Source organism: Pseudopipra pipra, chromosome 29 (genome assembly GCF_036250125.1).
Source record: "Pseudopipra pipra isolate bDixPip1 chromosome 29, bDixPip1.hap1, whole genome shotgun sequence".
Classification (NCBI taxonomy): domain Eukaryota; kingdom Metazoa; phylum Chordata; class Aves; order Passeriformes; family Pipridae; genus Pseudopipra; species Pseudopipra pipra.
In genome coordinates, this window is record NC_087577.1 from 1,648,009 (window position 1) to 1,754,315 (window position 106,307).

The 106,307-nt window shown below is 64.6% G+C and overlaps 12 protein-coding genes across 22 annotated transcripts; 5 read left to right on the forward strand and 7 right to left on the reverse strand.

Annotated features, from left to right (window-relative positions):
* Nucleotides 1–923: 923 nt before the first annotated feature.
* PEAR1 (platelet endothelial aggregation receptor 1) lies at nt 924–13,649 on the reverse strand. Of its 5 annotated transcripts, XM_064638295.1 has the most exons (23): nt 13,519–13,649; nt 11,792–11,884; nt 11,596–11,700; nt 9,834–9,934; nt 9,662–9,754; nt 7,834–8,080; nt 7,636–7,750; nt 7,414–7,550; nt 6,256–6,468; nt 5,061–5,235; nt 4,507–4,627; nt 4,269–4,432; nt 4,075–4,177; nt 3,843–3,989; nt 3,615–3,743; nt 3,381–3,509; nt 2,951–3,079; nt 2,659–2,874; nt 2,475–2,584; nt 2,263–2,374; nt 2,002–2,073; nt 1,417–1,605; nt 925–1,188 (listed from the first exon to the last, which is right to left on the reverse strand). In XM_064638295.1, exons 2-23 carry the CDS (start codon nt 11,881–11,883, stop codon nt 1,055–1,057), a joined length of 3,033 nt encoding a protein of 1,010 aa, XP_064494365.1. In that variant the 5' UTR covers nt 11,884; nt 13,519–13,649; the 3' UTR covers nt 925–1,054. The 5 variants fall into 5 exon arrangements, with proteins under 5 accessions (XP_064494369.1, XP_064494366.1, XP_064494367.1 ...); XM_064638294.1 differs by lacking the exon at nt 13,519–13,649 and having other exon boundaries at nt 11,792–11,977; XM_064638299.1 differs by lacking the exons at nt 2,951–3,079; nt 13,519–13,649 and having other exon boundaries at nt 924–1,188; nt 11,792–11,982.
* Nucleotides 13,650–17,385: 3,736 nt separating this feature from the next.
* Nucleotides 17,386–26,674, reverse strand: NTRK1 (neurotrophic receptor tyrosine kinase 1). The gene is made up of 17 exons (XM_064638445.1): nt 26,440–26,674; nt 24,668–24,742; nt 24,438–24,509; nt 23,871–23,939; nt 23,414–23,568; nt 23,145–23,293; nt 22,862–22,988; nt 22,453–22,782; nt 22,231–22,248; nt 22,003–22,061; nt 21,661–21,763; nt 21,156–21,302; nt 20,932–21,062; nt 20,688–20,860; nt 18,631–18,871; nt 18,082–18,240; nt 17,386–17,993 (listed from the first exon to the last, which is right to left on the reverse strand). The coding sequence occupies exons 1-17, from the start codon at nt 26,619–26,621 to the stop codon at nt 17,808–17,810; spliced, it is 2,376 nt and encodes a 791-aa protein (XP_064494515.1). The 5' UTR covers nt 26,622–26,674; the 3' UTR covers nt 17,386–17,807.
* Nucleotides 26,675–27,823: 1,149 nt separating this feature from the next.
* Nucleotides 27,824–40,947, reverse strand: INSRR (insulin receptor related receptor). The gene is made up of 22 exons (XM_064638423.1): nt 40,729–40,947; nt 38,482–39,033; nt 37,053–37,365; nt 36,806–36,948; nt 36,520–36,664; nt 36,222–36,436; nt 36,021–36,147; nt 35,257–35,495; nt 35,012–35,179; nt 34,675–34,864; nt 34,504–34,545; nt 34,153–34,418; nt 33,892–34,028; nt 33,448–33,613; nt 31,290–31,398; nt 31,086–31,156; nt 29,901–30,130; nt 29,712–29,822; nt 29,448–29,607; nt 29,234–29,363; nt 28,796–28,930; nt 27,824–28,663 (listed from the first exon to the last, which is right to left on the reverse strand). Exons 1-22 carry the CDS (start codon nt 40,820–40,822, stop codon nt 28,399–28,401), a joined length of 4,008 nt encoding a protein of 1,335 aa, XP_064494493.1. The 5' UTR covers nt 40,823–40,947; the 3' UTR covers nt 27,824–28,398.
* Nucleotides 40,948–41,405: 458 nt separating this feature from the next.
* On the reverse strand, nt 41,406–48,657 carry LOC135403968 (death-associated protein kinase 2-like). Of its 3 annotated transcripts, none has more exons than XM_064638415.1 (13): nt 48,032–48,657; nt 45,599–45,669; nt 45,004–45,107; nt 44,033–44,254; nt 43,805–43,943; nt 43,519–43,648; nt 43,353–43,401; nt 43,203–43,229; nt 42,932–43,084; nt 42,381–42,426; nt 42,211–42,300; nt 41,930–42,013; nt 41,406–41,718 (listed from the first exon to the last, which is right to left on the reverse strand). In XM_064638415.1, exons 2-13 carry the CDS (start codon nt 45,665–45,667, stop codon nt 41,641–41,643), a joined length of 1,191 nt encoding a protein of 396 aa, XP_064494485.1. In that variant the 5' UTR covers nt 45,668–45,669; nt 48,032–48,657; the 3' UTR covers nt 41,406–41,640. The 3 variants fall into 3 exon arrangements, with proteins under 3 accessions (XP_064494485.1, XP_064494484.1, XP_064494486.1); XM_064638414.1 differs by lacking the exon at nt 48,032–48,657 and adding an exon at nt 47,409–47,595; XM_064638416.1 differs by lacking the exon at nt 48,032–48,657 and adding an exon at nt 47,409–47,658 and having other exon boundaries at nt 41,518–41,718; nt 45,004–45,101.
* A 28-nt stretch (nt 48,658–48,685) lies between these two features.
* Nucleotides 48,686–54,098, forward strand: SH2D2A (SH2 domain containing 2A). Its single transcript, XM_064638412.1, has 8 exons — nt 48,686–49,213; nt 50,463–50,605; nt 50,767–50,927; nt 51,072–51,161; nt 51,247–51,418; nt 51,634–51,822; nt 51,972–52,481; nt 52,997–54,098. Exons 2-8 carry the CDS (start codon nt 50,471–50,473, stop codon nt 53,117–53,119), a joined length of 1,380 nt encoding a protein of 459 aa, XP_064494482.1. The 5' UTR covers nt 48,686–49,213; nt 50,463–50,470; the 3' UTR covers nt 53,120–54,098.
* On the reverse strand, nt 54,081–62,937 carry PRCC (proline rich mitotic checkpoint control factor). Its single transcript, XM_064638411.1, has 7 exons — nt 62,217–62,937; nt 60,062–60,109; nt 59,100–59,678; nt 57,749–57,844; nt 56,495–56,638; nt 56,110–56,175; nt 54,081–55,562 (listed from the first exon to the last, which is right to left on the reverse strand). The coding sequence occupies exons 1-7, from the start codon at nt 62,667–62,669 to the stop codon at nt 55,476–55,478; spliced, it is 1,473 nt and encodes a 490-aa protein (XP_064494481.1). The 5' UTR covers nt 62,670–62,937; the 3' UTR covers nt 54,081–55,475.
* Nucleotides 62,938–67,308: 4,371 nt separating this feature from the next.
* HDGF (heparin binding growth factor) lies at nt 67,309–74,227 on the forward strand. The gene is made up of 6 exons (XM_064638421.1): nt 67,309–67,529; nt 72,933–73,009; nt 73,106–73,244; nt 73,334–73,510; nt 73,589–73,779; nt 73,901–74,227. The coding sequence occupies exons 1-6, from the start codon at nt 67,443–67,445 to the stop codon at nt 73,905–73,907; spliced, it is 678 nt and encodes a 225-aa protein (XP_064494491.1). The 5' UTR covers nt 67,309–67,442; the 3' UTR covers nt 73,908–74,227.
* Nucleotides 74,228–75,253: 1,026 nt separating this feature from the next.
* On the forward strand, nt 75,254–77,431 carry MRPL24 (mitochondrial ribosomal protein L24). Of its 3 annotated transcripts, none has more exons than XM_064638419.1 (6): nt 75,254–75,349; nt 76,393–76,576; nt 76,661–76,756; nt 76,839–76,942; nt 77,026–77,156; nt 77,237–77,431. In XM_064638419.1, the coding sequence occupies exons 1-6, from the start codon at nt 75,300–75,302 to the stop codon at nt 77,371–77,373; spliced, it is 702 nt and encodes a 233-aa protein (XP_064494489.1). In that variant the 5' UTR covers nt 75,254–75,299; the 3' UTR covers nt 77,374–77,431. The 3 variants fall into 3 exon arrangements, with proteins under 3 accessions (XP_064494489.1, XP_064494488.1, XP_064494490.1); XM_064638418.1 differs by having other exon boundaries at nt 75,273–75,349; nt 76,312–76,576; XM_064638420.1 differs by having other exon boundaries at nt 75,332–75,349; nt 76,396–76,576.
* Nucleotides 77,432–77,487: 56 nt separating this feature from the next.
* Nucleotides 77,488–81,365, reverse strand: METTL25B (methyltransferase like 25B). Of its 3 annotated transcripts, none has more exons than XM_064638410.1 (7): nt 81,345–81,365; nt 80,634–80,926; nt 80,275–80,553; nt 80,140–80,202; nt 79,328–80,052; nt 78,606–78,793; nt 77,488–77,709 (listed from the first exon to the last, which is right to left on the reverse strand). In XM_064638410.1, exons 2-7 carry the CDS (start codon nt 80,916–80,918, stop codon nt 77,561–77,563), a joined length of 1,689 nt encoding a protein of 562 aa, XP_064494480.1. In that variant the 5' UTR covers nt 80,919–80,926; nt 81,345–81,365; the 3' UTR covers nt 77,488–77,560. The 3 variants fall into 3 exon arrangements, with proteins under 3 accessions (XP_064494480.1, XP_064494478.1, XP_064494479.1); XM_064638408.1 differs by having other exon boundaries at nt 81,249–81,359; XM_064638409.1 differs by lacking the exon at nt 81,345–81,365 and adding an exon at nt 81,222–81,242.
* On the forward strand, nt 81,359–85,554 carry ISG20L2 (interferon stimulated exonuclease gene 20 like 2). Its single transcript, XM_064638417.1, has 4 exons — nt 81,359–81,506; nt 81,844–82,474; nt 83,442–83,642; nt 84,482–85,554. Exons 2-4 carry the CDS (start codon nt 81,887–81,889, stop codon nt 84,593–84,595), a joined length of 903 nt encoding a protein of 300 aa, XP_064494487.1. The 5' UTR covers nt 81,359–81,506; nt 81,844–81,886; the 3' UTR covers nt 84,596–85,554.
* Nucleotides 85,555–89,379: 3,825 nt separating this feature from the next.
* On the forward strand, nt 89,380–93,408 carry CRABP2 (cellular retinoic acid binding protein 2). The gene is made up of 4 exons (XM_064638422.1): nt 89,380–89,589; nt 91,539–91,717; nt 92,613–92,729; nt 92,864–93,408. The coding sequence occupies exons 1-4, from the start codon at nt 89,520–89,522 to the stop codon at nt 92,912–92,914; spliced, it is 417 nt and encodes a 138-aa protein (XP_064494492.1). The 5' UTR covers nt 89,380–89,519; the 3' UTR covers nt 92,915–93,408.
* Nucleotides 93,409–97,282: 3,874 nt separating this feature from the next.
* On the reverse strand, nt 97,283–102,357 carry LOC135403967 (dnaJ homolog subfamily A member 1-like). Its single transcript, XM_064638413.1, has 8 exons — nt 102,272–102,357; nt 100,854–101,003; nt 100,588–100,786; nt 99,195–99,299; nt 98,836–99,063; nt 98,528–98,758; nt 98,348–98,448; nt 97,283–98,260 (listed from the first exon to the last, which is right to left on the reverse strand). Exons 2-8 carry the CDS (start codon nt 100,983–100,985, stop codon nt 98,033–98,035), a joined length of 1,224 nt encoding a protein of 407 aa, XP_064494483.1. The 5' UTR covers nt 100,986–101,003; nt 102,272–102,357; the 3' UTR covers nt 97,283–98,032.
* Nucleotides 102,358–106,307: the final 3,950 nt, after the last annotated feature.

A 106,307-nucleotide genomic window follows, 5' to 3' on the forward strand; every position in this document is an offset into this window, starting at 1 on the left:
ATAATGACAATGAACTAAAATGGAGACGTAGGGACTGTCCTCCTTCCCAGGGCACAGGACAGGTTTTACCCAGCTTTCTGGGATCCCTTCTCCCTCTCAGGGTGCCCCGGGGGGCTCAGCAGAACTTTGCATGGGATGGTGCAGAGCCTTGATCCTTCCCTGGGGGCACAGAGGGATCTGAGGGGCTTCACATGGGACAAGTCAGACCCCTGCTCCTCTCCAGGGGCACAGAGGGATCTGAGGGGCTTCACATGGGACAAGTCAGACCCCCTGCTCCTCTCCAGGGGGCACAGAGGGATCTGAGGGGCTTCACATGGGATGGCACAGCCCCCCTTCTCCTTCCCTGGTGTGCACAGCAGGATCTGAGGGGCTTCACATGGGACAACACAGACCTCTGCTCCTTCCTTGGGGTCACAGCGGGATCTGAGGGGCTTTGACCATGTCCACAGAGGGCCCTGCTCTATCCCAGGGTCAGCTGTGGATCTCTCTGTGCTCTGCCTGAGCCCACAGGAGCCCCCCCCCAGCACTCCCCCCGAGGTGCTCAGTGGGCTCCACGAGCCTCTGGCAGATCTCCACGAGGCTCTGCTCCCTCCCACGGCTCTACCAGTCCTTCTGCAGGCTGGACGGCCCCTTCTCCCTCCCGGGGCACACAGTGGTCCTCCCTGGGCTGTGTGGAAGGCCCACAGATGCCCCCACTCCCACTCCCAGCACACCACGGGCTCCCCCAACCTTTGCCCGTTCCTCTCACGGAGCGTGACGGGCTTGGATGTGCTTTGGGCTCCCACCTCGTGCACACCCTGGGAGGGAGCAGGGGCCCCAGCACAGAGCCTGGGGAGCCCCGCAGTGTGCCCAGGACCCCACCAGCCCCCCCTTTCCTCCCCCCGCAGTGCCCTCGGGCCCTGTGGCTCCTTGGCACAGACCCACAGGCAGCCCCGGTACCAAACACCCTTTATTCGCCGCCTGCCCCGCGGGCTCAGGGACAGCCCCAGAGCACCCCAGTCCCCGCAGGGATGCTCTGTCCCCTCCTGGTCAGTCCTGTGCCCCCCCCGGTCCCTCAGCGGTCCTTCCTGCGCAGCGGGGGGGACGGGGGGTAGTGGCGGGCGGGGGGCACGTCGTAGTGACTGGGGATGTGGCTGTTCTTGGGGGAGTCGTAGTGGCTGGGGGGGTCTGTGCGTGTGGGGCCGCTCTCTGTGGGGACAAGAGAAGGCTGCAAGGGGACATGTCCCCCCCAGGGGTCACGAAGCCCGTGTCACCGAGGCCACGTCCCCCCGGGGCCACGTAGTCACCGGGGTCATGTCACCTCCCAGGGCTGTGCAGCCCCTGCCATCGAGGCTGTTTCCCTGCCGGGGCCAGGCAGCCCCCCATCAGCAGGGTCCTGTGCCCACTGCACGGGGCCAGGGGACCCCCCAGCCGTACCCTCCTGGGGCGGCTCCTCGGGGACCCCGATCTCGGCGTAGGACATCTCCCGCCGGACAGGGGACTTCATCTCCATGTAACTGCCCTCGGGGGCCTTGGCAGTGGGGGTGGGCAGCTCCTTGATGGTGGCATAGGGGTTCTCGCTGGCCAGGGAGCTGGCGCTGGCCCCCAGCCCCTCCCGGGGGTGCTCTGGGGGAGAAGGAGTTGGGGTTTTCCCCATGACGGGGAGCGGGAGCGTCCGGCTGTGTCCCAGGGAAGTCCCGGCCCCATCCCTTCCCTATCCCAGCCCCGCCTCTTCCCCATCACAGCCCCACCCCTGGCCCTTTCCCTTCCCCATCCCCACCCCATTCCAGTCCTGTCCCAACCCATCCCCACCCCATCCCTGCCTCTTGCCCATCCCAGCCCATCCCTGTCACGTCCCAAACCCGCCAAGTCTCCATCCCAGCCCCAGCCCCATCCTTTTCCCATCCCAGCCCCAGGCTCAGTGTTATCCCTTCCCCATCCCATCCTTTTCCTCTCCCCATCCACATCCATTTCCCATCCTCCCCCTCTCTCTCCCTCACTCCCCTTCATCCCACTCCGTACCTTTGCTGTCACCCTTCCCCAGCCCAGGGCTGTAGCTGTAGCTGTAGCTGTAGCTCCGGTCCAGCTGCCCCCCTGTGTTAAGGGGGCAGGTTTGGGGTCCCCTCTGCTTCATCTTCCTCCAAGCATTAAAGTTCTCTGTCCACTCCACCCCACCCCAGCCCCTTCCCTGTGGATCCCGAGCAGGGAGGGGACCCAGGTGCCCACCCCATCCTGGCCAAGGTCCCCGCTGGCTCCCTCGGAGCTGCCCCCCATCCTCCTTACCCCTGGGGCCCAGGGCTGATGCCCCGAGGTGCTTCCAGTCAGGGGGCAGCGTGGCATTGCCTTCGGGGCCGTAGGGTCTCTCCAGGCCAGGGAAGAGCTGTGGGCCGGGCACCTGGAGCCCAAACAGGGGACGGGGTGGCCTCGAGGGTCGTGGCAGTGGCCTGTGCCACGCTGTGCTGGCCCGTGCCACACCATCCTGCCCCGTGCCGTACCTTGAGGGAGCTGGCTCTGTCCTGGGGGCCGGGGGGTGGCAGCGGGCACTGGGACAGCGTGTGGTAGCTGGGGTTGGAGTAGTAGTGTGCGTGGTGGCTCGGTGGCACGTCTGGAGGGACAGGAGTCAGCAGGAGGGCCACCAGGGCTGGGGCCACGTCTGCAGCACCGCTGCCCCGGGCTCACCTGGCACCATGTAGTCGGAGGTGTCCGTCTGTCCCGCCGTGTAGGCCACGGCCAGGTGCCGGCTCTCCTTGCCCTTCTGCCGGTGGCGGTAGCACAGGGCCATGACCACCACGGCCACCAGCAGTGCCACCAGGGCCACCAGGCTCAGCACCAGCCCCAGGGAGCTGTAGGCTGCAGGGGGGGCTGGCACAATGGTGTAGGGCTGCTCAGGGGTGCCTGTGGGGTGGGGAGGAATATCAGCCCCCAGGGTGGGGTAGGGACCCCAGGGACCCCCCGCTCTGCCCCCACTCACCAGCCTCACAGTGGGGCCCGGTCGTGCCTGGGGGGCAGGGACACGTCCCGGTGGCGGGGTGGCAGGTGGCATTGTGGGGGCAGCGGCAGAGTTGGTCACACTGGAGCCCGAAGGTCCCGGGGGCACAGGCTGGGGACACAGGGGGTGGGGGAGCCAGAGCCATACTGGGACCACAGCACCATACTGGGACCATATAGCTCCATACTGGGACCATACAGCTCCATACCGGGACCATACAGCTCCACACTGGGGCTGTTCCTGGTGCCCAGGATCATGGAGGTCCAAGGGGCCCATACAGTTCCATACTGCCCAGTCCAGAGCTGGGTAGGGGTTACCCAGATGGTGACCCCTCTCTCTTGCCCCCCCGACACCCCTGGCTGGATGGGAGGGTGCAGACCCACAGTGAGGGGGTGTCTGTGCCAGGCTCTACCTTCCTCGCAGAGCGTCCCGCTCCAGCCAGCCGGGCAGTGGCAGGTCCCCTCAGCAGGGTGACACGTCCCCCCGTGGTGGCACAGGCAGGGCTGGGCACAGGCATCCCCCCAGGAGCCGGGGGCGCAGGCTGGAGGAGCGGGCGAGGGGTGGGGTCAGCCTTGTGGGGTCAGCCTTGTGGGGTCAGCCTTTTCCGCACTCCCCCTCTCCCCCTCTCCCCCGGCCCCCCACTCACGCTGGGAGCAGCGGGGGCCCCGCCAGCCCGGGGCACAGAGGCAGGAGCCGTTGGTGGGGTGACAAGAGGAGCCGTTGGCGCAGGAGCAGCTCAGGGAGCAGCGCTTGCCGTAGCGCCCGGGGGGACAGGCTGGGGTGACACGAGTCGCACCCGGTCTCAGCGCAGGGCTCAAGGACCGGGCTGGGAGCAAGCCGCGGTTTCAGGGGCGGGAGGGGGGTGTTCACTCACGGCGCTGGCAGGTGGGGCCGCGGAACCCCGGGGGGCAGGCGCAGGATCCGTCCTGGGGGGAGCAGGAGGCCCCGTTGCGGCAGGAGCAGGACATGCGGCACCCCCGGCCCCAGGAGCCCTGGGGACAGCTCTGCTTGCACTGCGGCCCTGCGGGGACGAGGAGGGATGGGAGGGGTGAAGGGCAACGTCTGAGGGCACGGCAGGGCCCCACCGCCCCCGGGATTCCCCTCACCCGTCCAGCCGGGCAGGCAGTGGCACTCCCCCGTCACGGTGTCGCAGCCGTCGGCGTGGGCACAGTCACAGTGCCCCCCACAGCCCGCCCCGAACGTCCCGTTCTGCAGCGCGGGGACAGGTCGGGGAGTCACCGCCGGGGTGGTGGCACCAAGCCCCGGTGCCAGCAGCACCAGCACAGCCAGCAGGACTCACCGGGCAGGGCTGCAGGCAGCGGGGGCCCTGCCAGCCCCGTGGGCACCGGCAGGTCCCGCTCTGGGGGTCGCAGGACGCCCCGTGGGCGCAGTCACAGCTCTGGTTGCAGCCGGGACCCCAAATACCAGCGGGACACGGCGTCGAGCAGTCCGGTCCGTGCCAGCCTGCGGGGTGAGGGGACAGCGGGGTGGGCACGGGGACGGGCACAGGGACCCCCCACCCTCCGGTGTGCACCCACCTTCTTTGCAGAAGCAGGACCCATCGAGTGGGGAGCAGGCCAGGGCGTGCTGGCAGGAGCAGCGCCCCGAGCAGTTCACCCCAAAGGTGTCAGGGGGGCACAGGGAGGAGCAGTGCTCATCCTGGGTGAAGGTGGGGGGGAGAATTCAGAACAGATGGGACCCCCACCCAGGGCTGGGGAAAGGACCCAGGTGTCTCGGGACCACCCCGTCATCCCTCTTTTTGGCATCCTGGTGCTGCAGGGAGACTCGACAACCCCAAAAACCCCATTCTCCCATAGCAACCCCAAGCTGTCCCCAGGGTTGCCACTGACCTCCCAAGGGATGCCCAGACCCTCAGAGATAACAACCCCAACCCACCCCCAAGGACAGACCCCCATGTTTCCCTCAGGGATGCCCAGACCCCCATGCTTGCCCCACCTCCGAACAATCCAGACACCCACCTAGAACCATCCAGAGCCCCCACGATCCCCCAGCACCACCCCGACCCTCACTCTCCCACTCAGGGATGCCCCACGACGCTGGCCCAGCACACCAGCCCCCCCGTGCCCCTCACCGTGTAGCCGGGGGGGCAGCGGCAGAGCCCGGTGGTCCCGTCACAGACCCCCCCGTGGAGGCAGAGGCAGCTCTGGAGGCAGCCAGGCCCGAAGGAGCCGGGGGGGCAGCTCTCATTGCAGAAGAGCCCGGCCCAGCCAGGGTGGCAGACACACTCCCCCAGCATGGGGTGACAGCTGGGGGCACACGCTCAGCACCCCAGTGCTCCCAGTATGGGGTGCTGGCTGTGCTGGGAAGGGGCTTTGCAAACCGAGGGGCACAAAGGCCCCGCCCCGGGGGGGAATTTAACTCTTCCTGGCCGTGCAGCCAACACGTCAGCTGGCTCAGTGAGGGTGCTGGGGGCAGACGGGGGTGTGGGGGAGGCAAGGCTTGGAGGGGAGATGGGGATGGGGTGGGGAGGCGAGGCTGGGGGCGTGAGGCAAGGGGGGGGAGATGAAGATGGTGGGGGGAGGTGAGGAGCTATGGGGGATGAGGATGGGGGAGGTGAGAATGGTGGGGGTGATGAGGAGCTGAGAGAGGAAAGGATGGGGAGGGAGTCAGGGTGGGATGGTGCAGCCGGGGTGGGATAGGGGGGCTGGGGCAGGATGGCATAGCCAGGGTGGGATGGGGGTGCTGGGACGGGATGGGGGTGATGGGGTGGGATGAGATGGGATGATTGGATTGGGTTTCGGGGGCTGGGACGGGGGTGCAGGATGAGGATGCTGGGATGGGATGGGGGAGCCCAGGTAGGATGGGGGAGCTGGGATGGGTCTGAGGAGCTGGGATGGGGGTGCTGGTGTGGGATGGGGATGCTGGGATGGGATGGGGGAGCTCAGGTAGGATGGGGGACCTGGGATGGGATGGAGGTGCTGAATTGGGATGGGGCTGCTGGGATGGGATGGGATGGGATGGGATGGGATGGGATGGGATGGGATGGGATGGGATGGGATGGGATGGGATGGCCAGGTTGGATTGCGTTTGGGAGGCTGGGTGGGCTGGGGGAGCTGGGGTAGAATGGGGGTACTGGAATGGGATGGGGGTGCTGGAATGGGATAGGGGTGCTGGGAGAGGATGGGATTGGATAGGATGGGTTTGGGAGGCTGGGTTGGAATGGGGGAGCTGGGGTGGGATGGGGGTGCTGGGGTGGGGGAGCTGGGGTGGGGTGGGGGAGCCAGGGTGGGGTGTGGGTGCCAGGGTGGGAAGGGAGGGGGCCGTACCTCTGGCTGTGCTGGGGGTGGCAGAGGCAGCGGCTCTGGCAGTGCAGCCCGTAGAGGCCGGGCAGGCAGCGGCGCTCCTCGCAGCGGCTGCCCTGGAAGCCGGGCTCGCACAGGCAGCCCCCGTCCACGTGGAAGCACTGGCCCCCGTTGGCACAGTCGCAGCTCTCCTGGCAGTCCTGCCCGTACCGCCCCACCGGGCACCTCTCCCGGCACCTGCGTGGGGAGCAAGGTGAGGGCACAGCCCCACCCAGAGCTGAGGTGGCTCCTGGAGTCCCCCCCGGCCCCAAGCCGAGGCCATCCAGCTCACTGCATGCCAGGCTGGGGCGCTGGGGTGGCCCTGCCTGCACAGAGACCTGGCACCGACAGCAGAGGAGCTCGGTGGCCCTGTCCCCATGTGCCACATCCCCGTGTGCCCCCCACCACCCGTGGTACCCCTTTGCCCTGTCCCTGTGTGGCCCCTCCTGGTGCACCTCCACCTCCATCTGCCGCCAGCCCCATGTGCCCTTGTTCCCTATGCTCCTGTCCTGGTGTGTCACATCCTCCTGTCCCCGTCCCCTTCTCCTCCCATTCCCCTGTATCCCCATTCCCCTGTGCCCCCAATCCCTGTCCCCTCCATCCCCCTCCCTTCCATCCCCCTGTACTCCCACCTCAAGGCCTCCCAATACCCTGTGCCCCCAATCCCCCAGTCCCCCAATCCCAAATGTCCCAGCCCCTCATCCCTTTCTCCTCCACCCCCTTGCACCCCCAGTTCCCAGCCCCTTCAGCCCCCTGTACCCTCACTCCCCTGTCCCCCCATCCCCCTCTCCTCCATCCCCTTGTACCCCCATCCCCTGGCCTCCCATGCCCATATTCCCCCTCATCCCCCCAATCCCTGTCACCCCTCATCCCCCTGCCCTCCATCCCACTGTACCCCCATCCCCTGGTCCTCCAACACTCCAGTCCCACAACGGCCCAGCCCCTCAGCCCTCTCCCCCTTGCATTCCCAGTTCCCAGCCCTCCAGCCCCCTGTACCCTCACTCCCCTTGTCCCCCCAATCCCTGTCCCCACCCATCCCCCTGCCCTCCATCCCCTTGTACCCCATCCCCTGGCCCCCCCATGCCCACACTCCCCCCTGTACCCTCAATCCCTGTGCCCCCACAAGCCCCGTCCCCCCCTCACTGCTCTCCAGTGAATCCCGGGGCGCACTGGCAGTGCCCCCAGCGGGGGTCACAGTGGCCCCCGTTGTGGCAGCGACACTCGCCCTGGCAGCCGGGGCCAAAGCGCCCGGGGGGGCACGGCACGGAGCAGATCTCCCCCTGCAAAGGAGCACCAGGGTCAGCCGGGGAACAGGAGGCACAGAGGAGGGTTTTTGGGGGGCGAGGGGGGGCACAGCCCACCTACCATCCATCCGTGGGGGCAGACACAGGTGCTGGTGCTCGAGGGGTGGCAGATGCCCCCGTTCTGGCAGGGACAGGGGGTGTCACAGGGTGTCCCCTCGGGGCAGGGCACCTCACAGCTGTGGGGGGTGAGGGGTGAGCAGGACCCTGCCTGGGGAGCGGCGGGGGGGTTGTGGGTGTAGAGTGAGGGGTCCCTACTCACAGGGGGCCCGACAGCCCCGGGGGGCAGAGGCAGGCGCCGGTGGAGGCGTTGCAGGGGGCCTGGTGGTGGCAGGGGCAGGGCAGGTGACAGCCCTGCCCGTAGGTGCCAGCTGGGCACGGCTGGTGGCACAGAGGGTCGGCGAAGCCGGGGGGGCAGGAGCAGACCCCGGTCAGGGGGTCACAGGGGGCCCCGTGGTGGCAGTTGCAGCGCTTCCCACAGCCCGGCCCCCACGACTGCTCGTCACACTCTGCAAGGGGGAGACCAGTGGTACCTCCCCTTCCCACCCCATCCCATCCCATCCCCTCCATCCCATCCCATCCCATCCCCTCCATCCCATCCCATCCCATCCCACCCCATCCCATCCCATCCCATCAATCCCATCCCATCCCATCCCATCCCCTCCATCCCATCCCATCCCATCCCCTCCATCCCATCCCATCCCATCCCATCCCATCCCATCCCATCCCATCCCATCCCATCCCATCCCATCCCATCCCATCCCATCCCATCCCATCCCCTCCATCCCATCCCATCCCATCAATCCCATCCCATCCCATCCCCTCCATCCCACGCCATCTCATCCCCTCCATCCCATCCCATCCCATCCCATCCCATCCCATCCCATCCCATCCCATCCCATCCCATCCCATCCCCTCCATCCCATCCCATCCCATCCCATCCCATCCCATCCCATCCCATCCCATCCCATCCCATCCCACCCCATCCCATCCCATCTCATCCCCTCCATCCCATCCCATCCCATCCCATCCCATCCCATCCCATCCCATCCCATCCCATCCCATCCCATCCCATCCCATCCCATCCCCTCCATCCCATCCCATCTCATCCCCTCCATCCCCACCCCATCCCCTGATCCATCCCCCCTCTGTTCCCATCCTGTCCCCTTCCTCATTCCCACCCCATCCCTTCCTCATCCATCCATCCCCAGCCCATCCTCATCCTGTGCCCATCCCCATCTTCTCCCCATCCTGCATTCCAATTCCATTCTCATCCCATCCATCCATCTCCATCCCACTCTCATCCTGTCCCCATCCCATCTTCATTCCCATATTATGTCTGTCTGAATTTCCATCCCCACCTCAACACATCCCATTCTCCATCCCATCCCATCCTCATCCTATCTCCATCCCCATACCATACGTATCCCATCCCACTCTCCCCACCCAATGCCATTCTCAGCCCACCCCCACTTTCATCCCATCTTCGTTCCCACTCCCCGCTCACCCCATCCCAATCCTCCCATTCAGATTCCATCCCCATCTCATTCTCCATCCTCTCCCATTTTCCATCCACATCCCATCCCAAACGCATTTTCCATTCACATCCCATCCCAAACCCATTCTTCATTCCCACCCTATCCCAATCCCCTTCTCTATCCCCATCCCATCCCAATCCCATTTCCATTTCCATTCTCATTCTCCATCCCCATCCCATTCTCCATCCCCATCCCATTCTCCATCCCCATCCCATTCTCCATTCCCATCCCATCCCCAACCCATCCCAATCCCATTCTCCATCCCCATCCCATTCTCCATCCCCATCCCATTCTCCACCCCCATCCCATTCTCCATCCCCATCCCATTCTCCACCCCCATCCCATTCCCTGTCCCCATTGTATTTTCCACCCCTGCCATACTCTCCATCCCAATCCCGCCCCCATCCCACCCCAGACTCCATCCATGTCCCCCTCCCCGTTACCCTCTGGGGTGTCCCCCTGCCCCTGCCCAGCCCTCCAGCCGAACCCGCTGCCCCCCGTGCCGTCCCCAGCCGGGGGTGCCCCCTCGGTGCCCCCCCACCGGTCCCTCACCGCTGGAGCAGTCAGGGCCGCGCCAGCCCGGCTCGCACTGGCACAGCTCGGGAGCCACACACCGGCCGTGGACACACTCCTGGCTGCAGCGAGCTGGGGAACGGGCAGGGAGTGTCCCCAGGCGGCTCTGGGGACACCCTGCCCTGGGACACGGCCCCCCGGCCCCACTCACGGACACAGGAGTCCCGGCTCTCGTAGTAGCCCAGGCAGCACTGGTAGCGCCGCCGGTAGTCGGTGCGGACGGCCTGGCGGTACTCGGTGCGGTGCACGACCCTGCGCCGGCACGGCACCGTGGGACCACGGCCCTGCATCCCCCCATAGCCCTGGGGACACCCTGCACCGGGACAGATCCCCTGCAGCCCCCCATGGCCCTGGGGACACCCTGCACTGGGACACACACCCCCTTAACCCCCCCATGGCCCTGGGGACACCCTGCACTGGGACAGATCCCCTACAGCCCCCCATGGCCCTGGGGACACCCTGCACTGGGACACACACCCCCTTAACCCCCCCCATGGCCCTGGGGACACCCTGCACTGGGACACACACCCCCTTAACCCCCCCCATGGCCCTGGGGACACCCTGCACTGGGACAGACCCCCTCCAGCCCCCCATGGCCCTGGGGACACCCTGCACTGGGACAGACCCCCCCTTCACCCCCCCATGGCCATGGGGACACCCTGCACTGGGACAGACCCCCTCCAGCCCCCCATGGCCATAAGGGACACCTTGCACTGGGACAGACCCCCCTTCACCCCCCCATGGCCATAGGGACACCCTGCATTGGGACAGACCCCCCTTTACCCCCCCATGGCCTTGGGGACACCCTGCACTGGGACAGACCCCCCTTCACCCCCGCATGGCCATAGGGACAGGCCCCTTTCAGTCCCCCATGGCCCTGGGGACACCCTGCACTGGGACATCCCCCATCCAGCCCCCAAAGGCCTTGGGCTCACTCTGGACTGGGTCAGCCCCCCTCCAATCCCCCACAGCCCTGGGGACACCCTGCACAGGGACAGACCCCCTCAAACTCTTCTCCATGCCCTTGGGGACACCCTGCAGGGTGACAGCCACCTCAGTGTCATTGAGAACACCCTGCACTGGGACAGCCCCATCCACACCCCCCCTGCATGGCCTCAGGGACCCTCTGTGGTGGGACAGCCCCCCTTCAGCCTCCCATGGTCTTGGGGACAACCTGCATTGCAACATCCCCCATCCAGCCCCCACCATAAGCTTGGGGACACCCTGTGGTGGGACAACACCCCTCCAGCCCCCGAAGACCTTGGGGACACCATGCACAGGGACAGACCCCTTCGAACTCCCCCCCATGCCCTTGGGAACACCCTCTCATAGGACAGCCCCCCTCCATCTCCCCAGTGTCATTGGGAACACCCTGCACTAGGACACCCCCATCCATCCCCCCCACAGCCTCAGGGACACTCTGTGCTGGGACAGCCCCCCTCCAGCCCACCCATGACCACGGGGACAGGGCCCCTCCAGCCCCCTGTGGCTCTGGGGACACACTGCACTGGGACATCCCCCCTCCGGTCCCCCATGGCCTTGGGGACAATCTGCACAGGGACAGACCACCCTTGAATCCCCCCCCCATATCCTTGGGGACACTCTGCAGTGGGACAGCCCCCCTCCAGCCCCCATCATGGCCTTGGGGACACCCCCTCATGGGACAGCCCCCCTCCAGCCCTCCCAATGTCCTTGGGGACAACCCACAGTGGGACAGGCCCCCTCTCCAATGTCCTTGGGGACAACCCACAGTGGGACAGGCCCCCTCTCCAATGTCCTCAGGGACATCCTCTCATGGGACAGCCTTCCTCCAGCCCCCCATAGCCTGGGGGACAGCCCCCCTCCAGCCCCTCACGCCCTCGGGGACACCGTGTGGTCCCCAAGGGGCTCTGGGGAGCCGGGGCTGCTCCCACCTCTGCTGCGGGCAGGGCAGGGGGGAGCCCAGCCCGCCGGGACAAGGCTCGCTGGAGGACACGACGTGGGGCTTGGTGTAGGATTCCTTCACTGCCGCCGTGAAGCTGCGGGGTGGGGGGGTGTGCGAGGTGAACAGCAGGTCCTGCGAGGCCCCACCGCTGTCACCCTGCCCCCTCCCAGTGCCCCCAGCCCTACCTCTCCCAGTAGCTGCACACGTTGGGGTCGCTGGGGCGGAGGGCAGCCAGGAGGGCGGCGTGCACCGCCAGCACCGCGGCCCGCAGCAGCATCCTGCCCGGAGAGAGACCACGGCTGCACCCTGTGCCTCCACACATTCCCGCTCCACACCCACCGCCCCCGGCCCCGGCTCTGGATCCGAGATCCGACCTCCCCGCGGGGCTGGCTTCGCATTCCTCCACCCCGAGAAACGGCCCCGGCCCCGCTGCTCCCCCCGTGCCAGGGGGACGGCATCTTGGGTGGCCCCACGCAGCCTCATCCCCGCATCCCCAGGCACCCCGTGGCGCATCCTGGCATCACCCCAAGCTCTCCAGCAGGACCCCATCCCGGGATGCTGCCGGAGGTGGGAGCCCGGGGTGCCGGGGCGGGGTTTGGCACGGCGGCTCCAGCCCCTGGCGCGGCGCCGCACGGCCCCACTTCAACCCGTGCTGTGTTTATTCCCAGTTGTGCTTCCTGGATCCAACGGCTTCTTGCTCAACCCAGAGAGGGTCTGGCTTTGCCGGGGCGGCTCCGGGATCGTTGCCAGCCCGGGGGGCCCGGCTGGGAGGGCCGGCGAGCCCCTGAGCCCCCCGCGCTGGGGGTGCTGTTTACCGGGACGCGTGTTACGGGGCTGGGGCTGCCGAGTGCCAGGGAGGAAACAGAGGTTTCCTGGTCAGCACAGCTGGATTCACGGTGGTTTCCTTACTGCTCCGGCCGTAGGACACCCCAAAGGTGCTGCCCCGGCAGCCCCCTGAGTTCATCCTCCCCCTCACCGGAGCCCGCGCTGCGTTTTGGGGCCAGAGCATCCGGTTTTGGGTGGAAAAACGGTTTAGTGGGAAAGTTTCCCCCATTTCCCTTCTGCTCCCGGCAGCGAGGAATTAATTGCTCATCCGCTGCCAAAATTCCCTCCCCTGGACCCTGGCAGGGGGGGAGAGCCATGGGAACCCCAAGACCTCCCAGTGCTCCCACTGCCAGCCTCATGCTCTGCTCCAGCAATGGGGGGGTGGGGGGTCCTAGAACTGCCGGGAACAACAGGAACCACTGGGAGATACTGGCAGGAAAAGTGAGGAATCATCAAAACATGCTGGCAGGCCCCATCTGCTCCTCACTGGGGAGCCCAGCCGCGGGAAAGAGCCCCCCCATGGATGCCACAGTGGCGAGAGACCCCCCCCAAGACCTGACACTTCCCTCCCCACGGCTGTCCCTGAGCACCTCCCGAGTGGGATGAGGAGCATCAGCCGCTGGTGATGGGGGTGGAGGGAGCATGTGGGGTGAGGGCAGGGGACCAGGGACCAGCCCTGCCCTGTCCCCGCAGGGGACACTGCGCTGGGCTCCCCCCGCCGTTATCTCTTCCTCCACCACAGCCCGGGGGGTGACGCGTTTCCTCCGGGACCGCGGACCCGCAGGGATGGGGCTGGGTGAGGGTGAGGGGGGCAGGGGGGTGAGTCAGGGACATGGGCAGGGACAGGGGCAGGGGCAGCACTGGGGTCACCACAGGGTGTCGCGGCACTATCCCACTCCCCGTCCACCGCCGTCCCCTCGCTGTTGTCCCCCCCCGCATCCCCTCACCTTGGAACCTGCACCATTCCCAAGCCCCCCACGGTGCTGAGGGCTGTTCCCGCTCCGGCAGCACCTCAGGGCACGGCGCAACCCCCCCAGCCCCACCCCCGGCTCCCAGGGTGCCCCAGGCTGGGCACGGTGGCACTCACCTGGCCGGGGCCGCGGTGACAGGCGGGGTGGGGGTGCAGTGGCCCCACGCGGGGCTGGCCTGGCCGGTGGGCTCGGCCGGCCGGGATGGCGCAGCACGGCCGTCGGAAGCGGAGGGAGGGCCCGGAGCTGCTCTCAGGAAGTTTGGACGTGGAGACTACTACGGAAAAGGGAAAAAAATAAAAAACCCTAATTATTTTTTTCTTTTCTTTTTTTTTTTTTCTTGTCTGTCCAGGAACCAGCAGAGTTTTGGCACAGCAGCATCCCCGAGGCTGCTCACACACGGCGCTGGGTGGGGATGGGGTCCATGGGGACGTCCCGGCGTGACCCCTCAGCTGCAGGGTGTCCCTGTCCCAAGGGCTCTGTGGCACCCGTGGGTGCAGGCCCTGACCTGGGGTGTCCCACAGGGCCAGGGCAGGTGAAGGGACCCCCCAGGCAAGGGGAGGGGCTGGGGGGACCGAGGTGTCCTTCAGCTTCATGGCACGGGCTGGTGGTTGGGAAGCAGAGCCCAGGCTGGTGCCCAGTGTCCTGGGCACATCATCCCTGCATCCCAACATCTTTGGCACAGCATCCCTGCATCTCAACATCCTGGGCACATCATCCCTTTATCCCAACATCCTGGGCACAGCATCCCTGCATCCCAACATCCTGGGCACATCATCCCTGCATCCCAACATCTTTGGCACAGCATCCCTGCATCTCAACATCCTGGGCACAGCATCCCTGCATCTCAACATCCTGGGCACAGCATCCCTGCATCCCAACATCTTTGACACAGCATCCCTGCATCTCAGCATCCTGGGTACATCATTCCTGCATCCCAAGGACACATCATCCCTGCATCCTTGGATCCCAGGAAGACATCCTTCCTGCATCCCAGGCACATGTTGTTCCTGCACAACATTCCAGGCACATCATTCCTGCATCTCAGGTAAATCACCCCTGCATTCCAGGGACACATCATTCCTGTATCCTGGGCACACACCATACTTGCATCCTGAACTCTCAGGTACATCGTCCCCACATTCCGGGCACACACTGTCCCAGGATCTCGGGCACACATGATCCCCACATCCCAGGATCCCGGGCACACATGATCCCCACATCCCAGGATCCCGGGCACACATGACCCCTGCATGTCAGACACCCCAGCCTTACATTGTAGGATCCTGGCCACGTGTTTCCCCTACATCCCGGGATCCTCAGCCATCCATCACCTCTGCATCCCTGGATCCTGACTATATATCACAATTATATACCTGCATCCCGGGACCCCATCCACGTGTCACCCCTATCCTGGGACACCCGTCCACGTGTCGCCCCCATCCCGGGACCCCCGGCCGGGCAGCTCAACCCCAAGTGTCCCCCTGCCCAACCGCCCCCCGCCCCCATCCCCCATTAGCGGCCTGCGCTGCTCCCGAGGCGCCGTTAATTGCTCTGCTCGTTACAGGAACAGTTCTAATCACTCACAACGATTTTCACGTCCCAGGGCGGCTCAGCTGCCCACCCCCCTCCCCTACCGCCCCCCTCCCTCGCCCACCCCCGGCTCTCCATTAGGATCGAGCCCACCCGCAGCTGAGGCTCCGCTGTGGCCACCCCAAAACGGCGCTTCCTGGAGCAGGGGTGGGCACCGAGGGGTCCCGGGCTGGAGACATCCGGAGCTGGGGACCTGGCGTGGAAGTGACCCCCCCCCGCCCCGCGCCAGTGCTTTTTAAGGTGTCCCCAGGGCCGTGTGGAAGTATTTATTGCTCGGGGACACTTCAGCGGCACTTCAGTGCCGAGATGCCTTTGCAGCCCCCCCGAGAGCCCCCGGAGCCGGAGAGGACGGAGACCCCCAAGCGCACTTCGGTGTGGTTGGGGGCTGTGCAGGGTCCATCCCTCGCAGGGCCAGGACACAGCCGCATCCACAACTCCGCTGTCCTCCCATCCATCCACCCCATCCGGGGGGGAGGAACCCCAAAACACGCCTGGTCCCTTTAGGGGGGACCTGGGGTCGCTTTAGTAGCTTCCGAGGGGTGGGACCTCCCCCAAAGAGCAGATCCAGCCCTGCCACGGGCTGAGCCTGCGGCACCAGGGAGCAGGAGGGCGGCTCAGCCGGGCTGGGACCCTCCGGGCAGGATCCGTCCGGGGATCTCCCAGCCGGGCTGCAAGAGGCAGAATCGGGGCCGAGACCCCCCAGGTCTGAGGAACCCGGGTTAGCGGGGCCAGGCCGCGGTGCCGCTGGGGCGGCAGCTCCGCCTGGGAGCGGAGCCGTTAATTACCTCATTGCCAGAGTCCATTACCGCTCCCCCCGGAGCAGTGAAATGGAGAAACTGCTGCAGGAGGGAGAGAGGGGAGGATCCGATCGATCGCGAGGGGAGCCTTAACTCTTCCCTGACCACCCTAAGGGGGAAACTGAGGCACAGCCACCCCCACGGGGGAAACCGAGGCATCGCCACCCCAGGAGGGAAACTGAGGCACGGCTGCAGGGGAGCCCTCCCTGTTTTGGGAGGGGGGGATGTCACCGCCGCACACGGTCCCTTTTGGGGCGTTGGTCTGTGGCAATCTCCAACACGGGGCTGGAAAAGCTCAAGGTTGTAATCTAGTTCCTTCCTCAAATTAGATAAGAGGGAAAAAGGCCATAAATCAACGTGGGCAGCAATTAGAGACCCCAAAGAAGCAGGTGGGGGGCTCTGCCAGCCCAGCTGAACTCCAACAGGACCAGACCCTGCCTGTGCCAGCTCCCTGCATCCCGGGGCTGGACCCTTGACAAAGATCCAGGGCCTGACAGAGGGGCCTGAGCCCTGGGCTGGGGGCTGGATCCGACCCCACTGCAGGGTTTTGGGATGGATTACAGGCTGGGAGCTGTGGGGTGCTGGGGTTGGCTCTGATTTCCTCCAGTCCTTGTTGTGCCACATCCAGCCCCGGCCACCCAGCACAGCCACATGCTCTGTTGGCCCCAAGCCCCCTGGTACCTGCCACAGACCCCCCCCAGCTGCTCCCACCTTGTGCCGTGCCTCAGTTTCCCCCACGACTCCGCTTTCCTCCTGCTTATCTCGGGTCACGGGGGGTAACAAAGGAGCTGCCAGGGCCCTGCCTGTGCTGCCTAATTATCCAGATGAAATCAATTCAGCTCCATTATGGTCAAATCCAGGTCTCAACCATTACCAAGGCGGCTGGAGAGCCCGAGGAAGGATGATGGAGTGGACGCTACAGGGCATGTGATAACCCCTGGTTCTGATGAGAGGGCACAGGGAAGGGGGGATGACGCCCTTGGGTGGGGGGTGTTGGCTCTGTGCTGTGAAGTCCCATCCTCCCCCTGGACCCCTTGGCGAGGGGACTCGGGTGCCCCAGGCCAGGGTATGGCACCAGCACCCCTGGGGCGCTGCCCAAGGTGGTCCCTGTGGCACAGCCAAAAACATCCCCCTCTGGGCTGAGGATGAGGACACCATCCCTGCATCCCAGGCACACATCATCCCTGCATCCCAGGCACTCATCATCCCTGCATCCCAGGCACTCATCATCCCTGCATCCCAGGTTCCTGGGTACACATCCCTGCATCCCAGGCACTCATCATCCCTGCATCCCAGGTTCCTGGGTACACATCCCTGCATCCCAGGCACACATCATCCCTGCATCCCGAGGCTCTGGGCACACATCATTGCTTCATCCTGGCACACATCATCCCAGCACACATCATCCCTGCATCCCGGGGTCCTGGCACACATCATCCCTGCATCTTGGGCACACATTGTCCCCACATCCCAGGATCCCTGGGGCAGCACCTCCCCTCCAGCTCCTCTGCCCCAGACAGGGTGGTCTCCCTGCTTCAAAAAGCCCCAAATCCCTCCATTCCCCACACCCAGATGACACCCCGGAGCAGGCAGGGCCCAGTGCGGGGGAGAGGCGGTTTATTAGTGACTGGTTTTGCTGCAGAGCACGGGGCATCCCAACTCCCCCAGAGAGCTGAGCCCCCCGGCTCCTGCACAGACCCCGTACTGGGGGGCTCTCAGCTCTGCCCCCTCGAGCCAACCCACGTCAGCAGAACAGCTCCATCCCGGCACGCTGGGGGAATGACAAGGAGCCAGGCAGCAGGGCCACAAACCCGGGGGTCCCAGCCCTGGGGGTCCCCCAGCCCAGCCCTCCAGCCCCCCTGGGATGGGCTGGCATTTTCCACTATAAATAAGGTTTCAGCCCTCTCCCCCTGCTTGGGGCATCAGTCCAGGGCTGTGCAGGGGGGGGAAAGCCATGCCCCTGGGCAGCAGGGAGGGCGGGGGGCAGCGGGGAGCTGAGGGCGGGTGGGGGTCCCCGCTCAGCCAAGGATGTCCAGGTAGACAGGGGGGGTCTTGACGAGGGCCTGGAGGCGGCTGTGGATCTCCTTGATGGGCCGGCGCTGCTGGGGCTCCCGGTGCCAGCAGCTCTGCATGATGGCATAGACCTCGGAGGGGCACGTGCGGGGCCGCTCCAGCTCCCGCCCCTGAGTGATGCACTCGATGGCCTGTGGGAACCGGGGTGGAGATGGGATCCCCCGCTCTGGGTACCCCCTGGGGGGTCTGTCACCATCCACCTCCCCCCTGCCTGCTCACCTCAGTGTTGGAGAGCTGGTACCAGGGCTGCTTCCCGTAGGTGAAGATCTCCCAGAGCACCACGCCGAAGCTCCAGATATCGCTCTCGGTGGTGAACTTACGGTACAGGATGCTCTCGGGGGGCATCCAGCGGATGGGCAGCATGGTCCTGCCTCCCACCTGCCCACGGCGGGGCCGTCAGGGCAGGGCAGGGCTCCCCCCATCTGCCCCCCTCATCCCTGGCCCCACTCATTAAGCCTCAGACGAGATGTAAGGAAGAAATTTTTCATGGTGAGCCCCTGGCGCAGGTGGCCCAGAGAAGCTGTGGAGTATTCCTTGGAAACATTCAAGACCAGATTGGACAGGGCTTGAGAAACCTGGTCTAGTAGAAGGTTGCAGGTTGGACTGGATGACTTTTAAATGTCCCTTCCAACCCAACCCAACCCAACCCACCCCACTCTGTGGTTGAATACGGATGGAGACAGGGTGGGGGGCAGCAGCCAAGAGGGAAAATTGAGCGTGGCCGCCCCAGCCCATGGCAGAGCTGGGGGGGGCGAGGGGGCAGCTCACCCTGTAATAATCAGTGCTGTAGATGTCCCGGGACATGCCGAAATCCCCGATCTTCACCACCAGGTCGTGGCCCACCAGGCAGTTGCGGGTGGCCAGGTCTCGGTGGACGAAGTGCAGGGAGGCGAGGTAGACCATGCCCGAGGCGATCTGCGTGGCGATGTGCAGCATGTGGCCCAGGGCCAGCGGCCCCTGGGGCTGCCCCGGCCCCTGCTCCAGGATCTTGGCGTCGGGGCCATGGGACCTGCCGGGGGCAGAGGGGCTGCTTGGAGTGGGGGGCACAGGGAGGGGCACGGGGGAGGGTGGGCAAAGGCAGGGGGAGGGCTGTGCCTGTGCCAGGGGATGGAGGACACGTGTGTGTGAATGGACACAGGGAAGGGCTGTGCACACACAGGAACATGTGCCAGGGGATGGAGAGCATGTGTGTGTGAATGGACACAGGGAAGGGCTGTGCACACACAGGAACATGTGCCAGGGGATGGAGAGCATGTGTGTGTGAATGGACACAGGGAAGGGCTGGGCACACACAGGAATGGGTGCCAGGGGATGGAGGAACATGTGTGTGAATGGACACAGGGAAGGGCTGGGCACACACGAGAACATGTGCCAGGGGATGGAGGATGTGTGTGTGTGAATGGACACAGGGAATGGCTGTGCACACACGAGAACATGTGCCAGGGGATGGAGGGCACGTGTGTGTTCTGCAGAAGGAAAAGGGGTGCACGTGTGTGTGCACACACGGGGGAAGGACATGCACATACGCATACACACATGTACACACATGTGCGTCCTTCCCTGGCGTGTGTGCACACAGGGGAAAGGCATGGACATGTGTTCACGTGTGCACCCCAGGGAAGGGCATGCACATGTATGTGCACACACAAGGGAAGAGCATGTGCTCGTGTGCATGCCAAGGAAGGGTTACACGTGGGTGAGTGCACACAGGGGAGAGGTGTGCCCACATGTGTGAAAAAGCATGTGTGGGGGGGTGTGTGTGCACAGGTGCCAAGGCAGGGCACACACACATGTACATACACGCCAGAGAAGGGCACAAACACACATGCAGACAAGGGAAGGGCACACACATGTACGTGTACACAGGGAAAGGGCACACACATGTGCACACTCACAGGAGAAGGGCACACACGCGTACATGCATACACACAGAAGGGCACACACACATGTCCATGCACACAGGGGAGGCACATACACACACACACACACACACACACACACACACACATATACAGGGAAAAGGCACACACACGTGCACACTGGGAAGGGCACACACACACGTGCATGTGGGCAGGGCACACACCCACACACACACACATGCACACAGGGAAGGGGCACACACACATGCACACACACACGTGCACATTGGGAAGGGCACAAACACACACACGCACATGGGCCAGGCACACACACACATGCACACTGGGCAGGGCACACACACACATGCAAAGGCACACAGGGAAAGGGCACACACACATGCACACACACACACATGTGCACACGGGCAGGGCACACACAAACACACGTGCACACACGAGGGCTGTCCCAGGCGGGAGGCTGCGTGCCAGCCCGTGCAGGGCGGTGCAGGCGGGGTGTGAAAGCGCAGCAGCGCGTGTGAAGTGGGGCGTGCGGGGTGGGCCGGGGGCCGGCGCGGCTCCGGCCGCCTCCAGCCCCTCGGTGCCTTTGATGCCGAGCACGACTGACAGCAGGGCCGGGGCGGCCGCGGCCGGGGGCTGGGGGAGCTCTGCTCGGCAGAACCATTAATGCCAAATCCCATAACAATAATCATAAAAGCCACGTCTCAGAGCTCCTCGCGCGGCCACTAAAGCGATGCCTCTGGCAGCCCCCCCCGTCTAGCAGCAATACCTGGGGGGGCAATCGAAAAGTCTCTGCTTATTCCAGCTGATGGCCAATCTCTCTCTATTTAAGCCTCTCAGACAGCTAATCTAATCAATATTGCAAGGAGGGCTGCATTAGCAGGGAGCAGGCTGGCTGCGCTGATGGAGCAGCAGATGGGGGGGTCCCGTTCTCCCCCCCGTGCCCACCTGAGGAAGCGGTTGAGGTCGCCGTGTTTCATGTACTCGAAGACCATGATGAGGGGCTCGCCCTCGGTGCAGACACCGTAAAACTTGACGATGTGTTCGTGCTGCAGCACCGTCAGCAGCTCAGCTTCGCGTTGGAAATCCAGGCGGGCGCTTTCCGTCACCTCCTTCAGCGCCTGCCAGCACACAGCATCGGTGACACCCCCCACAGACCACCCCCGGCCCCTGCCTTGTCCCCCCTCCTCACCTTCACAGCCACCAGCATCTTCTCCTGCTCCGGGAGGAGGTTGTAGCACTCGGCCAAGAAAACCTTCCCGAAGGCGCCTTCGCCCAGCTCCCACTTCAGCACGATGTCCCGCCGCTGCACGTGGTGCACGCCTGGGGGGACCCCCGCCCATCAGTGCCCCCCGGGTCAGGGGTGAGCATGGGAGGGTGCTCGGGGACCACAGTCTCCCCCCTCCCGACCCTTACAGGTGTTGCAGAAGTACTGGGGGTTCTCGATGAAGTTGCTCTTCAGCCCCTCCAGCTTGCTCTCGGCTGAGGAGAGGGGGCTGCTGCCCAGGTTCATGAAGTGCAGGGACATGGCCAGGTCGTCCTCTCGGGCCAGCACCGCTGAGCCTTGTGGGGACAAGGACAAGGCCATCAGGGGGTCCCCCAGCCCCCCCCCAGCCGGTGCAACCAGTGCCAGGCTCTGCCGAGCATCCCCCTGCCTGGCCGGCCCCCGGGGGCCAGGCAGCCCGATCAAACCCATTTAGAGGCTGAATCCATTCCAGGAGTGAATTAGCAGCTGCTGCCCGCGCTCCCGGGGGAGCCGGTACCCCTCTGCGGGTGTCCCCCCACCCTCGGTCCCCACCCACAGTCCCTCTCCCCACAGCCCTGGCCCAGCCCAGGTGCCCAGCACTGCCCCGGGGATGTGGGGACCGGGGTGTCCCCGTGGCACAGCCCAAATCCCGCGTCACCGGGCAGGGGAACTCACGGTTAATGCCGAACTTGGAGCGGCGCCCGCACTTGTTGAGCAGGATGAGCATGATGGAGAGTGAAAGGCAGGTGAACACGGCCAGTGCCACAGCCACCGAGACCTGGGGACAGCGGGGACAGGGCTCAGGGCGGGGTCCTGCCAGGCCCCTTTTCCCAGCCTGTGGGAGCCTGAGTTGGCCACAAGCACCAGGAGCTGCCACGGGGGAAATCGAGGCACGGGGACTCTGTCCTTCGTCCTCATCACATGCCCCCATCCCTCTTGGCTGACCCCGAGGGATGTGTCCCACCCTCTTGCAGGTGTCCTGGTCCCCCCATCCCAGACCACAGAGCACCCCCTCACCCCAAACGTGTGGTCATCCGTCGTCTCCACGGGCCCCTCCAGCGAGCTGTTCCTGGTGCCTGGGACAGGGAAAAGGGTGCAGGGTGAGTGGGGGGTCCCCATCCCCTGAGGTGGTCCTGGCAAGGACCTGGATACCCCTGGGTACCCCGGGATCAGCCCTGGGGGACGGGTGGAATGCACAGTTTGGTGGGGTTGAGGCAGGGGCAGCAGTGCTCCTGGTTCACTCACCCAGCGGGGACAGAGACACTGGTGCAGCCCAAAGGGAGAGAAAGGAGAAACACTCGTTATTCCTCAGGTGGGAGCGCCCTGTCCCTCCCCTTCCCACCGCTGGGGCTTGTGCAGGGCCAGCAGGCAGAGCCCAGTTCCACCCGCTCTGCACACCGGGTGTGACACATCTCCTCTGTGAGACCCGGCGGGACCCCCGGGCAGCCCCCCCTGCCTGGCACCTACCGGGGATGGGCTCCTCGGGGCTGAAGCTGAAGGGGTTCTCCATGAAGCGCCCCTGGACGCTGTGGGCGGCCGAGCCCAGGGGGTTGCGCACCAGGAGGGTGTAGTTGCCGTTGTTGACGTGGGTGGGACGGTTGAGCTGGAGGCAGCCGTGCAGGACGGTGGAGTTGTGCTCGTACTCCACGATGCGGGTGTGGATGTAGCGCCCCTCGACCAGGTCTGTGCCATTGAAGAGCCAGCGGATGCTGGGGACGGGGTTGCCATCCACCGAGAAGGGGATGCACCAGAAGTGCTGGGGGATGGCTTCGTGCAGGAGCAGGATCACAGGGGGGACTGGAGGAGACAGAGCTGGGTGGGTCTCTGAGTCAGACCCCTCACCCGGAGACCCCCAGACCCCCTCTGGGCTGCTCACAGGTGACATTGAGCATCACACTGTCCTCTGCCGGCCCCGCGGCGTTCTCTGCCCGGCACGTCAAGTCCTTGTAGTTGAGGCTGGAGGAGACATTGCTGATCTCCAGGACGGTCTCCCAGTCCGAGAGCTGCGGGGAGCACCGGGCTGGGGTGAGCAAACAACCCCCCCAGAGCTGGGCCAGCTCCTGCATTCCCCCATGCCCACCCCACCAGCGAGAGGATGCTGTGGGGGCACAGTGCCGCTGGGAGGGGTCCTGTCCATGCCCCAGTAAGGTTGAGCTTGCCTTGGTGGTGACGGGTGGCTCGGGTCCCACCTCGGGGACCACCCACTTTACGGTGGCCGGTGGCTCGGCGGTGACGCGGCAGGTGAGGTTGACACTGTCCCCTTGACGCAGCAGCACCTCGGGGGGCTCGATGCGGACAGTCGGGGGGTCTGCCGAGGGAAAAGGGGTGAGCCACGTGGACTCCCACGTCCCACACCATCCCCAGGCAAGTGGCTCAGGAGGGGGGACAAGCCCAGGCCCCAAACCCAGCTGGGTGCCCGGCCACGTACCGCAGGCACTGAGGATGTGGCTGCCCAGGGGCACCAGCACACTGCCCTCCCAGCAGCCCAGGGACTGGTTCCCCAGCTCGGCCCGGCTCCCGTTCTGCCACAGCTGCAGCCAGCGCAGGCTGCAGGAGCAGTTGAAGGGATTTCCCACCAGGATGCTGAGATGGAGCAAGGAAGAGAACAGGGGTTCAAAAGGGCTCCGGGTCCCCCACACTTGTGTATGTCCCTGTGGAACCAACCAAGGCTGGATGGGGGCACCCCCAGCCCCCGAGCGTGGTTGGTGCCCCTGAATGCACCCAGGGCCAGGCGTTGTGCCACATGTGCCATCCCTGTCCCCATCCCCGTGCCTGTGGCTGTCAGAGCCACCATCACACTGTGTCCACAGGCCTGTCCCAGTCTGTCCCACCTCCCCAGTGGGAGATGCTCCACACCCACTTCCCCCCTCTCCCCCATCACTCACAGCTCTTGCAGGGGCAGATGGTAGAAGGTTTTCCAGGAAAGGCTCTGCAGCGCATTGGAGGAGAGATTCCTGTAGGGAACAAACCCCATCAGCCACCCCTTCCCACCCCAAAACCCCGTCCCATGTCACCCCACCCTGCAGAGAGTCTGGCCAGGGCACTGGGCAGCACCAGGGCTGCCGCTGTCGCACCGTGACCCAGCAAATCCAGCTCTGCCGGGGGTGCCACCAGCCTTCAGGTGCCTCCCTGCAAGGGGGGAGCCCCACACACCCCAGAACAGGGTCCCCCCCAGCTCTCGGGGGTCCCCTCCCACACCGCGGCAGCACGGGACTCCGGGGAGGGGCCGGCAGCTGCCTGTACTCCTGCCTGGATCGATGGTTTCCCACTCAGCGGCAGAGCCCCCCCGGCCAGGCTGATGTGCCCGGGGGCAGCGGGACACCATCGATCCCGCCCCGGCGCGGGGACCGGCCACCCTGCACCGGGCCCGGCGCCCGCGGGGATGGGGGGGCCAAGCCCCAAAACGGGGGAGGGGGACGTTGAGGGAGGGAATCGAGGGAGGGGAGACTCACACGTGGCTCAGCCTGGGGGTGTCCAGGAAGGCGTCGGCAGAGATGTGCTGCAGCCCCGACCTGGAGATGGTGCTGAGGGGAGGGAAGGGCTGAGCACCCACACTGGGGGTCCCTGGATCCCCATCCTGGGAGCACCCCCTCTGCACCTGCTGCAGTGGGATTGAGCTCTGGGGATCCCCCATCCAGCAGCCCCCCCTCCCTGTGCAGGGACCCCACCCCGGGGTGCTCACAGGCTCCTGAGCTCCCGCAGCATCCTGGTGTCAGCGCGGGTCAAGGTCGTCAGCCTCGGCTGGTTCTCAATGGTGCTGGAAGGCAAATGAGGGGGGTCAGGGGAGCAGCCCAGGACCCCCCATGCCAAGGGCCGCCAGCAAAGTGTGGGGCAAGGGGAGAGCTGTGCTCCCTCCTGCCCAGGCTGTGCCTGCAGTGCAGCCCACAGCTGGAGATGGGGACAGGGATGCCCCACCGTGCCTCAGTTTCCCCTGGGCAGACAGGGATGAGCTGGAAAGGGGGAATGGCAGCAGGTGATCCCGATGGTGCTGAGCCCCAGCCAGTGTGAGCCTTGTGGGGCTGGGGCTGAGCTGCCACTTGGAGCCCACAGTCTCACGCAGAGAGTGTTTTTTAGGTCTCAGCCCCAGTCACCCCTGGGTCCCCACCTTTCCTCACACCCCAGTGTCCTGCACTGTGACAGGGTCTCCGACTGTCCCCCCTTCCCCTTCTATTCAGGCAGTGAAGAAAAGCCCCTTTGGGAGTGGGTACAGGGGTTTTCCCCCTGCCCCACCCCAGGGGCTGCTCCTGTGAACCCCAAATCATCAGGAGTTAATCGGGGGTTCAGATCCACACTAATGGGGTTTTGGTCCCACTGACCCCTGTGGGGGGCTGCCTACTGCCACGAGGGAGGTTGTGGGGATGGGGTGAGGGAGGCTGGGGCAGCGGGATGGCCGGGGGTCTCTGGGGGACCACCATCCCCCCCACCAGCCACCCCACCCGTCAGCCAGCGAACAAAGAGCTGGCAGCGCCCGTGGCGCAGCATCCCCGGCACGTGGGGAAACTGAGGCACAGAGACACCCTGCAGCCAGTCCCCAGCAATGCGGCACAGCCAGGGCTGTGGCGGGGGGAGGACCCAGGAGTTGGGGTGCCTTGGTATCCTGCAGCACCCCGTACCCCCACATCCCCCAGCACCCTCCTCGTCGCTCCTCGCTCCAGCCCTCATCTGCTCGCCACACATCCTGGAGCAGGGGAATGAGTGGGAGCAGAAGAGATCCCCCACCCCAGGAAATCTGGGGTGTGTCCCTGCAGCATCCCAACCCACAGGTCCCAGGACAGGGTGACAGCCCCAACAGATTGGGGACAAGGGGCTCCCCACACCCCAGCTCTGCCAGGCATGGCAGGAGTGCTCCCTGCCCGAGGTCCCTGCTGCACCCTCAGCGTGTCACTATGGCTGGCATCGCTACAGGAGGGGGCAAAGGGCTGCCCCCAGACCCTCACTCACTCCTTGGGGGATGCAGCAGCCCCCCCCATCCTGTCTTTGCAGCCCCAATGGCTCCAGCCAAGCACTCACGCTCCCCACAGTGATCCCAGCCCATCCAGTGATCCCTGCTCCATTGCTGCTCCAGCCCAGCCCCGCTGCCCTGTCCTCGAACTCCATCACCTCCATCCCCATCACCCCACCACCCTGTCCCTCAGCCCTGCTGCCCCCAGCCCCCTCACCGCATCCCTCAGCCCCATCACCACCAGTGCCATCACCCTCAGCCCCTCTGCCCGGTCCCTGAGCTCCATCACCCCCCTCCCCATCATCCCCATCATCCCCAACCCCTCTGCCCAGTCCCCAAAATCCCTCACCCCCAGCCCCATCACGCCCATCCCCGAGCTCTGCCACCACACGCTCCATCGCTGCCCCAGCCCCGCCGCTGCGTCCCTCAGCCCCAGCGCTGCCGTCCCGCTCACCCCCAGCCCCTCTGCCCGGTCCCTGAGCTCCATCACCCCGACCCCCGGCCCCACTCACACGTCGGTGAAGCCGCCGGTTCGCAGCAGCAGGGCCAGGCTGCCCACGGTGCTGGGCTCCCGGCAGAGCAGGGTCCCGGCCCGGGGGCAGTGGCAGGGCCGGGGGCAGGGCCGGGCAGCGCCCGGGGCGGGCAGGGTCAGGAGCAGCGCGGCCAGGCAGAGCCAGGCGGGCAGCGGCGGCATCGCGGGGCCGGGGCCGGTCCCGGTCCCGGTCCCGGACCGGTGCCGATGCCGCTGCTGCCGCTGCCGCTGCCGCTGCTGCCGGTGCCGCCGGTATCGGTGCCGCCCTCCCTCGCACTTGCCCGGCAGCCCGAGCACGGGGCCGTGCGGGGCTTAAAAGCAACGCAGGGACCGGCCTCCCGGGAGGGGCCGGCGGCTCCCCCCGCCCCGGCACCGCCCCTGCCCCGGCCCGAGACCCCCCCGGCCGTGACTCACGGGCACGCGGGAAGCCCCCGACCCGGGAGCGGGGGATTCCGCACACGGACAGCGAGCAGGGAGCCTGTCTGCACCCTGCCCGCACCCTGCCTAGACCCCTGCCCCCTGCCCGCGCTCAGCCTGCACCCTGCCCGCCCCTGCCTGCGCCCTGGCACACTACACCTGCACCCCCCAGCCCCATCCCACCACTGGCACCCCTAAACACACTGGAGCACACATGGGCACATGTGTGCACACACACACACACACACACACACACACTCGCTCCAGGACCCGGCTCGGAGCTCGCTGCGCAGAAGGGACAGGGGATGTCACACCAGCACCCCTGAGGCCACGGAGAGCCCTCCAATCTGTCACACCCCGCGCTGGTGCCCTCAAATCTCGAGGCACGATGTGTTGTCCTGGGTTAGGCTCTTCCCCAGCACCCCGTTATTTTGGGGTGCAGAGGCTGGAGACGGGGGGATGTTTGGTGACACAGTGGCCCCGTCCCCACCTGTCATCCCCAACTAGGACCCTCCTCCTCCTTCCCGGGGGGGGGCAGGACAGGACTGTTGTGCACCCACCGCCCTCCCCCCAGGGTTCCCCTTCCCCACCTGTCTGCTGCTTGTCCCCGGGCTTGTCCCAAAGCACCTCGGGGGTGGCTCATCTGTGCGTTGAGTTTAGAACGTTCTCAGCCTGCATTCCTCCCCCATGGCTCAGCTCCGGGTGCATCTCCCCAACCCAGTGACACTTATAGGGCTCAATTCCCCTGGGGCGACCCCCCCCCCCGCCCCCGGCAGAGCCGACCAGCCTGCCACATCCTCCCAAATTCCACTGCTTTGACGTTTTTCCCCAGAAACGCCTCCGGTTTGGGCACTGCAGGGCAAAGCCGCAGGAATTGGACGGGGCTGGTGCGGTGGGGAGTGAAAAACCCCGTGTGCCGCCCCCCCCCAGTCAGACACTGCCACAGCTGATCTTCATCCCCCTTTATTCGCGCTCATCCCACGGCCGCAGATAAGACAGTGGAGCCCCTTCCACGGCCCAGCACGGCCCCAGCACTGGTCCCAGTGCAGGGGGCTGGGGAGAGGCATGAGGGCCACCCCAGGCTTCTCCTGCTGCAGGGCTGCCCCAGTTTCCCCAGCTGTAAAAGAGGGGTCATGGGGGTACTGACCTGTTTGACGGGCAGCTGGAGGGTGACGGCAGAGGCAGATTGGTGGGGGACCCCGAACCCCAAGCCCCTCTCTCCATCCCCATGCCCACATTCCCCCCGCCCCCCAAGAAAAAACCCAAGGAAGGACCGGGGTGTTCTCCTCCCAGCCAGCAGCCCCCCATTCCCTGCCCCTGTAGAACCCTAATTTATCTCCAGGGGAAAGGCCCCCCACGGAGCATCCTTGCTTTGCTGCCACCCCCTTCCCAAGGCACCTGCTCCTCGGCTGGGCCCTTGGAAGCAATAAATAATGTGGGGGTGTCCCGGCACTGGGGGGTGGCCGGAGGAGAGTGGGGGTGCAGAGTGCAGCGGGGGTCCAAGCACACCCTGGGCTCAGAGTCAGGCCATCCCGTTGGGGAGCTGGCTGGGGCTGTGGTCCTTGCGTGTGGGCAGGGGGGATGTGGGGGGCTCGTCCTCCCCGGTGGATGGATCTGTCTCGGCGTCAGAGGGTTCTTCTGAGCCGTGGTGGCCGTTCTCGGGGCTGTAGAAGAAGGAGAGGGTGCGGAAAGCGGGCGCCATGTGGTCCTTGATGCGCTCCAGGAGCTGGATGAAGGAGGGGCGCTGGCGCGGGTTCTGCTGCCAGCACAGGCACATCAGCTCGTGGCTGTGGGAAAGAGAAGGCACCCGCTGGTTTCGGGGGGCTCCAGCACCCCATGGCCCTCCCAGCACTGGGAGAGACCAGGATTTCCCCCACCAGCAGGGTGGGGGTCTGAGGGGGTGTGTCCCCCTCGCTCACAGTTTGTCAGGACAGTTTTCGGGCCTCTCCAGGACGCCGTTGTCCATGACGAAGCGCAGGACCTGCTCGTTGGACATGCCCTGGTAGGGCTGCTCGGCCAGCGTGGCGATCTCCCACAGCACCACCCCGAAGGACCTGCTGGCACGGCGCCGCTCAGCCAGGAACTCCCCAAAACTCCCCCCCCGGCACTCCAGGAACTCCTCAAAACTCCCCCCCAGCACTCCAGGAACTCCTCAAAACTCCCCTCCTGGCGCTCCAGGAACTCCTCAAAACTCCCCCCCCAGCGCTCCAGGAACTCCTCAAAACTCCCCTCCTGGTGCTCCAGGAACTCCCCAAAACTCCCCCTTGGTGCTCCAGGAACTCCCCAAAACTCCCCCCCGGCGCTCCAGGAACTCCCCAAAATTCCCCCCCGGTGCTCCCCCCCAGCCCAGCACCCACCAGACGTCAGACTGCGTGTTGAAGATGCCGTCCTTGAGCGCCTCTGGGGACATCCAGCGCACGGGGAGCAGCCCCTTGCCCCCTTTCCGGTAATAATCCGTCTCGTAGATGTCCCGGGTCATGCCAAAATCTGGCAGGGGAGGGAGAGGAGGAGGAAGGCGTGAGCAGCAGGAGATGGGGGCTGGCAGCAGCCTGTCCAGCGCTGCCCACCCACCTCCAATCTTGACGGTGAAGTCCTCGGACACCATGCAGTTGCGGGCAGCCAGGTCCCGGTGCACGAACTTGTTGGCGTTGAGGTAGGCCATGCCGTCGGCGATCTCCCCCGCCATCTGGATCATGTCCTTGAGCGACGGCGGCGGCAGCCCGGGGTTGTTCTGCACCGTGCATAGACTCAGGGCTGGGGGGAGGCACACCAGGACCCCCCCGGGGGCAGGGTGGGTGTCACTTTGCCCGTGGGGGCACCCGGCCAGCCCCTCACCTCGGCCTCGGGCCGGAGAGAACGCAGGTAGCTCTTCAGGTCCCCCCGTGTCATCAGCTCCATGATGACCAGAGCTGGCTGGCCCTGGGACACGACGCCGAGCAGACGGACCTGAAGGGACAAAGAGGGGTGGCATGTGAGTGGCCAGACCCCCCATGTCCCCTCCCTCTCCCTCAGCTGCCCACCTACCACGTGGTGGCACTTGAAGGCTTTCATGACAGAGGCCTCGTTGAGGAACTCGATGCGCTCCCGCATGGTGGCCAACTCGTTGACTGTCTTCAGGGCCACCTTGGTCTCCTCTCCCTCCGTGACCAGCCCCAGTGCCAACCCCTCATACACCATCCCGAAGGATCCCTGTCCCAGCTCCCGGATCACTGTGATCTTCTCCCGTGACACCTCCCACTCATCAGGCATGTACACTGCAGGGTGAGTGGGGATCACCCCATCCCCATCACTGTCACTATCCCCCTCTCCATCCTCATCCCATCTCCATCCCCATCTTGATCTCCATTCCCATCCTCATCTCCATCCTATCCCCACCTCCATCCCCATTCTAATCTTCATCCCATTTCTACCCCCATCCTCATCTCCATTCCCTCACCATCCTTGTCCCTCTCTCTATCCTCATCTCCATCCTCATCCTCATCTCCCTCCCATCACCATCCTTGTCTCTGTCCCCATCCCCATCTCCATCCCATCCCATCCCACCCCATCCCATCCCATCCCATCCCACCCCACCCCACCCCACCCCACCCCACCCCACCCCATCCCCATCTCCATCCCATCCCATCCCCTCCCACCCCACCCCACCCCACCCCACCCCATCCCATCCCACCCCACCCCATCCCATCCCATCCCATCCCATCCCATCCCATCCCATCCCATCCCATCCCATCTCCATCTCCATCTCCATCCCATCCCACCCCACCCCACCCCACCCCATCCCATCCCATCCCATCCCATCCCACCCCACCCCACCCCACCCCATCCCCATCTCCATCCCATCCCATCCCATCCCATCCCACCCCACCCCACCCCACCCCATCCCATCCCATCTCACCCCACCCCATCCCACCCCACTCCACCCCATCCCATCCCACCCCACCCCATCCCACCCCATCCCATCCCATCCCATCCCATCCCATCCCATCCCATCCCATCCCATCCCATCCCATCTCCATCTCCATCTCCATCTCCATCTCCATCCCATCCCATCCCACCCCACCCCATCCCACCCCATCCCACCCCATCCCCTCCCATCCCATCCCCTCCCATCCCACCCCATCCCACCCCATCCCTGTCCCCTCCAGTGTGACCCCAGCGAGGAGGGGGCTCAGCAGCCCCCCCGAGCCGCCCCTGCCCGTCCCCACGCACTGTCTGAGGCACTGAAGTACTCGGGGTTGACGGAGGCGTAGAGGGTCCCACTGGGGTACCCGTCGTTGTTCCTGCCAGGGGTGGGCAGCGCTCAGAGGTGCTGCCCCCCCCAGCCCTTCCCCAGCCCTTCCCCAGCCCTTCCCCAGCCCTGGCTCAGCCGGATCCTGCCCCGGCCCAGCCCTGGGGGTGCAGAGGGGTCGTTACCTCTTCTTGTTGTAGAAGAAGACGAAGACGGCGAGGCAGGAGATGAGCACCATGAGCACCACGGGCGTGACAGTGAGCAGGACGTAGAAGCTGCTGGACTCCTCCTCGGCTGCCGGGAGCAGGCGGCCCTGGATCAGGGCCCGGGCAGGCTCATCCCCACCCACACTTGTCCCACCACCACCACTGGGCCGGAGAGGGGGAGCTCCCGGCTCCCCACACCGGCAGCACCCACTGATCCCTGGGTGTCCCTGTCCCAGAGCATCCCCTGTCCCCAAGATCCCCCAATCCACCAGCAGCTCCCAGTGTCCCACTCCAGCAGCATCCCCCAGTCCCCCAGCTCCTCAATCCGGCAGCATCCTTGGATGAAGGATGGGAGTAAGACCGGCCTGGCTTAGCAGAAAGCTTTGACTGGAACTCCACCTCAGGCTGGTGTTTCCTTTTTCAGGAGACGTTCAAACCTTTGGAAGAAGGGGCTGGAAGGTCAGAAGGACCACAAGGATAAATATGAGAAGGGCCAAAGCCCAACTAGAACTGAATCTGCCATAACAGACAATAAAAAATGTTTCTACAAATCCATCAGCAACCAAAGGAAGGCTGAGGAGACTCTCCATCCTTTATTAGATGTGGGGGCCACAGTGACAAAGGTTGAAGAAAGAGCTGAGGTACTTCCTGCCTCCTTTGCCTCAGTCTGTAGCAGTAGGACCAGTTGTTCTGGGACTCTAACCCAGTCCCCTGAGCAGGAAGACAGGGATGGGGAGTGGAATGAAGTCCCCATAATCCAAGGGGAAATGGTCAGTGACCTGCTGCACCACCACAGAGACACCCACAAGTCTGTGGGGCCGGATGGATCCATTCAAGGGTGCTGAGGGAGTCGGTGGAAGGGCTCACCGAACCACTTTCCATCATTTTCCAGCAGTCCTGGCTGACTGGGGAGGGGCAGTGGACTGGGAGCGAGCCAAAGTGATGCCCATCTACAAGAAGGGTCAGAAGGAGGATCCGAGGAACTCCAGGACTGTCATCCTGACCTCAGTACCAGGGAAGGTCATGGAGCAGATCACCCTGAGTGCTGTCACACAGGTAGGACAAGCAGGGGATCAGGCAGGTCCTGCCTGACCAGCCTGGGCTGCTCCGTGGCAGGGGGGGCTCAGATGGCTCCATACAGAGCCAGTCCCGTTCCATGACTTCATGGATGGCCTGGACGGGGGGATTGAGTCTGAGGATGACACCGAGTTGGGTGGGAATACTGATGTGCTGGAGGGCAGGAAGCTCTGCAGAGGGATCTGGATCCAAGGGCTGAGAGCAATGGGGTGAGGGGCAACAAGGCCAAGTGCCACATCCTGCCCTTGGGTCACAACAACCCCATGAAACGCCCCAGGCTTGGGGCAGAAGGACTGGAAAGCTGGAAAAGGACCTGGGGGTGCTGTTTGACAGCAGGTGAATGTGAGCCCAGGTGTGCCCAGGTGGACAAGAGGCCAATGACACTTGACCTGGACCAGCCACAGTGGCCACAGGGCCAGGGCAGTGCTGGGCACCTCAAATTCTGGGGTCAGTTTTGGGACCCTTGTGACAAGAGGGGCTGGAGCATGTCCAGGGAAGGGAATGGAGCTGGGGAAGGGGCTGGAGCACCAGGAGAAAGGTCTGGAGAACTCCTGAGGGAGCTGGGGGGACTCAGCCTGGAGAAAAGGAGGCTCAGGGGGGACCTTCTCACTTCCTACAACTCCCTGAGAGGAGGGGGGAGCTGGGGGGGTCGGGCTCTGCTCCCAGGGAACAAGGGACAGGACAAGAAGAAATGGCCTGAGGTTATGCCAGGGGAGGTTTAGGGAATTAGGGATATTAGGGAAAATTGCAAAGCAGTGCTCAGGCTACCCAGGGCAGGGGTGGTGTCGCCATCCCTGGAGGGATTTAAAAAAGTGTAGCTGTGGCACTTGGGGACATGGTGGCCTTGGCAGTGCTGGGGGAACAGTTGGACTATCGAGTCTTGAAGGGCTTTTCCAACCCAAAGGATTCTGTGATTGTGATCCTCCAGTGTCCCAGCCCAGCAGCAACCCCAATTCCCCAGCGCCCTGATCCAGCTCCCTGACCCCACAGCCCCCTATCCCTGCCTGCCGGGGTCCCCTCTGACGTCCCCTGTGACGTCCCCCTTGTCCCCCGCAGGTACCTGGCCCCAGGATGTAAAACTTGACGAGCCCCGTCCAGGAGCCGTTGCCGGCCAGGGAGGTGGCCCTGACCTTGGCCGAGTAGTTCCCCGGCTGGAGCAGGGCCAGGTGGACGCCCCCGTACTTGGAGTAGCGGTGGCGGGAGACGCAGACGACGGTGGTGACCTCCTGGGGTGGGGGGACAATGAGGGGGTGGCCAAGGGGCTTCATCTCCCCCCAGCTGTGTGCAAGCCTTGGGGGAGAGAGGGGTGGGATGGGATGGGATGGGATGGCGTGGCATGGAATGGCATGGCATGGAATGGGACGGCATGGAATGGGATAGGATGGCATGGCATGGAATGGGATGGCATGGCGTGGCATGGCATGACATGGTATAGAATGGGATGGCGGGGGTGCTGTACCCCTATAACCAGACCTGGCAGGGGGTGTCCCGGGGATGTCCTCACCTCACTCTCCCGGCTGTACTTAATCTCATACTTGAGGATGAGCCCGTTGGGGTTCCTGGGCTCCTCCCAGCGCAGCAGGACGCTGTTCTTGCCTGCCGGCTCCCACGTGACGTTCCCAGGAATGTTGTCAGCTTGCACTGGAGAGGGGCACAGAGGGGGTCACCTCCTGGGGGCATCACCTGGACCCCGACCCGCTGCCAACATCCCATCCAGAAGACATCCCAGCGCGTCCCGAGGCAGGGTCTGGGAGGGGGGACGCACGCTCGGGCATGGTCCTGGCGAAGACGAAGGTGGCGGCGCTGCAGCCCACGGTGTGCGCGGCGTGGTTGCAGGCGTGGATGTCGATGCGGTACTCGGTGAAGTGGCGCAGCCGCGACAGCACCGCCCGGTCACGAACCACCTTGTCCTCGAAGATCTGGAAGCGGGGCTTGGGCTCCCCTCTGGCGCGGCTCGGGGCCGGCGGCTCCGCCCAGGAGGCGTTGGCCGGGGGGGTGACGGCCACCACGTCCCTGCGCTGCTTGGGGGTCCTGCGGGGGACGGGGACAGGAGGTGGTGGGGAGCCAGGGCGCCGGGGTCGTCGAGACCCTCCAGGCTTGTGTGGCCCCCGCTCACCTCTGTGGGTTCTTGTTGATGGACGTCACCTTCCAGGGTGGCCTGAGACAGCGGGAAATCAGTTAAAGGATCTGCCAGGAGTGGCCGCTGGACCCCCCCCCCCCCAGGCAGACACACACACACCCAGCCTGGGGGAGCCCCCCAAAGCAGGGACCCCCCCCCAGATGGCACCTGGGGATGGTGATGGAGTTGTGGAGGAAGTTCTCAAACTTCTTCTGGAAGGACTCGGCCTCGCCCTCCATGCGGAGCTGCCCGTCGGCGGGGCGGCAGGGGCAGCACCGCTCCTCCGCGTCCTGCTCCACCTCGGGGCCGTCCCCGTCCCCAAAGCGCGTGTCCGCGCTGCTGGTGGGCAGCTTCAGACCTGCGGGCAGCGACGGGCAGGGCTGGCAGGCTGCTGGACCCCGGCTCAGGGGGGAAAATCCCTGTTCCACTGGTGTCCTTGGCTGCTGTACCTGACCTGTGTGCGCTGCCCTTGCCTGGCAGCCCTGCCTGCCCTGCCTGCCCTCACCTTTGTGGCAGTAGTCGTTGATGTAGAGCTCCATGTCCTCGGCCAGCTGCTGCCACAGCACCAGGTAGTAGGTGATGTTGCCGTTGCGCTGCGTGGGCGGCTTCCAGCGCACCACGATGTGGGAGGAGGAGTTGGACATGGAGATGACATCCCGGGGCACCGTCGGGGCTGGGTGGACACGGGGTGTCGGTCTTTCTTTGGGGGGGGGTTACCACAGGCATCCCCAGCCCCTGCCAGCTTCTTACCCGCCGGCATGGTGCGGATGTAGACCACCTCGCTCTGCGCCCCGTAGTTGCGTCCCTCCTCGGCGGTGGTGAGGGTGATGGCACGGACGAAGATGGCATATTGGGTCCAGGGGCGGAGGTTAAGCAGGGCCACCCCTGGCTCCTGGTCACTGCTGAGTGGCAGATCCACATCCAGCACGTTCCAGCTCTGGACCCCACAGGCATCCTGCCCCACATACTCTGACACGTTCTGGAAGGGTCTGTCCCACACCGGGCATCAGGGAAGGCCCTGGGACCCTTCCCAGCCACACAACTCCCTGAGGGTTCCAGCAGCCCACCAGGGCACAAGGCCATCACGGGCTGGAGTCCCCATTCTCCACACTGGAACTCCCCACAGGTTTCTCCCCGGGGTCCACCCCTGGACACTGGGTCCCACCAGACACTGGTGACACCCCTGGGTGCCCCAGTCATGTGCCAGGTCCCCCCTTGGGTACTGAGGACCTCACCCATCCTGCCCCAGTGGCCCCTTGGACAACCCTTCCCTGAGCCCTCTTATCCTGCTCCAGGATCACCCAGAACACGAAGGACAGCCCAGGGCACCCCATTCCGCCCAAGGTTCATGCCCTGACATCAGGGACCCCTTCACCAGACACCCCTGTTCTGCCCCGGATCCTCACCCCAGACACAGGGGACCCCATGGACTCCCTGTCCTGGCTTGGGTTCCCACCACTGGGTGCCCCCCCAGACAGTGGACGACCCCCCCGGTGGGGATGGCAAACACTTACGACTCCTTGTAGTAGACGATGAAGCTGAGGAGGTCCCGGTACTCGGGGGGCCGGTACCGCTCCCACTTGAGGAAGATGCGGTCGGACTCGGTGACGTTGGAGATGAAGCGCAGGGTCTGGGTCTTACCTGTGGGGCGGAGGCAGGGCTCGGGCAGGGAGGGGGTCACGGCGCTGCCGGTTGTCCCCATGCCCGTCACTCACAGGACGCCCGGTCCCCGTTGGTGCGGGGGTTGATCTCGGCCTTGTTCTGCCGCCCCTTGGTGCCCGTCACCTCCTCCATGCGGTAAATCTCGGCCAGGCACAGCTTGGGGTTGAAGGCAAAGTACATCTTGCCCACGGGGATGGAGAGGATGTGGTGGCTCCAGTCCCAGAGCTGCTGCAGGTTTTGGTTGTCCAGGACGTACAAGGTGTAATTCCTGGGGGGGAAGGTGCAGATGGAGGCGGTGGGCACGGGCACCCCCAGAGCCACACGTCCCCCCCAGACACGCCCTGTCCTCACCCGTCCACCATGGAGTCACCACGGATCAGCTTGAGGTTCTTGAAGAAGGACAAGGAGACGAGGGCAAAGGAGTGCTTGATCTTCAGGAAGCCCGTGATGGTCTCGATGAGCCCCAGACTGCTCTGCAGCTCCGAGGCCAGGTTATCTGGGGACAACCCACGGCGTGAGCTCAGGGAGGAGGGCACCCTCCCATTAATTCACTCCACAAGGGAAAAGACCCTCTGCCTTCACCCCCCACCCCCCACAGCTGTTCTCCCACCCGGGGCAGGTTGTGGGGGGCACTCACAGCCCCGGCGGATGTTGAGGATGAGGTTCCCCTCGATGAGGGTGCAGCCCACCAGCTCCTGCGCCGCCCGCGTCGAGTCGATGGTCTTGGTGCCCACCTTGCACTCCTTGGGACACAGACCCTCGCACTTGTGGCAGAAGATGCTGCGGGCAGGACGACAGGGCACTGTGAGCCGGGCACTGTGAGCCGGGCACTGTGCCACCACCGTGCCCATGCTGGGGGCCACCGGGAACGCCCCCCCCCCCACCTGCTCTCATTCCTGGTGTATCCCGAGGGACACTCGGAGAGGCACTGCCGCTGGTGGATGACGAACTTGGAGGCGTCGCGGGGGTTGTCGGAGACCTTGCGGAGGCTGGCGCAGTACTCGGCGGTGACGCAGCGCCAGCCCTCGTACTCGTAGGTGCGGGGCGGGCACGAGGGCAGGCAGTGCCCATTGAAGTGGAAGTGGCGGCAGGCGACGCAGGCCCGGCTGTCGCGGGGGCGTCCGCAGCCCCCCAGGCACTCGGCGTGGCAGCACTCGCCCGCCGCCGTGCACGCCGAGCCCGCGCCACACGGGCACACTGCGAGGGGAGACAGCGCCGTGGGCAGGGGAGACCCCCGGGCATGGACCCCAGCACAGCTGGGAACGGGTTGGGAGTGTGCAACAGCGGGAGAGGGAAGAAGTGGGAAGGGTTGGGGGTGTTGGTGATTCCCTCCAGGTCTGGGGGGCAATGGGAGGGAGCACGGGATGGAGAGATGGGGAGGTGTGGGGATGGAGGGAGGGAAGAGGTGTGTGGGGATGGATGGAGGGATGAAGGGATGCCGAGATGGTGGGATGGATGGAGGGAAGAGGGGAAGGAGAGAGGAAGGGAAGGAGGAATGCACTGATGGTGGCATGAAGGAGGGATGGAGGGATGGTGGGATGAACGGAGGGAAGAGGGGAGGGAGGGAGGGAGGGAAGAGGTGTGTTGGGATGGATGGAAGGATGGAGAGATGAAGTGATGCAGAGATCATGGGATGCAGAAATGGAGGGGTGAAAGGAGGGAGGGAGGGAAGAATGCATTGATGGTGGGACAAAAGAGGGATGGAAGGATGTAGGGATGGATGCAGAGATGGAGGGATGCAGGAATGGATGGAGAAATGGCCAAGCAGTGGGTGGCCAGCCAGGCAGGTGGGTTTGATGGGTGGTTGAGTGACCCACTGGGATGGGCGAATGAGGGACTGGACAGAGGGACAGCAGGACAGATGGGTGGACGAGGGGAGGCTCAGCCTGTGCTGAGCCCCAGCTGAGCCCCAGCTGAGCCCCAGCTGAGCCCCAGCTGCCCGGAGCATCCGAGGCTGGGTCCACAGCCGAGGCTGCAGCCCCGATAAGGATCTGTGTTTATAGTACAGATTTTATTACCAGGTCTCCTGTTTACAGCAAACGAGCCCAGGAGGGGCCCGTATTTACCTCGCTGCTGGGAAAACACGGCAGCCAGGAGCTGGCCTGTCCTCCGGAGGATGATACAGCGCGGATCCGGTTACCCCGCCACGCTGCCGGCACGGCATGGCACGGCACGGGGGAGCCACCACCACGTGCCAGGGCCTGCGGCTCCACCAGCCATCCCCAGTGCCCTCCCAGTTTACCCCACAGTGCAAACCATCACCGTCCCAGAAAAGCAGCCGGCACAGCCGAGCCCTGTGCCACTGGCACCCACCTTTCTGGCAGTAGCTGGAGGTCCAGCAGCGATAATCCAGCTGCCCGTTGACGCTGGTCTGCACACATGGCTTCTCCACGTCCAGGATGCCCGGGCAGACGTCGGCGCACTCCTCGGCCAGCTTGTTGCCGACGATGTAGGTGCTGTCCCCGGCGTCGGGCAGCAGCAGCCCCCAGTCGATGGTGGAGAGGTGGCAAAGCTCCTGGTTGCGCTCGATGCGGACGGAGCCGCGCAGGATGTGGCCCAGGCTGTGCAGCCCCACGTCCCGCAGGTGCGGCATCTCGAAGATGACCAGGGCGTAGCTGAAGAAGAGGTTGGTGCCGCGGATGACGGAGAGGTTGGGGAAGAGGTCCCGCAGGCTCTCCAGCCCATAGACGCGGAAGAGGAGCAGGTACTCGGTGATCATGAGCAGGCGAGGGAAGCTGAGCCCCCGGAAGTCCTCGGCGCCCGTGGTGAACATCAGCAGGATCTGCAGGTTGCCCTCGATGATGGAGCAGTTCTCCAGCTTCTGGAGCTGGGAGACGTCATTGCGGATGTCCATGCTGCCGCAGACTGGGGTGGCGAGAGGGGGGACCCCATGGGCGGCAGGGACGAGGCAGTTGACCCCCACCCCCACCCTGGGATCCCCCAGGGGGTGCTTGGCAGAGTTTAATATCCCGGCGCTGCCTGTCAAACGTGGCTGGAATTGGTTTGGGCAGCCAGGAGACACGAGTGGCTGTGACAGGCAGCTGGCGCGCTGTGGCTCTCGGGGGCACAACGCGTCTGTCAGCGGGATGCTAACGAGGCCTGGCAGCCCTGGCGCCTGCCTTGCCCCATGGCAGCCCCAGGACCGCGTCCCAGCCCCACTGCCCACCCCAGGGGAAGCCAGCTGGGGTATGCAGACAGTTTTCCCCTTCCCTGAGTTGTGGGACAGCCGTGGGGGTCTCACAACATCTCTCCTCTGCCGCGGACCCACAGTTACCCAGTGAGTGGCAGCTCCTGAAAGGTTGTTCCCATTAACTCCGTGGCAGTGCCCAGAGCACACAAGGCTACCACAGGTGCCCATGTGGCACAGCCTGGGCCACATTTGCTGTCCCAGGGCTTCTCCACCCAGGCCCAGGCAGGGAGCAGGAGAACTGAGGCAGCACAAGCCCAGCATCTCCTGCTTCCCAGTCCCAGCAGGGATGCAAGAGCCAGGATGAGCAGAGAGCTTCCCACCGGCAGCATCCCCAGCCCAAAAGTGCTGTCCAGGTCCTGGAGGGGGTCGGGGCCGTGGTTCACCCCTTGTCTGGCCCTGCCAGCCTGGGCTGGTGGCTCATGGTCGTATCCTTGTGACCTTGTGCCCGGTGGCATTTTTCCCCTCTCAGTATCACCCATTAACTGCTGGCACCGTGATCCCGTGGGCACTGAGGCTCTGGCAGCTGCCTGTGCCCGCTCACCCCAGCACCACACCAGGGCTTGGCTCCTCGCTGGGAGCCCTGTCCCCCCCAGTCAGGACAGGAGGGTCCTCCATCCTCCCACAGAACCGGCCCTGGGTGCAGCACCAACCCTGGGGGTTACAGCCCCCGCTGCCAACGTCACCTCCCTGACCTTGCAAAGTCACCCTGTGAGGGGACAGGGGTCCCCCCTGCCCCTGAGGGGACAGGGAGGGGACAGGGATCCCAGGTGGGAGCTGGCACAGCGAGGTGTGTCCCCTGGGAAGCTCTCGGATGCTTCATCCCCCTCCTCCATCGCTCCCACCCCCCCCCCCAGCACAGCCCCTCGGTGCTTGGGGAAACTGAGGCACGGGCGGCAGGGAGAGGGGAAGGCAGGACAGACCGACAGACCCTCCTGGTGCCGCCGGCCATCCCTCGCGGTGGCTGTGCCCCCTCCCCACCGTGCCACCCCTCTCCACCCTTTTCCACCCCAGCAGCCGTGCTGGGACCAGCGCTCTCAATTCCTGCGACAATTTCCCACCATCCCAGAGGGGCAGAGCAATCCCCGCCCCCGGCTCCAGCTGAGCCCCCCCCCGTTCCTCTCTCACCCCATCCCAGCAGTGGGGGGTGTGGGGGTCTCACACTCTGCCCCTCCTGCCCAAAACGGGGGGTTTGCAGCAGCGGGGGGGGGGCTGCCGCGGGGGGAAACCGAGGCAGAGGGAGCACCCAAAGAGCTTTGCCTCAGGGTTTGGCTCTTGCAAAGCCCCGAGCACAGGTATCACCCCAGAACTGTCCCCCCAGGCAAGCGCTCCACCCTCGCCCCTCTCCCGGCCACCCCCTCCCAGGCACTTACTTTCGGAGGGGGCCCACACGGGGGGCAGAGGGAGGGGACCAAGGACCAGCAGCATCACCCCCAGCCGCAGGGCACCCGGCGCCCTCGGCCCCATCCCCGAGCGGGACCCCCGGGGTCCCGTCCCTGTCCCACCTCGGGCGCTGCTGCCGCGTCGGGTCCCGCTCGCCGTGTCCGGCGGCACCTGGGGCACGCCGGGATTGGGGGGGGCACGGCCCCTGCCCGGACCCTGCGGCCCCTTCACTTTTGTTTTCGGCTGCCGCACACAAAATATTTAGCCTGACAACTGCCAGGCCCGGGGCCGGGGCTTGTTTGGGAAATACAGAGGGGGAAAACAGGGCGGCCCCCCCGCCCCCCGTGCTGGAGTGGGCGGGAAGGGAGGGCTGCCTCCTGCCTCAGTTTCCCCAGCCGGAGCAGGAGGATCCAAGTTGCTCTGGCGCGGGGTTGCCACGAGAGCAGCCAAGAACACATGGAGACACCCCCCCAGAGCAGCACAGAAGGGAAGGGACAACTCTCCCTCACAGGGTGGATCTGGGGGTGCCAGGACCCCGCGGCCCCGGGGTCCCCACAGCCCAGCAGCCTTGCAGTGAGGAGGAGGAGGAGGAGGAAGCTGCGGGCACTCGGCACCAGCTGGTTGTGACGACCCAACCTTGAGGGGAAGGAGACGCAGGAGAGGAGGATGGAGGAGGGAGCGATATTTATTTTTCTCACTAGGGCAAAGCAGGGAGGGGGGTCCCAGCCCTGGGGCAGCAACACCGGGGGTCAGGAGGGGGGTGCTGCTGTCCCAGTGACCCCCCGACACAATGGGCAACTGGGAGCACTGGGGCCAGACAGTGCTCCTGCCTCCTGGGCTGGGGAGATGAGAGGACCCCCGAGGCTCCTCCCAGGGAGGCTCCTGTTTTCTTTCGGGGGGGCTCAGGAGCTGCTTCTCCGCCGGCGCAGCAGCGCGATGGGGGGGCTGCTCTCCTCCTCCTGGTCGCTCTCACAGCAGCGCTGGGGGCACAGGGGGGGCTGGAGGGCAGGGACAGGACTCCCCCCGGGGAGGGAACCCCCCCAGAGGAGAGGGCACCCCAGGTGAAGATAACTCCTTTGCACAGCCACTGCACAGCACCCCCTCCATTTGGGGGGGGTCAGGCCTCCCAGATCCCTTCTCCCTCTCCCCAGCCCGTGTTGGGTGGGCTCTGGGGGGCTCCTGGGTGCTCACCAGCTCCTCATCCTCCTTGCTCAGGCCGCAGAGCAGCCGCGTGCGGCACAGCCGGTTGCAGGCGGACACCATGTTATAGGAGAGCTGGGGGGCAGGAGGGAAGGGGGTCCAAGGTGGGGGTCCCTCCCCAGCTCTGCCCTCCCCCCCAGCATTACACCTCCACATTGCAGACCCCCGAGAGGGAGCCAGCCTTGGGATGCAGCCCAGCCCGAGCTCCCCGGGGGCCTCAGGGGTGGTGGGACCCCCAGGGCCGGGAACCCCCTCACCTTCCACTTCCTCACCTTCCACTTCCTCCGAGCGTTGAACTTGCGGAAGTTTCTCATGTTGATGGAGGAACGACTCCGGCTCAGCACCTGCTTCCTGCTCAGGGGCTGTGGGGGCGAGGACACGTCACCGTGTCCCCACCTGCATTCCAGGGGTCTGGCACCCACCCCCTGCCTGCCCCTCTCACCTTGATCCAGGGGTGCACCAGGCACTCGGCCGCCGTCATGCGGTGCCTGCACACAGGGGGAGGGATGGGGTGGGGTGGTCCCTGCCCCACCCATCCACCAGGGGATGGGGATGATGGGGATGGGAGTGGTGGACATGGGGATGGAGGTGGAGATGGGGATGATGGAAGTGGAGATGGGGTGGGAGGGAAATGGGGATGGGGATGATGGGGATGGGGATGATAGAGATGGGATGGGGATGAGATGGAGATGGGGATAATGAGATGGGATGGGGATGGGGATGATGGGATAGGATGGGGATGGGATGGAGATGGGGATGATGGAGATGGGGATGATGGGATGGGATGGAGATGGGGATGGGGAAGGAATTGAGGGTGGGGATGACAGAGGTGGAGGTGGGGATGGAAATGAGAAGGAGGTGGAGACAGAGATGATTGGATGGGGATGGCAGTGGAGATGGAATGGGGATGGGGATGATGAAGATGGGGATGGCCATGGGGATGGGGATGGGAGGAGATGGAGGTAGACCTGGTGGGCTGGGATGGGGCCTTACTCTGGGTCCTTCACCAGCAGCTGCTGGATGAAGTCCTTGGCCATCTCGGAGGTCTGGCTGAAGCAGCGCTCCTCAAACTCGTAGGCACCAGCCACGACGTTGGAGAGGGTCTCAGCATCCGTCTCACCCTGGAAGGGGGACAAGCCGCTGAGCCTGTGGGGACATGACAGAGCCACTGAATGCTGGGACGTCACTGGCTCGGCCACCCCAGCAGCCCCAGTGTCCCTGTGCCTCAGTGTCCCCAGCACAGGGAGCACTGCCCCACACTCACAGGATGTAGGTGATGACCCCAATGCTCCTGAAAGGCAGACATGGGTATCAGATACTGCTCCCCCTGGGGCCCCCCCATGCCCGTGGCACCCGGGGGGGGCCCTCCCCACCCACCAGCTCAGCCCGGTGCCCCCAGGCCCCTGGTCCTCACCACATGTCGGTCGCGGAGCTCAGCGGCTCATAATTGATCACTTCAGGAGCTGGGGCGAACAGAGAGCCCGGGCAGGACATCAGAGGGGACAGCACCGGCCTGCCACCTCCCTCCCTGCACACCAGGGGTCCCTTTGCCACACCCCCAGGGACGTGCCAGCCCCTACCGATGTACTGGGGGGTCCCGCAGAGGCTTTTGAAGGTGACACCATCCTCCAGCTGCTGGGCCAGCCCAAAGTCGATGATCTTGATCCGGGGCTTGGGGACGTCCCTCTCCTGCAGCATGATGTTCTCGGGCTGTGGGGACGTGGTGGGGTGAGGAGGGGATGGCAGGGGGTGCAGCAGCACCCTGGGGAGCTGGGCAGGGTGTGGCCAAGGCTCCGGAGGTGCCTGGAAGGGCAGATGCAGCCCCTGGATCCTCAGGGAGCAAGGGCAGGGCGTCTCCGTGGGCACCTTGAGGTCGAGGTGGGCAATGAGGCGGGCGTGCAGGTACTCCACCCCGCGCAGGATCTGCCCCAGGAACTCGATGGCCTCCTCCTCCGACAGCGCCTCCTTCTCCGCGATGAAGTCGAAGAGCTCCCCCCCGGCGATCCTGCGCACGGCGGGGCGGGGGCAGCTCGGCCACCTCCGACACGGGGCACAAAAAGGGCTCTGTCCCCCCCGCCCCAGGAGCCCACTCACAGCTCCAGGACGAGCACCACCTCGGCTCTGCTGGCGAACAGGTCGTGGAGCCGCATGATGTTGGGATGGCTGAGCTGGCGGAGGATGGCGACTTCCCGCTCCACCTGGGCCCGCTCCAGCCCCAGGCGGCTGCCCCAGCAGCGCCGCGTCTTCACAAATTTGGCGGCGTAGAAGGTGCCGGTGCCGCGCTCGCGGCAGCGCCTCACCACGCCAAAGTGCCCGCTGCGGAGAGAGGCTGGGCTGGGGCACGGCCGGGCTGACCCCAAAGCAGGGGAGGACCCAGGCGTCCGGACACCTCCAGGGCAGCTGGGACCCCTGCCTGTGCCCCTCTCACCTGCCTGGATCCCTGCCTGTGCCCCTCTCACCTGCCTGGATCCCTGCCTGTGCCCCTCTCACCTGCCTGGATCCCTGTGCCCCACTCACCTGCCTGGATTGCTGCCTACACCCTGCTCACCTGCCTAGACCTTCTCACCTGCCTGCACCCTGCTTACCTGCCTGGATCCCTGCCTGCACTGTGCTCACCTGCCTGGATCCCTGCCTGCACTGTGCTCACCTGCCTCGACCCCACTCACCTGCCTGCACTGCACTAACCTTTCTGGATCCCTACCTACATGGCACTTACCTGCCTTCATCCCACTCACCTTTCTGTACCCCACTCACCTGCCTGGATCCCACTCACCTGCCTGGATCCCTGTCACCTGCCTGGATTCCCATTCACCTGCCCAGATCCCACTCACCTGCCTGGATCCCTGCTCACTTTCCTGGATCCCGCTCACCTGCCTGGATTCCTGCTCACCTGCCTGGATTCCCGCTCACCTGCCCAGATCCCTGCTCACCTGCCTGGATTCCTACTCATCTGCCTGGATCTCACTCACCTGCCTGGATCCTACTCACCTACCTGGATTCCCGCTCACCTGCCTGGATCCCACTCCCCTGCCTGGATCCCACTCCCCTGCCTGGATCCCACTCACCTGCCCAGCTTCTCCAGCAGCTCATACAGGTCCTCCACGTTGCCCGGGCTCGGGGCAGCCTCCAGCCCCTCGCCCTCTGCAGCCCCCCCGGGCTCAGCCTCATCCTGTAGGGTGGCACCAGGACCCGGCTCAGCCGCCTGCCCAGGCTGTGGTGACTGTGTCCCCAGAGCTGGGGGTGCAGGGACCCCCATCCCACAGAGCACCCCAACCCCCCCAGCATACACTGGGGGATTCTCCAGTATCCAGTGGCTGAGTCCTGGCCCTGCCCAGTTCTCCCAGTTCTCCCAGTTCCCATTAAACTCCCCAGCGTGTGGAAACTTGGAGACTTTCACTCCTTGACCAAGGGCCTGCAGGAGCTGCTCAGGGGGGCTTGGAAATGGGGCAGGGGTGGGAAGGGAGGGGGTTCACATCAGCCCCCCTTGCCCCCCACTGTGCTGAGGGTGCAAAATGCAGAGAAAAAACAACACTGTGGTTTGGTTTCTTAAAAAAGGGGGGATTAACAGCAGATGGAACCACCACGGTGAGCTCAGCCATGAGAGTTCCACCCTGTCACCCCCGGGCAGGGCCCCCCCACGTCCCCATGGCCGTGGCTCACCTGGGTGCTGTCAGGGGCGTCCCCCGGGCCCCCCTCGGGCAGGACCCCATCCTGGCCACCCTCGGCCATCGCTGCCAAGACAAGAAAGCACAGGGTGAGGGGTTGCAGCAGGTCTGAGCAGCAGGTTCTGGTAGTGGGGGGGCTGCAGGGGTGAGAAGCTGCCAGAATCCTCCCCCGTGTCTGAGAGAGTCGCTGCCGGCGGCTCTGGGACAGACCCCGACTGGCCAAGGCCGAGCCCAGCGGTGACAGCAGCAGCACCTCAGGATAAAAGAGTCCAGGGAGGGCAAAAAGTGATTGTGTGAGAGAAACAGCCCTGCAGAGACCAAGGTCAGCGAGGAAGGAGGGGCAGGAGCTGCTCCAGGGGCAGCAGAGGAGATTCCCTGGCAGTCCCTGGGGGTCCCTCGGGGAGCAGAGACCTGCCTGCAGCCCTGGAGGACCCCACGCTGGAGCAGGGGATGCCCGAAGGGGACTGTGACCCTGTGGGAAGCTGAGCTGGAGCAGGGTCCTGGCAGGACCTGTGACACCGTGGAAAGGGACTCAGATTGGAGCAGTCCCTAAGGAACTGCAACCTGTGAAAAGGGTCCACACTGGGCAGTTCCTGAAGGACTGAACCCATGGAAGGGACCCAGACTGGAGCAGTCCCTAAGGAACTGCAACCTGTGAAAAGGAATCCACACTGGAGCAGCTCCTGAAGGACTGAACCCATGGAAGGGACCCAGACTGGAGCAGTCCCTAAGGAACTGCAACCTGTGAAAAGGGATCCACACTGGAGCAGCTCCTGAGGAGCTGCAGCCCGTGGGAAGGACTCACACTGGAGCAGGGCAAGGACTGACTCCTCTCCCTGAGCAGCAGCAGAAACAACCTGTGCTGAAGTGACTGGGGTCTCCATTCCCATCTCCCTGCACCTCTGGAAGGAGGAGGTGGAGCCCAGGAAGGAGGGAGGGGTGGGGAAAGGTGTTTTTAACTTTATTTTACTTCTCATCATCCTGCTCTTAGGTGATTGATAATAAATTCAATTAATTTCCCCAAGTCAGGTCAGTTGTGCCCATGGTATTAAGGGGTCAGTGACCCCTCCCTGCCCTAATCTCAGCTCAGAAGCCTTTTGTTACATTCCCCCTGCCCTGTCTGGGTGAGGAGGGCAGTGATGGAGCGGCTTCGGAGGCACATGGAGTCCAGGCAGGGTCAGCCCACCACAGAGGGGAGAGGGGTTTTGGGGGGGGATGGACACCTGCCTGAACCTGGCACTGTCCCCCTCTGAGGGGGGGGACATCTCTCGTCCCCAGCAGCTCCAAGCCACAGACCAGCCTCTCTGGGCTCACACAGAGCAGGACCCAACCCTCCCACACCTCAGTGTCCCCGGCTGCAGGAGGGGGTGGGTGATTCTCCAGCAGTGGGGGCAGCGGGACCAGCAGGGATGCAGAGAATGGGCACTGGGGCTCCAAGCCCTGGTCTTGGGGCCACCTCGTTGTCCCCAGTGCTGTGTCCCCAGGAGCAGGAGGTTTCCTGGGCCAACAGGGTCCAAGGTCACCAGGAAAGGGATTGGGACAGTGATATTGGCCACAGGTGGGGTCCTTCCCCAGGAAAACCAGGGGAGATCCCGGATGGATTTGAGCCCCACAGGACAGCCCCTGGGGGGACTGGTTGGATGCAGCCTGGCAGCGCATCCCCGGCCCCACAGGGCTCTGCTTGCACCAAACAGGGGCTGGGCCCCTTCCTGTCCCCCCACAGTGGCCCCTAAGGACAGTGAGTGGTCTCCAAGCCTGGTGCCCCCTCGCTCTGTCCCGCTCCCACCCCAGCTGTGCCCCCTTACCCTCCCCGAGCCTTCCTCCGCACCCGGCAGCGCTTCTCCCTCGCTCTGGCCAGGACAGGGGACAGCCACTGCTCACGGTGACCGTCCCGTGGCCCCCCCAGGCTGGTGGGGGCCCTTTGGGGTTGGTGGGGGCAGCCGGCCAGGCACTGCTGGGCCCTGGCACCGCACGGAGCCGGCTGGTCCCGGGGCTGGTACGTGCACGGGGGCGGCTGCAGCTGAAGCTGGGCCAACGTCCCTGGCACGTGACGTGTCCGTGGGGTGACAGTGTGTCTGTTTGTCCCCTGGGATGGACACAAGCAGCCAATCCCCCCATCCCTTGCTGGAGAGCCCACTCTCACCGTGCTGCAGAGCTGCTTTGGCAGGGAGGGAAGCTGAGGCCCAGGTGGCCCCAGGCCACGGCCGAGCTCTGGGCTGCAGAGCTGGACCCGCAGGGGCTGTCCTGTCCCACCACATCCTGGTGCTGCCCACCAGGAAAACCAGCCTGGCCTCGGCACCAGCTGCTGGAAAATGTGCTCCTAGGTCAGCATCCAACTACCAAAAAGCTCCTGCAGGACCCCAAAACCCCCCAACTGACCGGGATGGCCCCCAGGCCTGGCAAGTCATGGGGAGCTGGGACCCCTCACCTCCAGCTCTGACCTTCCTCCAGCAGCCCCCCACAGCTCCAGGCTCTGCCTCGCAGTCCTGGCGTTCCTGGGGTGCTGGGGCAGGCTCGGGATGAGAAAAGCTCTTTGCGTTCCTCCTCCTGAGGGCTCTGGAGGAACCCCCCCAGCTGCAGAGAGGAGCCAAAAAAGGCCTTTTAGGGACAATTCCTGGTGGTTCCAGCACCTCAGCTCCTTAAGGAGTGGCCGGGACTCGGTGGGACAAGGTGCTGGAAGACGATGTCCCCCTCACCGATGTCCCCTCACTGATGTCCCCCCTTCCGATGTGCCGGTGAGGGTTCCAAACAGGAAACCTGGCTGACAGGACACCAACCCTGCGGAGGGGAAGTGAGTGGAGGGTGTGAGGGCTGTGGGGAGGGACAGGTTTCTTAAGGTGGAGAGAGCCGGCTCTGCGTGCCGGGGTCTGCCCAGGGCACTGGGCACCATCCCCACCCCGGGGCTTGCAGAGCCACCCAGCCCTGTCCCGGTGCGATGGATGAGTTGTCCCCCGCCCTAATCCCTTTCCTAATCCCTAATCCCCGCAACCCCCTGGGACGCAGCCGGGTTGGCACCGCTGTCGCCGTGGGGCGGCTGGAGCCTGGCACCGCCCGGAGCGAGGGTGGCAGCTGGCACGGGGCAGAGCAGCAGCGCAGGCAGCTCGGCCGCTGTTTGCTGTGTCGATGCCCCCGGCACTTCCCAGGAATGTGCCTGGCTCCGGCAGCCGGAGCCTGAGGAAGGGGGATGGTGCTGGATTCCACCATGCCAGGACCGAATCTTGGCTCATGGCGTGACCCTGGGCACACTGAGCCCCGCTCCCCCCTCTCCCGGCGAGGTCCCAGGATGAGGATGGGAGGAACAGGAGCCCCTTGTAGGTGTGGCTGTGCCGGTGGGAGGGTGGCCGGAGCCCCCTCCTCGCCACAGCCCAGCCTGTCCCTTGGGTGCCGGTGTCAGCTCGATGTCAGTCACCCCAGTGCCACCCTGCCACCTTCCCGTGACGTCTCCCCACCACGCGAAGGCTCTTTGCAGCTTCGGTTGCCGCTTCCTGCCCGTCGCGGGAGGGGAAGGCGCGAGCACAGGCAGGGCAGGGGCTCTGCCCACCCTGCCCGTCCCCCTGCCCACTCCACCGCCTCCAGCCACGGACACCCGGCCCACCGAGGCCGGACAGAGGTAGGAGCATGGGCTGGGGGTCAGGGCCGGGGTTGGATTCGTACCGAGGCCGAGCAGCGAACCCCGAGCAGGGGGACACGGGCCGGGCCGGCGCCGGGACACTCCCCCCACCCCAGGGCACGATGGAGGACGGGCGCGACAAAGGGGTGCAAAGGGAGGGAGTGGTGCCCCCTGCCCGCCCCAGCCCTACCAGCCAGATCTGAACCCCTCTGAAGGGGGAAGTCCAGCCCAGGAAGGTCTCTCGGGGCAAAACCTTCAGGCCCATTTCAAGTCTGACCTGAGCCGTTCCCACCTCAGGAGTGCAGGGTTTTGGAGGCACATCCCACCCCAGGGAGCAGAGCCCCCCGAGTTGCCCCACTGAGGCCAAGGTGCTGGGGGTGGGGGAGGCGGGATGAGCCCCCACCTCCGCGCTGGCCCCTCCCCGGGCTGGGGGACGCACAGCGAGCCAGGGACAGTGGCATTGTCCCCAGCTGCCCGGCCGTGCCCAGGCACGACCTGACTCGAATTCGCCTCCCCAGTGTTCCTCGAGCTGAGTTGCTGCAGTTTGGGTTGATTTGTTTCGCTTTGTCAGCGCCTTCCCCACCTTCCCCTGCCCGCGGGGGTGCAGGGCCGGGCTCGGTGCTGCCGCGGGTTAAAGGTGGAGCCGGGGTGCCTTTCCCGCGGCTGGGTGCCTCTGCTCTCAGACAAGCCTCTACCAGCTCCTCTGACTCAGCTTTGCCTCCCGGATCCAACCACCCCCAGCATCTTCCACTCCCTCAAGCATCTGCTGGGATTCACGTTGCTTTGCCAGGTGTTGGTGGCTTGGGGTGGAGCTCGGGGTCCCTCGGGAGCTGCTCATCCTCTCCCTCCCCTTCCTGGCGCTGACCTAAAACCTTTGGGGACTTTGTGGGGACTGGAGAATTCACATACTTTCCACCCACCTCCTCCCCACCCAGCTCACCCATCCCCAGGGCTTTTCTCCTCTGGGGTCCCGGGGTCACTGTCCCTTCCTGCCATGTGGATCCACACTGGGGGTGTGGGCCCAGGGTGGTGTCCCTGGGGAGGAGGAAGATGATGAGCCTGAGGCTGAGGGGCTCAAGGTGAAGGTGATGCTTACCCAGGTTGTTGGTGAGAGCAGCACCTGTGTGGGGGGTGTCATAGAGCCCTCCCACCCCCCAGTGCCCTACGGGCAGTGAGGGGGCACAGGGCAGCTCAGGACCCCAAGAGAGACTTCACTGCCCTGAACCTTTCTCCCCGTTCCCTGGGACAGGGGACTCCATGGATGACGACCGTCCCCTCTTCACCACCTTCAAACCCAGTGAGGACAACACAGCCAAGCCAGGAGCCAACACAACCCCCGTCCAGCCCCCGGGAGCAGAGCAGTCCCCGGGACACCACAACAGACATGGCAGGGTAGGACATGGGCACATGAGGGGTCCGTGCCCCCCTGGGCTGTCCCACCACTCCTGAGCTCACACACCTGCAGGGGCCGTGTCATTGTGGGCCTGCACGGAGCAGAACATCCCTGGGGCACGTCCTCACCCGAGCCCTGGCTGCTGTCCCCTTCCCTCCAGGTCCCACCAGGTTCCTTCTGGCCATCCCCACCAGGCTGGTCCCCACCAGAGCTGGTGGCCCTGCGTGCCCAGACGAGGCTGTGGTTTGAGCAGACACAGGCCTGGAGGTTGAGGCCCGAGGGGGAGCTCCCAGTTTGGTTCCATGGCTTCCTCAGTCGGAGGTAAGCGGGGGGAGGCCGAGGCAGCAAATGGGGTGGCCCCTTCACCCCCTCAACCTCCCCATCCCTGGGCTCCAAAACAGGGAGCTGGATCCCTGGATCCCACGGAGGGGGTGAGGGTGAGTGGCTCCCGGCTCCTTCCCACAGGGAGGCAGAGCAGCTGCTGCAGGATCGGCCCCTGGGCTGCTTCCTGGTCCGCTTCAGCGAGAGCACCGTCGGCTTCGTCCTCTCCTACAGGTGAGGGATCCCGCCCCCGTCCGAGGGGCCGACGTGCTCGATCCCGTCCCTCCCCTGGTGCCAATCCCGTCCCCTCTCCCTCCAGGGGCAGGGATCGCTGCCGGCACTTCGTGCTGGACCAGCTGCCGGACGGGCGGTACGTGATCCTGGGGGAGCCGAGCGCCCACGCCGAGCTGGCCGAGCTGCTGCAGCACCACACCACGGCCCCCATCGTGCCCTACCACGAGTTCCTCACGGCGCCCGTGCCCTGCACACGGGTGAGACCCCAGCCCCTCGTGAGCCCCTGCGGCCCTGGAGTCATTCCGGCTGCCGCGGATGGGCTGATTTTCCCAAGCTGGTGAACGAAGCCAAGGGAAGTCCAAGCATCATGAAAGCCACGGTTGGAACCGGAGCCACCCTGGCCACCGGGAGCAAGGAGCCAGCCCACGGGGAGCACTCCAGACCAGCCGGCATCTCTCTGCTCTCCCTGCAGGAAGACGAGCCCCGAGGAGGGACGCAGACCCCAGCTGGCAGCAGTGCTGCGCGTTCCCCGCTGAGCGAACCACCCGCAAAACTCCCGGAGTACAGCCCTGTGTCCCTGGAGCCCCCGGGAGCCAAGCCAGCAGCCCCGGTCCCCGCCCAGCCTGTGGAGCCCAGCGCCGAGGGGGGCTCCCCCAGGGAGGTAACGGGGCAGAGCAGGGGGGTGGAGACATTTTTCCAAAGGACAGCCCGGGCACAGCTCTCCCCAGGTGGAGGGGCACAGCCAGGACGGGGGCCGCAGCCCCAGCCACCACAGACCTTCATCTCCAACCTGTCCCGTCTCTTGCCCAGGCTCGCAGTGCCCCTCCATCGCTCCCAGCCAAGACCAGCTCCCGGGCCGTGGCTCAGGGGCCGCACAGCCCCGCCGGCAGCGCGGCAGCTCCCGAAGGTGCCTACGCCCGGGTGCACAAAGAAGCTGCTCCCCCCGTGCCCCCCGAGGCCAAGTACCAGCAGCTCATGTGCTTCCACATCTACGCCGAGCCCCGCGAGGGCAGCGCCCCCAGCCCCCCCACCTACTGCGAGCCGGAGGAGCCCATCCCCTTCTACGCCATGGCCCGGAGCTGCAGCCCCCGCGCCGCCCCCGAGGAGAACATCTACTCCGAGGTGGCGCTGGCCCGGCAGGACCCGCCCGCTCCGCTGCCCAGGGAGCCCAAAGGCGCCTTCTCCACGCTGGCCCCCAAATCCCGGCCCCACCGCCGGCTCTTCCGCAGCTTGTCCAGCCAGGATTACAAGAGGCGGCAGCTCCCGGCGGCTCCCACCGCAGACGGGGCGGAGAGAGGAGCCTCCAGCCCGGGCACAGAGGTGGGTCCCCCAGGGCAGGTCGCTGCTCTAGAGCTCAGTCCCAATAGGACATCAGAGTCACGTTGGGACTGAGGAGTCTCCAGGCCTCCTGGAGTCTGGGGGAGTTAGGGTTTGCTCCACACCAGGAGCACAGGGAGAATCACAGAAACCTAGAAATGGTTTGGGTTGGAAAGGACTGGAAAGCTCATCTCACTCCACCTCCCTGCCATGGGTAACCTTCCACTAACCCAGGTTGCTCCAAGCCCTGTCCAACCTGGCCTTGGACACTTCCAGGGATGGGGCAGCCACAGCTTCTTTGGGCAACCTGTGCCAGGGCCTCCCCACCCTCACAGGGAAGAATTTCTTCCCCATAGCCCATCTAGCCCTGCCTGCTGTCAGGGTGAAGCCATTCCCCTTGTCCTGGCACTCCCGTCCCTTGTAACTCCAGCAAAGCCGAGGGCTGGGAGGGTGAAGGACCAACTTTGAGCCATCTCCTGGTTCTCCAGTCCAACCTCTTCTCCCCGTGGATTCTGCAGGGTGTGCTGAGCCCTGTGCTGGAGTTGGATGACCCCATGTACGGCCGGAGCACACGCAGGGCCCAGCGGGGCACAGCCACGGATGAGAACGTGTACGAGCAACTGCCTGGGGACCAGCCCTGAGCCACCGGCACATGGGACAAGACCTGGCTCCCAGGCAGGAGGAACCTCAGCCTCCATCCCCCTGGAGGAAGACTTTGGCCCTGGGAGGAGACACCCAAGGCTGCTGTTGGCCCCAGCAGCCCTATGATGCTGATCTGCTCCGTGCAGAGCCCTACACTCTTCTCAAGCCCTGAGGAACAGCACACAGGGGACTGGAGTTAACTTACCTGTGAACACATTCCTCATTCATTAAATGAGGGTGGAAAAGGCTATTGCAGGAAAAACAGGGACAGGTTTGGCACAGTTGGTGCATCCAGTGTTAAACTGGCTGGAAGCTGGAGCGACACTGAACCTCCCCAGCCTGGAGCTCACACTCCAAGTCCTGCCTGCTTCCTCAGCCACAAAACTTGGGATAGCACCAAACCTGAGGACCAGCCCTGGCTGGTGGGATGGTACAGAGCCAGGACTGCCCCGAGGGATACCTGGTGGAGCACAAATCCCAGCTGGAATGACACCAAGCCACAGCAATGCTGTCAGCAGCCCGGGTGTGCCCAGCTCGACGGGAGCAGGGAGCCGGGACAGCCAAAGCTCCTTCCCAGAGGGAAAAGGAGGACTGGGGCAGCTGTAGCTGTTTTTATCTCTGGGGAAAAAAAATCACTGTCACTGCTCACAAACCTGAATTTTGTTGCTCTTAAAAGGCTGAAAGCAGAGCAGGAGCCCTCAGAACTCCCCTTAGTGCTAAACCTGAGCCGTTACTGCAACGTGAAATGAGAGTTCCAGCCTCTCCCAGCTCCTTCCAGCACCCCCCAAACCCTGATAAAGGGCAGTTTGGGCACACACAGGCTGTGCCCCATGCAGCAAACACCCCGGGTGAGGGGCTAAGCCCCTTGCCATGGAAATGGGGCTGGTTGGCTTCATTCAAAAGTTTATTCCTTTATCAAACCTCTTCTGGGAGGATTTCGCTGTACATACAAGATATGAATAAATTACTCAACAGTAACTTTATTCTGATCATTCAAATACTCAAAACGGGCTTTGCAAAGTACTAAACATCCAGGGAACTAAACTAGAAATGAGATTAGTTTAAAGTGTTCTAAGAAAAGACTTCAGTCATAGGGGGTTTCCTTGTTTTTAACAGACAACATGGGAGAAAAAACCCCTCTCGGGAGTTTTTCTTACTGGAAAAACAAATATTGGCCGTTTCAGCTGTGGTTACAAGTATAACCCAGAGTGGTGGGAATGTAAGTTAAATAACCAGACCAGCTCTCTGCTCCCCTCAGCATCACACGGTTTGGTGAACAACAAAGTGATGCCACAGAGATCTGGATCCATGGATTAGGCCAGCAGGGCTGCACAGGATTTGGAGTTGCATCACCTTGATGGAATTCCTTAAATAAAAAAAAGGTTTAATTTTAAGAAGTTAGGGTTGGACATGGTCTCCTCTTCCCACCCAGGAGGATAAAGTCAGCACTTAATTGGAACAGAACTGATACAAACAAGCTGGGGAAAAAAAATGTACAGTTGGCAGCTCTCCTCTGTGTGTGCCCAGAGGAAACACTGCCGAGCTCACTCCCAGCAGGACACTGGGACACTCAGTTTGATGAGTCTGGGAACAGCCTGGGGCACCACTGTAGGGGGAGGAGGAAAGAAGGGGGAAAAAGGAAGGACAATATACATACACACATGGCTCAGGGTATCCCAAAGCCCTGAGTGTGCCAGGCAGGAGAGCCTCATCACCGTGTGCGTCCTGCACGCGGGGACACCTCTCACAGACTGTCCTGCACTGGGGTGTCCCCTCAGCGTGGCTCAGGCTGTGGACACCAACTTAAAAACCAGGATGTCAAAATCATCAGCAGGAGAGGAGAGCTGGAGTGGCTCAGACATGAGGAAGCAGCCATGAGGACGTCTCAAAGATAAGGACAAAATAAAAAATCCAAAGCCAGGCTTGCTCTTGGAACTCACCGTCTCTTAGAAAGAAAAACGACACCCTCAATGCACAGCGAGTCCAGGAGAGCAAAGTGGGAATTGGGAGTTTATTGAGCCTCTGCCGGAGGGTCTGGCAGCAGGAGGAGCAGCCCCTGCTCCCACGGGACAGGAGCTCCAGCCTCGCTCCCGGCACATTCCCTGCGGCACCTCGGGACCGTCCTCGTTGGTCAGAACCTTCCACGGTATCGTTTACAAGGAGGGAAGGGAAGGATTACAGGTGGAGTTTCATCAGGACTGGCTTGCAGTGAACCTTCCTCCTGCCAGGCAAGGCAGCTCAGTGTCCTCCCTCCCGCCGAGCAGCCCCGTCCTGCGCGGGGCCCGGCTCATCCCCTGGGAGACGTGGGACACTGCGGGTCACGCGGGACGCCAGCCAGAAAGTGGGACAGATGTGTCAGAATCCGTATTTGGCCTGAGTCTGCCGTCTGCTGAGCTTGTTTTCAGACCATGTGTTTTTCAGTTCCAGCTCTCTCTCCTTGGCCTGCAGACACGGAGAGGATGCTGTTACGCTCTGCGTTTCAGTGACTCAGCAGCATTCCGGCCTCCTCCGGCCCCGCTCACATGGATTACAGAGCCCTTCAGCCAGAAGCCTCGTTACAGGAGTTCACACAATCATCCTGACAGAGGCCTGGATTAATTGGGCTGCACGGGCATTTCATTCATGCTGAAATGCAGCTTCTCTTGTGGGATGGGCTCAGCAGCCGCTCGACAACCCCGGGGTGGAATATGGACGGGATCCCAGAGCCTCGGGACACATGGGAAGGGTGAAGCAAAGCTGAAAACTCAGGGCTGGGACCCCCTCAGGGCCAGGACCCACCTCTGGCCCCACTGGAGCCATGGCACATCTCACCCAGGGCTGAGACAGCCCCTGGTCTGGTCCCACTGTGGGTCACCCAGGGCACAGAGTATTCCCAGGGACATCCCCTGGTCCCCAGCTGCTGGAACAGCAGCTCCACCACTCTGGCCTTGTGCTGCCAAGCCTTGAAATTCCATCTGGATTGGCTCCCACACCAGGGGAAGCCACTCACCTGATGGATCAGGTATGTGATCTGGTGTTTTCTCCTTTGCTGTCCCGTGGGCTGATCTCCTTTTTTCTGGAAAGCAAAAGGAGGTGAAGTGTTCAGCCTGGAGAGACACTGCTGGACAGCAGACCAAGGCCAGGGCCTGCACGCAGCCATCCCAGGCACCATTTGTTCCCTATTAAATGGCAGATTTCTTCATCTGAAGCAGTTCCTGGCTGGTCCTCACCACCCACACACCATGCTCTGAGCTCTCCTGATCTCTCATACGTCATCATTTACCAGGGTCCCTTGTCCCCACCCTGGTGACCGCCCAGCATCCAACACAGCTCCAGCTGGGGCTGATTTGGGATTTGAGGTCCCAACCCCAGCCAACCCTTGCCCTCCACCCCACCTTGCTGAAGGACTTCATGGTCTTCTCCTCCGTCAGGGACTTGGTCAGCCACTGCTGGGCCCCACTCAGCTGGTCATCACCTTTGATATCCACAAAGTTGATCTCCTCCCTCCCCCGATTCCGCTTGCCTTGCAGACGCTTGAACTGAAGGAAGAACAGAACAGCTGGAATTACACCCACCCATCACACCCTGACACAAGGCCGAGGGGCTGAGCCCCTGCTCCCTCCAGTGAGGGACAAGGCACAGCAACAATTTTCCAGACAGGATTTTTATCTTTAGGAGATTTCTGCTTTGCTGTAGATCAGAGTATCTAAAGCTACTTAGCATGAAGGTTATCATCTCATTTTCCTATGCTGAAAACAGCCATTTATTCCTGCTTCCAGCCTTGCTCAGGAGACCCCTGGAGTCCTGAGTGTCCAGGGAGGCACCTGGCCTGTACCAGCCATTCTGTGGCCACATGGCCATGGGCAGTGACTGTCCCCATGCTGGGCACTGATGAGGCCCCACCTTGAGTCCTTGGGTCAGTTTTGGGCCCCTCATGACAAGAAAAATGTTGAAGGCCTGGAGTGTGTCCAGAGAAGGGAATGGAGATGGGGAAGGGTCTGGAGCACAGGAAGGGTCTGGGGAACTTCTGAGGAGTGACTGAGGGAGTTGAGAGGGCTCATCTTGGAGAAAAGGAGATTCAGGAGGGACCTTTCTGGCTCTCTACAACTCCTTGACAGGAGGGTGGAGCCACATGGGGGTCGGGCTCTGCTCCCAGGGAACAAGGGACAGGATGAGAGAAAACGGCCTCAAGTTGTGCCAGGGGAGGTTCAGGCTGGATATAGGGAAAATTCCTACACCCAAAGGGTTGTCCAGCCCTGGCACAGGCTGCCCAGGGCAGTGGTGGAGTCACCGTCCCTGGAGGAATCTAACAGCTGTGTGGATGTGGCACATCAGGACAGGGTTTACTGGTGGCCTTGGCAGTGCTGGGGGAACAGCTGGACTCCATGATCTTGGAAGGCTTTTCCAACCCCAACAATTAATTCTGTTCTCATCAAGCCTGCAGACCTGGCTGGAGCAGGAGCTCAGCAGACTGTGGGAAGGACTCACATGTCCACACCACAGCTCGAAACCCCATGGAACAACCACCCGGCCCATCCCAGGGGAAGCACAGGACGTGCTGCGGGGGCAGGACCGTGGCTGCCAAGTGGGTCCTGTGTTCTGGGAGAGCTCAAAGCCAAATTCCACAGCAGGACAGACAAAGTGCCAACCGCTTCGTCGTCGATGAAGGAGGAGTCGGTGCTCGTCTCCTGCGGCGGTGCCTGGGCTGGTTCCACCTCCGGGTAGTACCCGCTGCTGTAGTAATCCTGGCAGGGAAAGGGAAGCCAGTTTGTCACGAGAGTGAAGCAGGAGGGATCCTGCCCGTGGGCTGCTGCTTTTTCACCCCGAGGGATTTCATCAGAGGTACAAAACAACAAATGCTTTGAGGGGCTTTTCACAACAGCCTGGAGTGACAGGACACTGGGGAATGGTTTCCTACTGCCAGAGGGCAGGGTTAGATGGGATATGGGAAGAAATTCTCCCCTGAGGGTGGTGACACCCTGGCACAGGTTGCCCAGAGAAGCTGTGGCTACCCCATCCCTGAAAGTGTCCAAGGCCAGGCTGGACAGGGTTTGGAGCAACCTGGGATAGAGGAAGGTGTCCCTGCCCATAGCAGGGGGTGGAACGAGATGGGCTTTAGGGTTCCTGTGGACCCAAACCAGTCTGTGATTTTATGAATTTCTAGAAACAATGTGGGCTCAAACACCAGCTCTGGTGAGCCCCAACTCTGCACTCTCACACCAGGGGCATTTTCACAGGAATACAGCTGTCCAACATCCGTCCAGCAAAGAACATCTGCAGCTCTTGTGCCACAGGAACCCCCCTTGTGTCCAGTGGTGTGGCTCCCTGCTCTGTGTTCTGGCCAGCTCACAAAAGATAGAATTTCCTGCTCCGTGTCCTGGTCAGTTCTCAAAGGTTGGATTCCCTACTCCGTATCCCAGCCAGCTCACATGGGCTGGATTCCCTAGTCCATGTCCCACGTATCTCACATGGGCTGGATTCCCTGCTCTGTGTCCTGGCCACGCACATGGGTTGATTTCCCTGTTCCATGTCTCTTACTCCACCTCCCAGCTAGGCTGGATTCCCTGCTCTGTGTCCCAGGTAGTTCACATGGGTTGGATTGCTACTCTGTGTCTCACCCAGCTCACATGGGGTGGATTCCCTGCTCCATGTACTGGCCAGGTCACAGAGGTTGCATTCCCTGCTCCATGTACTGGCCAGGTCACAGAGGTTTGGATTCCCTGTTCCATGTACTGGCCAGGTCACAGAGGTTTGGATTCCCTGCTCCATGTACTGGCCAGGTCACAGAGGTTTGGATTCCCTGTTCCATGTACTGGCCAGGTCACAGAGGTTTGGATTCCCTGTTCCATGTACTGGCCAGGTCACAGAGGTTTGGATTCCCTGTCCCATGTATCTCTCATGGGCTGGACTCCCAGGAGCAGCTGCCCCAGTAGGTAACTCAAGCCCCTCACCCCAGTTGTGCCCAGAGCCCCTCCCTTCACCTGCAGCCAGCGCACCCACCTGGTAGTAGCCGCCGGGCTCGCCGTAGGCAGGGGGGAACTGGCCGTAGGGGTGGCTGCCGTAGTCCTCGCCGGGTTTGGGTGCCCAGCTGTGCTGAGCCCCGCTCGAGCCCGCGCCCGTCTTGAACTCCAGAGGGGCGTTGGCGGCCGCGTCCTGGAACTGGGGCTCCGGCTCTGTGCCGGGCGGGGGGTCCTCCGCGCCCACCGTGCCGGGGTACAGGTAGGGCTCGGCGGCCGCGGCGCTGGGCTCGCTCCTGTCGGACAAGGAGAAGTAGTTCTCTGGCTCCAGCTCCTCGTCGCTGTCCTCCTCCTCCTGCGTGATCTGCTTGGTTACCTGCAGCGCCGCGCTCTTGGCCGCGGCTTTGATGGCCGACGGGGACGGAGTGGTGGGCACGGCCGGCTTGGACGCGGGTTTGGCTTTGGAGGAGGAAGAGGTTGGGGCCTTGGCAGGCTTGGAGTCGGAGTTCTCTCCTGCCTTCCTGGAGAAGGCGTAGGGCAGGAGTAACCGGTTGGTCTCTTTCACTGTCAGGTTTTTGGGCTGAGGAAGCAGAGCGGACAAGCCGGAGCCCTCGCCGCGTCCCTGGGGAGATAGATCCGTGTGGGACAAGTGGATCACAGGAATAAGAGAAAAGAGTGAGACTATTTACTTTTCCTGATTATCTGCTAATTATCCCCCCCAATTCTTACAACACTCCTGGGTTTCCCAACACTTGGCTGCACAAAAGGCCAGGGCGCTTTGAAGGGAAACTGGCAAGCATCTGTCCAACTCCCAAATTGATGCCTCTTTCTCCAAGATTTGAATTGCCCAAAAAAGAGACTTGACACCCCACCAGATTTCAGGAATATCCCCAAAGCCATGAGCTGATCAGAGTGGCTGATTCACATGAGTGGAAGGCCAAGACTGGTCACAGTCAAACGCTTTTTCCCGTGACACTTGTTCAATTGAGTGCCCTCGGTATTTACCTGAAGAGTATTTTTCTTCTTTGCTGGTTCATCTTCCTCTGAATCTGACTGAGAGAGAAAACCAGAGCTCAGCAAAACCTGAGATACTAAACTAAAAAAATACTATTAATAAATCCCAGGAAAATAAATCCAAGGGAAGAACTCCAGGGCCACAGCAGCAGGTCAGGGCTCTCCTTCAGAGGGACAGACAACAATGGAATTACTGAAGCACAAATCACACAAAGGGTGTAAAATTCACTGCAGGGACACAGGGAATTATTCCCAATAACATTGGAACTGCTAAATATCCAGTTAAAATTTGAGTGAAAAGCCTGGCTGGCATCAGAAAAGGCTCTCAATATCTTTATGCCTTCATGGCTTCGCAGAGGACTTGGAAGACGCAACAGGAATCAAGGGCTTGTACCAGTTTATCCCCAAATCATAAACCAGGGAAAGACAAGGAATGTGTATAAATAAAAGGAGTCAGGAGAGACCATAAACCCATGTGTTGGTTTGGGAGAGAGGAGACACTGCAGCCGCCCTGGAGCATCTCCATGGGATGAACTACAGGGATGGGAGGGATTTTAAGGAGAAAGAGGGATGTTAGTCACAGGCCCAGGGACTTCTAGGAATCCCAAGCTCCAGTTTTGTCCCTTCAGTGTTCATTCACTCATTTGACATCAATGACCTGTGGGATTTGTGGTCAGAGCCCACACACCGGAGCATGGAGTACAGGAAGAACAAATCCCTGTTCATTCCAGCTGCCTGGAATCACACCACAGAGCTGCAAGGAGGTGAGTAAGCAAGAAGTGGGTATGAGGGACCGGTACATCCCTCATCCATCTGCCCCAGAGGCTGAGCTCTGTGTCCCACTGTCCGGTGTCCCTCTGGCAGCCACGGCACAGGGAGCTCTGGCTCTGGAATTTGCCAGACTGGGATGGTTATTGGGAGCAGAGTGTGGTTCAGGGAAGGCTGGGGAGCCAGTGTCCTCCCCCCTCTCCCTGTGACCCCTCAGACTCTCCCAGCAAAGCAACAATGCTGATTTTATCTGGGCTCCCCCAAGGTTCTGCCAGACCACTATTAGTGGATGTTGTTTATAAATGCAAAGTCAAACCTCTTCCTCAAGGCACCTATCCCCAGGGAAACGACTCCAAGCTTCCAGTTCAGCTCCTCCTACAGCCACAGGTGCTCCTGTCACACCAGAACCGTCACACCAGAACCAGCGATGCCACCGTCACCTCTGTGTGAGGTTGGATGGGACTCTGGGCAACCTGGGCTAGTGGAAGGTGGCCCTGCCCGTGGCAGCCAGTGGGATGGGATGAGCTTTAAGGTCCCTTCCAACCTAAACCACTTCAGGATTCCATGTGCTGGTTTAGATTGGGGTATTGGGAAAAAATTCTTGGCTGCCAGGGTGGTGAGGCCCTGGCACAGGCTGCCCAGAGAAGCTGTGGCTGCCCCATCCCTGGAAGTGTGCTCCCAGGTCGGATGAGGCTCTGGGCAACCTGGTCTAATGGAAGGTGTCCCTGCCCAGGGCAGAGGGTGGAACCGGATGAACTTTAAGGTCCCTTCCAACTCAAACCATTTCAGGCTTCTATGACAGTGCTGTCCCAGAGGGAATGAGCAGAAAGGGAGAGGATGGAACCTGATCAATGGGAACCCTGAGTCAAAAAACAGGTGGGCGGGGAAGTGCCTTTCCCTGCTCTCATTGTTTGGATTCAGGAGCCCCGTAAGGCACAGGGCACCGTAAACACCAAAAAAGCACAAGCTGAGAAGGAAATGGTCATCTAAAAGTCTAGAAGTTGCCCGATGCCCTTAGATAAATAACCAATAAATTGACAGGAAAATCTATCAACTGCACAGGAGGCAAGAGAGACTTTTTGGGGCTACGAGGCCCTGCAGCTCCACACCATCAACTCGTTAACTCCAGAAGTAAAGAAGGGTGCAGATAATCTGGGTTTTGCTGCATTATGATTATAAATAAGGTTTCTATATCAGTTTAATTCTGCAAAGCGCTTTAGGATTAGGGCAGGCAGCCAGGACGACCTTCCCCGTGGATGCCACAACAATAGATCTCGGTGTGTTACGGTGGGAGAGAGCGAGGGAAAGAGACCCGCGGCGGGGGAGGGAGGTTTGACCCCCGACGGGCTCGAGCGGCGGGGGTTCGCTCCATACTCACATCTCCCTTCTGCAGCTCGGGCGCCGCGATCCGCACCGGCTCCGTCCTCTTCTTTGGCTTGGGGAGGCCCAAACCCGCGCCGGGGGCGGCCGGGCCGGGCGGGCCGGGGGGGGAGGCGGCGGCCGCCGCGTTCCTGGGGGGCGGCAGGAGGAGGCCCCTCGGCCTGGGGGGCTCCGCGTCCCCGTCCCCGCTGTCGGCCGGCTCGGGGGGGCTCTCAGCCCCGGCCTGGCCCGGCGCGGCGCTGGCGAAGCCCCTCACGGCGGGCGGGGGGCCCATGAGGAACGGCGGGGGCACCGCGGGGGCTCTGGGCGGGGGCAGCGCGGCGAAAAGCCCCCCCCGGGCCGGGGGCTGCTCTTCTGCGGCCGGAGGGGAAGCGGGAGCTTCCTCCTCCTCGGCCGCCGGCTCTTCTGCATCGCTGTCCTCCTCGCTGCTGGCGTAGGCCACGAGGGACATGGCCCCGGGGAGGGCGGCCCTCGGCGGGCAGCAGCCGCTACGCGAGGCCGGGGATCCGCCCCTCCGCGCTAGGCCGCGCCGCCGCCGCGCCTTCAGCGCCCGCGGCGGGGAGGAAGGGACGGGCTGAGGGGAGGCTACGCCGCCATGGCGGCCTCTCTCCGTGCCGGCGGCGGAGCCGCGGAGCTCGGCGAGGCGGCAGCGGCGGCTCCGCGCTCCCCGGTAATGGCTGCCGGCAGCGCCCCGCTACTCGCGCCGCGGCGCCGCCGGACTACAACTCCCGGCGTGCTCCGCGCGCGGCGCCCAGCCCGCCTCCCGGGTGGCCCCGCCGCGAGGCTCCACGGGAAATGTAGTCCGCGGTGCCACGCGGCAGGACCCCCGGGCGGGACCGGGACCGGGATCGGGACCGGAGGAGGGGGATGCGGGAAGACCCCGGGGGGACGAGACGCGATAGGGATGGAGACGGGGACGGGGACGGGGACGAGGATGAGGAGGCGGGAGGGCTCGGCCCGCCCCGCCCCGGCCAGGCTGCGCAGTTCATCGCCAAACTGCGGCTCCCGGTGTGTCCCCAGCGCCCGGTGCGGTGTCACCGGGGCAGACACCGAGCGGCTCAGAGGCTCTTCCTTCCTCCCATCCTTTCATCCCGGTGTAATTCTGGGGTAGGATCAGGCCTGCAAAGCCCCGGTGGAGGCTGCTGGAGCGGGATGCGGGAGCTCCCGGCCGGGATTCCCGAGCAGCCGGTTTATCCCTCCAGCGCCCCGCTGACTTTCGGTTTGACTCCTTTGACCTCCTTCTAGCTTGTTCTGGCCTTAATGAGCAGCGAGCTGGGCTCGAATTTGGGTCCCCAGCACCCAGGGAAGCGATTTGCAGAGGCACTGCACAAATAATTAAAGCAAAATGGAGATAAACGAGGAGCGTATCCTGAACCCTCTGTCGTTTGGAATGGTGTGAAATCCAGCCGGTGCGCCCTGTGCCATCACTCCTGCCCTGCTCCGGAGGGCTGAGGAGTGTTAAAAATACAGTATTAAAAATAGGCACGGAGGCCTCAGGGAGCGGGAGGGATGGGCATGGGAGGCTGCAGGGAGCTGGGACACAGGAGTTACGTTTTCCCCCACTCTTTACACGGCCAAGACCCATGAGGGCAAAGCACAAGGACACTGAGGAGGAAATGTGGGTTCCGTGACCACCAGAAACAGTGAGACGTTGCCTTGGCTGTGACACGTGTGTGGCCACTTGTAGGGTGAACTCCTCGTCACAGGGGTCTGAACCCCAAAGTGTGTCATGGAGGTGTCCAAGCCTTTTCCCCTCACAGCTCTGCCCACCCACTCTCCAAATCCAATGGAAACTGAGACACAGATGGGGATTTTTGTGGGATTTTTATGGATCAGGCCCCCTGTTGCTGCCACTTCCCCAGCAAAACCTTCCTTGGGCTCATATAGACTCATATTTGAGCTGGAAGTGACCTTAAAGACCGTCTGTTTCCAACACTCCTGCCATCCTAAGGATGAGTTGGGATCTCCCCAGTGGATTTTTTTTCCCCACTCCTTCCTAAACCCCTAGATTTGTGAATTTTTAGGATTTAGGAAAGGGAAACAGGCAATTCCTCGAGAAGCACAGAGTGGTTCCACCACCCCGAGCTGTGATGTGAGGCCACCCTCGTCCTCTGCCAAGGAAAATCAACAAGGACCCTGTTGGGGAGAGGAGGGACCCAGTTTAAACAAGGTCCAGCTCCTGCTGTGCAGAAGGAGGGAGGAATCCTTGTTTCCCTCGGCATTTGTCCATTTTTCTGTTGAAGGTGGAGATTCCTCAGGCCTGGTCTCAGGATCCTGCTGTCAGCTGTGACCCCGAGGATTATTTATTTGTGTTACTTGTGTTACTTTTGCAGCTCGTTAGGAGAAATTAAGCCAAGGAAAGCACACAGGGATGGAAGGAAAGGAGCCCAGCCCTGGAACCCTGACTGCCAGGTCAGGGTGGAGGTTCTGGTCTTGGAAAGGGCTTAATCTGTGTTTAATTTAATCCCAGGTGTTTGGTTGCAGGAGGGGCCTGGCCTGCAGCCCCTCACCCTGACAGGGACACCAGTGCCTGGCCTTGGTCTGACACTGGGACCGAGGTGACAATTTATTTACCCCTCTGGCGACTGTCACCCCATAACCCCATAACTGAGACTGGATGGGACCCCAAACCCCCAGCACCCAGAGATTTCCCTACACACTTAATTCCATGCGGCCTGAGCAATCCTGGGATCTCCAACACCACTGCAGAACAGGGGGTTTCTAAGGAAAAATACCTGGGGGCCCTGGGGGGGCACCAAATGCTCCCAATCCTTGATTTTCTCCTCTTTTTTTAAAGGTTGGCCACTGGGTTTACACTGGTTTTGCAGTGTTTTATAAGAGTTTTGCACTGTTATACGTGGGTTTAGACCAGTTTTGCACTGTTTTACGTGGTCTTACACCAGTTTTGCACCAGTTAAATGTGGGTTTACACCAGTTTTGTACTGTCTTACACTGCTTTTGCACTATTTTGCACCAGTTTTACCCCACTTTTACACTGTTTTATGTGACTTTCCATTGTTTTACACCAGTTTTTCACTGTTTTACATGATTTTACACCTGCTTTGTACTGGTTTATGCCAGTTTTGCACTGTTTTACATGGTTTTGCACTGTTGTTTTGATGTTTTACACTGGGTTTGCACTGTCTTACACTGGTTTTGCACAGTTTTACACTGTTTCTGCAGATTTACATGGTTTCACACTGGTTTTGTGCTGTTTTACACCAGTTTTGTGTCATTTTGCACCGTTGCACACCAATTTTGCACAGGTTTTACATGGGTTTACACCAGTTTTTTACAATTTTACACCATTTTTGCACTGTTTTAAGTAATTTTACACCAGGTTTGCGCTCTTTTTGCGCTGTTTTTGCACTGTTTTACACCAGTTTTTCACTGTTTTATGATTTTACATCAGTTTTATATTAATTTACACCAGTTTTGCACTGTTCAACATGATTTTGCACTATTTTGCAGTATTTAACACCAGTTTTTGCAGGGGTTTACACCAATTTTGCACTGTTTTACATAGATTTTGCAGGGGTTTACACCAGTTTTTGCACGAGTTTCTACCAATTTTGCACTGTTTTCCATTGGTTTTACACAGGTTTCTACCAGTTTTGCACTGTTTTACACCAGTTTTACACCAGTTTTGCACTGCTTTATATTGATTTTGCATGGGTTTACACCAGTTTTTGCAGGGGTTTATACCAATTTTGCACTGTTTTCCATTGATTTTACACAGGTTCACACCAGTTTTGCACCATTTCACACTGGTTTTACATAGATTTTGCACGGTTTCACACCAGTTTTTGCAGGGGCTTAAACCAATTTTGTAGTTTTTCATTGATTTTACACAGATTCACACCAGTTTGGCACCGTTTCACACCAGTTTTACAAAGATTTTGCACGGTTTTACACTAGTTTTTGCAGGGGTTTACACCAGTTTTTGCAGGGGTTTATATCAATTTTGCACTGTTTTCCATAGATTTTACACAGGTTTACACCAGTTTTGCACTGTTTCAGACCGGTTTTACATAGATTTTGCACGGTTTTACACCAGTTTTTGCAGGGGTTTACACCAGTTTTTGCACGAGTTTCTACCAATTTTGTAGTTTTTCATTGATTTTACACAGATTTACACCAGTTTAGCACCGTTTCACACCGGTTTTACATAGATTTTGCACGGTTTTACACCAGCTTTTGCAGGGGTTTCACACCAGTTTTTGCAGGGGTTTATACCAATTTTGCGCTGTTTCACATTAATTTTGCGCTGTTTCACATTGATTTTGCACTGTTTCACATTAATTTTGCACTGTTTCACATTAATTTTGCACTGTTCACATTGATTTTGCACTGTTTCACATTAATTTTGCACTGTTTCACATTGATTTTGCACTGTTCACATTGATTTTGCACTGTTTCACATTGATTTTGCACTGTTCACATTGATTTTGCACTGTTCACATTGCTTTTGCACTATTCACATTGATTTCGCGCGGGTTTACACCGATTTTACGCCAGACCCCTCCATTTCCACGGCCAGCCCCGTCCCCTCCGGGTGCCCCCCCGGGCCGTGTCCCCGCTCCTCGTGACCCACCCGGCCTGGAAGCATCCCCGGCCCCAGTGCCACCCGCGGCCGAGGGACATTCCCGTCGGCTCTCGGGTGTTTGTGGGGCCGGGTTCCCGCGGCCGAGGGACATTCCCGTCGGCTCTCGGGTGTTTTTGGGGCCGGGTTCCCGCCCCTCGCACACGCGGCCCGGGGGCGGGCGGTGGGTGTTGCGCGCCCAAGGCAGCGCTGCACGAACCTCCGAGCGCATCCACCGGGAGGAGGAGGAGGAGGAGGAGGAGGAGGAAGGGAAGAGGGAAAGGGGGGGGAGGGTGGCGGCGGAGGGAGGGAGCAATTGAATTTCAAACACAAACAACCGCATGGGGCTCGGGCCCTCCGCCGCCGCGCCGCGCCGCCGCTGACCCCGGGGCCGCCGCCGCCCCCCGCCCGGGCTCCGCGCCGGGGGGGGCAGAGCAGCCGCTGCCTCCCCGCCTTCCCCCCCCCCCCAGCTTCCCTCCCCCCTCCCGGGATTAGGGAGGGTTTTTTTCTTTTTTTTTTTCTTTTTTTTTTTGGCTAATCCCTGCCCTCGCCGGGTTTTGCCTCCCAAACTTCAACCCCAACCCCCTCCTCCCCCCCCCCGCCCACCCGCCCCCCCGGTCCCGGGAGGAGCCGCCAGCCAAGATGTCCCGGTCCAACCGGCAGAAGGAATACAAATGCGGGGACCTGGTCTTCGCCAAGATGAAGGGTTACCCGCACTGGCCTGCCAGGGTAAGGAGCCGGGGACGGGGGAGGGGGGAGATGGGACACACCGGAGCCCCCCCGGTGCTCCCCACGGTGCTCCCCGTTGCATAACGCGGGCGGCCGCGGTGCCCCGGGGCGGGGGGGGAGCGCACCGGGGTCAGGCTCCCCCCGTGTAACGGCGGGAGAGGGGGGGGCCCACACTGGGGTCAGGCTTCACCTCCCCAGCCCCCGCTTCCACCGGGGGATCCAACTTTACCGGCACCTTATGTAAGGCCGGGCCCGGCGGGCTCGGGGGTTACTCGGTACCGAGGGTTTGGGGAGGCGCTTTCGGGTCATTTCGTTGGGTTTGGAGGGATTTAATGTGTTGGAAACAACGTCCCGGGCTCCCCCGGGCCCCTTTTGTGCTGTTTATTCATTTCCCTCCCGGGGGGGGTCAGGGGTGGGGACCGCGTGGCTTCTGCCACCGCGTGGGAGCGGGGACACCCCCACCCCGGGCCGGTCGGTGACCGGGACCGCATCGTGCACCGGGACACGACGCTGGGCCAGCCCGGGGCGACCCCCCCGGGGTGACCCCCTGGTACCGGGAGGTCTCTTTTCCACGTGGGGGCCGCACCACGACCCCCTTCCCGCTCCATTGCGAGACCCCGGGGAGGTGACGGGTCGCTCCCATTCTGCTTCGCCGCTGATTTGGGGCAGACCGGGATTGGGGACGGGGGGGGGGCTCAACCAAACCCCCCCGGCCTGGCCTGGCCGCAGGTCCCCGACCGTGTGCCCCCGGCTCTGCGTGGCCTTACCTCTCGCCACGGGTGCCAGAGAAGGTGCCAGCGCTCGCCGGGAGTTTGGCTTTGGAAAATCGATATAATTACTGAGGACTTAGGACGGGAAAGGGGGAGGGGACGTCGAGGACCCACCATGTGCCGGCCCTGCCGCGTGCGGCCCCCGCCGCTGTCCCCGCCACTGTGCCCACCAGTGTCCCCACCAGTGTCCCCACCGCGGTCCCCCCGGCTCCCACCGGAGCCACGGCCGTGGGCGCTGTGCAGATGTGGGGGTCCCTGAGCCCCTCGGGGCCTGGGGGGGTGTCAATGCCATGAGCCCAGCGCCCCTCCTCGGGATGAAGCCCCTCGGCCGCACTCGCCCGGAGCCGTCGGGGGCTGAGTTCTCGGCCGGGGGCCGTGGGGAGCTCTGGCTACACGACACGGCGCTGGTTTATTTTTAAGCGGTTGATGATGCAGTTTAAAATTTCCTTGGAGTGTTTCCCCCCCTCTCCCTCGCCTCCCCTCCCGGCCTTGCTGCAAAGGGCGCTGGGGCCGCCTGGAAACCCCAAATTGAGCGGAAAAGGGGAGGAACGGTGCGGTGGGTTTTAAAAGGCCGAGGATCCCCCCCTGTCCCCCCCATCCCCTCCTCCTTCCCCTCCCGGGTTTGAATAACTTTTGTTTGGTTTGTCGGGTTCTGGCGGGGAGGCCGGGAGGGGGTTGGGAGCCGTTCGGATTTGGCACTGGCCTCCCAACGCGCATTTGAAAGCGGCTTTGCGAGGAGGAGCCAGAGGGATCCCTGGGAGCCCGGCGCCTGCTTCCACCACCGCCTGCTTCCACCACCGCCTGCTTCCACCACCGCCTGCTTTTCCACCACTGCCTGCTTTTCCACCACAGCTTCTCTTCCCGGGGGGAAGAGCGATGCTCCCCTGGGCCCCCAGCACAGACCTGCTGCCTCATCATCCTCCTCCACCCATCCCATCCCCGCGGGGTTCGGCCCCAGCCCCCAAAAAGCCCCTCTGACAGATGCCCCTGCCGGGGGTGACGCCAGGTCGGGGCTGAGCTCCCGGGGACCTGCGATGTGCCCGGGGCCACTCGGGTTTTACGCCCCACTCTGCTCCCAGAGGCTGGTTTCCCTGCCCACCATCATGGCAGGAGCTGCTCAGGCGGGCAGGGAGCAGGTTTTCCCCCTCCTGGGCAGCCCTCGCTGAGCCCGGGGGGTGCTGGTTGCATCAGGGGGGATTTGGGGGGCACAGCCCTCCCCTGGTGACTAATCAGCCCGGGTGAAGCAGGCAGGGTTTGCCCGTGACTAATCAGGTGCTGTGATGAAACGTTACCCGGCCACGCGTGGCGTTGGCTGGGATATTTGTTTCCAACCAGGTGTGGCTGGAGCAGAGAGATATGGCCAGGGAAGGAATGGAGGGGAGAGCCGGTGGCGCTGCAAGGAGGGGGGTTATTCCCCTGGCCCATTCCCTGGGGATGGTCTCCCAACACCAGCAGCTCAGCTCCCGCCTCCAGTGGAAACCTCTCCCTGAGAGAGGCAGCGTTAAATGGGGGAAACTGAGGCACAAGAGCAGGGAGATGAGTCACCGGCACCTGGAAGAGGGCCCCTGGCTCCCTCCTCCCCTCATCCCATCTCCACAGGTTCCTTGATGCAGGACTCTCACTTCCACCTGCCCTTTGATGCTTCCCGTCCGTGCTGGATGTGCAGCCCTTCCTCTGCACAGCCCTTTGGGACAGTGTGGGAGCACAGCAAGGGGCAGAGCACCAGCCCAGGGGTTGCCACCCTGGCATTTTGCCCCCCCCAACACCTCCTGTTCCCGTGGCTGGGTGTGTGGTGGGGTCAGGATCCTGCCAGCCGGACCCTTTGGAGCAGACTCCGGGTACTTTGGAGCAGACTCCGGGTACTTTGGAGCAGACTCCGGGTACTTTGGAGCAGACTCTGGGTAGTTTGCTGCCCAATGCCCAGTGCCCAGCGTGGTGCTGGGACTGGGCCCAGCGATGGCCCCAGGGCTGAGGAGAGCCGTGGGAAGGGTGTTATGGGTGCAGCTGTGGCACTCGGGGATGCCACAGGCCCCCAGCCCAGTGCATGGCCCTCCCTCCCACGTGCTTCATCAGCTGTGTGTGACCCACATGAGTTAATTCCATTAATTCCCCTTCCTGACAGCCAGCTCCTCGCTCCAGCCTTGTCCTGCTGTGGGGAAACTGAGGCAGGGAGGGGCTGCTTCCAGTGCAGGGTGGCTGCATCCAGCCGTGCTCCATGGACCAGTTGCAAAGGTGAAGTGCAGAGGTTGGGGGCAGAGTCCAGACGTGCCTGTCCCTCCCCTGCCACGCTCCAGAGCTTCCCCTCCCAGGGGACCTGTCTCAGCCTCTTGTTTTCGGCCCCCCCAGCCCCTGGGACACAGAACCCCGGGCCAGGCCTGGCTGTGACACCGGTGCCGTTTGCAGGAGCTGGCGGGGGGACAGCGATGGGCACCGTGGACTTTACCCCAGCCCTGTCACCCCCACTGCCACCGTCCAGGGAGTGACAGGGACAGACAAACAGGCATCCGTGGTGCCTCAAGCCCTGGGCCCCCATCATGTGGCAATTTGGGCAGCTGGGGGGGGGCTCCAGAGGGGTGAGGGGTTTCCAAACAGCCAAGGCCCTCGTGGCAACGTGCTCTGGGCACCGTGAGTCCTCTCGGGGTTTTTGGGTGGCTTCGTGCCCGCCTGTGCTATCGGTGTCCCCACCGGGGTGTCACTCGCCTCCCCCATGTCCCTGTGCCCCAGTCCCCGCCTGCTGTCACAGATAGAGCCACCATGTAGAGCCACCATGTCCCCTTGGGGTGCAGGAGGGGCTGATAAGGGGCTGACGTTGGTGGGCTCAGGCTGTGGGGGGATCCCAGAGGCTGGGGGTGATCCCGGCTTTCCCCTGCCCTGTGCCCTCAGCCAAGGGCAGTTCCTGACCTGGGGATGGGCAGTGGTGGGCTCAGGGACACAGTGCCATGTGCCAGCCGTCCCTGTCCCTGCCGTGTGCCACCTTTCCTTGGGGAGGAAGGTTTGGGAACTCGCTGGGGGAAGGCACAGCCGGGGGGTCTCCAGCAGGGTCCCGGCACCACCAGGGGCTCCATTGCCCATGTCGTCAGCTTTGGGGCTGGCAGGGCCTTTGGCACATTGTCCCAGGAGTGACCTGCAGGAGTGAGGCCTCTGGGCAGCAGCATCTCTTGGTGGGGCTGGGCTGGGCTGGCGGCTGCCCCTCTGAGTCACATCTCCTCCTCCTCCTCCTCCTCCTCCTCCTCCTCCTCCTCCTCCTCCTCCCCCCACCGCCGTCGGTGCCACGCGGGGATGGAGCTGCTGCTCCCGGCTGCCACCGTGGGCCAGGGTCCTGCTGGGGGCTGCTGCCAGGGCCAGGCTGACCTTTGCACCACCAGGGACCATCCCTGCTCCTGGAATGTTCCTGTGCCTGTGGGGAGCAGGGGGCATTGGGACATTGGGGCAGGATGGTGGTGGTGGCCCTGGGGCGCTGGGTGGAGGCACATCACCAATCCCAAAACACACCTGGATCCAAGAGGATGGGTGCAGAGTGGCCTGGATGCCTGTTTGGGCGGTGGGGATGGCACAAAGGCACATCCCACCCTGGAATGGGATGTCACTCCAACCATCCACCGTGTCCCAGTGCCCACAGGGAGCCCCTCGCCAGTGTCTCCTCCTGCCCGGCTGCCCCTGGGACTGTGCCAGCATTGCCCCTTGGAAAAGGGGCACGTGTTGGTTCCATTCCCAGGTCTGGGAATGAAACAAAGAGAAAACCTCGGCCCTCCATTGCATTTGGGATGGGTTGGTGACATGCTGGGAGGAAGAGGGGAGAAACCCCAGTGGCAAGAGTCCTGTTGTGGCACCCTGGCCCTGCTGGCTGGGGAAACTGAGGCTCAGCGAGCCGGGGGGGTCGTGGTGCCTTGGGAAAGGTTGTGCCATGAGTCAGCAGAGTGCTGGGAATGGGACCCAGCACCCCTGGGCACTGGCACTGGCACCTTCCAGCCTGGTGACGTGCCAGCGCCCGCCCAAAGACCCCCACATGCATCCTCCTTCGGCTCCTTCCACCTCCCTTTGAGGCTTTCTCAGGGAATTTATGGCTGCTGGCTGCAGGGGGGGTTATTTTTAGATGCTATAAAAAGCAGCCAGAGTTGCTTTCGCTCCCTTCCCGCTTGGCGCCTCGGGATTATTCACGCTCGGTGGAGCAGCACCTGCCCATGGGGTTGGCACCGTCTGCCCACTGACCCCACAGCCCTTGCCGGGCTGTCCCCTTGTCTGGTGACCCCGTTTCGGCTGGGGGGTCCCAGTAGCAGGACAGTGTCCCCTGGGGCACCCCGATGCCTGTGCCCCAGGCTGGAGGTGACGCCTCTGGCTCTGCTGGCACTGCTGGCAGCGCCTGAATTTGCTGAGTGTGTCTGAGCTGGTCTAGACAGGGGCTTACGGGGGGGTGGGAGAAGGGGACCCCTGTGACCCCGCTCTGGTGGGCACAGCCACTCGTTCCATTGGCCACTATTGCCAGCAGGTGGGTGAATTCCCAAGGAATCGTGTTCTCCTCCCTCCCCAGGCTGTGCCTGTTGGTGGGACGCCAGGCTGGGGGGATGTCCTGGGATGATCTGGGGAGCCCTGGGGGGCTCTTCCCTCCCTTCTCACCCCATCCTTTTTGTCACAGATTGATGAGATGCCAGAAGCTGCAGTAAAATCCTCCTCCAATAAGTACCAAGTCTTCTTCTTCGGGACCCACGAAACGTGAGTGGGAGCCGGGGCCCAGGGGGTGCTGATGGGGTGGGCGACCCCGGGGCTTTGGGAGAGCCCCCCCCTCACCGCTTTTACCCCCTGGCACAGGGCGTTCCTGGGGCCCAAAGACCTTTTCCCCTATGAGGAGTGCAAGGAGAAGTTCGGGAAACCCAACAAGCGGAAAGGGTTCAGCGAAGGTTTGTGGGAGATCGAGAACAACCCCACGGTCAAAGCCTCCGGCTACCAGGTGGGTCACGAGCTGGAGGGTCCCAGCGCCTCCTTCCCCCCCCAGTCCCTTTCCTGTGTCCCCTCTGTGAAGCCCCGGTGTCTCCCCAGCCCACCCAGAAGAAGAGCTGCCCTGAGGCGGCCGAGCGGGAGCCGGATGGGGATGGGGAGAAGAAGGGCAACGCCGAGGGCAGCAGCGACGAGGAGGGGAAGCTGGTGATCGATGAGCAGTCCAAGGACAAGAACGAGAAAGCTGGGATCAAGAGGAAAGCGGAAGATGCTTTGGAGGTAGCAGGGGGGGACACTGGGGACAACAGGGACCTGGGCGAGGGGGGCTGGGCTGAGCCGAGCTCTCCCCCTACCCAGGACTCCCCCAAACGCCCCAAGGATGCGGAGGGGCAGGAAGGGGAGAAGAAGGTGGACAACGAAGAGGCCCCCAAGGAGGAGCCCAAAGCCAACCCGGGCGAAGGGGAGAAGAACAGCGACGCTGCCGACGCGCCGGACGCCAACGAAGCCAAGCAGGAGGGCAAGGAGGAGGTCAGAGACCACAAGGAGAGGTGAGGGTGGTGTGGTGATCCCTGTGCCCCACGGCTGGGCTCCTCCTGCCTGCCCTGGGCCTGGGGGGACAGCCCTGGCATTGTGGGGTGTGACAGCGTGCCCTGTTCTTGGCCCCCACAGCCTGTAGCAGCTTCCCCAGAGAGCTGACCCTACCCCGCTGGCTCCCGGGTGCTGCCCCGGCGTCGCCCTCGCCGGCTCGTCGCGTCCGGAGCTCCTGGACGGCAGAAACCGACCCCAAAAATGAAATTTCAAAAGGAAAAAAAAGAAAAAAAAACAAACAAAAAAAAACACACAAAAAGGAAAAAAAAAAGAGAGAGAGAGAGGAATGCAGAGCAGCCCGGTACCGACCCCGAGCGCCCGCCCTGCCGTGGGTGCAACGCTTTGTATTAGTGATTCCTCGGGGCTGAGCAGTTGATTTGAAATAAAAGCGATTCTTGCCTTTTTAAAGCGCTTTCCGGGCCCTGGGTCGGCCACTGCCCAACCCCTTGGGTGGTTTTGGGGACCCATTGGGCTGCCCAGAGGGGTGTTTGGGCAGCTCTGGGGTGTGGGGCTGGAGCACATGGATCTGGGGCTGCTCTTGGGAGAGAGCAGGGGCTGGGACTTGGGACTGGGAAAGGGAAAGAGCCAGGGGGAGGTTTCAGAGGGGAGATGTTTAATAAAATAGAAACCATGGAGTCCTGGAATATTCTGAGCTGGAAGGGACCCACAAGGATCATTGAGTCCTGGCCCTGCACAGGACACCCCAAAATCCTCCCAAATCCCAAAATCCCAATGTCCAAGCACTCCTTAACCTCTAGAATAATGGAATAATGGAACATCCTGAGTTGGAAGGGACCCATCAAGATCATCTAACTCCTGGCCCTGCTCAGGACACCCCAAAATCTCCCCAATCCTCCCAAATCCCGGCATCCAAGCACTCCTTGACCTCTGGAGTAATGGAATATCCTGAGTTGGAAGGGACCCATCGGGATCATCGAGTCCAACCCCTGGCCCTGCACAGGACACTGAAAATCCCACCATGTGCCTGAGAGTGTTGCCCAAACATTCCTTGAGCTCTGGCAGGCTCAGGGCCATGACCACTGCCCTGTTCCACACACACAACCCTGTGGGGAGAGGCCAGACCGGGGGGAGGATTTGGCCGTGCCCGGATCCCCACGCAGGGGACAGTGGGGACACTGTCCCCAAGGACCAGCCCCAGGGGGACGGGCAGGGCAGCAGCAGAAAATGGAGCCGTGGCCGAGCGCCAGCCCCGGCGGGACCACAGCTCCCGGAAGCCGCTGCTCGGCGGGCCGGGACCCTGCGGGAGCCGCGACGGGGTTCGGGGAGGAGGTCGCAGGGACCGGGGACACGGAGGGGGACACCGGGGGGGCGGCGGGACTACAGCTCCCGGCGTGCAGCGCGGCAGGACTGCAGCTCCCGGCGTGCACCGCGCCACCACACTCCCTCCGCGGGCTCCGCAGCGCCCCCTGGCGGGCCCCTGCGGCCCGGCCTGCGCCGCGCCAGACCACGCCCACATCATATGGCCACGCCCCTTCCAGGCTCCGCCCCCCCGGAGCGCGGGACACGCAGGTGAGCGGGGAGGGGGTCCGGGACTATTTTGGGGGGCTCTGTGGGGCTCTTTTGGGGTGTAGGGGGGGCTCTGTAGGGTCTTGGGTCCCTCTGTGGGCAGGGGGCCTCTGCCGGACGCCTGGGTGCCATTTCCGGGGGTGGGCGACTCTGCGGGTACGCTTTGGGGGTGGGGGCTCCGCGGGATCCCTGGGGGTCCCTTTGGGGGTGAGGGAGGGGGGTCTTCTGGGGTCTGGCTCCCCTTGGGGAGCGAGGGGGTGCTCCACCGGGGTTTGGGTCCCCTTTAGGGGGTGGAGGGTCTGCGGGATTCCTGGGTCATCTTTGTGGGGGGGAGGCGTCTCTGGGATCCCTTGGTCCCCTTTGGAGGGGTGTGGGGGGACTCTGCGGGATCCCTGGATCCCCTTTTAGGGATGAGGGGGGCTGTTCAGGATCGCAGAATCCCCTTTGAATGGGGGGTGCCCTGCGGAACCCCTGGGTCCTCTTGGGGGGGCGGGGGGGGCTCTGCGGGACCCCTGGGTGCCATTTCCGGGGGTAAGGGAGGGATCTACGGGCCCCTTTTAGGGGTGAGAAGGAACGTTGCGGGATCCCTGGTCTCTTTGGGGGTCTTCTGGGTCCTGGCTCCCCTTTGGGAGTGGGGGAGTGCCCCACCGGGGTTTGAGTCCCCTCTGGGGGGTCGGGGGGGGTCTGTGGGATCCCTGAGTCCCCTTGGGGGCGTGAGGGGACTCTGCAGGATACCTGGATCCCCTTTTAAGGATGGGGGGACCTCAGAATCCCGTTTGGGACCTCAGAATCCCCTGCGGGGCCCCTGGGTCCTCTTTGGGAGTAGTGGGGGCTCTGCTGGGTGTCGTATCCCCTTTGGGGGGGCTGCTCTACCAGACACCTAGATCCTCCTTGTGGGGGGGCTCTGCTAGGGCCTGGCTCCCCTTTGGGGGGGGGGCTCCAGCATCACCCTGCATGCCCCCCAGCCCGGCACACCCATCACCCCCGGGAGCACGAGGGGTGTCCCCGGGGGGTCACAGGGCCCCCCCTGACCCCCCGACCCCCAGCACCATGCGGCTCTCGGCCCTGCTGAGCGCGGCACGGCCGCGGCTGCCCCTGGGGTACCGCCACGGGACGTGGCCCCCCGACAGCGCAGCCGCCCGGCTCCGCAACCCCCCCGGGCAGCGCCGCCGCAAGGTCTTCGTGGAGCCCATCGCCGAGGACGACTGGAAGGTGTTCTGGGGGGACACGGTGAGTCTCCCCCTACCCCCCAGGGTCCCCCTCCAGGCTGGTGGCCAGGCTGGGGGTCCCAGCTGTACCCCTCTCCCCCTACAGGTCCAGGTGCTGACCGGGAAGGACGCGGGGAAGCAGGGGAGGGTCACCCAGGTCGTGCGCCCCCGGAACTGGGTCGTGGTGGAAGGGCTGAACACGGTGAGGCTGGGGGGGGATTCAGGGGGTGCTATGGAGGCTGAGGGGGGTCACGGGCCGTCGGTGACCCCAAATCCCCTTGCAGCACTACCGTTACATCAACCGCACGGCCAAGTACTCCGGGACCTACATCGCCAGCGAGGCGCCGCTGCTGCTCAACCAGATCAGCCTGGTGGACCCTGAGGACAGGTAACAGCTGTGGGGGGGCTGAGGAGACCCCGCTGAGGCCCCCCGTGCCATTCTGCCCCCTCCCACCGCCTGTGTGCCCGCAGGAAGCCCACAGAGGTGGAGTGGAGGTACACGGAGGAGGGCGAGCGCGTCCGCGTGTCCCTGCGCAGCGGCCGCATCCTGCCCGTGCCCCCACAGCCACGCCGGGATGGCATCGTGCCCGAGAACTGGATCGGTGAGCGGGGCGGCAGAGGGCCTGGGGGGACGTGGGGAAGGCACGGGGGGCTCAGCTCTGCTGTCCCCTCGCCCGCACAGATGGCCCCAAGGACACGTCAGTGGAGGACACGCTGGCCAAGACGTACAAGCCATCCCTGAAGACCTTTGAGGAGGAGATCATGGACGCCATGGGCATTGTGGAGACACGGCGGGCCAAGAAATCCTACTGGTATTAACTGGGGGGGCAGACTTCCCCCGGCTTGGGTTCTGCAATAAACACACCCCTCGATTTTCCATGTTTGTGGCACGTGGCGCTTTTGGTGCAGCCCCAACTCACTCACACTCAGCCCTGGGCAGTAAAAATCGCGGGTTTATTGTGGTTTGTGCCCGAGGCAGGGGGGCTCTGCTCTCCCCGAGGGGCTCTCAACCCCCTGGGTCCTCGTCCTCGCTGCTGTCCCCGTCCTCGCTGTCCTCGGCCAGCACCGCGGCCAGCGGGGTCCGCGCGGCCACGAGCACCAGGTTCCGGGGAGAGAACAGGGGGTTGAAGAGGGGCACGAGGGCACAGTGGAAACCTGGGGGAGAGCAGAGGGAGTGTCAGAGAGAGGGTCGTGAGAGAGGATCAGAGCAAGGAGAGGGTTAGCAAGGAGAGAGAGGGTCGAGAAAGGAGAGGAAGAGGGTCCAGAGGAAGGAAAGCGGGGTTGGGAGAAAGGAGACAGGACAGGGAGGGTTGGGAGAGAGGAGAGGGAAGATCAGGAGGATTGGCAGAGGGAGGTTCAGGAGAGAGAAGGAAGGTCAGGAGAGAGGAAAGAGAGGGCCAGAAGAGGAGAGAGGGACCAGGAGAGAAGAGAGGGAAGGTCAGGGAGAGGAGGAGAGCTGGCAGAGGAAAGAGAGAAGAGGGAGGATCAGAGAGAAGATTGGTAGAGAGGATAGGAGTGAGAAGAGAGAGGGCCAGGAGAGAGGAGGAAGAGGATCGGGAGAGGGTAGAGAGGAGAGGGAGGGCCTGGAGAGAGGGAACAGGAGAAAAGAGGAGGAGGATCGGGAGAGAGGATCAGGAGGGTGGAGAGGAAAAGGAGGGTTGGGAGAGAGGAAAGAGAGGGAAGGAGGGTTGAGCAGAAGGAGGGTGGAAAGAAGGTTGGGGGAGAGGATCGGAATGAGGAGAGGGAGGGTCAGCGAGGAAAGAGAGCGTGGAAGAGAGGGAGGGTTGGGAGAGAGGATCGGAGGGAGAAGAGGGAGGGAAGGTTGGGAGAGAGAGGGTCAGGAGAGAGGAGGAAGAGGGTCAGGAGAGGGAAGAGAGGGGGGCCAGGAGAGAAGGGGGATCGGGAGAGAGGGTCGGGAGGGTGAAAAGGAAGGGTCAAGAAGAGGAGAAGGAGGGTTGGGAGAGAGAAAAGGGAGGAGAGGGGAGAGCTAAAAAGAAGAGAGGAAGAGAAGGTCGAAGAGAAGGAGGGGAGGGGGAGCCCCCGGTGCCCACCTCGCTCCCGCAGGTACAGCAGGCGGTCGAGCAGCACCAGGGTCTCCACGACGGGCGCCAGGAGCTGCTTCAGGGTGCAGAATGCGAGCACCTTGTGCTGCTGCTCCAGCATGGCCTCCACAGCCCCCGAGTCCAGCGGGACCCCCGACGGGTCCAGCCCTGCCAGGCGCAGCCCCAGGCGGGCGTATCTGGGGGGGGACGGTCACATGGGGGGCTGGCAGGGTCCCAGGAAGGGGTCCCCCCTCCCCAGACTCCCCAGGAGGAGGGTCCCAGAAGGGGATCTGCCTTCCCCAAAATCACTGAGGGCCAGGAGGGGATGAAAAAGAGGGTCCCCCTCCCCAAATTCACAGGGGCCCATGAAGGGTTCCAGAAGGGGGTCCCCCCTCCCCAAACTTATGAGAAGGGTCCCAGGAAGGGGTCTTTCCCTCCCCCAAATCACTGGGGGCCAGGAAGGGTCTCAAAAAAGAAGGTCCCTCCTCCCCAGATTCACAGGGCCCCAGGAAGGGTTAATAAAAAGGGGTGTCCCCCCTCCCCAAACTCCTGAAGAGAGTCACAGAAAGGGGTCCTCCCTCCCTAAAATCACTGGGACCTGGGAGGAGATGGAGAACGGGGTCTCCTGCTCCCCAATATCACAAGAAGGGTCCCAGAAGAGGGTCCCTTTCCCCCAAACTCGCTGGGGGCCAGGAGGGTCCCAGAAGGGGGCCCCCCCTCCCCAGACTCACTGGTGGAAGCCGAGGGCGTGCGCGTTCCTGCCCGCCTGCAGGCCCAGGTGCCTCTTGGCAGGGTCGGCGGCCTGGATGAGGCTCTCGAGGGCGGCGCGGTAGCAGTGGGTGCACAGGCGGGCGCCGCCGCTGCGCAGCCGCCCCTCGTACTCCTCCCGCGCGTGGCACGCGGCCTCCCGCGCCCGGTACGACAGCTGGTGGCCCGGCAGCGCCGCCACCGTGGCGCTCAGGGGGTACCCCGGCGGGGGGCAGCCAGGGGGCTGCGGGGCGGTCGACACTTTCATGTAGCAGCAGCCCACGGAGGCCACGGCGGCCACGGCGGGGCTGCGGGCGAAGTGGCGCAGCAGCGCCGGGCTGAGGTCGCCGCAGGCGTGGAGCCCCGTCACCAGCACCGGCCCCCCGTCCTCGGAGCCCCCCGGCCCCCCCAGCGGGTTCTGGGCGGCGGGGTCGGGTCCCGGTGGGTCGGGGGGCAGCAGGAATTCCCCCCAGGGAGCGGCGGGGTCGAGGCGCCCGGGGACGTGGCGCGGGGCGCGGGGGGTGAGGGGCTTCGCGAGGTGGTTTGGGCGGCGCCGGGGGTGCCCCCCGTGCCCCGAGGCCCCCGTTTTCTGCAGCTCGCGCAGCAGCTCCCAGTCAAAGCACTTGGCCACCCCGGCCAGGCGGCCGTCACTCTCCACTGCTGTGACCGACAGGCCGAGGCCGAAGGACAGGAAGCGGGAGAGGTGGCCCTGGAAGGGTGGACACGTGCTCAGAGGGGGTGGGAGGATCCCCCTAGAGCCCCCCTGTGCCCCCCCACCGTGTGCTCTTGCTCTCACCTGTCCCGCTCCGACATCCACCACACGCTGGCAGCCGGTGCTCTGGCTCAGCCGCCGCAGCAGCTGTGGGGACAGGGGGTGTTGTGGGGCTGGGGGGGAGCTGGAGGCTTGCAGGGGAGGCAGGGGGGCACCCACCTTGCCGAGGCGTTGGATCTCGTGCTGCTTTTTGAGCTTGATGTGGCGGCGCAGCAGCGGGTGCAGGCGGGGGCTCTGGCGAGGGGTCCCCCACGGGCAGCCCCGGGGGAAGGCGAGGGCCCGGGCGGCGGCGGCGAAGGCCAGCAGGGACAGGGGCCAGGCAGCCCCAGGACCACCATGGCCCCCCAGGAGCCCGGCCAGCTGCTGGGGGGTGGCACTGTCCAGGGCGGGCTGCCAGGCCGGGGGCAGCTGCGCCCACAGCCGCTCGGTGAAGAAATCCTGCGGGAGGGGGGTTAGTGCGGGGGGCACGGCTGGGGTACATGGCCGAGGGGGGCCAGGGGAGATGTGGGGACACTCACGATGACGAAGGCGTCGATCAGGGGCCGGTAGAGGCTCAGGAGGTGGATGATGTCAGCGGCTCGACGCTGCTCGGGTGACTCCTCCAGGTTGCTCCGGTGCTCCAGCGGCTGCCCCGGGTGATCCAGCTGCTGCTCCAGTGGCTGCTCCAAGTGATCCCGCTGCTGCTTCTGCTGCTGCTCCGGGTCTGGCAGCTGCTCCGGGTGCTCCTGCTGCTGCCTTGGGTTCTCCAGCGGCTGCCCCGGGAGCTCCGGTGGCTGCAGGATGAGATGGGGAGCAGCTGCCATGGCAGCACCTGTGGGTGGCAGAGGGAGGGGGTGTCAGCCCTGGAGCTCTGATGTCACCCTTGGGGCTCTGACGTCACGCTGAGACATGTCCCCTGGCACTCTGACATCACTGCAAGACGCGTCCCTCTGGGGCTCTGATATCACCCCAGGTCTCACCCCACCTCCCCCTGGCTGTGCCCATCAACGTCCAGCGGTCGTAATACGTCAGCAGACCGTGACGTCACGCGAGGATGCAATAACCCCCTTCCGCCCCCATGACGTCACGCGGCTGTGACACCCCCCTCCCTGACGCCATGACGCCACCCAGGGGCGCCGCTCGCCCTCGAGCACCTGCGACTTCCCCGGGCCGGCCGGGACACCGGGCAGGCCGCGACACCCCCCCCCCGGGCCAACGCCGGTGAGCTGTAACGTCTCTTTCGACGTCACCGGTGACGTAACGCAGGCGCGAGTGGTGCTACGGAGCCGCGGCCGCCCGCGCGCGCCGCCCGGCGCGGGCCGAGCTCCCGGCGCGGCGCGGCCCGATGACGTCACTGCTGTGAACGGGCCGGCCACGTGCCGCCCGCCAGCTTCCGGTTCCGGGCCGCGGAGGTGAGTGGGGGGGGTGGGGCCGGGGGGTCCCGCGGTCCGTGCTGGGGGTCGTCGAGGAGTCCCGGGTGCCGAGGGGTCCCCGGTGTCGCTGCTTGGGGCGTCAGGAGTCCCCGGTGCCGGGGGTGCCGGGTCCCGGTGTCGAGGCGTCTCCCGGTGCCGGTGCTTGGCGGTCCAGGTGTTGGGTCTCCCGGTGCCGAGGGCTCTCCGGTGCCGGTGCTTGGGGTGTGGGGGGTCCTGGGTGTTGGGGGTCCCCGGTGCCGCTGTTGGGGGTCCTGGGTATCGGGGGCTCCCCGGTGCCGCGGCTCCCCCGCCGCTGAGCCGCCTCCCCCCGCCGCAGCAGCCCCGTCCCGCTTGCCCCGTCCCGCTTCCCCGGTCCCGCCATGGGGGATTTGATCCTCAACGTGGACTTGGCCGCCCCCGAGCGCCGCCCCAAGAAGGAACGGGGCAACCGAAAGCACCAGAGCTTCGTGCGGCGGCGGCGGGAGCTGGAGCGCCGGGGGGTCCTGCGGCAGAAGCAGCTCCCCCCGAACCGGGGCGGGCCCCGGCGGACCCCGGCGAAGCCCCCCCCGTCGTGCCCTAAAGAGAACGGCTCTGCCGGGACCGGCGTTCCCTCCAACACCAAAGGGAAGGGTCGGGGGGCTGCCGGGGGCGCCCCCGAATCCACCGGCGCCCCCTCGGCGCCCCAGAACGGCCGCGCAAAGACCAAGGGCAGGGGTCGGGGGGCGGTGGCCGGAGCCCCCCCGGCGCCCAGCAAGCTGCTGGCGATGGACTGCGAGATGGTGGGCACGGGCCCCGGGGGCCGGACCAGCGCCCTGGCCCGGTGCAGCATCGTGTCCTACGACGGGGACGTTGTGTACGACCGGTACGTGCGGCCCGAGGCGCCCATCGTGGATTACCGGACCCGCTGGAGCGGCATCCGCCGGCAGCACATGGACAAAGCCGTGCCCTTCCAGCAGGCACAGCGGCAGGTGGGCGGGGGGGCGGCCTGGGGGGCTGGGGGAGCGTGGGAATGGGGCTGGGGGAGCGTGGGAATGGGGCTGGGGTCTGCAGGTCAGGGGAGGGGACTGGAATGGGGGGGGCTCAGGAGTGGGAGTGTGGGGCTGGAGCTGTGATGGGGGGCTCAGGAGTGGGAGTAGGGGTTGTGAGGGTGGAGGAGGGGTGGAAATGGGGATGGGGGATGCAGGGCCAGGGTCTGCAGGTTTTAGGATGGGACTGGGATGGGGGGTTGGGGGCACAGAGCTGGGAGTGTTGGGGGGGGGAAGTGGGGCTGGGGGTGAGGGATGTGGGGCCAGGGCTGGGATGGGGGGCTCAGTGGGAGTGGGGGGGCTGCAGGGTGAGGGGTGTGGGGCTGGGTGGGGGGATGCAGGACTGGGCTCTGTGTCTCATGGGCTGGGGGATGGGGGGCCAGGGCTGGGGGATGGGGGGCTGGGGGTTGGGAATGCTGGGCCGGGGGTGTGGGGTAGGGCTCTGCAGCTCGGGGGCTGGGGCCAGGGCTGTAGGTTGTGGGGTGGGGTGGGGGGCTGAGGGGTGGGGAGCTATGGGGTTGGGGGTGAGGGGCTGCCCAGCTGGAGTGGAGAGTGCGGGGTAGGGATTGTGGGCTTGGGGTGGGGGGCTGTGTAGGAGTTGGGGGGGGGTCTGCAGGGCTGGGCTCTGTCTTGTGGGCTGGGGGACGCTGGGTCAAGGGTGGGGCTCATGGGGCTGGAGGTGTGGGCTGGGCTCATGGGCTGGGGGTGGGGGGCCGAGCTCTGCGGCTCAGGGGCTGTGGGGGGTCCAGAGCTGCCCTCTGCAGCACTGGGATTGTGCCCCCACAGTGCCATTCCCACTCAGCCTGGCAGTGGGGCTGCTCTGTGTCCTTGTGGGGCAGCTGCTTCCCACAGAGCACAGAGGGCACTGCCAGGGGTCTTAACCCCCCCCATCCCACCCTCCCCCGTGCAGGTGCTGCGGATCCTGGCCGGGAAGGTCGTGGTGGGCCACGCCATCCACAACGACTTCAAGGCGCTCCGGTATTCCCACCCCAAGGCCCTCACCCGGGACACGGCCCGGATCCCGCTGCTGAACCGCCGGGGAGGCTTCCCAGAGAACGTGGCCGTGTCCCTGAAGCGCCTCACCAAGGCCCTGCTGAACCAGGACATCCAGGTACTGCTGCCAGAGCCCCCCGGGAGATGGGGACCCCCTGTGCCACGGCAGGGTGACAGTGGGACGGGGGGACATCCCTGGGTTCATGTTCAGGGTACCCCAAGTTCAGCTGCTGCTGCCAGTCCCGTGCCTCAGTTTCCCCTTGCCTGGAAGGCAGCCTGTGGGAGGGGGAACCCTCAACTCAACCCCTGCAGCCTCAGGGGGGCTTTTTCCTGCTCTTTTTTCTTTAATCTCTATGCATCCCCCCCCCACAAGTTGCCTACAACCTCAAATTTGCCTGTACCTCCCCTAGCTCTCTACATCCCCCCAAATCTGCCTGTACCCCCCCAAATTCCCTGTATCCCCCCAAATCTGCCTGTGCCCCTAAATCTACCTGTACCCCTCAAATTCCCTGTATTCCCCTAGAGCTGCCTGTACTGCCCAATCTACCTGTACCCCCCCAAACTCCCTGCATCCCCCCTAAATCTGCCTGTACCCCTAAATCTGCATGCAGCCCCCCAGAGCTCCTGCACCCCCTAATCTCCGTGCATCTCCTCACCCGAGCTGCGTGCACTGCCCCACAGCTGTCTGTATCCCCAAATCTGCCTGTACTCCTAATTCTGCCTGTAGCCCCTGATCTCCCTGCATCCCAGTTCTGTCTGTGTTCCCCCAATTCTGCTTGCACACCCTTAAATCTTCCTGCACATCCCCCAGTTGCCTACACCCCCTTATGTTCTTGCATCCCCCTACCCAAGCTGCCTGCACTCCCCTAATTGTAGCCCAGATTGTGCCTGTAGCCCAGATTGTGCCTGCTCCCCCTGAAATGTGGAGCTGTGCCCACGCTGTGTCTGTCCCCACAGGTGGGCACCAGCGGCCACTCCTCGGTGGAGGATGCCCGAGCCACCATGGAGCTCTACAAGGTGGTGGAGGAGGAGTGGGAGCAGCACCTGCGGCAGAACCCGGAGCAGGAGTGACACCCCACCCAGGGGGGCCCAGAGTGATGCCCCCAGCCTGGTCCTGCATCCAGAGCAGGCCCAAAGTGACATCCCCAGCCAGCTCTTATGCCTTAGGGGGTCGTGGAGTGATGTCCCCAGCCTGTCCTGTGCCCTGGGGGAGCCTGGAGTGATGTCCCCAGCCTGTCCTGTGCCCTGGGGGAGCCTGGAGTGATGTCCCCAGCCTGTCCTGTGCCCTGGGGGAGCCTGGAGTGATGTCCCCAGCCTGTCCTGTGCCCTGGGGGAGCCTGGAGTGATGTCCCCAGCCTGTCCTGTGCCCTAGTGGGGGCCCAGAGTGACACCACGAGCCTGGTCTTGCCCCCAGAGGTCCCGGAGCCCTGGGACGAGCCATGAGTGATGAGGAGCTGCCCCATCCATGAATGTCACAGGGCCAGGAGTGATGTCCCTCATCCCTGAGCCCCCCAACGTGCCTTGTGACGCTGCTGTTCTGCTCTGTCCTCCCCAGAGGCATGGGGAGAGCCTGGGCTGGTGCCTTCCCAGAGGGTGGTCTTGGGTCCTGCACCCCCAGAACAGCTCGGGGAGCTGCGGGGGGTCCCGATCTGGGGCAGCCCTCATCCCTGGGGGATTTGGGAACGGAGCAGGCTCCTTCCCTTCCCAAAAACTACCTCTGCCGGCGCCGGGAGGAGGCGTGGGAGTGGGTGGGAGGCGTGGGAGTGGGTGGGACTCCAGTCCCACCGGGAAGTGCCTGCTCTGCTGCGGAGCCGATCCCGTCGGTGCCACAGTTGCGAAAGGGGCCGGGACGAGCCCGGGCACGGGGAGCAGCATCTCCCCCATCCACCTTTCGGAGCCCCCCGTGCTGCCCCGGAGACGCCCCCAATACCGGCGGCTGCCCGTGCCCTGAACGCGCCCGACCCTGCCGGGGGGCTGCTTTGAACTGAAAGGTTTATGTGCGAGATCCCAATTAAAAAAGAAGTGATTAACGAGCTCTTTCCTTCGGCGGGGAGTGGGGAGGAGCCCCCCGGCCTCGGTGGGCGGGAGCGGGGGGGTCCCTCACCGGGCTCCGGGGCGCTGCCGTCACCCGCCACCCGCCGACATCTGCGTCCCGCCGGCTCTTCCTCCGGCTCCTCCTCACGCCGGGGACGAGCTGGCCCCTTCCCCGGCTCTGGGGACCCCCCTCCCGCAGCCCCTCTTCTGGTTGAACCGCCGGCGGGTCTCCGGTGCTGTTGTACCGGCGAGGCCGCGGCAGCCCCGGGAGCGGGGCCGGGGCCGGGGCCGAGCCCGCAGCCGCCCTGGGGGCTCCCCCCGCCCGCGCCGGGCTGGACGCGGCCCCGAGCCCCCGACGTGCGTCACTTTTTCCAGCCTTTCCTCGTGTTTACGTGGCTCCGCTTGGCTCGGGGCGGCAGAGCCCGGGGGGGGGGGGGTGTCTTGGGGGGCAGAACGCCGCAGTGGGGAGGCCTTCCACCTTTATTTGGGGTTAAATACGCAGATTTGGGTCCCCACCCCCGCAGCGCCGGGGAGCGGACGCCCGAGCATCCCACGGGTCGGGAGTTTGCGGGGTTTTATGGGGGCTCTTCCCTCCCGCTCCCGCCTTTGCACACCCGTCCCTATGGCCCGGGTGGGGGTGGGAAAGCCGTCAGAGCCCCAAAATCCAAAGGAAGGTGGGAGCGCGGGAGGAGCAGGCGGGAACCTTTGTGTCTGTGCTGGGTTTGGCGGTGATTAGGGGCTTTACAGCGGTTATAAATGGCCGGTCGTTAAAGGGGTTTATGGCCCTGGAAATGAGAAGCAGCCGGCCGGGCCCCCAGCCCTCAGCGGGCGCTGGATGCGGCTCGGAGTCCTGGGGGCTTCGCTTGCATCCCAACCTGGAGTCCCTCCGGATGGGGCCAAGACGGGGGCAGGAGCAGGGTCCCAGAGCTAAGGAAGAGTCCTGGGGCAGGTGCTGGGGCCGAGGAAGGCTCCCGGGGCTGGGGAGGGTTTGGGGCTAGTGAAGGGTCCTGGGGCTGAGGAAGAGTCCTGGGGCTGGGGCAGGGGCTGGGATTGAGGAAGGGTCCTAGGGCTGGGGCAGGATCTGAGGCAAGGTCCTGTGCCAGGGAAGTGTCTCAGAGCTGAGGAAGGGTCCCGGGGCCAGATCCTGGGACTCAGGCAAGGTCCTGGGCCAGGGCAGGTTCTGGGGCTGGCTCAGGCTCCTGGGACTGAGGAAGGGTCCTGGGCAGGGACTGGGGTTGGCTCAGGGTCCTGGGCCAGGGCAGGGTCCTGCTGTGGGGGCACAGGCAGAGGCCTTGGGGCACGTGGGCTCCCTCCTGCCCCACAGCCGGGGGTCCCGGCGGCCACGGGGCCGGGGCCGGACTCGGTCGCGCCGTCCAGCTGTGTTTCATTTCCGCAGCGGCCGTGGCCGTGGCCGGAGGGGGGGGAGGAGGAGGAGGAGGGGGGCGTCCCGCCAGCTGGGATGGATTTGCAGGGACTTGGGGTGGAGGCGACGGGCGACCTGCCCTCACTCAGGCTTCACCCCCCCGGCCCCACACATTGGAGCCCCCCCCGTCCCCTCTCCCGACATCGTGAGAGGCTGATGGGGGGGGGGGGGCGTCAGGACGAGCCCCCGGTGGCCTTGGCTTCTGTGCTGGGTGTGGGTACACGTCACCCCTCCCGGGGTGGATCCCGGGCACCATGGAGGGGGAACATCCCCGAGCAGCCACATCCTCCCAGGAGGGGCTCTGGGGCACCGGCAGCGTTTGGGGGAGGGGGCCCACGGCGGTGCCAGAGCGGGAAGGGAGTCGTGCCCGGGCTGGGGGAGCTCCCTGTGGTTTGCGCTCGGGATTTCTGCGGTTTCTGAGGATTTCTGCCGGGAAGGGGGACGCAGGCGGCGGCCGCTGCCGGATGTTTCCAGAGGCCGAGCCAGCTGCTGCTGCCCAGGCGCTGGGACGCGGCTCCCTGCCTGCCTCCCAGAGAACCCGTGTCCTTCCCGGGGGTCACTGGCGCTCCGGGGGGGTTATTTGGGGCCAGTGGTTTGCCTGCCCACCCCAGGGCTTTGCTGGGATGGGAGGGAGGGAGAGAGAGGAGGGTGGAGTGCGAAGGCTTTATCCGCCCTTCCCGGCAGAATCCCTTCCAGATGTGGGGCCGCTGGGGCTGGCGTTCACAGCCCCACTGGGTCATGGTGCCCAGCGTGGGGTGAGGGGGACGAGGGTGTCCGGAGGGGGTTGCAGACAGATCCCACCCCAGCCCCCTCCACCCACTGCTCTTGGAATGGGGCTTCTTTTTCTCCCTTCGTTCCCTAAACTTTAAGCAAACATGCAGCATCACCCCTGCCGTGGCTCCGGGATGGGGGGGATGCAGCTCCTGCCCCCCTGGGGTGAAGGGGTTGGGGTGACCTTTCTCCAGCACCCCTTCCCCGAGCCCCTGCAGCTCTGCCTGTCCCTGTCCCCTCTGGCATGGCCCCGGCGCTGCTGTAGGTGAGGTTATGTCAGCACCTGGTGAGAAATCCTGTTCTTCGGGGGATTAGGGACGCGGCAAGCCGGGACTTGGCTCGCCGGCCCGAGCCGGAGGTTCTGGGGGCACGGGGGGGATGTGGCCCGCAGGAGGGAGGCGACGGGGGCTCTGCTGGGGCCTTTTCACCCCAATCCAGAGCAGAAACCTCTCTCCTTCCATTCCAGAGTTGCTGCTGCTGAACCAGAAACACCATTTCTTGCTTTTCTTGCCCAGAACCGGCCCCGCGGCACAACCTGCCCCTTCCCGCGGCGGTTCCCAGGGGAGAGAAACCTTGGGAAATCCCTCAGCGCTTGTTACCAGGGAGGGACCGAGGGTTCACCCGAGGGGTGAATCCATCCCCTGGGCTCTGCCACAGCCCCCCCCAGCCCTGCACGCACACGTGTGTGCACAGACACGTGTGTGTGTGTGTGTGTGTGACCATGTCAAGTCACTGGCCTGTGCCTGTACTCGTGTCCACACGTGTGCACGAGCGAGCACGAACACCTGCGCACATGTGTGTGTGAGAACATCACCCCTGTGCAAACACACGTGTCCTGTGCACACGCGTGTGCCCCGCTGTGTCTCCAGGGCTGTGCACCGGGCTGTGCCACTTGGGGGGTTGGAGGCAGGTTTGGGGGCACAGGGAGCTCCAGTGGGGGGTGCAGGAAGCTTTGGGGGTACAGGCAGTTCTGGGGGGATGTGGGCAGCTCGGGTGGGGGAACACACGGAGATCAGGGGGTGCAGGCAGATTTTGGCGGGTTCAGGCAGCCCGGGTGGGGGGGATGCACAGAGATTAGGGGGTGCAGGCAGCTTGGAGGGGTAGGGGCAGAGTTGGGGGGTGCAGCAGCTCCAGGGGAGGTGCAGCACATTTGGAATACAGGCAGTTCCAGGGGGGCGCACAGAGATTAGGGGGGTACAGGCAGCTCCAAAGGGAGTGCAGGCAGATTTGGGGGGGTGCAGCAACTTGGGGGGTATAAACGGCTCGGGGGGCGATGTGGGAAGTTCAGGGGCTGAACGGGCAGATCAGGGGGATGCAGCAAGCCGGGAGGGTGCAGGGAGATTAGGGGGGTACAGGCAGCCTCGGGGCGGGGGGGAGGACAGGTAGACCAGGGGGTGCCTCTCGCCCGCATCCCCCTGGGCAGATGGGGGCGGGGGGCTCCCTCCGGGGTCTCCCCGCGCAGGTGAGCGCGGAGCCCCCGCGCCGGGGCCGGGGCCGGGGGGTGGGACCAGCCCGGCGATAAAACGGCGGCGCGGGCGGGACGGGACGGACGGACGGAGGGAGCGAGCGAGCGAGCGAGCGAGCGAGCGAGCGAGCGAGCGAGCGAGCGAGCGAGCGAGCGAGCGAGCGAGCGAGCGGCGGGGCCGGTGCTGTTGCCGGTGCGGAGGGAGCGGCGGGTCCCTCGAACCGCTTAGTCCCCCCTCGGTTCCCCCTCAGTCCCCTCCCTGTGCCCCCCCCTCCCGGTGCCCCCCACCCCCGGCAGCCGCGATGCCCAACTTCTCTGGGAACTGGAAGATGAAGAGCTCGGAAAACTTCGAGGAACTGCTGAAGGCGCTGGGTGAGTGAGCCCGGCTCTCCCCCCCCCCGGGTCCCCCCAGGTCGCCCCCGGGCTGTGGGGGTGCGCAAGGGAGGCGGGGGGGGCCTTCCCCCCATCTCGCCTCCGAGTCCTCCTCCGGCCCGGGGGGTCACAGGGCCCGGAGCCGGGGGACGCCCCCTCCTCCCCTTTTTCACAAAGCTCTCGGGGCTGGTACCCCGCTGGGGAAACTGAGGCATGGGGGGGGCTGGGCAGCACGTCCCGCTCCCCAGGGGTCCCACACGGCCCCCGAGGACCCCCCTCCTGCCTGCCTCAGTTTCCCCACCATGGTGGGCCCCCAAGGCACCTCCAAACTCCTTCGCTCCCCTTCGGCCCCTCCACCCCTCACCCCAAAGGCACCCTCGGGGCTCACCTGCCACACGCAGCCCGGATACGGCCGTGTCCCCAAAAACAGCCCAGGAAGGACCCCGCTGGGTGAGGGTCCCACCCTCCCAGGGCTCATCTCGGGGCCCTGGGGAGCGGGGCTGGGGAGGGGGCCAAGACCCATCGCAGGGGGTGGAACTGGGGGGAGCACAAGCTCACAAGCTCTGGGGGTCCCCGGGGATTTGGGCAGGATCAGATCCAGCCCCTGCACTGCTCCCCTCCGCCTGACCTGCTCCTCGCCAGCCGGGGAGCTGCCGGAGCAGAATATTTTCCAGGTTAGGGGATACGTAACGAATATTTCAGGATAATTATCACTTTCTTGGGTTTCACTCTCGTTCCCCCGTCGCCCCTTCTCCCCCCCTCCGGCCCCGCTGCTGGAACCGGCTCGGGGAAACCTCAGCAGGAAAATAAATCCGCCAACCCCCCCCCTCCTCCCCACCCCGATCCCTCTTCCTTTCCCACGGCGGGATCGGGGGGCTCCTGCCCTTCGCCCCCCCAGCTGGTACCCCCAGACACCCCTGGCAGAGGGTCTGGGGGGGTATCAGACCCCCGGGCTGGCTGCATCATGCCCCCTCTCCTAGTTTTTGCTCCCTTTGGGGGCTGTTTCTCCTTCCCCCCCTGTGCGGGCATCATGTGGGGGGCTGCGTCTGCCCACTCGAGGGTTTGGGCACCCCCCTGGTGTGACTCAGGCCTCGGGGGGAGGGAAGGGACCTGGGGGTGTCCGTGGGGTCTTGGCATGGCCATGGAGGGGACCCCTCAGGGACATGTCCCTCCCCACTTTGTGAGGATTCAGCTCCTGGAGCCCCCCCGAGCACCCACATCCCATCCCCCCTGTGTCCCCACGGGGGAGCTGGGACCCCCCGTGTCCCCCCGGTCCCTGGGGAGCCCCTTTGTGCGGGGACCCTCTCGGGAGGCGCAGGGGGTGTGGCCGGTGCCCACCCGGAGGGTGACACGGGAACAATGTCCCCAAAGAGCAGCTCCCCCCGTGACAGCCGGGGGCTCCAGGACATGATGGATGAGCCGCCTTTGGAGCGGGGACAAAGCCCCAGCTGCCCCGCGGTTGGCGGGGGGGCTGCGGGGGGGACGTGGGACCCCTCGGGGGGGTCACTCGGGTCACCAGGCGCAGAGCTTGGACCGGGGCCCTTGTCCCCGCCGTCACCCCGCGCTGGGTGAGCCCTCGCCCCCGTCACCCCCGTCCTTTCCCCCGGGCTCATCCGGCGCCAACCCCGGGATCACCCCCACCCCGCCTCCGCCAGGTAACGAGAGCCAGATGTGGCCCAGATGCGGCCGGGGGGGCTCGCCCGTCCCCCCATGGGTCTCCTTGAGCCACCTGCGGCGCTCGGGGTGCCCCGGGACGTGTCACTGCCAAGCGCGGGGGCTGCGGCCGCGACCCCCCGTGCTCACCGCGGGCTCGGGGGCGGGGGGCAGCGGGGCCCGCATCGCCCCGAGGGCACCGACCCGCTCCGGCCCCTCCGCGGGGCAGGGGCAGCTCGCCGGGGGACGCTGCGGGAGGGGAGGGGGCAGCTCGGTGCCACCGTGCCCTTCCCCAGGCGTGAACATGATGCTGCGGAAGATCGCGGTGGCGGCGGCGGCGAAGCCGGCGGTGGAGATCCGGCAGGACGGGGAGAGCTTCTACATCCGCACCTCGACCCCCGTGCGCACCACCGAGATCCGCTTCAGGGTGGGCGAGGAGTTCGAGGAGCAGACGGTGGACGGGCGGCCCTGCAAGGTGGGCGCGCGTGGGCACCCGCACACGTGTGTGTTTGCGTGTGTGTGTGTGTGTGCACACACGTGTGCCTTGCGCCGGGGCAGCAGCTCTCCCCTGCCCTGCCACACGTGTGCCTGCACCGCTGCACGTGTGTGCACACTTGTGCCTGCACACGCCACGCTCGCACACGCGTGTTACATGAGAGAGAACACACAGTTCCATGTGTGTGCATATGTGTGCAAGCATGTGCATGTGAGTGTGTGTGCACACGCTTTGCACGAGGGCAGGAGCTCTCCCTTGCGTGTGTCACGGCTGGATGTGTGTGCACAGTCATGCCTGCATGCGTGTCATGCACACACACGCGTGTTACCTGAGGGCAGCAGCTCTGGTGTGCATCCAGGAGTACGTGTGCACACCCACGCACGTGTGTGTGTGCACATACATGTGTATTTGTGTGTACATGTCTCACATGGGGGCAGGAGCTCTCACTTGATGCGTGTGTGCAGTTGCACATGTGCGCACACACACACACACACACACACGTGTCTTTTGTGCCAGGGCAGGAGCCCTCACATGTGTGCCCATGTATGTGTGCCCATGTATGTGTGCACACACGTTTTGTGTGCACACATGTGCACATGTGTTTGTGCACACACGGGTGTTTTTGCACCCACAGCCACACACATGGTGAGGGCAGTCTGCTTCCACTGCCCCCGTGCCTCCGTCCTCTACCCGTGCCCCCCACCCCCAGCCCCTCCCCGTGCCCCCCAGGTGACAAATGAGCCCGGCCACCCATCTGGTGCAGGGGCAAATGGCCCCGTCCCTCCCTCAGGGGCAGTGACAGATGCTCTGGTGCAGTGGGGGGGTGTCCTGCTGGGTGCCCCCCCTCCAAATGTTGCCCTCTCCCCCCCTGCAGAGCTTGGCCAGGTGGGAGAGCGAGAACAAGATGGTTTGTGAGCAGCGGCTGCTCAAGGGCGACGGGCCCAAGACGGGCTGGTCCCGGGAGATGACCAACGACGGGGAGCTCATCCTGGTGAGGGGAGAGTGGGGGGGTCGCCGGGGGCAGCGCCGCCCCAGTGCATGCTGTGAAATTCCCGTGGGGAGGGATGAGGTGGGATGAGGTGGGATGGAGAGGGGGCTGTGCCGTGACCCTGCTTCTCCTTGCAGACCATGACGGCCGATGACGTTGTCTGCACCAGGGTCTACGTCCGGGAGTGACACCCCCTGCTCCGCTGACCCCCCCCACCGCCCCCACCCAGCCCCTCTGACCCACCCCGTGTCCCTTCAGTCCCCTCCGCTCGCCCCCCCAGCCGCGGGGGGACCTCAGCCCAACCCCTTTTTTGGAGGGACACACACGGCTTTCCCCCCCGCCTCCACAGGGCGGGGGCTCTCCGAGAGCAGGAGAATCTCCTGTTCTGGCCCCGCTCTGCTGTGGACGGAGCGCCCGGGGCCTGGCGAGGTGCCGGGGCACGGCGGGGGGTAATGCGGCCCCTCCCTGGCCTTTGGGCTGCTTTGAACTGCTTTGGGTTCGGGTTGCTGTTGGTTCCCGCAGCCCCCAGCCCTGCCCCGTGCCCCCTCCCCAGTATTTATTTGTGAATATGGTACCAGAGGGGAACACCAGTACCCCCCAGTTGGGGCAGTGCCAGGTCCAAGCCCCCCCAGAGTCCAACCCCCCCGCGTCACCTTCCCCTTTTTCAATAAACGTCCTATGACCCCCCCTGTGGTGTCCCTGTCCTGTCCCGGCCCCACTGGCACATGCACAGATCCCTCACCCCAGATCCCGCACCCTGGATCCCACACCCTGGATCCTGCACCTCAGATCCCACACTCTGGGTACCACAGCCCAGATCCCACACCCTGTGTCCTGCACCCTGAATCCCACACCCTGGAACCTGAAGCCCAGATCCCACACCCGGGACCCTGCACCCCAGATCCTGCACTCCAGATCCCATACCCTGGATTCTGCACCCCGAATCCCACACCCCAAATCCCACATCCCAGATCCTACACTCTGGATCCCACGCCCCCAATTCTGCACCCCAGATCCCACACCCTGGATCCTGCACCCCAAATCCCACATCCTGGTCCCACACCCTGGATCCTGCACCCCGAATCCCACATCCCGGGTCCCACACCCTGGATCTGCTCCCCGAATCCCACATCCCGGATCCCACACCCTGGATCCTGCTCCCTGAATCCCACATCCCGGCTCCCACACCCTGGATCTGCTCCCCGCCGTTGCGCAAGGGGCCGGGGGCGAAGGCGGTGGCCGGGTTGGCACATCCTGGCGTGGGAAGCAGGTGGTGACCGTGGGGTGACTGTGGGGCAGTGTGGGGATGGGGTGTTGGGCTCTGCCTCAGCACCGGCACGAGGGGTAGGCAGGAGAGACCCCCCCCGGCTCGGCCGGCGATCCAGGGTACCTGTGGGTGCTGCCCGCCGGGATGCGGCTCCAGGGCTTTCCCGGGGATTCTCGTTAGGTGCTGCCCGCTAATTGCTCTGTGTGGGGTGACATTAATTACCCCGGGATGGGGGCTCAGGCTGCCTCTGTCCTCGGGGCTAAGCTGGGGCAGTGCAGGGAGGGTCGGGGTGCAGGGGGGGCCCTGCCCAGGGTTTGAGGCGCAGAACCCCCCCAAGCCCAGCACAGCCCGACTCACCCCGGGCGGGGCAGGACCCCTCAGCCAGGGCAGCCCCTGAACCACCGTGTGGAAGGTGGGGGGCACTGCCCCACTTCCCCCATCAGCACCGGGGTCCCACTCAGCCTTTGGGGTGATGGGGGGCCCTGAGGGGTGAACGCAGGGGAGGGTGCCAGGACTCAGGGTTGGCTTCACCCCCATGCCCAGGGTGTGATGCTGCTCCCCCCGGGAGCGCGGCCAGCAGCGGGAAGGGTGGAATTACACCTTCCCTGGGGAGGAGGAGGAGGAGAAGGAGGGGGAGGAAGGCTCTGGTATCTCCAGGTGGACACTTGGCAGGCGCCCATCGCCCCCGCCGCCATTCCCAAAGTGCTGCCAGGGCCGCGTCCCGGCTCTCCCGACTGTCCCCGCGCTGTTCCCGGGGGTGGGCGCAGGACTCGCCTCCCCCCCCCCATCTCCATCCAGCCGGCCGCTGCTCCCCCTGGAGACCCCGGGAAAGCCACGGCCGGGCAGGAGCAGCCGGTAATGGAAACCAGCCGGCTCCGACGGCTTTTCCCCGGTTGGAGGAATATCCGCTTTCCCCCGCTGCCCTGGGGACGGCTCCGGTTTGCCTCCGGCTGGGGGGAGTATGGGGGGGCTCTGGGACCCCGAGAGCTGGGGCGGCACGTCTGGATGGGGAGGGTTGTCTGGCTGCCCACACTCCCCCACACAGCGGCCTGGGGGTCCCATCCTGCCCCCGGGTGCTGGGGGTGCAGGGGATGGAGGTGCCCCCTCCCCGCAGCACGGCCGAGGCTCGGGGGGCTGTTCGGCGGCTGCTCCGAAACAAAAGCAAATTCCTCCGAGCGAGGCTGGGCTGGGGGCCGGCATGGAGGGGCCGCGAGTGACCCCAAAACTGCTCTGGGGGCTGTGCCTCCCCTCCCATGGCACGGCGTGGGTGGTGTCGGTGCCCCCGGCGCCTCTAATCCGGCACTAATCCTCCCCTGTGACCCCGCTGGCCCCCGGGCGGCCCCGCTGCCCCCCCGGGCTGGGGAGGGGGCCGGGCTGGCCCCTCGCCTTTCATCTCCGGAGACAAAGCGGGGCCCGGCCCCCTCCCCGCTCTGTGCTCGGGGAATGAATGCCCGACCCTGGGGGGCCCTGGCCCCTCACCCCGGAATTTTTCCATGCGTTCTCTGGAAGCAGAGGCTGGGCCGGGTGTGAGGGAACAGCATTTCATCCCCCCTCCGCCCCGTGCCGGAGCCTTCGAGAGGGAGCGAAGGGGGGGCTTCGTTCCGCCCGAAGGGGGGGATGCGTTGGCTCCTGCCCCTCCCTGCCCGGGCAGGGGGACAGGACTTGTCGGGCAGGTTTGAGGGGGACACCCCCCTCCTCTGGGCCGGGATGCTGGGGGTGGGGGATGGAGGAGCAGGGCTCGGCTGGAGGAATAACGCCCCGCACCCCCCTCAGCCCCACGGCGCTGGAAAGGGAGGGAGAATGACCCCAGCCAGGCTGTGCCCCCCCCGGAGCCGGTGTCACCCCCCGACAATTCCCACATCCTCTGGGCCGGCTGCTGCCCAGGCTGGAGCCCACCCTGGATGGTGCCGAGGGGTCCCAGCTGTGTGCCAGCCCCCCCGCCCCGGGTACCCACTCTGACTGATGACCTGGGGACAGGGATGTGCCAGGCTTGGGGGGGTCTTGGCCCCTCAGCCCCCCCGCTCCTGGAGAGGGGGTCTCTGGGTGGGTGAGGGGGATATCAGTGTCACTTGGGGGAACTTTGGGGGGCCCACGCCGGGCAGGGCTGGGGTGCTGCAGCCACCAGGCCACACGCTGGGGTGGGCTCTGGCACACGGCACGGGGGGCTCCGTCCCTGGGAGGAGGGAGCAGCGCCTTGCCCTCGGCCTGGCAGGAGGTGACCCTGCCCTCGGGGGTGTCCCCGGCTCAGTTCATGCCTTGGGGTGTCCCCACGGCTCGGGGCAGCTCAGGACGCTGGCGCCGCTCAGCAAGGCATGGTCAGCCCTGGGGGGGGGGACGCAGCCAGCCCTAGGAGGGGGGTGACAATCACCCCCTACGCGGGTTCACCCCCTCCCTGCGCCCGCCGGGGTTGGGGGCTGTGCGGGAGCCCCCCGCCCCGCTCCCCTCGGCTGGCAGCCGGCCAGCATTGTTCTCGCCTCCTCCTCCTCCTCCTCCTCCTCCTCTCCCCCTCCAGCTGCATCTGGCGCCGGAGCTTTCCTGGGCTCCAGCGGTGGGGGGGTCTCCAGCCCCCCCCAGCCCATCCTGGTCACGGCTCCCCTGGGCAGGGGGCTGCGGGGCTTTGCCCCTCTTCCACTGTGATGGGGAGTCTTGGCAGCTCCACGGGGAGGAGGATGGAGGGGTGGGGTGCATCTTGGCCCCCAGTGGGGTTTTTTGGGGGGGATTGGTCCCCATAACTGCTCTGTAGCCCAGCTCTGCCCCACGGCACAGCTGGAACCTGCCATGGGGTGAGTGCAGGGCTGAAAAGGGGACGGGCTGAGTCTATTTGGGGGGGGGGGTTGCCTCCATCGTGGGGGCTCCAGGGATGCTGAGATGATGCAGAGGGTCTGCAGGGATAACAAGGGGGTGGGGGTCTGGAAGAAGGGGCTCTGGGGGGTGGTAACAGGGCAGGATGAGGGGCTGGGGGGGATGCAAAGAACCAGGAATGTTTTGGGACAGGGGATAAGGGGGCTTGAGGGGGAAGAAGGTAGAGGTGCAGGGTTGGTGGGGGTGGGTGGGAGGGCCTGGGCAGGACAGGAAGGGGGACAGATCCCTCCCCGAGGCAGGAGGAGCCTGGAGCAGCCCCCAGGGGTGGGGCAGGACAGGGAACCACCCTGTTGTGTAAGGATGGGGAAACTGAGGCACACCCAAGATCAAAGCAGGGCAGAGTCACCACCCCCGGGCTCCAGCTGCCCCACACTCTGCCCCACACACAGCCCCACACACAGCTCCACACTCTGCCCCACACGCTGAGTTGGGATTCGCGTTTAATGCCAAGTACAAAGTCACCCACCCCCCCAAAAAAAAAAAAAAAAGGAAAAACTTCTAAAATTCTTTCAAAAATAAATTAAAGGGAAGGGACGAGTCCCCACCACCCCCTCCTGTCCTGTGCAAAGAGAAAAGAGCCACCCCCTCTGCGCCCCAGGGCCTGAGCCAGGCTCCAGCAAGAAAAGAAACGGGCAAAGCAAGGGGCCGGGGGGGGCCTGGGCAGCAGCCCCTCCACGGTGTGGGGCTGGATAGGGGCATGGGGCAGTGGCAGGGGCCCCGAAGGGGGGCTTGGGGGGGGCTGGGCAGTTCCCCTCCACCCCACACCGGCTCCAGCATAAGCTTGGCCCCACTGGAGCAGATGGGGACACTGAGGCAAGGGGCAAGAAGCACCCCCTCTCCTCCTCTTCCCCAGGCCAGGGCTGACCTTTTCCAGCATGGGATGTGCCTGCAGCCCCAAGCCCCCCCATCCATGGGGCTGCTGGCAGCCGGATCCAGCCTCAATCCCCCCAGTCCCCCGCCCGTGGGCAGTGGCAGTTCCACCAGCGCTGGGCTGACGGGAGGGCAGGGCAGGGGGGCCTCGCCCTGGCAGGGCCGGGGGGCTCCTGCCCGGCTGCCGGGGGGGCGAGGGAGGTGAAGTGCTGTCGGAAAGGCGACCTATGTACATCCCTGAATGTGGCGGCTCCGTGAGTGCCCTCCCCTGCCCCGGCTGTGCCCGGGGGGCTCCGCCCCACCCGCGCTACGAGGTCTGGCACTGGACGTGCTGGCGCATCCCGTCCTCGAAGTCATCCTCGTGATAGGCCTCGCCGGTGTAGGGCCGCCGGCCGGGCCCGCCGTGCGCTGTGTAGTCGCTGAGCTCCACCTCCTCCGTGTCCTCCGTGGCCATCACCTCCTCCTGCGGCGGGAAGAAGGCCTGGAGCTGGCGCAGGCGGTCGGCGGGGAGCCAGCCTGGCTCGGGGAACTTCACCTGGGGACGCAGAGGGGGATGTGAGGTGTGGGGTGGCAACACAGGAAAGCCCAGAGGTTGGGAGATGCCACCCAGCTTCCAGCCCACCTCGAACTGCAGGATGAGCTTCCCCTTCTGAAACGGGCTCCTGTAGACGGGCATCCCTTCGTTGGGGATACACTTCAGGTCCCCAGGCCGGATCACATCACCTGTGGCAGAGGTGAGGGTCATCCCCCTGCACCGGCAGCTCCTGGGCTCCCCCAGCTCCCCCGAGCCCCCCTCCCTCACCTGGCGGGGAGGAGACGAGCAGGGTGCGGTTGTCCAGGGTGCGGATCACCTGCCGGCACCCGCACAGGGCGTCTGCCAGGCTGATCTCCCTCCTGACGATCAGGTCGTCGCCGCTGCGCCGGAAAACGGGGTGTTCCTTCTGGTCCAGGACGATGATGATGTCCCCGGGCTCCAAGCCGGGCACCTGGTCCCCCTCCTCGTGGAAGGTGATTTTCTGCCCGTCCTTCATTCCTGTGGGGAATATGGGGATGGGTCAAGGCATGGGGCAGCTCTGGGGTGACCCCACTCCCCACACGGCTCCATCTCACCTTTATCCAGGTGGACACTGAGGATCTTCTTCTCCCGCACGACCTTGCGGCCGTTGCAGGTGAGGCAGCAGTCCCGCGGGCGGATCCACTCGCCCTGGCCCTGGCACTGGGAACACACCGTCTGGATCTGCTGGATCATGCTGGGCCCCAGCTGGTGGATGCGAACCTCCATCCCTGAGCCGTGGCACTTGGGGCACCTCCTCTGGGCACCCTCCCGGACCCCACAGCCTGTGCCGAGGGGGGCAGGGGGTCAGACCGAGGGGTGGGGGGCGCTGGGGTGGCCCCCAGCCCCTTGTTGAGGGGGGCAGGGGTCATCTGGAGGGGCAGGGGGTCCTGGGGCCCTGCAGCCCCTCGCTCACCTCCGCACTTGCGGCAGATGATGTTCTTCTGCAGGGAGAGTTTCCGTGTGGAGCCGTTGTACAGGTCCTCCAGCGACACCGAGAGCTGGTGCACCACTGTCTTCCCTGAGTGGAGGGGAGAGCCCGGCTCAGCACCCAGCTCAGCACCAGCCTCATGCCACCCCCCATGCCACGGCCACTCAGCATCACCCAGGTCCTCCCAGAGCCAGTCCCGCTCCTTCCTCGGGAATGGTGACAGGGACGCTGACAGCTTTACAGCTTTACTCAAGGCTGGGCGTCTCCAAGCCCGGATCCTGCCGGCCGCCCTGGGGCAGTGCTGGATCCCCAGCGTGGGCCGGGCACGGCTCCCACCCCAGGGCGCTCAGCCACCCTGCAGCTGCTCCAGCCGGAGCTGCCAGGACGCTTCCCTCGGCCTCCTAATTGCCCTTCTATTAAGTCGTGCCACCTCAGCAAGAAGCGCCCTGGAGAGTCGCCCTGTCCCGGTGACCCAGGCCCGAGGCATCCGGACAGTCACCGGGGCGGCCCCGCACGCCCCGCGTCCTGCTGCCGCCCCCGGGGCCCTGCCAGTGACTCAGCCCCAGCCTCGGGGACGGCGGGGGAAAGCCAGGACAGGGACAGGGAAGGGCCCTTTGAAGAGGAGGCAGGTGGAGAAAGTAATGAGGGTGATGAGGAGCCGCGTCTGGCTGCGCGCCGCGGGGTGGGAGACGGCCCAGGGATCCCTGCGGGGTCCTCACGCCCCCTGAGCCAGCACCAGCCCCCTCCCACCCCAGGGTCCTGTCAGGTGCTTCATCCCCCACCCAGTGCTGTGCTCAGTGCCAGCTCTCTCCCACACTGGGGGTCCCAGCAGGGCTGTCACCCCCCAAGCCAGTGTCACGCTGTGCCTGGGCACCGGTCCCCTCCCACCCCAGGGTCCCGTCAGGTTCTTCATCCCCCACCAGTGCTGTGCTGGGACTCCCACTCCAGGGTCCCATGGGGTCTGTCACACCCTGAGCCAGCACTGTGCTGGGTGCTATCTGTCAGCCCCTAAGCCACTGTCACACTGTACCTGGGTGCCAGCCCCCTCCCACCCCGGGGTCCTGTCAGGTCCTTCATCCCCCACCCAACACCATGCTGGGCACCAGCCCCCTCCCACCTCAGGGTCCCACCAGGTTCTTCATCCCCCATCCGGGCACCCCCTCCCACCCTGGAGTTCCAGCAGGTCCTTCATCCCCCACCCAGCACCACATTGGGTACCAGGCCCCTCTCAACCCAGGAGTTCTGGCAGGACCTTCATCCCCCAAGGCAGTGCTGTGCTGGGCACCAGTCCCCTCCCATCCCTGGGTCCCAGTGGGTCTGTCACACTCTGAGCCAGCACCACGCTGTGCACCAGCCTCCTCGGTCCTTGTCCCCGTACCTCTCCTGTCCGCCCGGTTGCGCATCCTCACTCCCCCTCCGAAGAACAGGTCGAAGATGTCCATGGGGGAACCGAAGCTGCCGCCGCCCCCGCGGCTGCCCAGGCCTCCCTCCTTCATGGCCCTCTCGCCGCCGCGGTCGTACAGCGCCCGTTTGTGGGCGTCCGACAGCACCTCGTAGGCCTGGGAGATCTGCTTGAACTGGGGGGGGGAGAGGCGGGTGAGGCCGAGGGGGGCTGGTCGGGGGGCGCCGGGGGGCTGCACGTACCCGCTCGCCCTCGCTGGGGTTCTTGTCGGGGTGGTAGCGCAGTGCCAGGCGCCGGTACGCCCGCTTGATCTCGTCCAGGCTGGCGCCCGGCCGCACGCCCAGCAGGTCATAGTAGCCCGTCTCCTTCACCATCTTCCTTGCCTTCACGTGCTGGGATGGGACAGAGCCATGAACACGGGACCCCCTGCCCAGCCTGGGACACCCTGACCCTGCCCAGGACCCTCTGCCCAGCCTGGGATGCCCTGACCCTGCCCAGGACCCCCTGCCCAGCCCGGGACACCCTGACCCTGCCTAAGACCCTTGCCCAAGGCAGGATCCCTGCCCCTGCCCAGGACACCCTCCCTCACAATGCTTTGAACCCCATTCTCCTCCCTGCACAGCCCCGTCTCAGTTTCCCCCCCTCCCCAGGCATTCCATGGGGCAGGGAGTGACAGCCAGGTGACAGCCAAGTGACAGCCAAGTGACAGCCAGACGACAGCCAGACCCAGCACGGGGGTCCTGTAAGGAGGGGCAGACCTCAAGGGCGGTCGTCACCCCAGGGGGATGCCCCGAAGCCCCTTCCCACCGTGAGGACTCCCCCAAAAACTTTGATCCTCATTCCCCTCCCTGCACAGCCCTGCCTCAGTTTCCCCCTCCCCACATCAGCATCCCGCGGGTCGGGGGGTGTCAGGGGGTGTCTGGAGGGGGTGACATCCCCCTCTCCGGGCGCGGGGGCAGCCAGACCCCGCCGGGGGTCCCGGTAGGAGTTGTGGACCCCGAGGCCGGTGTCAGGGGTGCCCCGTGTGTGTGTATGTGTGTGTCCCCCATCACGACCCATGTGCCACCGCCGATAAGCCCCGCGTGGGGCGGGGACGTGTTTATCTTGCGACACGGGGTGGGGGGGCCGGGGGAAGCGCCCGTGACCCGCTCACGGGTAAATAAACGGCACCGACACCGGGCTGGGTCTCCCCCCGCCTCTCGTGGCCGAGGTCGGGACCCCCAGGGCTGGGTCCGTCCCCTGGGACCCTCGGGGCCAGGACAAGGGACCCCCTGGGCTGGGTGTGGGACCCCCCGGGGCTGGGTCCGACCCGCTGGGTCCAACGCGGGACCCCCCCGGTCTGGCGGCCCCTCCCGGCGGGGGTCGTGCGGCGGGGGGTGTCGGGGGGTGACATGGTGACATCCCACTCCCCAGTCACGATGACACCCACGCCCCACACCGAGGAAGGAGGGGGGGCCAGACCCCCACCCGATGCGCACTTTGGGGGGACGAGGGGTCACCCCGGATTCCCCCTCCCGGGTAACCCGGCGAGCCGCTGACACCGCGGCCGCCGCTGACACCGCCAGGGCGGGGCCGGGCGGTCGCCGTGGGGGCCCCGGGGGTGGGATCGGGGGGTCCCGGGGGGGATCGGGGGTCTCAGGGTCGCCCTCCCCCCACTCACCGCCGCCGCCGCTCCGCCGCCGTCTCCGAACTCTCTGGAAGCCGCGGCCCCGCCCCCGGGGGCCGGCCCCGCCCCCTCGGCGCCGCACGCCGCGCCCATTGGCGGAACCGCCCCCTCTGCGCCCGCCCATCGCCCCGCGGCCCGCGCGTTGATTGGCTAGAAGGCGTTCCCTTCCGTCTCGGGAGGCGGGGTCGCTGTCGCTGCGTTGCGATTGGCTGCGGCGCCGGTCTGGGACTGGCCCCCGGGGTCGGAGTCTCGGCGCTGATTGGCTGGGAGCGGGTGGCCAATCAGAGGGGACAGGGGAACGGGGCGGGCGGCCGGCAGGGGGCGCTGTAGGCCCACGGGGAGGGGGGGGACAGGGTCGGTCCCGGGGGGGTCAGAGGGAGATCGGGGGGACCCGGGGGCGATTCGGGGGGTCACGGGGGGGCTCGGGGGAGACGGGGGGTCCGGGGGGCCCTGAGGGGTCCTGGGTAAGGTCACAGGGGGATCCCGGGGGGGTCAGAGTGAGATCGGGGGCCCTGGGGGGTCCAGGGTAGGGTCACGGGGGGTCCCGGGGGGGTCCCAGGAGGGCCTCGGGAGGTCCTGGGGGAGTCAGAGGGGGGCTGGGGGGTCCAGTGGGTGCCGGGGCAGGTTCTGGGAGTCACGGGGGGGCCAGGGAGTGACCGGGGGGGTCCCGGAGAGGATGCCCCGGGGGAACTCAGGGGGTCCTGGGGCGGGTCCTGGAGGTGTCACGAGTGGTCTGAGGGGGGCTGGGGGGGATGGGAGTTCTGGGGGGTGTCGCAGGGGGGACCCGGGGGGATCCCGGGGTTGCTCTGGGGATCCTGGGTGGGTCACAGGGGGGTCAGAGGGGGGATCGTGGGTCCCGGGGGGGTCCCGGGGGAGGGTTCTGGGGGTCGCAGGGGGGATCGGGGGCGATGGGGGCCCGAGGGGTGTCACATGGGGGGCTGAAGGGGCCCCGGGGGGGGGGTCTGGGGATCACAGGGGGGTCAAGGGGCATTCTGAGAGGGTCACAGGGAGGTCTGGGGGGTTTCGGGAAGGAGTTCTGGGGGTCGCAGGGGGAGCTAGGGAGTACCTGGGGGGTTCTGGAGAGAATCCTGGAAGGCTCGGAGGGTCCTGGGGGCGTCCTGAGATGGTCATAGGGCGGTCTGGGGGGTCCCAGAGAGGGTTCTGGGCGTCATAGGGGGAGGATCCCAGGGGGCTCGAGGGTCCTGGAGGGGTCTGGGAGGTCAGAGGTGGGTTAGAGGGGGTCCAGGGGAAGGTTCTGGGGGGCGCAGGGAGGTCAAAGGGAGACTCAGGGCATTCTGGGGGAGTCACAGGGGGGCCAAAGGGGACTTGGGGGGCATGGAGGGTCTGGGAGATGTCACAGGGGGTTCCCGGGAGGATCCTGAGGGGTCTCGAGGTGTCCTGAGGGTGTTGTGGGGGGTCACAGGGGGTTTCGGGTGGGTCCGGGGTCCCGGGGGTGGCCTCGGGTGGTCTCAGGAGGTTTTGGGGAGTCCTGCAGGGTTCACAGGGGGGTCCCGGTAGGTCCGGGGGAGTCACAGGGGGGCTCAGGGGGTCCAGGGGAGGGGGTGGGTACCCTGGGGTGTCCCAGGGAATATTGTGGGGGGTCACAGAGGGGTCCTGGGGGAGTTACAGAGTGGTTCCAGAGGCAGGGGGCTGGGCAGGTAGCTCAGAGGGTCTCTAGGGGGGCCCAGGGGGGTCCCAGGGGTCCTTGGGGAGTTCTGGGAGGGAGCCCAGGGGGGCCCAGGGGCCATGGGGGGGCAGGGGGTCCTGCAGGTCTCTACCCCCCCTGGCCTGTGCACTGGGGGTACCCACAGGCTGTGTCCCCCCTCCCCAGATAGGCTTTTTTTGGGGGGGTGCTGCCAGGAGCAGGGAGGGGTCTGGGTTTGAGGGCACTGGGGGCTGCCAGGAGCAGCAGGGACCCCCGTGCTTTGGGGGTGCTGCCCTCCTGGGCTTGAGTGATTCGGGGGGTGCCACTGGTGGGCTGGGCTGGTGGGGGGAACTGGGGCTGAACTGGGGGGCTGGGTCTGAACCTCGGGGGTGAATCGGGAGGGTCAGGGTCTGTCCTGAGGGACTTGGGGTCAGAACTGGGGGTTGGGATCTGGACTGGGGGCCAGGAGCTGTCCCGAGGGGCTGGTGAAGGTGAACTGGGGGTCTGGGGTATGACCTGGGGGTATGGGGGGTGTGCTGGGGGGTCGAGGGTCGTCCCGAGGGACCAGTAGAGGAGAACTGGGGGGGACTGGGATCTGAACCAGGGGACTGGGGTTTGTCCCAAGGGGCCAAGAGTCTGACCTGGGGGTCTGATCTGGGGTCTAAACCGGGGGGTCAGGGCCTCTCCTCCCGCTGCCCCACCCAGGGCTGCTCAGGGAGGTGTTTCCATGGCCCCACCCCATCCTGGGGGGTCAGTCCTGCCCGGGGGTCCCACCAGGGATCCCTGGAGGCCCTGACCAGTGAACCCCTGGGGGGAGGAGGAGGAAGAGGAGGACATGGTGAGGTTTGGGGGGACATGGTGGAGTTTGGGGGGCACAGGACCCCCTGCCATGGCCCCCCCTCCCCGTGCTCAGGTCCAGCCCCGCTGCCCCCGGCCATGTTTGGCCACTCTGAGCCCCACAGGGCCGGGGGGTCCCGCGAGCCTGGAGGTGATAAATCCTCCCCCCACCTCGAAACCCAACCCCAACCAGCAGCTGCTGCCCCACCAGGGGCCAGAGACCCCCGGGCCACCTGCCCCTGGAATCTGGTCGGAATTCCAGCGAGAGGCTGCCGGCTGGGAGCAGGGTCTGACATAGAGTCCCCAAACTGGGAATGGGGTTCCTAAATCGAGAATGGGGTTCCTAAACTGGGCACATGGTTCCCAAAGTGGGAATGGGGTCCCTAAACTGAGCACACAGTTCCCAAATGAGGAATGGAGTCTCCAAGCTGGGAAAAGGGTATCCAAACTGGGAATGAAATCCCCAAGCTGGGGAAGGGGTCCCCAAACTTGACATGGGGTCCCCAAAGTGGGCACATAGTTCCCAAACTGGGAGTGGAACCCCCAAATTGGAAATGGTCCGTAAACTGGAAATAGAGTCCCCAAATGTCACGTGGTCCCCAAATCAGAAATGAGTCCCCAGAGTGGGAATGGAGTCCCCAAACTGGGAATGGGGTCCCCAAACTGGTAACGGGATCCCCAAACTGGGCACACAGTTCCCAGTCTGGAAATGGGGTTCAGGCTGGGAACAGAGCCCTCAAACTGGGCATGTGGTTCCCAAACTGGGAAAGAGATACCCAAACTGGGATTGGGGTCCCAAACTGGCCACGCAGTCCCCAAACTGGAAAAAGGCTACCCAAAGGGGGAGTGGAATCCCCAAACTGGGTACACAATTGCCAAACTGGGATTGGGGTCCCCAAACTGGGATTGGGGTCCCCAACTGGGCACACAGTTCCCAAACCAGGAATGAGGTCCCCAAACTGGACACACAGTCCCCAAACTGGGCACACAGTCCCCAAACTGGGATTGGGGGCCCCAAACTGGGTACACAGTTCCCAAATCAGGAATGGGGTCCCCTGCCCCCCTCTGGAAGCTGTTTGGGACAAGGAGTGCTGGAGCCAAGGGACCTTCCTGTCCCTTCCCCGGGCCGGATCCGGTGACTGGCAGTGACTCAGGACTGGCCATGGTCACATCCTGTCCCCCTCACCCCTGTGCCCCTGGCCTGGCACAGCGCCCCAAACCTCCCATGGGCACCGGGGCTGGATCCTGGGGGCTCGGCCCTGTCGGTTGGTGGCAGGTTTGGCTGCAGGGGTCGGGTCTGGCAGGGGGGGCACAGCCCGGTTTGTCCCGGTGCCACCCGCGCACCAGGGTCCGGCCGTGCCACCAGGACGGAGCTGCTTCCAGGGCTGGGTCACCTCCCGTTCCTGCTGGGGTGCAGATGGGTGTCCCAAAACCGGGGAGGGAGTGCTCTGAGGCAGCTCCCCGTCGTTGGCTCATCCCCTTCCCGCCTGTGGCCGCCCATGGCAGGCGGGATGAGAAGGGAAGCTGAGGCACGGCGCTGGCACGGGC

What these genes read in the sequence shown, in the direction of transcription:
- PEAR1 (XM_064638294.1), bottom strand. Translation starts at nt 11,928, where the DNA reads ATGTGTGGAGGCACAGGGTGCAGCCGTGGTCTCTCTCCGGGCAGGATG. An exon ending in CGGCCCCACCTGCCAGCGCC is followed by an intron (nt 3,744 to 3,842) that starts GTGAGTGAACAC and finishes GTGTCACCCCAG; the next exon opens with CCTGTCCCCCCGGGCGCTAC. An exon ending in ACAGAGCCAGCTCCCTCAAG is followed by an intron (nt 2,375 to 2,474) that starts GTACGGCACGGG and finishes TTTGGGCTCCAG; the next exon opens with GTGCCCGGCCCACAGCTCTT.
- NTRK1 (XM_064638445.1), bottom strand. Translation starts at nt 26,621, where the DNA reads ATGCCGCCGCTGCCCGCCTGGCTCTGCCTGGCCGCGCTGCTCCTGACC. An exon ending in CTCCAAGTTCGGCATTAACC is followed by an intron (nt 21,303 to 21,660) that starts GTGAGTTCCCCT and finishes TGTCCCCACAAG; the next exon opens with GCTCAGCGGTGCTGGCCCGA. An exon ending in ACAGCACTGATTATTACAGG is followed by an intron (nt 18,241 to 18,630) that starts GTGAGCTGCCCC and finishes CGCCGTGGGCAG; the next exon opens with GTGGGAGGCAGGACCATGCT.
- INSRR (XM_064638423.1), bottom strand. Translation starts at nt 40,822, where the DNA reads ATGGGGCCGAGGGCGCCGGGTGCCCTGCGGCTGGGGGTGATGCTGCTG. An exon ending in CCTCAACATCCGCCGGGGCT is followed by an intron (nt 36,665 to 36,805) that starts GTGAGTGCCCCC and finishes GGTTGTCCCCAG; the next exon opens with ATAACCTGGCCTCGGAGCTG. An exon ending in AGTACAGCCGGGAGAGTGAG is followed by an intron (nt 33,614 to 33,891) that starts GTGAGGACATCC and finishes CCCCCACCCCAG; the next exon opens with GAGGTCACCACCGTCGTCTG.
- LOC135403968 (XM_064638415.1), bottom strand. Translation starts at nt 45,667, where the DNA reads ATGGCCGAGGGTGGCCAGGATGGGGTCCTGCCCGAGGGGGGCCCGGGG. An exon ending in ACGCCCCTGACAGCACCCAG is followed by an intron (nt 45,108 to 45,598) that starts GTGAGCCACGGC and finishes GCCACCCTACAG; the next exon opens with GATGAGGCTGAGCCCGGGGG. An exon ending in GTGGTGCTCGTCCTGGAGCT is followed by an intron (nt 43,944 to 44,032) that starts GTGAGTGGGCTC and finishes CGCCGTGCGCAG; the next exon opens with GATCGCCGGGGGGGAGCTCT.
- SH2D2A (XM_064638412.1), top strand. Translation starts at nt 50,471, where the DNA reads ATGGATGACGACCGTCCCCTCTTCACCACCTTCAAACCCAGTGAGGAC. An exon ending in ACCACAACAGACATGGCAGG is followed by an intron (nt 50,606 to 50,766) that starts GTAGGACATGGG and finishes CCTTCCCTCCAG; the next exon opens with GTCCCACCAGGTTCCTTCTG. An exon ending in CATGGCTTCCTCAGTCGGAG is followed by an intron (nt 50,928 to 51,071) that starts GTAAGCGGGGGG and finishes TCCTTCCCACAG; the next exon opens with GGAGGCAGAGCAGCTGCTGC.
- PRCC (XM_064638411.1), bottom strand. Translation starts at nt 62,669, where the DNA reads ATGTCCCTCGTGGCCTACGCCAGCAGCGAGGAGGACAGCGATGCAGAA. An exon ending in AGCCCGGCGGCTACTACCAG is followed by an intron (nt 57,845 to 59,099) that starts GTGGGTGCGCTG and finishes TTTCCCTGCCAG; the next exon opens with GATTACTACAGCAGCGGGTA. An exon ending in TCACATACCTGATCCATCAG is followed by an intron (nt 55,563 to 56,109) that starts GTGAGTGGCTTC and finishes CCGTGTCTGCAG; the next exon opens with GCCAAGGAGAGAGAGCTGGA.
- HDGF (XM_064638421.1), top strand. Translation starts at nt 67,443, where the DNA reads ATGTCCCGGTCCAACCGGCAGAAGGAATACAAATGCGGGGACCTGGTC. An exon ending in TCAAAGCCTCCGGCTACCAG is followed by an intron (nt 73,245 to 73,333) that starts GTGGGTCACGAG and finishes GTGTCTCCCCAG; the next exon opens with CCCACCCAGAAGAAGAGCTG. An exon ending in AAGCGGAAGATGCTTTGGAG is followed by an intron (nt 73,511 to 73,588) that starts GTAGCAGGGGGG and finishes CCCCCTACCCAG; the next exon opens with GACTCCCCCAAACGCCCCAA.
- MRPL24 (XM_064638418.1), top strand. Translation starts at nt 75,300, where the DNA reads ATGGCCACGCCCCTTCCAGGCTCCGCCCCCCCGGAGCGCGGGACACGC. An exon ending in CCGGAGCGCGGGACACGCAG is followed by an intron (nt 75,350 to 76,311) that starts GTGAGCGGGGAG and finishes CATGCCCCCCAG; the next exon opens with CCCGGCACACCCATCACCCC. An exon ending in CTGGTGGACCCTGAGGACAG is followed by an intron (nt 76,943 to 77,025) that starts GTAACAGCTGTG and finishes GTGTGCCCGCAG; the next exon opens with GAAGCCCACAGAGGTGGAGT.
- METTL25B (XM_064638410.1), bottom strand. Translation starts at nt 80,918, where the DNA reads ATGGCAGCTGCTCCCCATCTCATCCTGCAGCCACCGGAGCTCCCGGGG. An exon ending in TGATCGACGCCTTCGTCATC is followed by an intron (nt 80,554 to 80,633) that starts GTGAGTGTCCCC and finishes CCCCTCCCGCAG; the next exon opens with GATTTCTTCACCGAGCGGCT. An exon ending in TGGATGTCGGAGCGGGACAG is followed by an intron (nt 80,053 to 80,139) that starts GTGAGAGCAAGA and finishes CCACCCTTCCAG; the next exon opens with GGCCACCTCTCCCGCTTCCT.
- ISG20L2 (XM_064638417.1), top strand. Translation starts at nt 81,887, where the DNA reads ATGGGGGATTTGATCCTCAACGTGGACTTGGCCGCCCCCGAGCGCCGC. An exon ending in TCCAGCAGGCACAGCGGCAG is followed by an intron (nt 82,475 to 83,441) that starts GTGGGCGGGGGG and finishes TCCCCCGTGCAG; the next exon opens with GTGCTGCGGATCCTGGCCGG. An exon ending in TGCTGAACCAGGACATCCAG is followed by an intron (nt 83,643 to 84,481) that starts GTACTGCTGCCA and finishes CTGTCCCCACAG; the next exon opens with GTGGGCACCAGCGGCCACTC.
- CRABP2 (XM_064638422.1), top strand. Translation starts at nt 89,520, where the DNA reads ATGCCCAACTTCTCTGGGAACTGGAAGATGAAGAGCTCGGAAAACTTC. An exon ending in TGGACGGGCGGCCCTGCAAG is followed by an intron (nt 91,718 to 92,612) that starts GTGGGCGCGCGT and finishes CCCCCCCTGCAG; the next exon opens with AGCTTGGCCAGGTGGGAGAG. An exon ending in ACGACGGGGAGCTCATCCTG is followed by an intron (nt 92,730 to 92,863) that starts GTGAGGGGAGAG and finishes TTCTCCTTGCAG; the next exon opens with ACCATGACGGCCGATGACGT.
- LOC135403967 (XM_064638413.1), bottom strand. Translation starts at nt 100,985, where the DNA reads ATGGTGAAGGAGACGGGCTACTATGACCTGCTGGGCGTGCGGCCGGGC. An exon ending in CAACCGGGCGGACAGGAGAG is followed by an intron (nt 99,300 to 100,587) that starts GTACGGGGACAA and finishes CCCTCCACTCAG; the next exon opens with GGAAGACAGTGGTGCACCAG. An exon ending in AGCTCATCCTGCAGTTCGAG is followed by an intron (nt 98,261 to 98,347) that starts GTGGGCTGGAAG and finishes CTGCGTCCCCAG; the next exon opens with GTGAAGTTCCCCGAGCCAGG.